Consider the following 127728-nt stretch of genomic DNA (forward strand, 5'->3'; position numbering starts at 1 on the left):
TACATTTAGATTCAGTTACATCTAAAGTTTATACACAGACTGTTTGAATGAAACACACCAAATGCTGTTGAAGAATATAGCCGATGTTCTCAACTCAAGTCCAAAATGAAGTCTCAAGTTATATTTTGACTAACACTCATACAAGTTTTTGTCAATAAGTTGATTTAATCAACACGTCTGTAAAACAGTTTTTCCACAAACAATCATACAGAAGCACTTTAAGTATTGTGTGTAGCAGAGATGTGTTCATAGGTTTCTTGGAAATAAGTTATTCAGCATAAAAATGTTGCACATAAGCATAACACATAACATTTTATGTGCCATCTACAAAACAGCCTTCAGTGCTGTGGTGTAGGTCTAATGGGAAATCCACAGTTGGCCAAACCGATCAATCAAATCCATGGGGAAATTGGCCTTTAGGAAATAGTTTCATCTCATCTGTGTGGGAGCATGACCGCACTATGACAAAGCACCTCCGGTAGTGGTTCTGTTTCTTTGAAATGACTCAACCAGGAGGTGCTTCCCCACATGCTCGTGATCCCGTAACACCGGGAGCTACTTAATGGCCAACAGCCCCCGAGAGAGAGAGAGAGAGAGAGAGAGAGAGATGCGCTTGACACATCAGTGTTGACAAAACGAGTCATGTGACGACCATGAAGATGGCGCATCTTATGGTATATAGCTGCTTTCTCAGTATTTTCTTTTACCAGCTCGACCGTTCGGACCGCGGAACGATATCACGACCTCTTACCTACTAATTACCGACCGATTCACGCTGGATGAGCAGCCTATTGGGGACCAGCTGGACTTGAGCGCGATTGGCTGTGGGGGGGAAAGGGAAAAGAGAAAAAAGCAAAGAAATGAAATAAATAAGCTTCGAGGAAAAAATAAATAGATTCACTCTTCTTGAAATGCAGCTGCAATAACACCTCTTTGTGTAGACCGGAAAACCGCTCACCGTGTGTGCGTGCGTGCGTGCGTGTGAGCGTGCCCGTCTGCGTGAGTGTATGTGTGTGTGTGTGCGCGCGTTACATTAGGTGGACGCGGAGACTGCATCAGACTGGAGACACGCCGGGACAAAATAGAGCGGAGATATCGAGGCTCTGATGGTCCTTCCTCCCCCTTCCCCTGCACACATACAGGCGCCAGGATACTGATTCCGGTCGAGACATGTAGTCCCATGTATGAGCAGCCGGGAGAATTTGTAGCCTTCAGCTTTTATTTTTTAGCAGCATCATCTCACGATATCGACATAATGTGGCTTGCTCTACTGGAGGGGAAATAACCAAATATGTGGATTCCTACAGAAGAGGAGAAAATCGGAGTTGGTGAGTTAATTGCACCCTTTATTCTTAATTTATTAACGTTTGGTTTCTAGCCTTTTTTTTAAAAAAATGACTTTAATCAGACAGCCTTGTGATGGCAGTTTTTGCACGAGATACACCCAATGTGTGTGCATCGACACCCCGCATACGCTATCCAGCCCATTTTTCCCTGTTATTATGCATTACACCCAATGAAAAACACAGACTTATAATGGCTGATATACACGGCCAGTGACTGCATAGAAAGGGAAATTGCGTGGGACGATTCAGCCTACCCACCACCTTAAAGATGCTATCGCAGTCCATACACAACCGCAGGCGGTGCTTTAAATCGGGCTCCTACTGTTAGTTGTGTGGTTTTGTGAGAAAAAAAGAAAAAGGAAATGCGTCAGTGTGGCATTTTAGCTTTTTCTTCTTATGGGCATATCTGCAGGGGGGAGAGAAAGGGGGGAAAACGCGATTCGTGTTTAAACCACGAGGGGGCATCGTGACTGCGTCCCCCCAACAGGTGTAGGCTGGAGTAGAGCTGGAGGAGTCTACCTGTAGACAGAAAACTGCCCTAATGCTGCTGCTGCTGCTGCTGCTGCTGCAAAGACAGGGACTGCACTGTGCCACACTGTACATTGTATCCCTGCATGTGTGCACTTTGACCCCGAGGGAGAGGCGAAAGTGCAAGATCAGCATTTCTCCATTAACATTAACCTTTTAAGAAAAAAACAAACAAACTAGCTGTGTACAGTTTAACGAGCAGAAGAGGCAAAAATAACGCCACAAGATGCCATAAGGTCATTAGAAGCTGACTGCTGAACCCCACGGCCATAGCGAAAGTGTCTATAGCATATGATTATCCTATAGAGGGTTTTCAGTAGGGGAATGAGTCATGTCCAGATGCGCTACAGCGTGTTACTTGCAGGGGTACTCATGCTGCCTTGCACATGATACTCCCCCACACATGAGCACACCCACATATTTGTTTGGAGGCATTTCATTCATGACAAATGATCATTTCATAATGCCCCCAATGGCAATCCACCACAATATCGACATTTGAAGAGGTTTTTCAGTAATATTATCGCATTCAGTCGTTTTGTATTTTCATTCACGCAATCATTCCTCCATCATACAATCACTGCAGGTGTTTTTTCAAGTGCAAATGTATCGGGGTTTTATAACAGTGAGATGGGTAGTTCTGTGACGGGAAGCAACAGTTCGGCGCAGCCTCCGCAGCAGGAGTGACCTGGCGCTGTCCGCGGTGCTGAAATGTGTCGATGACGCTGTCCGCGGTGCTGAAATGCGGGGAAGCACAGCCGCTGTGTACCTACACAGTACATGCTGTACCTTGTAAAAGCAGCCCACATAACTCTGGTACATTTCCCCCCTTTCGTCTCATAACGTGTTGATGCTAGGTTCAGTATTTCTCCAACATCACTGATGAAGCCCACACTTCTACACTTATCACTTCTTCCCCCCCCTCATTTCTGTTATTAGTGGCACCATTTCGCATATTTCCCCATCTTCGTTGCTTATTTTTTCGATTCATTGCCTGCAAATTGTCTCTCACCAATTTTGCCATACACAAATATAAAACTGAGCTGTGGTCCAGGCCTTTTTTTCCTCCTATGTTGTCTTAATGGGCTCCATCTACACAGGAAACAGTTAGAGACCACCTCATGAAATCGTATTGCCTTTCTTAGAAACACTGCCTATTCATTATTTTGTTTGTTTATGCAGGAATATTAGTTTGTAAATCACTTGTAGAGTGTCAGCTATTATTTTTTAACTATTAATTATTTTAACCATCAATTAACCTATAATTGCTTTTGCTTTTGTTTTGTTCCGCGTTAAATAATTAGTCTGTAAAATGCCAAAAGTGCCCAAAAAGAAATATTAGCTAATTGTGACAAGTGGATTTTTTTTCAATTACAATAGCTCTTTTAAACCATGAAATCAATCCTCAATCCAGTCTTCTTGAATTTTGTCTTATTTACAAATTATTTACTGATGTATTCTTCTCATATACGCAGCATTCATTTCAAGAATTTCTTTACACTTTTTTTTGGAGAGAGCCCTGTCCACATGAGAGAGGGAAATGAATCAGCTGGCTTTGTCTGTGACCACACGGACGTTGTTCAGACGCAAACTACTGTAGCAATACATGAAATAATCAAACAGACAAGGCCGCCATTATCTGAAATAGACAGCTCTGGGATCAAACATGTTCACAAAAGAACAAAGAAAAGAGCTAATGTTCAACTGAGAGTGGGATAAGGGAGAGATTAGCCCAAAGTAGCATCTCTCCGTGGATTTTAGCCATGATTTTATAGGAAAGTTGCCCAGCTTCATTTCTTTGAGCACTTCTTGTATTTATCACTGGATCACAAAGTTCATTAGTAATGTCGTTTTCTTTACCTCCACTGCTCATCAGCACTATAAATAAACTTATTGTCGCATGTGTGATAGTCATGTAAATGATCATCATCTCGCAGCTACACAGACCCCCTGCAGCTGGGTAGCGTGCTTACATTTCTGTGACACTGATTTGGAATCAGATATGATAAAATGCTCCTCTGCCTCTCTGGCATAAATCCCTAGGTTAGTAAGACTTCAGTGCAGTAATGTGTCTGAGTAAGTGAGTGTGCATTCATGTCGTGCAACACGACTCAGTGGGCGAAGCCCAAAGACCGTTTCACCTTAGCTGGATCTGGGACAGGACTACTCTAGCAGGGCCTTCGTGGTCGTCACAATCACAGCTACATTACAGTTTAAGGAATCACTCAGAAACATGTTCAGCTTCAGTTGCAACAGTCATGATTGAGACTGGAACTAAATAGACTGAAAAAAAACAAGGAAATAGGTGCATTTCAGTTCTGCAGTTTAGATGAGCACAGTGCCCTCTTTTATCCAATGTTTCTCAGTATACTGGTGCCATTAGCACTCAGTTGTCTTGAAAACAGACAATTCATATTTCATAATAGTGTTTACTGGCAGGTTTTTGATGGCATCACCCCTCTCTCTGCAGAATATTTCTCCCCGGTGAGCCATTGCACAGTTAGGTACTCTATGTGTCTCTCACTGGTTCTAATGCAAGGTCATCAGGCCATGCATGCTGTGTTTTATGCTTCACTATATTACATATAGAGTAAAAACATTTTTCAAGACATGACAGCATGTAATAATATTTACACTGGAAGGGGACAGTTGTTGTAAAAGTACAGTATAGTTCTTTAAAAAACAAACAAACGTTAGCTTACATATTCGTATTTTCTTGACCATAAAAATGACAGAGTATGACATGAAACAAGTGAACCCTCAAACACAAACAGGCAACATAGCAAGGTGACTTGAACACATAAAACGCTGAAAGTTTGCTTATGTGATGCAAGTTTCTGCTAGTGTGTGGTACAAAACCAACCTGTCAACATGGACACAATGTTTGTGGTGCTACAACTCTCTATTTTCACACAGTGGAGAGCTCTAAATCACCACATTACTCTCATCACATTAGAGCCCTTTTATATTGCAACACTGCGTGATTCAATCAACAAGATGAGGTGGAGGTTTTTGGTGTGCACTCATAGGCCTCCTTTTTTCCACACAGCAGAGGTTGAACATCTTTAATTATCACTAAAGCTGCTTCACTGATTTTAAAATATATTTTACAATTGTGCAGCACTTTATCCCTCCTCTCCTGAGTCTAATGCTTTTGATAAACCATGATGCTTGATATTTACTGGGTGATTTCCTTCCTATGAGTCTCAGTTTTAGGTGAAGTGATACCATAGATAGTGTACACTTGAATGTCATAACTTCTGCATAATTTAATCCAGGAATATTGCTACGTTGTCATTAGGGGCTGTTATAGAAAATCAACTCCCGTGTCTGTTCTCATTTTACACCAAGAAAAGAGACTGGTTTATATGTTGTCCGTTGACATTACATTGTAAATATCTTCTCTGTTATTATGAATCTGTTAAGTTTATTAAACATAAAGCATTTTAAGTAACCACACTTCTTAACTTTATAGTTTCATATAGGTTATGGTTCTGCTATCTATTTTACACCTCAAGTATTTCTTTTGGAAAAAAACCCTGATTTTGTAGTTTTTGGAAGAATTATTCAGCTATTTGCCCAGTCTTGTTGGTGGTCTTCATGCATTTGCTAAGAATTTACCTTTGCCGCCATAAACATTTTTATTGTGCTTTCGTTGCAACTGAAAGTCAGGACCAGATCATTCAAGGAATCCAGTCACCATCATGATGTTGTAAGGCGGGAGACTTTTTTTTATCTCTACTGTAAGAACTTTAGCTTCCTAGACCTTTTTATGAGTTCATGTGTTGTAACCTGTGGTGTCGAGGCTTGGGGAATACATGGAATGGTGTTGTGTAATTTGGATACAAAAAAGGTAACTGTACTTTGTTTATAAAGAAGGAGCTTCACTTGAAATACTCTCACAGACCCAAACTCGTTAGATACTGACGTTTTGTCATGGCCCTCGGCATCTGATTCTGACGCACAAGTTACACACATGCACTAACATGCAAACACGGCCAGACCAGCTATCAAAACAAACAGCAGAGAAACTCAGATTATGACACACACAAAGGCAGAGAGACTTCATTCTCTGCTCAGTATGACATTACTCAACTATATCTTTACATTGCAAATTGTTATTTGCTGCTTTATTAATGTGTTGAAAGTCGCGTATCATGGCCTCTTATGTAAGTAAAAACCAAAATCTTGACTGCGGGAAAATCTTGCCATTATTTTGTATTAAGAAAGGTGGACAACATCACATTACTGTACGTTGCAAGTTATGTCCATATTTGGTGTTGCTTGGATTCAACCTATGAAACAAATAATGCATTCTTAAAAAATAAAAACACCAGAAGATTAAATGATGGCTAAAAGAACAAACAACTTTCCCCTGTAGTTGAGTGGGATAAGTAAAGGACTGCCTTTAAAATGTCAACGTTTGAGACACAGATACGTTTAATAGTTAATGAGTAAATTAATGCAGATCGTGTTTCAGTTATGTTATTTCTCATACATGGAACAATGGAGGTGTTGTGAGGTGAGGGAAAGTGGAGGACAGCAGGAGCCTCCTCCTGTGCTCAAGCCCCATAATTCCTCCCAGTGAGTTACTGGTTACACAAAAGCTATAGTAGGAATAAGATGCCATGTGGACTATGAATGCAGCTAAATAGAGGGACAGTCTGGAGTGATATACCGGTGCTCAGTAGAAATATTTGCTTTTGCCAATATTTGCATGTCCCGTTTGTCCTTCCAACATCCTACGTTCAACATGTTGAAGTTTAATGATGAATTCGGTTGGTTATGTTGTGTGGCTTTGTTTTTAGGCACAATGAAAGACTGTTTACACAGCTTGAAGATTTTGTGAGGGTGGACTATGAAAATATGAGCCTGCTTGATGTGCCCATCTCTCTCGAACATGACAAGCTCATCATGTTCTGACGTGGCCTCCGCTAAAGAGAATTCAAATAGTGTGAGTTCAGGTATTGCAATTCAAATGAAATAGAGGCCATTAAAGAATAGCGCTTTTAAATAGGACATACTTAGCCCTGGCTGGAAAAGGGCCCGAGGCAAACTGGAAAAGGTGACAAGGAGGCTCTTTAAGTCTATCCATCTCTCTGACTCTAATACATGCCCAACACGCTAGACTTGACTCTTGTGCCACACAGCATCCATAAGCTTTGCTGTTTTAAAATGCCCAGATCCCTGCAGCAGTTACAGTGAAGAAATCCCTCCAGTTTGTAGATGATCTGTTGCCATAGTTACCCTAGCACAGGAACTGAGCACTCCTTACCCTCATACAAGCAACGGAGCCGGGCCCAAGCCCCTCCTCCTCTTCCTCCCCCTCACTGGGTCCCCTGGCTAGTTCATTAGCATAATGATTCACACAAAAACTCTCCTTGAAGCCACCATTTGTAGGTTTTTAAACTCGTCAGTGGAGCCCTATCATTATTAAACAAGTTTGTCTTTACTGAGGCGTTTACAATGTATGTTACATACACGCACAGAAAATAACAGGCCTCAGAGGCCATCATATTGTGGAGGCCGTTACCGTGGCATCCATCCCTTAAGGAATAATCATGTTCTTAATCAGTGTAGGAGTCATAGGATTTTACTGCCAAAGACTGCATGATACTAAAAAAGCAGGTGGCATGGATGATTTATGCTAATACCGACTTATGATAAAGCGGCGTTTACTACTTAGCAGTATGTGCGGGCGCTATTTTGGGAGGCAGTTCAATTAACTTAACATTCCACAAAAATCAGGCCGCTTAAGAATTAATTGCCTATTAAAATGACTACCCACTTCAGGGTGGGAGCTTGTTTACAGTTTGCTAAGCAGTGGTTCCTGTGTGACACTGTGTTTAGATGTTTGCATTAAACCACTTATTAAAAGCCCCGCTACAACCCAAAGCACACACAACAGTGTAGGGGAGGCTCCTTGCTTAAATCAGAGGTCACAAAGATGAAACCAAGCATAGATATTTATCCGTAATGTAATTTCTCTTGACAGTCAGCTACTATAAGGTCAAAACGTTTTTTCATTACTGCTGTCTCATGATTATTTTCTCTTTTCCTGCACAGTGATCTGCAACTTCCGATCATCAATATGTCAGGCACTGGTCCTGGAGATTGGCGAAACTGTACAGATTCTGGAGAAAAGTGAAGGTAAAAGCATCAGATCTTCTATGGCAATGCATTCTTGATAAACAGAGGTACAGTTGTTGTGTTTTTCAAATGATACCAGTAGGAAACTCCAGAGAGATATTAGGCTGCGTACAGTTAACGCTACTGTTCTGTGGTGGTCATATTAACCCAGAGTCTCAATGTCATCATTAGTTTTTGTCTGCAATATGTGGGGTTAGCTATTAAATGTGACTACATTCAAGAAAAAAAAAAAAAATTTCTGTATTTCTCTACAGAGCTTTATTCCTCTCAGCATGGAGAGGGCTTTGAAACAGCATTTAGATCTTTATGTTGGTAAATAAAACGTTAACACTTAATTTCACGGGTCCATTATTTGCTAAAAAACTCCAGTTAAGAAGTAGGTATGCTGGTACTAATTATAGGGGAAAATAGAGGCAATGTTCTGAAACACATTCAAGTGAGAGTCTACGTAGTTCAGTTTAAAAGCAGTTGTTAAATTTCCTTGAAAGAACCACACTATTCAAACCAAACTTAACTTAGCTTAACTCAATACATTAAATGTGAAAATAGGACTTTGTTTAGTGTCTGGGGTGGGGTTGTTAGTGGGACTTTGACTCAAACTGACAGTATTTCTAAAAATCCTGACACTACAGCTCTGTTTGACCACAGGTCTAGAGTAAACTGCACTTTATGACACTGTAACAGTGAACCAATCGAGGTCTTGAAACCCCTTAACAAACTGTAAACTTTGATATACATCAGTACCATCACTAGTCCACACTGAGATCATTTATGTAAAATTTGTTATAATGTAACCACAATACTTTTTTTCAGTACAGCCAGTGACTTATTTTTATCCACTGGATGAGTGATGTAGATGAGCTAACCGCTAACTAACAGAACCCCAGCTAACGTAACTGCTGCTGTTAATGATTTCATGGCCGACAGGTTAAGAGACTGCAAAGTATCAACAGTAACGACATGTTTTGCTTTTGATTGTCAAGAAGACAAGCAAGCATATTTGAATTATTTTGTTTTTAAATGAAAATCCCACTGTCTCCCAGAGACAGACCTGCAGCAGCAGCGATAATAGGCTAGGCTATGCTAGGCAAAGCTGACACGAATTTGATTAGTAGTAAGCTATTTAAAAACAGTATTTGAAAACAACACTATACTATTAGTTTACTATTATAGTCAACAGGTAAACATGACTTAAATAGATTTTAATGAATTATAAAAGCAATCCTATAACAGCAAAGAATAACATCCACAACTACATTTCAAGTAACCTACAAGTTGATTTGAGCAAAAAAAACAACTTAAAAAAAAAAAAAACAGCTGGCAAACTTCATCTTTAACTTCTTTTCCTATTATGCCATGTACTGCATACTGTATAAGCTTAATAATGGCATTGGAGGGTAATGAGGTTTTCTGATGTGCACTTTTCTCTTCCTTTAGGTTGGTACAGAGGCTTTTCCACCAAGAGGCCTTCTCTCAAGGTAATTATAACAGCATGCACAAATCACTGGTTTGATATTGTGTTTATTCTTGCAAACTGCATACAGTATTCTTCATTTAAAGGTAGAGAGTGAAAAATACACATTCACATGTGACAAAAAAGTATCTGGATTGTAAATAAAACCTCTACTGTTTTAGAGAGCTAAATTGTTGGACAACCAGCATTTAATATAAGATTAACTAAGATTAATTAAACACACAGAGTCACCAAAACATCTGTAAAACTGGTTGCCTTGTAATACAAAATGGTTTTACATCTGTAAAACTGGTTGCCTTGTAATACAAAGTGGTCTCCACATGAAGGTGTTATCAGAGACCAATGCATTTTTATGAATGATGTGTCGTGAGAGATGTGCATCCCAGAAATAACTTTGTCTAGACAACAAAGACCTTAATGACTGATTAACTTATTGAATAAAGCTTTGATTTGACAAAAATAGAAATCTCTTGACCTGCATTTCCAGGTGTGCTTTCATAAAAACATTGTTTTACCCAAGTTGTTCTGACTCCATATCACAAAAGCACTAAATGTAGGGCCATCTTTGAGATAATATACACAAATGGAAAAAAAATACTCCACATCTAATATAATAAGAAAAGAAAATATAATAAAATAGATAGGCCTACACAATATTTGCATCCCATCAAATGCACATTTGTATGAGGCACATGCCAGCTCTAATATTTCTCCTGCCTTATTCTTTCCTGTGCAATAATTTTTTGAAAAATCCTAATTTTGTTTTCCTTTCAGCCAGCAGATGGTGCAATTAACAGTCATTTTTACCAAAATATGCAAATGAAACTTTTCAATTCAAATTTACTTCTAATCCCTTACACTGATTGTCTTTGGTGACTTAGGCAGGACAAATGCAACACACAGTTGTGGTGTTATACTGTATATCTGATCGAGTCAGAAATCAAGATCAAGATAGAAGGCAGGACGGAGAGAACGAATCCAAACCTCTCACTTCATGCATGCCGCATTGTTATCATAAATTCTGCTCAGTAAGAAGAGACCATATAGATGGAGAACTCCAAATAATACAACACCATCACTGCTGACAGAGATCAATACTCTGCACTGCAGTAAGTGGATATAATATATGACTGGCACATCTGCTTCCCATAGGATTTATTGTTCAGTAAAGACTGTTCTCCATCCCTGATAACCTGTAGCAGAGCTGGAGAGTCATTACACAAAGTTGGATGGTTTGCAGATCAACAATGCAAACAGAAGTATCATCACATGAAAGTAGCAGGTCATTTCGTATGTCCACCCTGCTTTAAAATGTAATGCCAGAAGCTGAAGTGGTATCTGCAGCTGCTGTAATATTTTAAAGAAAGCACAAAAGCTGTCCAGCCCTGGTAAATGTAGGTGTTAGTGGCTACACACTGTCCTTCTCTACTCTCATCAGCTATTTACAGTTCTTACTAACACCCCTCCATTTTGTTATGTACTCTGCTGCCCACATTCAATCGCCCCCATACTCTCTCTGTGCTGAGAGAATTAGTTGTGCTCACTGTGGCCAATTCTTCACATCTGGCAGATTAGAATAAGGAAGATGAACTGCAAGGGTGGCAGTTGGCACCACTCAGTCTCTCACGCCCTTCCCCTGCTAGCCACAATAAGGCTCCTGCAAGTTGCTCTGCCTCTTGTCTCTGTAGTGTGTGATTTTTTTTCTTTGCATGGCAGAAAATGTCAGCACACAGCAAAGCAGAATATAAATGAAGGGATCTTGCATTTCCTTCAACGCACTGTATAATGTGTCGCTAGCAGAAGTGTACAATCTCAACTTAACCCAGTTTAGGTTATTCTACCTAATAATACAAACACAACACAATACTGTACATTTTATACGGTTACATGTTGCAGGAGAATTAAGGACATGATCCTGTCACACTCAGTAACATCTCTGCTCCTTCCTCTTTGTCCACAGGGTATTTTCCCAGTCAGCTATGTCCACTTGAAGAAATCTACAGTGACAAACAGAGGGTGAGTTGTATGATGAAGTGATTTTATTTGAGCTTGCACAGCATCATAATTAGGTGTGCACTCATCCAACTTTTTTTTTTAACTTAGTATGTACCCCTCTCTGATACATTCACCAACATGTGAAAATAATTATAATAATACATTGCCAAAGTAACAAATACATTGAAAATTTACTGAACCTTAACCCATACCGAAGAGAAACCTTTTCAGGTTCATACTTGTAATTTTGGTATATACTAGAAAATGTTTACATGCTTTAATGTTCAAAAAACACATGGTATTTCTTATATTGTCTGAATATACCTGTATTCACGCTCTGTCTGGAACGCTTCATTTATGCCTGTCTCTTTAAGCCCCCCTCCCATAAATGCCCAGTCTGCTCTGATTGGTCAGCATTTCTGGGTCTCCTGGTCTCTCTGCGTCTTTGCACCGTTAGCCAGACAGCCAGGGAATAACTGTAACAACACTTTCTGCTTATATATAATAAAGTTGTGACATTACAATCGGCAGTCCTGACGGCACGTTTTCTGAATACGGACTGAGTCCATTTCTCTGTGGATTGAACATTTTGACTATTTCAAAGTATTGATATAGCACCTCGAGCTGCTTTATAATAAAAGAAAAGACATGGAAATCTCACCTTTTACACTATCAGACCTTAAACAAATGTAAAGTATGAGTCAAATTACCTAATTTCCAACTTTTTTGTAGCAAATAGAATTTTCTGTAGTAGGGGAGTGCAGATCAAAATCGTCAAAAGCAGTGATTATTGGAACATATTGGGCAATGATGACAAAAAAACTGTGTGTTTATTCTATACTGGTCAGGAGCTCCCCTTCACTCATTTCACAGGGAGTATGATACAGATTCACAGCTGTCAGAGCATGACAATCTGTGATGATCCAATCATCAAGACACTTACCACCGGACAGCTGCTTACATATATGCACACACACTCTCTCACACACACTGCACACACAGTGGCGGTCATCTAAAGTTCCTGTCACAATAGCCGGCTACGGGTGTAGAGGCCAGAATAAAGGCGAAGACAAAAACAGGCAGCAGAGCTCTTTATCAGCCTGAACTCATGGGTTTTAAATCTGCAGACTGGGAGTTGTGGCTCAGTGTGGACTAAGAGTTTGCTGTTACATCACCACCCTCCAGTTGAGCTACCACATAGCAGGGTAACTCTCGTTTACACTCAACAAAAGTGCAGAATTGGAAATTAACATTATTATACTTTCTCACTCCAGGAGTTGTACTTTGGGAAATGTGCTTCGCTGTCTCGTGGAGTTAATGAGGTGACACAACTACTGCATATCTGTAGTTCTCCCAAAGCATCCGTGCCACAGACTCACCCTGACTCGTTGTGTAATGGATGGATTCCCTTGTTGCAAAAACAAGGATACAGTATTAAAGATAATTCTTTGTAGAATAGGCCGGAGCTTAGTGAGCAAAGTGCAAAGTGTCACAAGAGATCTAACCTTTGGCTTGATGTTTCCTTATGAGTGTGGTCACATAGGACGAATGTGTGTTGTGGTTTTTGCAGGAGTGCTCCACCTCCGTTCCTAACTGCAGCCAGAGAAAATCTCATTACTCTACGTGATAATACCTCTTTGTCATTTCATAGCTGTTACTTCTTTAAAAAGCTGGCTTGGAGCAATGACATATATTTTGTATACTGTATGTGCATATTTGTCAGTTTGGGGCAAGTGACTTGGAAATGTAACAATGTAAAACATTACATGTTACTCATTATAAAAGTAATTACATTACTCATTACTTTACTTTCATTACTCAGCTCAACGTTAGCCCCAGTGGTGGTACCGAGTGAAGTAAAGTCGTTCTGCAGGGTCCCCCGAACGTATTGATGTAACGTTGTACAAGTGGTTGTAGCTATTAACGTTATTTAGTGCCGGACAATATTTAGAATTGTTGCTGCTGTAATTTGGCTGTAGTAGTTTTGGATGTGAGTGTAAATGGTTGTCCGTCTCTATGTGTGTCAGCCCTGTATTGTCTTAGTGACCTGTCTTGGGTGTACCCCGCTTCTCGCCCAATGTCAGCTGGGATTGGCTCCAACCCCCATGACCCTGTAAAGGATAAGCGGCTATAGATGATGGATGGATTGATTTTTGTCCAATTTCCAGGCACAGTAGGGTCTCAAACTATGATGTCCTACTGAATGATTGAAATTATGACCCGCACCTGGTAAACCGAATGATGAGCCCGGAAATTGTCTAAAACCAAAATCCATAACTGAATTTCAGGAGTTTTGTTATGTTATTGTTTATGTTTGGCATTGTTTGGCATTGTTGGGCAAAAAAATCCATAATTAATCTTTCCTTATACTGTTATTCCAATGTTCTGAGATGAAACTAGACTTCTGCGACTCCTCTTGCACCTGCTCTGGTATCTCTGTTCGGATGGCAGCACCGGAGGCCATGTGAGAGGAAACATAAACAAGCTGGTATTCATGGTAGGCTAAAGGTTGACCCCAGCCAAGCAGCTTCTCAGTGAGAGCGGCTTCAAGATTGTGTGGGAGACGGTTCTGAATTCCAACAATGTCTGACGGGCGTTATCATTCAATTATCATTATCAACATTACAATCAACATTAAGCAACATGTTATCAGACTGGGAGTGGGCGAAGTAGAGCGTCCGCCCCATATACAAATGCTGTATCCTTGTTGACTTTTGCAAATAGTCTAGTTGTCTTTTTCCTTAAAAAGACAAATATACAGCTTTAATTCGTATATTGCCTATTATGTATGTGTGTCTCGCAACGGGTGCCAGGCCAGTGGAAGGGCTAACAATTGTAGAAGGGTGGTGATGCCACTGAGAAAAATACAATAATTACAGTACTTATTAATAATAAATACTAATTATCACATACTTGGCATTTCTCTCACCTTCTTTAATGATTGTATAGGAAACACACAAAAAAGAAAATCTATCAGGGGTCAAAATAATTTCAAATTGTAATCCCTTACACTAGGTATTACTGAAAAGATGTGCTAACAATGCATTACTGTCCAACACTTGTGTATATCATTGTGTGAACTTACATTCATGTGTCTTTTGCTGCAGGCTGTGTGAGACGGTGGTGCCCCTCGAGGACCCTATTATCACAGAGACCACCTCCACACTTCAGGAATGGGGGGTCTTGTGGAAGCAGCTCTATGTGGTCAGTAGTACTATATTACAATGTCAGACTGAACCTAATGTCCAAGATTTCTAAGGGAGTTAGGAGAAAAACAGCTTTTTACAAAAATAAATTGCATCCTTGTTGTTTCATTTGCATCCTCCTAAGGGGTTTGATGGAATAAGCTTTTTTTTGTTGTTTGTTTTTGTGTTTTTTTTTTCTTCCCTGCACCTAATTCAACACCTGGAATAGTAAATAGCCCAGAGAGATACTGCCCAAACATATAGTGACAGCTTTTTTATATACTGTATTTCCCCATAGCAAGTCGTTCTGACTGTCACCCTCCATTTTCATATACTATCTATGTAGGAACAGAAATGGTGGTTGGACACAGATTATGTCCCACAGACCTGTCGTATGCAATTTCATGCTGTGTCATTCAGCCATTGATTTATTTAAGCCTGCCTCTAGTAGTTTCTGTATCATCTTTAAGATCCTACTCTGCTGGCCACCTTCAGTCAGACTTTACTTGCCGGGCAAAAGTGATTACTGGAAACCTAAAGCATCCTTAATCCTGCTATGTGTCGAGGGGGCAGGCCGAAGCTGCTGGTAGGGTTTTGAATTTGGAGCTGAGTGGATACGTTGCGGAGCTGGCAGCGAGTTTTTACATAACCTCTCACTGAGGACTGCTCATGCTCTGAGCAACTAAGGAGCCCGAGGCACTGGTGTGGTGATGTAACTTCCTCTGAAGCTCAACTAATGTGCAGTGCTGATTTAACAGTGCTGCTTTGGGTGCTCACCCCCTGTGTGATATGGGCCATGTTGTCACAGTTACATCCATAATAATAGGATGTAGCATTGGCAAGATGTTGATACATTTCACCTTATTGTTGCAAATTACAATTCATAGTACTACTTCTGGGAGCAATGGCCTAAGCATAACTGTGTATCTGTTATCATGTACGTAATTAGCCCCGCAGAATAGACACCCAAAAGGGCTCATCAACCCTGACAAAAATCTTATTTTTTCAGCAGCCTTTAAGAACATGCAGTGTTTATCCTCATTAAATTTACATCGCCATTGTGGCAGTGCTTAATCTTGGCATTTATGTAAACAAACCTGGGTGGTAATGTGGACTTGTCACGCCATTAGGGAGAACAGAAAATGCCTGGATTAAAAGTGTTGTCCTTGGTCTCCAAAAAATGGTGATGAAATTCATTACTGTGAGGAGGTCAAAGCAGAATTGCAAAGGGAAATATTTTTTTTGTTTCATTAACAAAACATTAACAAAACCATTGGGCTTTAAATCTCTGTAGCAACACATATTTGTTCTGCTACCTGCACAGGCAGGCAGAAGTGGTTAGAATGTGACTTTCTGTCTTGATCATACTTTAATTAAATGTAAAATAAATCACCAGAGTGCAAATATCAGAGAACCAATACTCTCCAGCTTTGTCGTTATAGAGAACTACTATACTGTTAATAAAACACATCCTGGGGAGAGTTCCATTAATAATCTAAGGAGATCACATATCCTAACCAAGTCTTTTTTTGGCTGCTTCAATAGAAACACAAGGTGGATCTATTCCACAAACTGCGTCATGTGATGAATGAGCTCATCGACCTGCGTCGGCAGCTGATCCAGGGTCACCTTGCCCAGGACCAGACCCGTGAGATCAAACGGCACATCACTGTACGACTTGACTGGGGCAATGAGTGAGTTACTCTTGTACTGAGTGCACTGGGTACCAAAGAAAACAACATTTCTTTGGCACCGGAGAGATCTACAACACTGGATGAGTGGGTGCGAAATAACATCCTCTATGATGTAATTTTATGGTCATTTAGCAGATGAGTGAATCTCAAGCGGCTTAAAGTAAATGCACATCCCCCTGGAGGAACTGTAAAGCCATACAGTATTTTTACTGTTACCAGTTTTAAACTCCATCCAACTGAGCTGAGACATCCATAACAGAGATAAAGATGTGAGGGCTCCAGCTTTGCTGAGGAGGGGCCATCTGTTAGTTTATTATAAGATTCCCTGCACTATTGCACATACTAGTACAAAGATATTCAATTCTTCATATGTGTTAATGTAAAAAAAAAACACACACTCAGAAGTGGAGCCTGAAATGTGCTGTATTTTGTTCACCATGCTTGTTGAGGTCAGTGCTCTGTCGTGCACACTGACCTGAGAGTTGTACTGATCTAATTTCATGGTCAAAATATCACAGCAGCACTGATAGTAGGCTATGATTTGAAGCCTCACAATTTTGTTTAAGTGAAGGGTTACAGTATGATAGACATGAACCAGAGGTGTAAAGCAACAATGTTAATTTACTTCGATACTGTATTTAACCTCTTTCAATTTCATAGACTCTTTTGTGGGTCTCGAGTCTTTGAGTACTGTTCAAACCCGTAAATCCCAATTCCACTACAAGTTTGAAATGTTTCCAAAGTTGCCAAAAATATCTTATATACAAAACTCATCTAAAATAGCCACGAGAAATTGAGTGTTCTTTTTGAATATTTCATTCAGTATTGGTGATACATCAAAGTGTAGCTGGAAGTCCCGGAGCAAACTGATACCAAACACAGTTTATAAAAGGAAGAAGTTTCTATAAAGAAGTGGTTATGTATAAACACTTTTCTTGTGTATTTCTATCTTTGTATAATCAAACTTTTACTCTACTACGACTACTACTACTACTATTTACCTATATTGTCAATATTGTACCTTATGACATTCATCTGACAGCTAATTGTTTTGCAAATCAAGGAGGAGAGAAGAACAATTATAATTTTATTTCTGGAGTTTAAACTAGCTGATAATGATGATAATAAGACAAGTACAGGTTATGAAGAATGACCATGTTGAATGACCCTGTGTTTTGTAAAGCAAACGTTCGACATTTTGGGAAATACGCCTATTACCACTATATCTTGGCTCTGAAAAGTTGCTAGGCAACCAGCAGAGACTCCAGGAAGTTACTATGCATAGCCAAGAGATAGTCTGGCAGATGACCTCCCCATTAAAACAACTGTTATTTTAACACAGTTTTTGTACAGTTCAAATAAACCAGATATACCATGTGAATTAGAGAGGTTTAGAGTTGCTACCTTCAGATTAGTAGATTCCTCCTGTTTACAGTCTCTATGCTAAGATAAACCAAGCTAGGCTAATCTAAGCGTCTGCTACGTCATATACCGAATAAACATTAGAGAGGTATCAATCTTCACATCTAACTCTCCACCAGTAATCGAGTAAGCATATTTCCCAAAATGTCAAACTATTCCTTTTAGATGCAAACAAGTAACAATATTAAATTGACTGTATTTTATTTATAGGGCCAAATCATAAAAAAATTATATCAAGACACTTTCCATATAGAGTAGGTCTCGACCACACTCTATGATCTATTATTTTTATTTACAGAGACCCAACAATGCCCCCCTGAGCAATGGCAAATAGCAGTAACATTGCGCACAGTGGCAACGAAAATCTTTCTTTTAACAGGCAGGAATGTCAAACAGACCGGCTCTAATAAATGTAATGAAGTACAATATTCTCCTCTGAAGTGTAGCAGTGTAAAGTAGCATGTAACAGAAATACTATTATGAGACCTCAGTACAGTACTTAAGTAAGTGTAGAAAGGCTTGTCTTTACACAGTGATGTTTTAAGATTTAATTTGGATATTTTACAGAGTTGAATGAGACACGTTTGGACAATTCTTATCATCTTTAAAAACCTCGAGTAAACATAAAACTTTAATGCAAAGAGCTCAACATTTGATGCACTTTCGCTAAAAGTTATAATGTGACATTGTTTGACTCAGAACCTAATTTTATTTAAAAAGCTCAGATGCCTTTCTTAACTACTGTTTTATTTTTTTCCTCTTCATCTACCTCTTATCTTTCATCAAGGCACCTTGGCCTAGACCTCGTTCCCAGAAAAGAGTTTGAAATGGTGGATCCAGATCAGATCAGCATATCAGAGCTACACAAACTGGTATGTTGGATGGGAATGTTCTTGGACCTGTGCTTGCTGTACACATTCAACCTATGAATTATTTAATACAATAAATTAATAAACTAAACGTGCATTCTCAGAAGAATATACAATTCTGCAGCATGCATATACCATACTAGATATACACTTGTTGCAAATACTCAAATGATGCTCTATGATGTGTGAATGTAGCGATTATCAAATCATCCATAAGAAGGTGACTCACAAGAGATAGTGCTATTCAGCCGTCGGAGCTGCCTCATGTGAACTGTTCTTTATGCTTATCGCACTGCCATATTAAGTGTGTCCCTTTTTTTATGCACGTGACTCTCACAAGCATGATTGTCAGCTAGCAATGCAGACATAATGCAAAGTGGCAGTCCCAGGTGAGGCTGTGGGGAAATACATACAAATCAATATTTTATTGTTATTTTAAAAAAATAAATTACATATTTTAGTCTTGGTTGCTTTAATCCACCCACAAGAGACATACTGCCATAAATAAATAATGCCTTAAATGTATTTTGGCTTCGGTGACATGGGACTTTCAAACATAAACACACAAGCAGAGGACACTTACTGAAGTAGATCCAATTTTAGAACTGTGCGATTACAACACAGATGTTATGAAATCTAATACTGCTGGAGACTGTTATCTAGCAGGGAGATCCTTTCTAGACAAAAGTTGAAGCTCCATATGCTGATCAAAACACTCTCCAGCTGCCCTGCAGCCTCCTATTATCCCATTGCCATGTTTCTCAGCTTTGCACGCAGAATGTTTGTGCACTAAATGCTCTGTCCAGGAACAACAGTGTAGCTCTTCCTTGCCAAAAAACCTCCTGACTCTATCGATGAAAGTGAGCTTGCTTTTGGCAGGCCATAAGGCCTTGGCACCTCTTCAGGTAGGGGAGTAGAGGAGTTCTTTTAGGCTGCTGAGCAGAGAGGTGTGTGTGGGCGAAACTGGCTTTGTCCTCTCCTCTCCCACACTCTCACGTTTTGCCTCATGTGGGCTTGTTTTAGCGCTGCAGGAGGAGTAGTGTAGCCGCTCGGCAACATACGTAGGTGAAATTTTGTCAGATTTGAAGCATAGACCGAGGCATTGCTCAGGTAGTGTGTGTCTGACGCTGCTATAAGGTAAATAAATTCAATGCTGTGTGGGAAGAGTAAAGAATGGACCGACTGATCTAACATCTTTCCTTTGAACTTTGCTCCTTTTTAGCATGTATCCAGCAGACACTGTGGTCAGCAAAGCACAAACCAGGTATAGTCTTTTCAAAGCTGTTTATTTACAAAATCATCAAGACCTTTCATACTGTGCCGATCTCTTCATTTTCTGCATTTCTCTCTGTACACTCGGTACCAAATGAGTATCCTGAAATAAGACACTCTCGCTCTGACATTATGATCTAGGAATTACTCTAGTTGCACTGAGGATAAGAGCATGTAGGTTTAAAAGCCCTTGCTATAAAATTCAAATTACACAGCGTCACTGCCATGCTCCATAAGAACCTCACACCTCACATTGCTGCCAGAGTGTGAGGGTTGAGACCCACTGGGACCACATATGCCCTAAGATGTATGTGCAAATGGTGCTGTAGGGCATTTTAGATAGTTGTGTCCACTGAATTTCATTTGTGTGTTTAAGTTTAAAGACGGGTTGCATCGTTTGACTCCCTAAAGGGATGCAATGCTTTTGATATTTCTAGCTTTTTTTCATGTAGGCCCTAGTAAGTCTTCCATAAAGGCTAGATTAAGCTCATATCAACTGACAGAAGACCTTAAAGCACAGTTGTATGTCCATTAGATATACAGCTACCACCAGCTGCCAGTTAGCTTAGCTTAGACTGGAAGACTGGAAGGAGGTGGAAAAGCTAGCCTGGCTCTGTTTGAGGGTGACCATTGCCTCTAAGTAGGGCTAGGCGATATGGTAATTCAATAAATAAATAATTCAATTATTAATTCCTCTAATCCAGAGGCCCTAGAAGACTTGAATAGACATAATTACTGAAAGCTCTTATAATTAGCTAAATTATAAATATATATGATGATATATAGATATAGATATATCATATAGATAGAGAAGTTTGCATCACAGGAATGAACCCTCTCTGCATCTTCTAACAACAAATACGAACCCACCGGAGCTCCATTTCCCATCATTCATTCATCATTTCTTCTAACCTGCATGTCTACTGAGTCTACTAAAAAATGGCATGCACATGTGACAGGATGAAGTACACTGTAGAGCATATATCAATGAATTATTCATCCCTTACAGTACCCCCATTGATCTGTTAAATAAGCTTATCTATATACAGAGTGGCAGGTACTTGGCCTGGCGCGCAGGAAGGACCAGTCTTGTAAGCGGCCATTCTCTTCTTTGTTCCCAGGGTGACAGCACGAAACAGCGTCATGGTGATGGTTGCCGTGTTCCCGTGTCGCACCACCTCTTCATCAATCTGAAGAGCTTTACTTACAACAGCATCAGTGAGGATGCAGACGTCTTCTTCTCTCTGTACGACACTCGTGAGGCCAAACAGATTAGGTACGCAGGGGACTCTCTGGGGGACCCATAAAAGCCACAAATTAAACAACGATGCATACTCTATGCATGCAAGGACAAACGTGTCTACGCACGTGTCCAGCAGATTGACTTAGGGAATTCTGTGAATTCTCTGAAACTGTGAACTGGCTTCTTTTGCAGTGAGAAGTTCATGGTGAAACTGAACAAAAATGGAGGACCAAAGAATCCAGAGAAGGTTGATCGTCTGTGTGCTCTCTTCACGGTAACATATTTTCCCTTCTACTGTAGATATAAATACAAATCCTGCGTAATTCAGCTCTTCTGCTAATATTTTTTTATCCCTTTTTTCTTTAGGACTTGAGCAGTAAAGACTTGAAGAGAGACCTGTACATTGTTGCACATGTCATAAGAACTGGTAAATATAGAACATTGTTTAACGACAGAGGTCTTTTGGTCTATCAGTGCTTCTTCTTAGCACCTCCCTTTCCTTTTTTTTTTGCAGGTCGTATGCTGCTGAATGACTCAAAGAAAGGCCCGCCTCATGTGCAGTACAGACGACCTTATGGCTGCGCTGTTCTTGCCATGAGTGATGTTTTCCACACTATCACAGACCTCAAAGAGGAGAAGGACTTTGTGCTCAAAGTTTACACGTGAGTATATATGTGAAGCCCTCCATCTTGATTATAAATGCAGTAGCAGAAAAAAATATTCCTCTGGGAATTGATAGTTTGAAACTGTGTGTGAAAATGTCAGTATAATTGCTTAGTAGTTGCATGGTCTCTGCACTTCTGGAAATAGAGTTGAAGAGTCTATGCAGTGAGGTGGGAATGTGTGAATGTTCTGCAAATGTCGTGCATGACAACCTAGCGTTTCAGTGTTGATGCCTGGTGTGTTTTGACCAGAATGATAATGAAGTGTCCTCTGGAAAATCAATAGCTGCTCACCCCGGGCCTGAGATAGGGCACTTGGCATGTTGTGAATCTGGCTGCTTCTGTTAGGCTTCGCCACAGAGAGCCACTCCTGTATGCCAGCCAACCCACAAGGAGGGAGACACAGAGAAGGAGAGGGGGAAGAGACAGAGATGACACTTAGATAATTGAGCAAAGTTAGAGGACGAAAAAAAAAAAGCCCCCACCAAGCTCAGCATTTTCTCTTCTCTGTCAGTCAACAGCTAGAATCTGCACTGTCCTCCTCAGCATCCGCTCCGGGTCAGAGGTCATTCATACACAACTCATCCTGTTGTGTGTGAGATTTTTCTAGTGTAGTATTTTCAGTATAACTCTACAGCTCAGTGTGAAATAAAGATTTCCAGAATAGAAAGCTGTTGTTCTTATTGGATTCCTCTGCTGACGCGAAGAGCTCTTCCCTTTAAAAGCAAGCAGTGATTCAGTGCTGAGCTGCCTCCAAAGTGTCGGCTCCTATAACACTCCAGTCTGTGCATTTCCCCATGCCATCCCAGGGGCCTACAGGCCCACAGTAATGAAAAAGTCTGGTAGAGAGCTGGCTGTCAGGTTTGCTTAGTGAGCTGTGCATTTGGGCTAATGTGCTGCTTGATAGCACCTCCCCCTGCTGCTACCTTTTCTCCAGGAGGAAATCGGCTCTGGGACACATGCTGTCTATGTAGTCCCCATGCACACAATCTCGATCCCTCCATCTGGACCCATTAATGGGTGCGTTGTTAACAGCCCTCCCCCAACTGTCTCTCTCTCTCTCCAGATGTAACAATGAGAACGAGTGGTACCAGATACAGGAGAACATCATCCGCAAGTCCAACACCAAGTACTCAGCTCCCAGCACCAACTATGGTAAACATGTTTTCTCTACAGATCTGTTACCTGTTTGGTTTCCCCAGGATTAGATTTGCTCCTTTTTTCCTTTTGGTTTGAATTTAAAGAGAAAAAACATCAAAGGCAAGTTGATGTTTGATGTTAATCTTTTTGTTGTTTTTTTTCTGATAGATTTGACATTTTTCATTTTTGCTTTCTTGCGTAGAGTTAAATGAAAAGATCAATACTGCTTTCAAAACAGTTTGGTAAATAAGCTATAGACTGTAGCCGGTTAGTTTAGCACAAAGATTAGAAACTGCTAGCCTGCCTCTTTCCAAAGGTAAAAAGGCCACCAGCACCTCTAAAGCTCATTTACTTAAACCAGGGTTTCTCTTCTTTTTAAATTCTGAGCAAAAACAGTGTAAAAGTGAGTGGTTTCACGGGGCATTATGTGGGGAGACAATTTCTTGGCCATGAGCAGTGACTTCTGCTCCTGGCCAGGAAATTGTGCTCGGCTAAGCTAATTGACTTCTGGCTCTACATTCATGTTTAAAGGACAAATAAGAGAGTGGCATCAATGTTGTCATCTAAGTTGCTCAAAGAAAGCGAATAGGTTTGCAGAATACTTTATCGATTAATAGTTTGGTCTATAAAATGTTAGAAACTAGTTCCCAGAGTTCTGAGTGGCGTCTGCAATATTCTTGTTTTGTCCGGTCAGCTGTTCATACCATGTTCAGTTTTATGTCCTAGAAGATGATGAAAAAAAGCCAAATATAATTTTTTTCAATTTATTTTGGTTTAAAAGAGGAATTTGTCAAACGACGATGAATTATTTATCAGATTTGTTTGCTTTTTTTTTTTTGATTGATTGACTAACCAATTATTCAACTGAAAGTGATTAAGCATATTTCTGGAAATGTTGAACTATTCCTTTAATTCGTCGTATCAGAGGAAAACAGAGATTCTCCTCTGATTAATTCATCTATAAATAGTTTTACAATACCAGAAGATATACCCTGATTTTCAATTACTTCACAGTATATCACACACCCTTACCTGTCACTGTGATAATAATCACCTGAAGGAGAAAACACATCAGCTCAGCCATTATGTTTATTTTATTCAAGGAGGAAAAATTCACACTAATTAACAGGAGCACTTGAGTCCATCATGTAAATGGGCCAGATTTAGCCATGCAGCCTAATTTTCATTTGCAGTCTCTTGACGGTTTGCAGCTCACTTTGTGTCTTTGGTATTAAACAATCGTGCTGTGTGGAATTTTCAAAATGGCCTCTCTGTAAGCATGATTTGTCCTTATTCACTATTACCCCCCTTTTTTTTATGAGCATCTCAAAGTTTGATATATGACTCATGGCTCAAAAAAATCTGTCACTAGGTTTGTGTGGTATCCATGTTTTTTCTTGCTTCTTTGTGTAATTCCACTACACCATTTCTCCTCCTTCCGTTGTCCCTGCCTCTGATCACGTCTCTCCATCCACTCGTGTCTGTCTTCTCCTCCCCCACATTCTGACTAATGTCCTTTAAATACCCCTCTGACCCTCCCTTCTCCCTTCGCTTTCTTTTCTTTAATTCCACTTTCCTCCCACAACACCACACCTCTTCCTTTGCCCTTTCCCCCCATTTACACACACACAAACATGTGTACCCCCCCCCCCCCCCCCCCCCGCATATCCCCCAGGCCTCATAATTTCCCTTCAGCTGCTGCGGGGTGAGCTGGAGCAGATCAGACGGGAGAACCAGGCAGTGTTCAACAGGGCCCTGGCACTCACACGCAAACTGGGTTTCCCAGATGTCATCCTACCAGGTAAGGAGGCAAAGAGCAGTGGCCGGTAATGGGGACAGAGAGGTTCAGGGAAGAGGCCAGATTGCTTGGCGGAATGAAAAGAGGGGAAGATCACAGATCAGGGTACAGAGGATGCAGATGAAGGAGGGAAGGGATAGGATAAGAAGGATGTAAGAAAAGTAAGTGGGGGGGCTGAACAGAAGAAAACAGCAGGAAATGGTGTTGGAAAGATGTAGAGCACAACGTAGTCACAACATGTGCTGTAAGTACATGTACTCAAGTACTGTAATTAAAGCTGCAGCAGGTAAAAAAAAATTGAAGAAGAGTGAGACCTCGTCTTGCAGCTCTCCTTTTCCGCCTCTCTGTCCTGAGCCAATAGGAACCCTCTCTCTCTCAAATGACCTGTGATTGACCAGAGTCTCTTTAGACTTCTAAAGGCTGAAAACAGAGCCAAGAGGAGGTGCAGCCGTCTAGTTTTCTCTCAGAACACTTGAATAACAATATGATGAAAGATGATTATGGATTTTTGTGCCCAACATCGCCAAAAATAAACTGCCTACCCAAGGTTTAAGCACAACTTCGAGCTACCTGTTCTTTAGTATTTCCATTTGATGCTACTTTATACTTACACACTTCTACAAACACAGAGGAAAATATTGGACTTTTTACTGCGCTGCATTTATTATTCTGCTACAGTTATCGTTTACATTAAAAAACACTGACTGTACTATTCTAGTGGCCTCTTCTAACATTTCCGGTTTTTAAAGTTCCAACAAAGAGACATTCCCCTCGAAACATCTCAGATGGTTTCATATGAAAGAGGTGAAATTATCCAATATTTTACAAAAACAGCAGACATTTGAGAAAACAGAACTCTCAGGTGCTCTGTTCTCTAGAGATGGAGAACTGAAGACGAACTAGCTCATTAATCATTTTGTGACCCTTTGAGGGGACCTGACCCTTAGATTGGGGACACTAAACTCCTTAACTGTACATAAAGTAGTTACAACTAGACACACGTTGACCCGTTACAATAGTAAATGCATCTTTAATGCACGACTTTTACATGTGATGGAGTATTCTCGAATGTTTGTATTGTTACTACTACTTCCAAAATTGGTATTCAGGAGGCTTTCAGAGTTGTCACTCCTATTTGTGTGAGATCTGCATTTAGGTCAGGTGCTGAGCAACTTATGAAGAGCAGAGGTCTTCAAAGATAGAGAGAGAGAGAGGGAAAGGGAGAGGTGTGTGTTTATTTCGGTATATTTCATCAGATAACATTGCTTTGCTTTATGTCTACTGAGAATGTGTGATCCTCTCCTCTCCTCTCATCTCCTCACCTCTCCTCACCTCTCCTCACCTCTCTTCTCCTCTCCTCTCCTCTCCTCTCCTCTCCTCTCCTCTCCTCTCTTCTCCTCTCCTCTCCTCTCCTCTCCTCTCCTCTCCTCTCCTCTCCTCTCCTCTCCTTTCCTCTCCTCTCCTCTCCTCTCCTCTCCTCTCCTCTCCTCTCTTCTCCTCTCCTCTCCTCTCCTCTCCTCTCCTCTCCTTTCCTCTCCTCTCCTCTCCTCTTCTCTCCTCTCCAGCTAGCCTGAAATACCTCCCAAAATCACCTCTTGTGACTCATCCGTCCCCAAGGAAATGACTTAGATATAAATAACTATAATCTGATTTTATAAATAACTGCAATATCTTTCTCCAGTGTTGCCACTGATATTTATTGCATTTAACTCTGACCTCACAAAAGGTGCTGAGGCAGTCATGAGCTACAGTGCATTACAACTCAGCGGGGTCATTTCTCATTGACAAAGAACAATGACGTGTGGTGCACATCTTAGTCTTAATTTATGTTGACCACTCGCAGTTTGTTTGTGGAGCAGAGGCTGACATGTACATTATAACTTATTAATGTCGACAAGGCAGGACACATCTTTTTTTTATCATAGTCTGGGAAGTTCTGAGATGTCTTTTTCCCGTTGTTGTCTCTAGCTTGAACCTCAAGAGAGCAATGATTTTGCACATGACGTCCCAGCTAGGGTTTTTTAGGCTAAAAAGAGCTGCTCCGCTGATTGAGCATTGCTCCCCTACATTGTTGGACTCACATTGGACAAAAAATAAGAATCTGAGAGAATGTCTTTTTTTTTTTTAAACATTCTTCTTCTTTTCAAAACCTGACGTCTATGTTACCTATAATGCAACTTGACTGCCGATAGTTCAGATCAGAGATTCAGGTGTGTTTTGCTAATAACTGCTAAAGTAGCCTTGAGCCCCTAGCCTCAAACAGAGATTAGGAGTGGGCTACAGAAGTCGGGTTAACCTAAATTCTTTCTCCACACCGTGGATGTGTTAAGAGAGCTGCTTCCCAGTGGTCACTCGTGGTACTGCAACAGAAAAGGCACCTGCTGCCTGAAATGTATTTTCCCCATATAAAAGAGCTGTCTGTAAAACAGTTGACACGACAACTTGAATTGCAAACAAAGTCCATCATTACTCTTTGTATTTAGATTTTTTTATCCCTGCAGAAAAGCCCAGAAAAGCAATTTTTATTGATTTGATCGCAGGAAAATTCAAACCTGGAATATAGAAAACATGTCCTGCCAGCACTTTTCATCCAAGCGACATGATTAGTCTAGTATCCAAAGGGCACCACAAAGAGCTTTATACAACTCATGTTATTCACTAAATGGACTTTGATATGGTAGTGGAGTTTCCCTTTTCCCTGAAGATTCCCCCTTTGTAATCATCCTAGGTGACACGCGCAATGACCTGTATCTGACCTTGGAGCGGGGAGAGTTCGAGAGGGGCGGCAAGAGCGTCCAGAAGAACATCGAAGTCACGCTATATGTACTTTATGCTGACGGGGACACACTCAAAGTATGACACATCTATACATGAGTTATTGCTGTATCATCCATATATGATTCATGATAAGTGTAACTTTCCTCCCATACCTCCACACATTCATTTGATACGTCATTAACAATATTTGTCACTAAAAACAATCTACCATGCTCCTTTTTTCTGCTCAGGACTGCATCAGTTTGGGCAGTGGCGAGCCCAACAACAGTGAATATCGCTCTTTCGTCCTCTATCACAACAACAGCCCTCGCTGGAGTGAGATGGTCAAGCTGCCCATTCCCATAGATCGTTTCAGAGGATCCCACCTACGCTTTGAGTTCAGACACTGCTCCAGTGAGTCACTAATGCAGCCCAGTGGCTGTCGTCCCTCAACACATGAGTTTATCAGATTGGAAAATCTGAGTTATACGAGTGTGATTTGTGATGTGTAGATATACACTGTGATGATGCATGCTATTATGATGTGTGATGTGTTACTTTCAGCTAAAGACAAAGGAGAGAAAAAACTGTTTGGTTTTGCTTTCACTCCTCTGATGAGAGAAGATGGGACCACACTGTCAGATGAAAGCCATGAGCTATATGTGTACAAGGTATGTGTAGGTTTAAAACACACATTTGAGATGTATGGTGTTTTATCTTTGGTGTCTCTTTAGCTTTGCCTTTTTGTGTCTTACGCTTTTAAATTATAAGTTGAGTGCATTAAAGTGATGGGGTGTTTATGTGTTGGTGGGACTTCCCGTGCTGTTAGCTCTCTACGGCGTCTTCCACAAAGCAGTCAGGTTCAGTCCAGTTCAGTTCAGTTCAGATCAGTTCATTTCGGTGCACATTAGAACAGTTACTTTTGTGTTTCCATTTTTTAAAAGATGTGGATGGTACCATCCCATGTCGTTTTTTCATCACCCCTCTGTTGAGGTACCTACATTAGCACCCTGATCCGATATGAAAAGGTGGAGCTAGAAACAGTGCAGTCTGTGATTGGTGCCGACTTTCTTCTGCATCTTTGGTGAAGAGGAAATACAGCAAGAGCTGGATGGAGCAGTGAGGAATGAAACGTTTTTTCAGTTTGTTTCTTAGTGCGCGGCTGTCTACGACTCTTACCATCACCAATAGCCCAGATAAGAGCACCGTCTGTGGTGGAAAATGAAAACAGATCTAGTGTTTAGGTACATGTCAATATGGGTTACGTACGGTTTTAAGGTATTATACTGAAAGTGTTTGATGGAAACGTGGCTTGTGTCTTTATTGTACTTTCTCAACAGTGCATGCTGGGTCATAATCATAGAGCTTCAAAGGATGTAAATAATATGTATGCAAGGCGGTTACTCAAAGTCCCAGAGTGAATGCTAGACTGGGTAAAACTAGTTTGACGTGTGAACTCATCCCGGTCTCCTATCCTATATGCCTTATTGCAATCATATTCCACCCAGTGCTCAAAATACTAAATAACAAATCTTCTTCTCATCTCATCATCTTCTCATCTTCAACCGCTTATCCGGGGTCAACAGTAAGGATTTTCAATATGTGATTTTGGTAAGAGGTCTTCAAAAATCTAAAGCAAGTCCAGTTGGCTTCTACTTTGCACTGAAAATGATAATGTACTCCATTTCAAGCCTGGTTAGTTAACTAGCATCAATATATCAACATTAGTATGTTATGAAGCCAGAAAGCTTCTTCAAATAATTTTCATATTGAGTAACGTAATAGGCTACGAGGGTACAACAACGTCTTTCATCAGTCGGTGACTGGCTGACCACTCTACTGCTGCTAGATAGAAGAGCCAATCAAATGTTTCACGTCCCGCGGGTTTTCTCTGAACTTGAAAAATCCACTTTTAGTTTTTGAGCTAATCGACAAAATACTCCTAAAATGGGCTCTCTCACTAGCCATTGACAATTCAAAACATTAGTTTCAAACCACTTCACCTCATTGTGCAATAGTGTTTTCATAGTGTTCAGTATTGTGCTCCTAACTATTTGTAATTTTTGTTGTATTTGGACATCATTGAAAATGATTTTCTAGGCTTAAAATAAAGTTTTGAAGGAAAATGTGTCTGTCCTCAGTCACCTACTCAACTGCACCCTGCAGCAATTTCAATCAGCCAGTTATTGACAAGAACAGCAACTTTCTGTCCCATGTTGGTGCAGTTCCAATGTCCCATTCCTTCTTTGAACTCTAAATGGCCTCCAAAACTTAATGAATCTTGTCCTTTACTCTGATGTCTGTCCTCTAGTGTGATGAAAATGCCACCTTCAGTAACCAGGGCCTCTACCTGAGTCTGCCCTGCTGTAAAGAGGACTTCAACAGCTGCCCCACCCTGCCGGTGAACCTGCCCTTCCAGAGAAGCCCCAAAGAAACCTTCTGGGTCTCCACAATACTCTGCTCCACCAAACTCACACAAAATGGTAATCAAAATCTGTGCATGCTCTTATTTATATATTTTAACTTCCCATTCAATTAGGTTCAACTCAATCTGATTTATATTCCATTTACAGTGGACCTCCTGGCTCTTCTGAACTGGAAGGCCCATCCAGACAGGGTCTTGGACATTCTCGGTCGATTACGTCAGATTAGTGGAGAGGAGATTGTCAAGGTCACTGTCATTGCATTATTTATATTTCATAATCATAAACAATGTTTACCTTTTGTGTGGCTGAATGATAAGTGTGAATTATTTTTCTTGCATATTGATTTATCTATATAAACTTTGAATTGTTCACATGGTTTTATATTCACAATACAGGTCCCATATTATGCATATTTTCAGGTGCATGTGTGTATTTTTTGGGGGTTTCTACTAGAACATGTTTACATGCTGTAATGTTAAAAAAACACATTTAAAAAAAACATACCTGTGTTCATCCTCTGTCTGAAAGGCTCTGTTTTAAAGCCTCTCTCTTTAAGCCCTCTTCCTGAAAAAGCCCTGTCTGCTCTGATTGCTCGGCATTTCAAGGTCTTTAGCATCAGCACTCTCTCCATCTCTGCACCGTCATTGCAGCTGGGGAATGACTGTAGCATCACTTGTTACTTCTGTTTATATATATATATATATATATATACTGTATATATATATATATATATATATATATATATATATATATATATATATATATGTGTGTGTGTGTGTGTGTATACAGTGTACAGAAGTCCTGTTGGCTCCTTTAAATGCACAGTTTCTGATTTCCCTGTGGGTTGAGCATTTTTTATACTTACACAGTATTCATATAGCAACCTGCTTTATAATCAAAACAAGACATTGAAATCTCAACCTTTACAACATGGGACCTTTCAAGTATCTACAAATAATTTCAGCAAAACTTTTGTTACTGTGTAAAAACATGTTTGATACTGTTTAGAAGCCCCCTCCTCATTTCTGAAACAAGGGTTGTATTGCCATGTTTTTAGATGAAGGGGCTACCCTTTGTTTCTATTTTGGTTAGCAGCAAGTTCTTCATGTGATGCAGGAGTGTTGTTCCTTTATCTCCTCACAGTTCTTGCGAGATGTCCTGGATACGCTCTTCTGTCTTTTAGATGACAACACTGATAAATATGGACCGCTGGTTTTCCAGTCACTGGTAGGAAAATTAACAGAACACAGCTATACTCTACTATATGATTTATTTGTCCTTTAAGCAAATTAGATAAGCATAACATCTATATGTGTGTGTGTTTGTGTGTGTGCGCGTGTGTTTAGGTGTTCATCATTAACCTGCTCAGGGATAGCCGTTTCTACCACTTCAGACCTGTCATGGACTCCTACATCCAAAACCACTTTGCTGGAGCTTTGGCATACAAGTACAGCAACAAAGCAAACACCAAAACCTAAAATTAGATTTCTACAAAGTCACACGTGATATTGACTCATTATTTAAAACTATGTGTCTGCAGAGAACTGATTCGATGTCTGAAGTGGTACATGGACCGCTCAGCAGAGGTCGTCCGACAGGACCACATCCAGGAAGCCATGAGGGTAAAGTATCACACACACTTCCTTCTGGGATTAATTAGTAGGAAACGGTAACAGAAGGACTGATAAGGAGTAATGTGACGCCATGAAAGGCCTCAGTAAGTGACTTCCCTGTTGAGAGAAAGGAAATCATATTAAGTCTCTGCAGATATTGATATGTACAGAGTGAGACATTTCCAAACAGCCTTTGAATTTCTTTTTCCAATGATGTCATGTGAAGGAGTATTCTCTTACATCTCCTGAACATTGGAAACATTTCTTCTATATATTACCACAAAACCATTCAGTGTATGGTGCTTGTTCATTGTTTGAGAATTTATAGAACAAAATGATGTGTACCTTCGCTGACTGTATGTCTCCATCTGCTTCCTGCTGCTGACACCGCAGGCTCTGGAGTACCTGTTTAAGTTCATCGTCCAGTCTCGTATCCTGTATTCAAGAGCCACCTGTGGGATGGAGGAGGAGCAGTTCAGAGCGAGCATCCAAGAGCTCTTCCAGTCCATCCGCTTCGTCCTGAGTCTGGACAGCCGCAGCTCAGAGAACCTGGTGTTTACGCAGGTCAGATAGTCAGATAGTTCTCATCGCATGATAAACTCCTCGTTCAGCTGTTCTGACGATTGTATGTGTCACCTGCTAGTCAGTCTTATTTTTATCTTTGCTTATAAATGTTTTTATTTTCTCTTTTATTCATCATCTTAGTTTGCATTTATGATTCATTGAATGTTTCTTGTTTGTTAACTTGTTTCCTCGCCTCCACTGTTGCCCCATCCCTTGCTTGCTCTGGGACAGTTTAGGGGTGTGATCAGCTGCATGCCTTTCTGTGGTAATGCCCCAGGGCTCTCGTCCATTTCAGTAAGTTTCAGCGCCCCCCTGATTCGGTTCCACAATGCAGCAGATGCTGCATGTCCAACTATTCAGTCAGTACTTTGGATAGAAACTGAGATCATGGCTGTGGAAAAAGATATTTGTGTTCCTCTTATATGATCTTGGTGCTCCTTTTAGAAGATACATAGATGGTTTCTTTTGACCTGTTTTGTTTTGTGTCATTGTCACAATATTTGTTTTATGTGGTCTTTTTTGTGATGTTTTAGCTTATAGCTTCTTTGAAACATTTTATTCCACATTGACTACAAATTCCTCCTCTGTATCCTTTGTTCCTCCCCCCAGGCAGCACTGTTGAACAGCTTCCCTGATATCTTTGATGAGCTGCTGCAGATGTTTACCGTTCAGGAGGTAGCAGAATATGTCAGGGGCACCTTAGGGAGCATGCCCAGCACAGTGGACATTGGCCAGTCTATGGATGTGGTCAAGCTGCAGTCCATTGCCCGTACAGTTGAAAGCCGCCTCTTCTTCTTCCCTGGTGAGACTATTGTGAATGTTTTTTTAAGGCGTTTTCTTTCTCTGAAGATAATGTTTATACGGTGCTTTTCAGTCTCATCCTCATCCTCTGTCTCCTTTTTGCTATTTCTCTTCCCTCAGAGTCTCGAAGTATTCTGCTGCCGGTGGTTCTGCACCACATCCACCTGCATCTGCGCCAGCAGAGGGAGCTGCTCATCTGTTCTGGGATCCTTGGCAGCATCTTTTCCATAATTAAGACTAGCTCCATGGTACGCTGCATTGTACTATATGCATAGTGGCAAATATGACTGATGGCTATGTGATTACAAAAAAGTAGTAGTAAAGATAATACAACATTTCCTTTTAAAATATGTGATAATGCAGCTGCAGCATCTTTGAACAAACACTAAAACATTCCCATTAAGCAACATGTTTTCATCCCTGTGTCTCTCAGGAGTCTTCTGTTCAGGAAGAAGTGGAGATGATGGTGGAGAGCCTTCTGGATGTGCTGCTGCAGACTCTGCTGTCCATCATGAGCAAGTCTCATTCTGTGGAGACATCCAGAGGACAACGCTGTCCCCAGTGCACTGCCGAGATAACGGTAAGCATTCTCTAAATGTCCCTCTTTGATGTGTATCAATAACAGGTGGAATTTGAGTGAATGTTTTTGAGTTGATTACCCTTTTTAAATATGGCTGCCCATATCTCTCATTTTCGTTCGTGCAGGGGGAGTATGTTTCCTGCCTTCTCTCTCTGCTCCGGCAGATGACAGAGATCCACTTTCACCATCTACTCAACAACTTCCATAGCAAAGAGGAGCTGAAGGTGGGAAACTCTCTGAGGCACAGAGCTGCGCATGATCACAGCATTTCTGCTGCAGCCTGCTTACTGCATACCTTGACTGCATACAATTTCTTAATATACTCCTTTGCAGGAGTTCCTGTTGAAGATCTTCTGCGTATTCCGCAATCTGATGAAACTGACTATCTTCCCCCGAGACTGGAGCGTCATGAGGCTTCTAACTAGTCAGTGAGTCTGCTTTTTCAACTTCTGTCATGCAGTCTTCTTTGTCCCAGAGATGGTAAGGGAATACAGCCAACCATTAGATCAGACTCTTTTCAGATAATCCTGCTCTGAAGGTGACGCTTGTGTTGCAAATTTTTTCATCTATTTTTGGCAGCTACCTCATTCTGTAAGCTGACAGTGTAATGTTTGCTTTCTGCAGTATCATCGTAGTGACAACACAGTTCCTGTCTCCGGCGCTGCACAAGAACTTCTCAGAGGCAGATTTTGATTTCAAGGTGTGTGTGAGCAGTGTGTGAACATTAAGATCATTAAGGAAACCCCCGGCATAGTGAAGCCACAAACTGTATGATTGTTTTCCATAATTACATTTCTGAAACAAGTTATAGTAACTCAACATAGCATTTATTTACTTTTTTTTTCTTTGGTGTGTGTTAGGTATGGAACTCCTTTTTCAGCCTCACTGTGCTGTACATCAACCAGCCCAGTCTGCAGCTAGAGGCGCTCGGTCAGGCCAAGAGAAAGAAAGTCTTGGACAAGTAAGAAACTGCCGTATATTTATTGTGTGAATTATCTCCAATACAGGTTAATAATTGATCTAACTTTTTTATACATCACTTTACACTTTTGTCTTTGTAGGCATGGAGATATGAGAGTGTTGATGGCTTTTGAACTCTTCAGGATGTGGCAAAAATTAGGTGCGTCAGACATACATGTATCACAGTGGAGCATCTGCGTTTGCATTTTTAAGAAATGAATGAGGACAATGGCTCTTTTCTATGTGAATCTATGTAATCCAGGTGACAACAAGCCCCACTTCATCCCAGGAATGATGGGTCCCTTCCTTGGCGTCACCCTGGTGCCTCAGACCGAGGTTCGAAATATTATGATCCCAATTTTCCACGACATGATGGATTGGGAGCAGAGGAAAAATGGCAACTTCAAACAGGTCATCATGACATTATGATGCACTGAACCCCATATTGTGTGCTGCAGCAAAAATGGAGCTTTTTGTCACATAACATACCCACATCTTTTGGCTGAATATGTGTGTGTGTGTGTGTAGGTGGAAGCAGAGCTGATGGATAAGCTGGACAGCATGGTGTCAGATGGGAAAGGAGATGATAATCACAGAGAGCTCTTTAGCCTTTTGTAAGCATCAAGCCTGTGTTTAGTGAGCCTGTGGAGTGAATAATGCTCCTCTCCGAGTATTTCCATCTAACATACTTTTCTGTGTTGTTTGGCTGTCAGGACCCAGCTGTTTGGTCCGTACCCAAGGTGAGGTGTAATGCCCCTTACAACTAAGATGAAGATACATAGCGATTCATATCTCTTCACCTCCTGTGCTTTTCACCTTTTGTAAGAGAATCTTACTGTATTTCCTCTGCAGCCTGCTGGAGAAGATAGAGCAGGAGACCTGGAGAGAGACGGGGATCTCGTTCGTCACATCAGTCACAAGACTTGTGGAGCGGTTACTGGATTACAGGTATGCTGAGATGAAGTTGCACATACAGAAATAACACTAATGGTTTATGTCATGAAATGTGCAGCACAATTAAATTTTTTCTCATTTTTAGGGACTGCATGAAAGGAGATGAGGTGGAGAACAAGAAAATCGGTGGTTCCGTCAACCTCATGGTGAGACATCCCTGGCAGTGTTTTTAGTCTGGAGAAAAACGTTTAGGAACTAATTCATGTAGTAAGATCGCAACTATTCTTTTTTTAATACAAAACCCAGAACTTCTACAAATCCGAGGTCAACAAGGAGGACATGTACATCCGTTATATCCACAAGCTGTGTGACCTGCATCTCCAAGCAGAGGACTTCACAGGTAACAGATACTGGGTCATTTTTCTTGATGGTGCATGATTTATGGCGGAGGCTTTGTCCTGGGTTAAGTGGCATTTTTATTTGGTGAACGCAGGTTTTTTTTTTATTGCATGTGCTGTTGCCCTCTGAGTCCTGTCATTGGATTTTTCAATTAGATGCACCTGGACAAGAAGAAGAATAGATGTGTTAGAGAAAGGCTTATGGCAGTGGGACAAAACACAATTGTAGACTGCTGTTTTGAGCCCACTAGCTATGCTTGTGCCTGCAGTTTAGGTACAACTCATTGCATCATTGATCTATATGATTCTTATTGGAGCCTGATGACCTCCCATACTTCCCAGCATACATCCACCCACCTGTTCTTCAGAAAACACTTGTCTTCTGAAAGCTGGTGAAACAAAGTTAATAAGGAAGATAATAGATAAGAAATAGTATGATGAAAGACTTGCAGAGTAAATATGACTCTAAAGTGTAGAGACAAAGTGTAGAGACACCCCCAACAGGCTAAATAGATGGCCACATGTCAGATAGAGATAAATATGTGCTCCTAGTTTAACATTAGGACATTAGATTTTGCTTGACAGTCTCCACTGAGTCTGAGCATCTGTCTGTTTCTCGTGATTCTGAAATCACATTTGTCCATTTTATTTCAGAAAAAGGCAAAATTAGTCATTTGAAGGGTGATTATAGTCAATTTTAATCAGGTCTGGTACTACCACTCTCAATCATGTAAATAAATCAGGGGAATTCATCTGTTTGTGTTATTGTGTAAAAAGCTGAAGTGTTCTTGTCTTCCTCATATCATTGGTACTGGTGGCTTTATTGTGCATGTAAATGTAGCCAAATATGACTAATTAAATGCAACCTTATTCATCACTAAAGTACAATAAACAACAGGCAGCTGGAAAGATAATTGAAACCCATTTGAATGTTCTGCAGAGTTAGCAGTGATTGCACGTGTGGCTACTGTGTGGATAATTGTCTAAAAAAATCATAGAAAAAAACATAGTAAGAGGCTTCATTTGTCTTTGGTTTCATACTGTGAATGCAATGAATTCACGTTGTTCTACTGTTTATTTTAGGGCTGCAGGGCTTAGGACTATACATAATGCCCAGTTATCCGATTTCTTGTTTTGTCTGAGTAGCACTCAAAAACCAAAAGATCTTTAATTTCTTCTCAATTTAAATTTATTTTCTGTCCATCGACGAATCAATTGATCGACTCACTGTTTCAGCTCTGGTCTCATTCATTTTTAAGTACAATTTTTGCAGCCAAAAAAGTCACATATCCAAGAAACTATTTCAATTGTATTAATATTGTATTTCTGTAGGTCCATCTTTATATTGATCAGCCAACGATAAAGTAAAATATCCTTGTGTCACACAAGCAGTTTCCACAGTCTATTACGTACATTTATTTACTTCTCTGGAATGTCCCATATACTCAGTAAATACCTTATACGTAGCACTAATGCAAAGCTGAAAATACAAAAGAATAAAGTAGAGTGAAGACAAATGTCCCAAAACAAAAAATTTAAATGAAACATAAACTATAAATTCCTGTCCAACTATGGGTTTTTCAGAATTTCACAGAATCCTCAAAACCTTAATAGGGAACAGCTGATAGGATTTCAACTGTGCAGGTGTACTTTGCATCTCTGTTCAGCGATATACCAAAACATGCTCACCATGCTCTGGGCAACTTGTGTTTGTGCCACTGACTGCTTTGTTCACCATCTGTTCACGACAACTGGACCCCAAAAAAACTCAGCTCATCACTGTGGCCACACTGTGCAGACTGTTGAACATCTGTAGCTTTACTGCAGTATGGCAGATAATTCACTTTTATTCTGATAACCTTTGAACTGTACCCCTTCTACTACAGAGGCAGCGTTCACCCTGCTGCTGTACTGGGAGCTGCTGCAGTGGGAGGACCGGCCCCTGAGGGACTTCCTTCACTACCCGTGTCAGAGCGAGTGGCAACGCAAGGAGAACCTGAGTCGTAAAATCCTCCACTACTTCAACAAGGGCAAGGCAAGTGGACTTTTACAGCTTTATCTCTCACTCCTGTTTTGGCTGACTTTAAGCCAGCGCTTACATAATACAATGTGAAAATGGAGGCACGGCCAAGTTAACTTTATAGTGATGGAGCGGTTTGTGCTGGACAACTCGCATCAGTAACTAAATCAACTTAGCTCACATTAAGTTTTATTGCTTTCTTAATGATTTTTTTTATAACGTTGAAGTGGCTGTTTGTTCTCATCTGCAGTGCAGCTGTTTCCAAACAAAACCTCATTAACACTAGAAGTGAGACAGAATCTTGAAGTGTTTCTTATAATGTTTCTAAAAGTGTAAAAGTGTTTTACATCAAAATTTACTCATTCTACTTATATTTATAAAATGGTTGAGTACTGCAAACCTTTAGTTCAGTAAAAGTATCAATATCACCGCGTCAAAGTACTAGAGTATGAAAGTCTTGAATTCAAAATGTTGCTTAGGTAAAAGCAGTGTTGGAGTGATTTTTTACTACTTTTTTGTACAATCGTGTTTAAAAACTATGGCAGAAGTAAAAGTCCTGCATTCAAAACATACTAAAGCATACAACAAAATACACTTGAAGTACCGAAAGTAAAAGCACTAATTATGTTGAAGAGCCCATTTTCAGACTAATACATATTATGCGCTGTTATTGGATTATAACCATTGATGTGTTCAGCACTTAATTATTATAATATTTTAATTATTTTATATACTGCTAAGTAGTTTAATTTATAATAATAGTGATTTTACTTTGTATTAATGATCTGAATCTGTAAAGTAACTTAAATTATCAGACAAATTTTGCCAAGTAAGACGTTCAGTATTTCCATCTGTAGTATAAAGGAGCATAAAATGGAAATACTCAAGTAAGCCACAAGTACCTCAGATCTGTCAGAGTAAAAGTACAGCAGTATTGGTAAAAATGATATATTACTGTAATAAATGTAAAGAAATATTTACTATGCAAGAAAAACGTATATACAGTATATTATATTGTGTTATTACTAATAATGCTATAATAATGGATTGGATTGGATTTAAATGTAAGTAGCCAGTAGCCCTTCCGGCAACACACACCCCCACCCCCTGAGATCTCGAGCAATGTTTCGGTGCTGCAGGGAAAGCTTTGTGGGACTTTTACAAGTCTTTTACTCTCTATTATTAACTTATATTTCACTCTGCCACAAACCACAACGTTTACATTTTTGCTTGAATAAATCATCAATGGGCTCCTTCCTTTTGGATTGCATTTGGTAATTGTCTTGAATGAACTTTACTATGAGAGGAGCTGCTACCGGGGCCAGTAAGTCTTTCAAAACACTCTTTTAATAAACTCTCTGTTCATGAACTACGTTGTTTGGGCTTCGGTTAATGTGTAAGGACTAGTCTCATGCTACTGCAGCGAGTTATTTTGTGCAGTATAAGTGGTTAAAAAAGCCATTTTAATGCATTCACCTTGCTGCCCCGAGCCAAACCGTGTTATCCGTATTTGGCTGTTAGTGACTGTTAGCGTCAGTCCCGGATTTCTCTGTTAGTTGTTCATTCACAAAAATAATTGTCTCAAAGGCTTATTTGATAAGTGTATTTGCCTAAAAAGAGCCAGGGATGATTTTACACAGGACTTTCACTTTAAGAGGGTAACATAGGGGACAGACTGGAATTGGAGAAGTGAATGTGTTTCAATAAAGTTTACAAAAGAGCAAAAAAAAAAAGTCAACATACAGTGACCGTGAATGTGACAAGACAGAGGGCTCTGAAAGAACAGGCTCAACTGCAATTACATCTTACTGCCAAAGAGGCCGCTAGAAACAACATATCTCAATAAGCCTGTGAATGTTCTCATTCGTCCAGGTCATCGTTATCCATAACATATCTCAATTCTTACGAAGTACAACATTAAAATGGAAATACTTAAAGTACATCAATAATGCACTTAAGTTAATGTACTTTCCGGTTTTTAGCCAAAGCAACATCCTTTTAGTGTTGAGAGTATAGACACTAAACACAACTGTGGATAACCAAAACATCATTTTCTAATCGGCTGTGATTTGGCAAGTATCATGAAACATTTTTCTGCACTAACTCTTGATATCATATAATACAAACATGCAGCCTTTGCCCACACCACAGTGCTACCCAGGAAGGGTCAGATGTCTGCTCAAATGTGATTTGCTTCCCCGAATCACTCCTCACCGGCTGGTGTTCGTCCACAAAATGAAATTAGTCGACTGTCTGTATGTGTGTGTGTCTGTGTGTGTGTGTGTGTGTGTGTCTGTGTGTGTGTGTGTGTGTGTGTGTGTCTGTGTGTGTGTGTGTGTGTGTGTGTGTGTGTGTGTGTGTGTGTGTGTGTGTGTGTGTGTGTGTGTGTGTGTGTGTGTGTGTGTGTGTGTGTTTGTGGTGTGCTTTGGAGAGCACAATGCCCTGTGGACTCTGGGAGCAGCAGAGGAGGAAATACAAGGGGCTGCCTTCATTTACTCTTTGTCATCTCTAGTTTTTATTGCTTCTCTCATAGAGATAAAAGGTAGCTGGTCTGTACCTGTGAATTCCCCTGCTGCTGTTACCAGTATGAAGATTCATCAATAGAAATCTATATGTGCTTTAAGAGCACTTTGCAGGAGTGTGACTTCAGTGAATTCATGGGGACAGAATTACGTAGAAGCTGTGCTCTGGAAAAATATATAACTTAATACAGATCATGTCTTTTCCTTTGTTACTGCACACTCAAGAAGTGTTCTTACATTAAATTGCAAGATGTTAGTTTTTATTTGAAAACTAAGAAAAGATTATAGAGAGTGTGGTCAGTTTGATTATGTTAGTAGGAAAATTCTATAAACAGTAGATAAGTGTACATTCGATGTAATCTCTTCCAGTTTCCCAAGTTAAAAATAATTGGTTGTTTTTATTAAATGAGTTACTAAACAACAAAACACTTTCCAATATCTTTGTTTATATTCAGTTATTTTTAATCTCTCTTCTCCTTCTCCTTGTGTTACCTACCGTTTATCTTTATTGCCTTGTTATTATTGTTTGTTAATGTGTCAACCTTAATAAAGGTTTGTGAAAAATAGGTTTAATATGGATTCCAAAGTTTTAATAAAACCAAACTTTATTTATAAAGCTACTACCAATAAAGCAAAACTATGTTACAAAGTGCTATACATACAAAAAAGAAAATCTGTACATGAAATCACATATCAACTTTTCAACTAACCATCTCAACAAAACATAAAGTGTAAGTCTAGTAAAAATTCAACCTGCAAGTTGCCTTTTTAAGGTGTTATTGGTAGAGACTGGTGTTTTTGATCATAACTTTAGAATTTAAAGGAAACAGAGATGCATGATCAGATGTTCATGTTTATGCAACTTCTTGAAAAATAAATAAATAAAGAGAAAGCCTGACATCGGATCAGCTTTGTTTCAGTCATCACACACATTTTGATGCTATATTGAATTCCATATATGATATTCCTACTTTTAGCTCTGACCTTTGGAATATAAATGTAGCTCAGCAGGCAAACAAGACTCATATAGGTTATTTTACTACCTTACTTCTGAAAGATTTGGCCTATGGGCTCAGATAAATTCTACTCATGTCAGATACTTCCTGTAGTGCATTTGTAACATATGTAACAACTTCAGAATTTTTCCTGATTCTCCAAAGTTTGCCAATCTCACACAATCATTTGAGTGATGACTTGTCTTTATTATAAAGGATAAATTAGGCTTTAATTATTTCTTCCAATCATCTTTGTTTGATCTGACTTTGCAGTGCTGGGAATATGGAATCTCTCTCTGCCGGGAACTGGCTTTCCAGTACGAGACGTTATATGATTATCAGAGCCTCAGCTGGATACGGGTAAGTAAAGTTTAATGTGCTTCCTGTTATTGACAAACAATCATCTTCTGTGATGCTGGAAGAAGATTTCCAGCCTCCTTTTTTTATTGTCATCCTCTTAGACGGTGTCAACTGCATATGGTGTCAAACCCAATGTCCTAATTATCTGTGCACTCCCACACTCGTCGGGAAATGCAGAGGATTCAGTAATGTGTATGATTAATTATTCATGTTTTTTATCCTGTGTCAGAAAATGGAGGCAGCGTATTATGACAACATCATTGAGCAGCAGAGGATTGAGCCAGAGTTCTTCAGAATGGGCTTCTATGGCAGGAAGTTTCCTTTCTTTCTCAGGGTAAGACTTTTAAAATCTAGTCTCATCTTTGTCTGTCCTCCTGACACAGTTATGACTCTGCTGACGCAGACAGCTACACTGCTCCTTCATGCTTCAGCAGCAGACAAAGTCAGCTACAGTAGCTTGTTTTTGAGAGAAAGCCGGGATGGGAAGTTGATGTTGAGAATTACAAAATGGTTTGATGGTTGTTCCTTTACCAGCCATCTCAGCTATTGATATAATAGCTCTCATCATAGTATAACAGAACTTATCTGTAAAATTTCACCACTGAAATTCATCAGCCTCCAAGTAAATATTTACTTAATAACCTTGTTGGTGCATCATCGTAAAAAAGCACCCTACACTGTTTAAATATATTATACATTTAGTGGTTTATTTGACCAATGACAATTTTGTGTGCAGAAAAACAGTAAGCCTAAATGTCAAATTGTGCGTTGATTGGGCCTCATATATTTAATTAGCAGATATAATCTATATTTTTACAATGACATAATGTTTCATATGACAATGTGAAAGGAGTCCCTGGTAGAGATGAACCTACAGGGAATTATCAGCTGAATCTGCAGCTTAACTCGACTTTACAGAGTTTCAGCTCATTTTATCATTGTCCGTCTGCAACTTTAATGTTATTGTTCACCGGTATTGCTCTCATAGCGTCATCTGTAGCTGCAGCAAGCAGCTGTTTCAGCCAAAAAAATCTCTAAAAGCCCACAGCACACTATCTGCTGGGCACCATACACTGACAGATATGGTTACTGTTTAGCTGGTGAACATAATGGAGCATTTAACAGCTAAGAGACAGATATCTCCCTCAGGAGTTGGTAGAGACAAAACAGAGATTAAAAGAGAGTACATATTGGACTTACATTTGCCAAGTGACCAGAGACGCAGCTCCAAATAAATGATAATATTGCTCCGTAACTGCTGGATGACTAAATAAGCAACCATTTGCTAACCATTTCACTATATCAACTTAAAAAATGATGATGCGTCAACATTGTGTTCCCAAACTGTTTCTGCCGCCCCCATGTGGTCACAAAATCAATTAGTCCAAGTTGAAGTCAGCAGAAGATGAGTTATATTATTCATCAGGACTGCATTGAAAATCCAACCACAACAGCCTCAATATGTAATGAAACAATTTAAGTAGTTCAATACTAACAAATAGCTAGTCCTACAGTACTAGTACTAAAACAACATTAATAAAAGAAGTCCAGAGCACTCATGCGCAGCAGTTTCTCATCAACATGTCACTGTCAGTGTTGAATAAATCAAGCTGTTGCTTGTCTTCCCTTTTCTGCAGAACAAGGAGTTTGTCTGTCGTGGTTATGACTATGAACGGCTTGAGGACTTCCAGCAAAGGATGCTGGGGGAATTTCCACAAGCCATAGCCATGCAGCATCCCAACCTACCTGACGACACCATCCTGCAGAGTGACGCTCAGTGTATCCTAAAACTAAGTTGCTGTTTGTTGGACCTAGTATATTGAATGCCTAATGATATAAAAGGAATTAGTAAATATTGGTATTTTTGAGTGATAAATTACTTGTATTGTTGACAGTTCATTTTATTTAAATTGATTCATTCAGCATCATAGCTTACACTATCTCTTACTTCTGTCAGATGTTATGACAGATCAAAGAGGAACACTGTATGCAATGTCAGAGTCAGGCAGTGAGAGAAAACTCTCTCTGTAAGCATTTCCTTTGAATATCCCTACTGCTTTTCCTCCTCTGTGAATATGCATGTCTGTCTTTCTGTCTGTCACTTCCTTGACACTTGGCTTCTAGACTTGCAGATCTATGCGGTGACTCCAGTGTCAGACATCTCTGATGTGCCTCAGCTGGAGCGTGTGCCCGAGAGGATCAAAAGCTTTTACCGCATAAACAACGTCAGCCGCTTCCACTATGACAGGCCTTTCCACAAGGGGCCCAAGGACCGCGAGAATGAGTTCAGGGTACGCGGAGCCAGCAGTGCCACTCTCACTCCATTTCTGCCTCACAGTTTAATGTTATTCACAGAAATACTGAATTCAGATGAAACGCTTAATAACATGAAATGAATCACACTCAGATTTGCAGTTAGATTTCTTTATACTGATGTAAGTCAAGTAAAATTTATTTACATTGCCAAATATCACAAATCACAGGTTCGCCCCAAGGATTTTACAATCTGTACAGGATACGACACCTTTTGTCCTTAGACCCTTGAATCTCAAACCAAACAGGAAAAGTGTGCACAGAATACACCAACATAGAAAAGTTACAGTTCCAATGGCAATACTATAGATAGATAGTAAACATATATGAAGAATATGGATCCTGGAGGATGTCAAGGAAGTTCCAGGTGTAACCAAACAGATAGGCACACGATCTGCTCTCTGCGGTTGAAACCTGGATAGGGGATGCACTACACAAAGCTCATCACTCACTCAATCACATCATTCACACAGAAAGAAAGTTAAGAAAGACAAAAAAGGGAGAGAGAGACAAGGAAAACATGCACACCAGGGAGATAGAAAGAGAGAGTGAGACAGGAGGAGCGGCTGAATTTCCTGAAGGACATGGATCCAGATCTAAAACATCTGGAATGAAGATGTGTGTCTCCCCACAGCCAGAGGGGAGACACACTCTACAATAAAGCACTGTTGTATATATCAGCCTAGTTATTTATTACAAACAGTCAGTTCTCCACTTGACCTCCAAGCATAACCTCTCTTCTCTGTTCTGCATGTTTTAACAGAGTCTGTGGATTGAGAGAACGACCCTGATCCTCTCCCGTCCTCTTCCTGGGATCTCCCGCTGGGCAGAGGTGGAAAGGAGAGAAGTGGTGAGGAGCTAAAACATTCACTCTCTGTCATCCCATACTGCACATACTGCCTCCTGAAGGAAGCTAAAACTGTTTTATCCAGCTATTTTACAACATATGTGAAGGAATAAGCACCAACTTCCTCCCCCTATCATCATGTGTATATTTATTTCCAGATGGAGGTGAGTCCTCTGGAGAATGCCATTTACGTGGTGGAGAATAAAACCCAGGAGCTGCGGACTCTGATCAGCCAGTACCAACACAGACAGCATCATGGCAACATCAACCCGCTCAGCATGTGCCTAAACGGGGTCATAGATGCTGCTGTGAACGGAGGCATCGCCAGATATCAGGAGGTAGGGAAGAAAATGCTTGGATTTATCGAATTTGAGTCATGAGTTGAATCGATGTTGTGAGAGATCCTCATCTTTGACTTCTCTTCTACAACAGGCCTTCTTTGATAAGGACTACATGAGCAGTCACCCAGAAGACACAGAGAGGATCACACATCTGAAGGATCTGATGCAGGAACAGGTCAGACTCAGCTTTGAGTTTACATGTGTTACTTACATGACAGCGTTGCAAACATCCTCTTCAGTGCTTTTAATCATATGATTTCCTGTGAACAGGTGCACATTCTCGGAGTGGGGCTGGCTGTTCACGAGAAGCTGGTGCATCCAGAGATGCGTCCCCTGCACAAAAAGCTGGTAGACCAGTTCCACATGATGAGGACAGGTTTACATCATGTGAGTAGTCTCGCATGTGGCTCAGTTTGTCATGGTTCTGTTTGAGCCGTGTTCATTTTTATTCTTGTTGACAAACACGCACATTATATGATTCTGTTTCCATGCATCCCTGTGTAAGAAAGTTTTCTGACTGTGGCTGTGTGTTTTAATGCGTGTCTGAGCGGTGTAAATATTCAGAGCAGTATATGGTTGGGTCCCAGCAGGGTGTGCCCGGCGTGGATCGATTTGGCCCTGCCGGCTGCCAAGGGGTCAACTCTCCCAGAGGCATCCTCTCCTCCCACAGCCACATGAGCCCGGAGAGTGTGCGTCTCATACACAGACACAGGTCAGTAACACACACACACACACACACACACACACACACACACACACACACACACACACACACACACACACACACACACACACACACACACACACCTGAACTACATCTCTAATCTCAACCCAAAATTGTATTTTTAAACAATGCTGAGTATTAAAAGTAAGTATTTAAGTTCCAGCGATCCATGTTCTAAACTGATAGTCCTGTACTAGGTCACCTGGAGTCAAAGTCTATCCCAGCATGCATTGGTTGCGAGATGTCGCCACTCTATCACAGCACTAGCACATATAAATTAAAATATCCTGCAAAACTACCAAATGTAATATGGCAAGTTTCAATAGAAATGACATGTCTATAGAGACTGCCAGCATGTTTATACATGTTAAACTTCATGATTTTTAGTCATCTGAATTATTGTTTGACAAGATGGTCACAGGCCAACTTGATCACATTAAAACTACTTGGATTACAATACAAACAAGCAATAAAAATTCTAGATAAAAACCCAAAACCCCTCCGTCATCTTTTAAGATGGGAAGACTTCAAAAATATTTTAATATGTGCTTAGTTTTTAAGGTCAGTCACAATCTAGCTCCACCACCACTTGCTGCTTACATCAATAGAAGAACAGGTACTGATCGTAACACAAGGGGATCGTCTAGGGGGGATTGTGTTATTCCGTTGCGAAAAAGCACTTTTAGTCAGTCAGTCTGGTCCTTCAAAGGTGCAAGAGAATGGAATTAAATCCCACAATATATCAGGGAACTAAACGCATACAAATATTTTACTAAGCAGTTAAGACAATGGATGATCAAATTATATGTCGTCACTAAAATCATTTGTTGTGGTCTAATGGCTAGCAGGCTCAACATGCTATGTATTTCTTTTATTTCTTTTTTCACTAGTGCTTTGTATATTGTGCTCTTTTATTTTACCTCACTACCTGTCCTGTTTGTTCTGTGATGTGCTGTGGAGTTCTGTCCTGCTTATTTCTATGTTCTTTATCTCGTTAGGTGTATTTTAGATAGCCTTTTTTTAACTTCGATGGTGGGGGACCACAAATGATTGATGGTTGGCTAGCATGTTGTGTGGTACCTGCTAGCTGCCAATGTATGGGTGAATGACAGGCTACATTTTAAAGCACTTTGGATAAAAGTCCATTTAACAACACAGGATTGATAAAAACAAATGTTTGAAAACTTCTACATGACATTCATGAACACATAGAGATAAATGGTTTACAGTCTGAAACATTGTCTGTCCTTTAGCCCTCTGAACCTTCAGGGTTCGATCCGTCACTCGTCCTCCTCTCTGTCCTCGCACACATCGAGTGAGGCAGGAAACCTCGTCATAATGACTGACGGCTTGATGGGGGAGCACCCTGAGGAGGCATTACACATGCAGGTAAGGCTTGAAATTAACACAAATGGCATGAATGTAGTGGAAAAAATTGTGAATTTGTGTTGCAAATTATAAAGCTTAACTCACATCAAAAACGGGTAATTTCAGGAAGTAAAACATTGTATAACGTATGATTTCTTATCTGACTATCAATTTTGATACTGAAACTATAACTGCATTTTAAATGTTGCTATCTCAATATGTAAAAAACTTTAACTATTAGTTTCTCAAGTGCTAGATAAACTATAAAAGGCAGACACGCCAAATACAGAAAAGACGTTTTCTATTATATCAGATTTTTGTTATATTTAGAATATATTTTGTTTTACAGCCGAGCCCCTCCTCCTCCAGCCTGAGCTCCATCCGCTCCAACTCTTCCCAGATTATTAACTCAGCTCCCTCGAGTGCAAGAGGTAAGTAAGAAGAGATGGAAACAGAGACTGAACTGCCCCAAAAAGTTTATATCAGTGCATATTATATATCTTATGTAGTTTTATTAATCACATATCCTAGGGAATTAGAAAATATAAATCCTTAATTATATATAGAAACTAGAAAGACAAAAAATATCTGCAATTGTAGAATGACAGACATCTCTGTTTCATATATGAGATTGCTGCCAGTAGAAATAATTCATTTCTATGTCTTTTCTCTGTCCAGGCTCTCCATCTTTGCCTGATAAGGCCAAACACAACCGGGAGGTGATGATACTGTTGCCGTCTCATCGTGAGAGGGTCAACAACTCCATGTACTACAGCCTGGCAGAGAATGGACAGGTGGGACAGATCTTTTGGGTTAAATGTCCTTCTAAGATGTTGAAATGGGTTTTTAGCTCACCATTCAAACATTTGTAAGGATGTACTCTGTTGCTTTTCACAGAATAACCACATGCAGCGTGCCTTACTTCAGCAAGTTAGCCCCTGTAAGCCGTGTGCTGATCCTCACATGAATCTTCCAGAGAAAGGTAACGTAACACAAATTGGTCGAAATGAACAGCATCAGGTGTATGACAGTGTGTGTGTGTGTTGACATGTTCATGCATTCTCCCTCCAGTCTTTCCCAACGCTCCCAGCAGCTGGAGTCTGGATGGAGAGAACAGGGAACAGGTGTCCTACATGCCAGTTTCTACTGGAGGGGTCATCATGCCCCCTGTCCCACCCAGGTCCTTCCCGCCAGGTACCTTCTCCTTTTACTTCACTGTTATTTAAGGCCTTTTATGTAAGACCTTTTAAGAAATGTATGAATTAATTATCTCCTCATATGTCTTCACTTTGCAGGACACTTCCTGATGCACTGTGATGCGTTTCACCACCAGAACAACGACCCTCCCCCTGCCCTGCCTGTCCGTTCACTTCGAAAGGTACAGCCATCAGAGAAATGTTTGTGTAGCAATAAAATCTCAGACGCAATTTTTAGTCCTCATCCTCTTTCTCCTTGTTCCTCTTTATTTCAATATACATGAATACCTAATGCCATGCTGCAATTATAATCTTGGCTTTGAAAAACACATTTTAAATTTTCAAAATGGCATTTTCAGTCTTTTGTCATGGTAACACTGCCTTCGTAGAAGCTCCTATTCCCCAAGTTGTTAACTCCCACAATGTCTTCACTTAGCCTACAGTCAGTGTGTTAAATATACCCATAGCAACGCCTGTTGATTGAGTGCAGACACAATATTTGTTTCACTCCAGTTGTCAAGTTATAATTACGAAACCCATTTTCAAGTACCTCAGTGTCTGAACTACAATGACAGAATGATGAAGTGGTTGTTGACATTTTATCTTCTTTCATTTATAACTTGTAATTCCAAAATTTCTGACAGCATATGAAGGCAGCATGAGTGGTGTTGAAATTCAGGTTGTTGTCGTGACAACACTGGACACTGTCCTTCACTGTAAGTTAAGAGAAATACATCCATGACACCCACTGTCTCTCTGACTCTTTCTCTCGCCAGTCTCCTCTCCACCCAATACCTGGCTCCCCCACCAGTCCGCAGTCAGCTTTGGGGGGCAGTAACTCCACTCTGTCAGGCAGCGCCAGCAGTGGTGTTTCCTCTCTGAGTGAGAGTAACTTTGGAGGCCAGTATCCGGACCCCGGCCCCATCAGGAGTGATGCCTTGGAGCCTCTTCCCAGTCACCTGTGGTCCCCCCCTGACGAATACATGGCCGCTCCCTACCTGCACATCCACTACGGTGGACCGGAGATCGACTCTGTGGACCCGGTCCGCCCCTTCCACTACCGCAGTCCCGTCTCACACCCGCACAACCACCCGCATCCTCACACTCATGCTCACCCTGGACTGGACAGCCACTCCCACGGGCCGCCGCCTCACCACCACGCTCCCACTCACGGCCCCCACCTCATCCCTTACCGCAGGCCTCAGGCCCCAGCCGTGCCGCCTAAACCTTACCTGAGAGAGGGCTGCATCCCAGAGGAAGACCTGCAGCCTCAGCCCATCCCGCTGCCCCGCAGGATCTTCCACTCCCCTCACGGCCACCGGGAGGACCAGGGGAAACACCCCTGGGAGCAGTGCATCAGCGAGGAGCACGAGGAGACCCAGTGATGAGGAAGCTCCAGCTATAGTTCAGTCAGAGATTTCTTCTCTTGTCCTCTTACCTTCATTTGCACTGAGTTAAAGAAGCAGCAACAGCAAGAGTGTGTGTGAAGTGCTGGAGTGTGTTCAGTTAACCCTTCTCGCTCTGTGACTTAATCTCAGTGCACATGTAGGAAAGAAAAGAGGGAGTGAAACTGGATGAATCTACAGTACGAGGCACAAGTGCCGTCACTGCTCCGTGTGGCCTCTTAGATATTTAAAAGAAATGTATCTGTTGAACAATAATACAGATCAACTTTGTTCAGAAATTGATATTAATTGTACACAATGGTACAACTCGTGTGTTAGCATGTTTTTTCATTTGAGAATAATATGACAACAGTTTTGTGAAATATGACAACTGTGATCATCATGATCCCAGGTGCAGTATAGGCGCTGAACTCCCTTAATTTAGCTTTTCATGGCATTTTCACAACACGAGGCAACGACCGGTTAGATTATTATTCACAGTGAAGTTACTTCTCTGCTTTAAATGCTTCATATATATAAATTCTTATTTTGATAAATAAATACATTATACAAAATACATTATAGTGTTTTCAAAGGCTTATGTCCATTATGTTTTTCAAAACACTGTTAAGTGCTCCTTAATAGTGAATCATATCAAATGGCGCACTCCGAAAGGTGCCGCTGTCAGGCAGTCATGAAGTGCAGGTCTCTAAGGTTGGACTTGCAGCTTTTCCCTTGGACATGAAGGGACATGAACTTCAGTCAGTGACGATTTCTTGTCCATAACACTGCATATGGAAACCTCCGTGAATGTATTCAGATAAGATGTTCTATTTGTATTGCACAGGCTGCAGTGCTGGTTTTTATTTTAGTGCTTTAAGTTCAGTCTATGTTGAAGAAGTCTCTATTTGTCTCTTTTGTGTGACAAAGATATCTCGAGAGGAATGAGAGGGGAGGACAGTGACAGACAGGTTGCCGCACCTTGTCGTGTTTCATGTTCACGGTGAATGAAGATGGGAGGGAACGAGAAAGTCTCCACACCTCAACCACCTGCTGGATTCTGAAAACTAACACCATTCTCTCTCTCTCTTTCTCCCTCCATCTTTTTCCTTTCTCTGTATGGTTGTCAGACCATGTTAAGCAGTGAGGGCTGAACCTGGACAGCAGCAGTGGCATTGCGTTGTGTCTGATGATACAGTCTAGACCCCCACCCACTGAGTGGTCAGTTGAGGAGCCCACTCAGACAGCGTTGGAATCGCCTACCTGCCTTAAGTGCACTCAAATGCAGTTTGACCTCTCACCCGGACTGTGAGAAGCTACTTTAATGACAGCCGTTCTCCTTTTCATTCTCTTCACTATACGCTCCCTGAAGGACAAAAAAAAAAAAAGATATCTACCTAGTGATGTTTTGTATGGTTTCGTCCCGCTTTGGTTTCAGGTTGTGGTTTGGTTTGTAGCGCTAATATTTCCTATTCTGCCTGCTGCTGTTTCTCAATCACTTTCTGTTGTGTGAAAACTAATGACGTGTTTCAGGAGAACGCTGACTGAGAGAGAGGTTTACTTTTTTCTGGAGCAAAACAATAGCGCTGTTGTGGGTTGGAAGGATATAGCTAATATTTTAACAATTACTGGTTTTCCTGGTTGTTTTGTTTTTTTTGCAGGTGGATGCTTTGTGTTACTGTACATCAAGTTGTCAGCGGACTAGACAACATCTATTTTTGTATGTGAGATCATCAGTTGTGTGAACATATTTCAGAAACCGCACCGAGACAGAAGGCCCAGGTTCTGCATCAGCTGCTGTACTTTGTATGGAGATGAACCTGAGGTTAGATATTTGTATGTGAGTATCTCTTGTGAGCCTGATGGCACTGAGGATAACTGGTGACTGAAGTGATACTCAAAATATAGGTACAATAGAATTTTTAAATGTAAATTCTGTTATTGTACATACAGCTGTATTGTGAAATATTTTTGAGAATTATTGCAGACGCCCCAAAAAAGGTTTATCGTTGTTTTGTGTATATACATGTACTCCAGAGATCAGTGTAATTGATAAATATCTATAATCAGTGTTTGAAAAAGGACAACTCCATTAGACTGTGGCCGTCTCCACCGTTCTTGACTTTCAGTCTTCTCATATAAATACTTTATACACTTTTCAATGTGCTTTCCTGTACATATGGTGTTAGCATGATCAAACAGTGTTTGGTTGTAAAAGTGGTTTTCCTACTCCCATAACTGCTGTGGTATGGAATTCATTAATGATGCCAAACATTAAAGACAATCTTTTATCAGCTCTAACTCTTCCTCTTTACTTTTGCTGTGCTGTGATTGGTGGAGCAGTATGTCACGTGGACAGTAGAGGGCGCTGTTTGCCATGAAAATACCTAAAGCAGACAAAGTGGTGAGAATGCAGGCTGTATGTGTTTGTGCTTCAGTGTTGGAAGAAGTATTGAGATCTTTCATAGCCGATATAATGAAAACAATGAATCAGATGAAAATGTGAAAGGGGACCCCTGTATCGGCTCATTGTTTGAGCAGCCTGGCCCACAACTTCACTGTTTTGGTTCACTTTCACCAGCAAAAAAAGCTCTAAAAACTCACTGTACGCGACCTACTCAGCACCAAGACGACACAGTTAGTGACTAACTAGTGAACATAGTGGAACATTTAGCAGCTAGAGAACCAGATATTAATCTCAGGAGATGGTAGAGACCAAAAACAATTGAAAGAAGAAGAATAATGGGGTTGGCGACGTGACACTGCAATTTTACTGTCACACAAGATAAAAATGATTGTAATTAGGGTTGGCATGATTTTAAATGCAGTAAATGATTAAACCTTTCTTTGTTTTACAAGGACCTATTGACATGAAAACTGCTTTGTCATTAGATTTCTTACATTTTTGAGCTAAGTCTCAAAATTGTCCTATGGTGTGACTGTCTCAAGCATGGTTCAATTATTACATATAATTATTATAAATTACAACTTTTATATAATAAATATAAAAGCATAAAAATGTTGCTAAATACCTCAGGCATAAGTGTCTACTTTAGTGAATGGCTATACTTTATTTCTTCCATATATTTTTGCATAGGAACTTGATACATGTTTCCACAGAAAATCTGGTGTGACACCATATCTTGAATTTAATCGGGCGATTCCACAGCCAACTTTATTTAGTTGAAGGACCCCTTTAAAGGTCATGTTACAGAAGACCCCTGTGAAGCCCTTGATGTGCACATGATGTCTCTGTCTCAGAACTGTTCAAATATTTAGTTTTTTTCGTGGCACCATAAGTGTTAGGTTTTTTAGTCCTTTGGTGTGACAGCCCTAAATTATATTTTTTAATTTAAAACTGTATGTTAAAATATATAATTATGGCAAAATTAGCAAATGTTTCTAGGTATAGCATGGTCATGACAGTGACACAAAAGGCTGAAACCTCCTTTGGTGTGAGGTTTCAAAGATGTCACACAGGCCAAGATCTCTTAAAGAAGCATTTTAAATCATTAAACATCTTTTGTTGAACTCTTTTTTATTTGACCATATTCAGTGTTTTTAAATATAACTATTAGGTTATTTCAGATATTTTCAGCTGTTTTTGTAGAAATTTGTACTGTTATAGTGTTAAGTGTTGTGAAAATAAGTATTAATGTGGTACTTGTTTTTTTTGACAGAAAGAATTGAGGGAGAGAGATATGAGTGGGAATGAGAGGACACGGAAGTATAGAGAGAACATTTTTAGCAAAAACATGACTACAGATAATGAAATGTTTGTTAATGCAAAGTATTATTATTCATGATGTAACATTTAAGCAGCAATAACTGTGCTTAGTAAGTAATACTTATACTGATACTTTTTAAGCCATTATAAGGTACAGTATGCAGTATAAAATAGAAAAGCTTTTAGTTTTGACTTAAAGCAATTCTTACGTTTCTTGCATGTCTCAGTTAGATCAATGGACATAGAAAAATGAATGCACAGCGGACCTATAAATGGCGCCCATTGAGTCCTATGGAAAGCTGCTCGGTGGCGCAGTCTCCCTTAAAGCCACCGCCATTTTTGGTTCTCGTGAATGCTGGAGGACTTACCGGACGGTGAAATCTTTGGGAGCTAGGCTAACAGAACACATTGCTAGATAAACGGGAGTGGGAGTCCCGTGTCTCTAGCGGAGACTACACCGGCTATGGTATGAAATAAAGTTTGGGAAAAAACGAAAACAAAAAAAACACCGGCTCGAGTGCAGGCAGCCAGCATTTATGATCTATGTTTGTATGACTGTAAAACACCGACCCTCACGGCCCGAATCCTCCCGCTGCTCCAGATTAGCATCTAGTGTATGTGCCATCGATCGCAGATGTGCAGATACTGCAAGACATTGTGCATGTGCAGCTATTTAATTAGCATAGTACAGCTTACGTTAACACGGTGTGTTCCTAAACCATCTGTTGGTACAGTTGATCGAAGAGCAAACCATCTTGTCACTGATGGAAACACCACCACACGGATGACCGCAGTCCAGGTCATGAGGACGGAGTTAGCATGCTAATGATGCTAATCCTGACAACTAGCCTCTGGGGCGAAGTGTCAGCCAGAGGCTAACTGTCACTCAAGAGGCCGCTCCCCTAATTATACATAAACTTTAACCTCCTATAAAATAAAAAACTAGCCTGTTACAAAAATATTCACCCTCCTAAGTGTTGTCATGGAGTTACGACCTAAACATACAGATTATAATGTTTTTTTTAAAACAAGTCCCAAGTAGGTTTATTATGCTGTGAAAACGGCCTGTTTAACATAGGGGTCAATAAAAAACTGCTCTATTGTGCAAACTACTCCTACTGGACACTCGGAGAACTGCAGTTTTTGGCACTTCCGTATTGGATCAACCTGACTGGTAGCCAGTGTTAGGGATGGATTTTAGAATTGGTGTAATGTGTTCCTATTTCCATGTTTTTGTCAGGACCCTGGCAGCAGCGTTCTGAATGGAGTAATATTTCCCTCTGAAATGTAGTAGAGTTTAAGGTAGTTGCATTTCACCACTGGTGTGTCTGAATTGTGTGTGTGTGCATGTGACGAGGTAGCCGAAGGAGAGCGTTCAGGGGAGAAGGTGTGTGTGTGTGTGTGTGTGTGTGTGTGTGTGTGTGCGCGCGTGTGTGTGTGTCTGGTGTGTGTGTGTGTGTGTGTGTGTGTGTGTGTGTGTGTGTGTGTGTGTGTGTGTGTGTGCGTGCGTGTGTGTGTATTTATGTGTGTAAGGTAACAGCCTGTCACACAAGCCCTGGGTCGGGTCCACCACAGAAGAAAAAGGAAGAAAAAAAGTTGGCATGACAGCTAAGGTCCCTGCTCTCACCAGCTCAAGCTTCAAACTGTCACAAACGTTTCACTACTCTGATATTCAAATCTTTTATCTGTGATATATGTTAATGCAGCTGGAGTTGAAGTGAAGTTTTATTCGTTTTACAGAAAGAAAAAAATAATGTGGTCTATGTTAAAAATAAATGTAGGATTGTATTAGCAAATGCAGTATTTCAGTCAATTTACACTGTTACAGCAGTGACTAGTGATGTGTGGCCCACAGGTGGCACAAGAGGCCCATTAAGAATTCCTGTAGGATAGTAAAAAATAATCCAAATCATCATCAACATACGATTATAATATTAACAGGAATGATGATGATATTTTAGCTAATTTGGTAGCATTAATATAGTAAACCTAATCTTATAATAAAGGTGTCATAAAATGATAGAAAGATAGATGGATAGATGGATAGATAGATTGATAGATAGGTTCCCCAGTGTCATATTTTAGCCTTGCTGCATGTTGGACTTGACGCTGAAAGCCACTTGAAGTTGTAAGCGTAGGCTGTGTGTCTGTTTGCAAATTAAATGTCTGAAATGTCTTTGCGATGAGGATTGTGCACTCTCCGTGTCTCGCATATCCATGATGCACTCACAGAAAAAAAAATAGGAGAAGAGTTAGGATGAAAGGATCCTATCCGGCTCTCCAGAGGATGATGATGCTGTGGTGCATGCTGATGATGCAGATACTGAATTTCTTTTTTTTTTTCAAAGCGTCACTAGTGGCTCCTCTCATTTTTCCATCTCTCATTTTGTGCCACTTTTATTTCTTCATTGCAAACTCCTCTGTCTCAATGTCTCGCTGTATTTGATCTTAGGGGACTTACAGTGCGTGAACTCAGTAGAATAATGCGCTTTTCTCTCCACACTGGATCTGTTTTGTTTGTGCACACTCACATGCATGTCGGTGAAATGCTTGGCAAGCATGGCAGAGCTCTCCCCTCTTCTGGGGTTTTATTGTCTCATTCTGCTGTTATTGTTTGGGGCACAAGAGCACAATGATGTGAAACGCATCTCTTATACATTTTGGCAACGGGAATGACAAGCTGCCATTCAGCCTTCTGTTTGGAAGAAAACAAAAATAACCTGGATCTGTCATCACATCTCTTTGTGTGCACTGTTTCCTTCTGAATGTGTGCTGCTACATTAGCTTGACACAGATTTGGTTCAAGTGCTGGGTCTACTGTTTGAATGCCTGTGAAGCAAATTAACAGACCGAAGGTGCCGTGTTGTAAAAAGTGATATTTCAATGTGTTTTTATTTAATAATTTTAAAAGCAGGTCATATACTATATAATATAATATTCATATTGAGGAACTGTGCCTTTTGAAAAAAACTAGGAGACATAAGCATCAGGAAAAAAAAGACTTTTAATAAATGAAACAATACTAATAAATAAAGATTAAACAAGTTGCACATTCAAAATAAAATCCAACAAAACGAACATAACACTGAACAGTAAAGTACAGTACCATAGCACAGATTAAAAATAAAAAAAAATCCCACCCAACCCAGACATTTACAAATTTTCTTAAAAACTTCAAGAGGAAAACATAGACATTGTATAAAAGCATCATACAGTAGAGCATTTGTATAATTTACAAATGTTTTGAAGGATAAATACTTATGGCTGATCTCTAACTCGAGACACACATGTGAAAACTTGAATTTAAACATGTATTTCTCAGGTGAGGTTCCAGCCCTTTTTTTAGTGATCAATAACAGTGATGAGGTGACAATGAAAGCAGTCCATCAATTCATGGGAAACTCACAAATTATCTATAACCGTAAATAACTTTAAATAGCTTTATCCACATCTCCATTGGTCTCTTCTCTGTTGGTGCGTCGTGGAATAAAAGTCAAGAGCATCTCTGCCAGCGGATATGGCTACATCAGGCGTTTTGCGGAAGAACACTGCAGCTGTCCTTCATCTGACTCTCCAGACACAGAGCTCAGAGGCTGCGTCAGTAAGGAGCAAACTTCTGTCTCTCTGGCTTTTTGATGCAGTTGGCTGAGGAGATTTTGGCCGTGTAGGCGGCCAGAGTGGTGTGGGAGGGTGCAGCGGTGACGGCCACGGTGGGGCCGGGGCTGGACAGAGTCAGAAAGGGGACAGACTTCATCCCCAGCAGGCCAGAGAGGGGCATGGCACCGTATGGAGTGCCCAGCATATGAGCTGGGGTCAGGGTGCCCATGGTGCCCATGGTGGCCAGGGTGGGTGCAGGGGAGGCAGCTGGGGAGCCTGGCTGAGTGAAGGCCATGTTGAGGTCGACCGGAGCTGCCATGGTGGCTGCCTGGGCTGTGGATTTGGCTGTCTCTAAACTATAAGGGCAAAGATAGGACAAGGGAGGAGACATGGAGAAAAGAGAAGAGAGAATGAAGATTTGAGGATTATACGGTTGCTGCAACACTGGCTGAAGGGTCTGGACTTTTTTTAATTTAAAGGAGAACTCCTCACTGCATAGTGAAAAAAGCTGTATAAAATCTTTTGAGGCTCCAGAGGGAGCTGCATGGAATCTAGAGTTTATACTTTTACTCTAAATATTGTCTGCTTTTTGTTACACTACATTTATTTGATTGTTTTAGTTACTAGTTACTTTACAGGTTCATATAATAAAAAATATACTCAATAAATGTATAGATCAAATTATGATGTATAATTATGGATAAATATACAACTTTATTGATCCTTTGATGAAATTCACAAACTAGAGGGCCTATATAACCTACAGTATAGTTAAAAAAAAAGCAAAACTTGATCAGCTGCGACATTAAAGTGATGTACATATTAATGCATCAATAATTATGATTCAATAATAAAATAAACATTAGGGTACTCTAGAGTGAGTAGAATGAGTTGTGGCCTGCACAATGAGTACTTTAAGTGAGCTATATTTTGATGCCAATACTTTTGTACTTTTACTTCAACATTTATTAACTTGTAGGCTACTACAGTACTAGTATTTCTATTTTGCAGGCTCTACTGCTTTTACTTAAGTAGAAGATCTACAGAAAAAAAGTTATTAGTTTATCTTAACTGCAGAGTGTACCAGGCCTTTATTTAAAGCAGGCTGATATTAGAGACATGCCTCCATTTCCGATTCTCTCTGTTTGATCACTATATATATACTAATATATATTTATATATTAGTATATACTAATATATACTTATATATTAGTATGACATTTCTTTAATGACATTATTCTGTTAATACAAAGTCGATACTTCCTGCCCTGTAAAAGCCCTGTAGATTATTTCAGTGGACAGAATCTGTTCATTTCATATTAAAGATTTAAATTGTGAAACATTTGCAGGAATGTGCTGCGGAAAGGCCAATGACTCGCACAGTTCTCGTATGGTTCCTCAAATGTTGCTACTGTCATCTTGTGGCACTTGTGCATTGCTACAAAATACAGTTTGGTTTGGACATTAAAACACTTACATCCACAGTGACAGAAATACGACAATGACACAATTGTTGAAGACAGGGTGGAAATGTACATTATGCTTATTTGGTTCATTATATGACTTTTCCACCCTTGTTTCTTTCACCTGGCCTGTATTTGTTTGTTTTAAACACTATACATAATTACTTAGTGTTAGTGTTACTTAGTTTACCTTGATAGACAGAGAGGGCGCATGGATTGAACATAGAGAGAGAGAAAATTGCAGATGAACATTTAATCATTTATATTATAGACATTACCATTGACTGTCTGTGTCCTGTTGGCCATAATTTAGCCATACTCCACCCGGTCTTATTTCTTGACCCTACCTCCGGACCCCTTGTAATGTCTGTGATGCAATAATGTTTACTCAGTTTTAAATAATCTATTTTTTCCCTTTTATCTAATGTTCTAATATTTTATTTTGATTTTTGGCGTTTTAGAACAGTTTATTCATAAGATATATAACACAGAGTAAAACCTCTCTGGGATCTAATTGATCCAAAACATAAATAAAGTCTGTGTGTGTGATAACATACTGAATAATGTGTTTACTTATTTAGTGTAATAGAATTGCTTCACAGGAGGGTCACCACCACTTCAATACTTTTCTACATATTTAGTTTTTCGTAAACTCAGAAGAATAGCGAATAAGCATTTAAAGGGAAATAAAAAATATGTTATTATTATTAAGTTACATTTTATTAATAATTATTTATTATTATTTCTATTTGTATACAGAGTAGTAGAGGCTGTGGGAGGGTAAACACTGAGGAATTAATGGTATGCTCCAGTTGAAATTTCGACAGGAACAGCCCCCTGAAGTCAGATTACTGAAAACTTTTTGAAAACAGGGACAACCTCACCAACACAATCCAACATTTCTGCTCCTAGCATCAACAATAGAGAAAATTATAGAAATATACTTTTTATGAGCACTTCTGTCTTATTTGTGTCTTATTAAGTCAGTCGCACACCTAGTACTTTCCATCTATAAAGGTTTTCCGAACCTGTTACTGGAGCAACTTGAGCGTGACTGATGTCATTCCCAGTTCAGACTTTGCAGTATTAAGCCAGTCACAAGAGCTAATGTGGGAATGGTCTTTTGTTTCTCCTTTTCAGGAACAATTCAAAGTATTTGAGAGTGGTTGCTCGGATAATGTCAAAACCTCATTTAACTGTTAAAACTAATGATGGACTTTTTGTCTTTTGAATATCTAATATGAAGGACTGATAATTACCAGTTTGGTCTCATATCTTAATTTACATAAAGAAAGAAAAATAATTCTGTCTTAAATATTCCTTCTTTTTTTATTGTGTGAAGCTGCTGCCCCATTTTTGTTGGATTTCATTTGTTCTTTGCCTTTTTGTTCTTATAATTCTAATTGTATTTGTATTAACTACTTTTATGTGCCAGATTTGTTCAGTCACCTGTACTTTAACTATTTAAGACTTTGTCTTTGTCTGTGTTGCATTAGGTTCTTTTAGTATTGGGAAAGATAATTAAGAAAAAGATGAGCTGCACTGCAAAATCTGAATTCCTACAAGACACTGCTTCTATGTTGTACAATACAACCAGGCTTTTTACTCCCTGGAGGTCAATTACCAGCAGCACAAGGACATGCCTCATTATCACTTATATCTCTTCAGCGTAACCTTTGACCCTTTTACACCAATGCATTTCTCTCAGACCTGCACTTGCGGTTACTCATTAGATGGCTGTACACTGGGCCTTACCAGGAGGTAATGAGGTACTGGGCCAAGTTGATGCTGACCGGTGTTCCTGTGATAGTTACATGGCGGTCACTCGTCCCGTCCAGCTGGCTGCCGATCTTGATTTGAGCTCCTGACACCTGCCTGATCTCATTGATCTTAGTGCCTTGGCGGCCAATGATCGAGCCAATCAGCTACGAAAGAACAGAGGCAGAGACAGATTGGTCAGTTTGATGGAAACATGCTTCACAGGAAAAGTTTCAATAAATCATTTGACTGATTCCAGCTTATCTTATAGTTGTTTGTGATGCTGATGAGAGTGATTTCGGGCGGAAAAAAAGGCCAAAAGCAAAAACAGGGGAACAATAATAATAAAAAGGGTCTGGTGCTGTTTGGCTGACTTAATGCAGTCCACTTCGAATATTGCAATTACACTGTCTTCAGTGGATTGGTCATCCATCATGCATGTCAAAAGCACTCCACCCCCCGCCCTGGTCTCCCTTAATTGCTACTGCGTGTGCACCGGTAAAAGAGACGAGAGAAGGCACATTTGCCTCTCATTAATCTGAGTGGCTAAAAGGTTATTGATTCCTCAGAGTGGTGATGACTTTCCAAACAAATCACTTCCCAAACACATGCCAGCTAGATGCATCTCCGCACTAATGGAAAACATAATGGGAAAATAACTCAAATATATAACATACAGTACCATCGGCTTGAGCATTCTTTCTGCTGAGAGTAGATTAGACAATGACATGAGTTTTATGCATTCCAAAATACATTATCACTTTTGTTCTGCTTTCATTGCCCAACCTGGACCCCTGCCTATTAGCGACAATGATATTTAACAGAGCCAAAGCTAGGGGGCTGCGTATCAGCTCAAGTGCAGGGTGTCAGGGCTCAGTGACAGGGTTATGCTGCCAGATATATAGTATAGTGAGGGGGGCAGACAGTGATGAAGTACTTGTTGTATGCATGTGTGCTGGCAGCTTACACACACACACACACACACACACACACACACACACACACACACACACACACACACACACACACACACACACACACACACACACACACACACACACACACAGATACACAAACACAAATACGGTGTTGCACTTGTCCCTGCATTTCACATTCCATTCCTAACAAGTAAGCAGCCTGATCCACAATGTCTGATTTGTCACACAGCGACCTGCTTGGTCGGCCTGGCTATTATTGGCTCAGCAGTTTATTCAGGGGGGGAAGAGACTCCCTAAGAGCAGCCAGCCTAAAGAGCAACTCTAGAGACAATGGCCACGACAGACCTCAAATCACAGATAACGTGTCCCCTCCCACTGAGACCAAGAATCTCCACAGGACTCTGGCCTTTTACACCAGCTGTCAATAGGCACCAGCTGTCAACAGCTCACCCGCTTTGGTGAGCATGACCTCAGACAACAGCATTCCTATATGAACAACCTTAAAAAAAATGCAACCAGAGCTAAATAAATGACACAGGAGGAGACACAGCAAGTACATTTGCTTGCTGTGGTGATTATTTTTCAAATAACATTAATGCTGCACTATCTTCAACTATAAGTGTCCTACATATTGTTGGGTTCCTGCTGAGGCAGTCATTTGAAAGGACACAGGAAGAGGGATGGGATGGTGAGAGCGCAGCCATTTTTCTTCCGGTTAATCATCGTACGTACGTACTGCTGACTGGGTCTAAGCAGTTTCTCAATGCGTCTGTGTGTGTGTGTGTGTGTGTGTGTGTGTGTGTGTGTGTGTGTGTGTGTGTTGTGTGTGCGTGCACAATTCTCTGTTGGTGTTCAGTGTGTGAGCACAGAGAAGGATTGTGTGGTCGGCTTGAGGGGGGATGGAGGGCTGAGGAGGCTCAGTCATGGCTATAAGTCCTCTCTTCTGGAACAATGGTTCAAGCTCACAGCTGTCCCTGTCACATATAGCTCTGGACTCTCTCATTCCTCAGATGCATTGTGCCACTGGACATGTGTGGGTTTACTTGGTTAAAAAAGCCTTGAGGCATTTGAGAAATGTCGTTGAAGGGTCGTGTATATATTCTATACAGCACAGTCAAACCTAATCAATCCACACATTTTTTTCCCATTCTTGTCACTTTTGTAAAACAGAGACAGCAAATTGAAAATAATTTAACCGTCTGAAATAGTTGGACTGGTATTTTGAACTGCAATTTGACAGAAGAGAACATTTCAGAGCATGCATTTCAACACAGTTTAATATTGGAAATATTCTATATTTTTGTTATTGGTAAAAATATACTAACACTACACTCTTGCTTTGGGTTACATGTTCCTTTACTGTAATTTATTTTTAAGTCGATCCCATATACACCATCCTGACAGATTTCAGGATATTTTAGCCTCTTAAAAAAAATTAAATTAAACATTTCATTGAATTTGTTGACGTGATCAAAACGAAAGTGCCAGCCTTTAATTTCCTGAACATTTCATTCTTATGGATGCAAATTAAATCATAAATCTTTGGCTTCATTATACATTTGACTTTACAAGTGAGCTCTAAATGAAATCCAATAGAAAGCAAATTACAAGAATTAATTGCAGATGCTCTCTGTCCAAACCAGCCAAACCAAATACCAGCATGATCATCTGAAGTGAAATGTAGTCTGACTTTAGTGTTGGAGGCAGAATGCAAGTGAATTTATGCACCGTGATTTCTGCTCTCAGATTGGAGAGATGTTTCATCAAACCCTGGCGGAGACTAAGTGAAGAGGAAAAGGATCTTTGTCTGTTTTCTTATTGGCTGTTTTGACAGCAGACAGCCTCTAAGTAGGTCAGGGAACATGAGAGGATTTACTGAGCACTCTTGGGAGTCACGCTATAAGACACTGCAACTGCAGCCCAGACAATAATGCGAAAAGGATCCATATCAGCTCAGAATCCCTTTAACCTTGGGTTAGTCTGAGGTTAGAATAATGGGGATAATTAGTGAGTTGCCAACATGTCTCTCATCTCTTTTGAAGTCACGCCAGACGTCTTCTACCGCATCTACCGCATCCGAAGTCACCTGCTCCTGTGCTGTGGTGTACATGTGAGATGAGTGCTGATTTCCTGTTGTTTTTCACTGCGTTCAGATGGGAAAAATACTAACAAAGAATAAAAAGTTATGAGTTGCTTTTGCTTACATCATTGGGAATAAGCAGCTCCTGAGATGTCTGAGAGTTGGAGTCCATCCCTGATGAAAGAAAACACACGCATTGACGGAATAAAGTTGACATATCAGACATTTGAATATTCATTCAACCCCTTTAATTAGTAAAGCCACACAAATCAGCAATGATACGCTGGAAAAACCCTTTGAGCTGGGAACTGGTAGATATAATAAAGAAGTTCATTTCCATTTTAATGGCCTGATGTTTAACACAGCACTGATTCTTTTCCTTCTCTCCTCTGACTTTGCGGAACGTATCATTTCACATAATAGTTTCAGTGAGAGAGCTATAAAGCCTCGTCTCCTCCTCCTTCACTGACAATCACATTATCAGTGCAGATAATGACAGTGAGACTTTATTTCTAAGGTCCAAGTGCAGGTTGAAAATCTACGACAAGTTACAGATGGAGAAGCAGAGAGAAAACTCTGCAAGCTGCTTAGTTTTATCCAGATTATTTTCTACTGCTTTACATACCAGGTATCATAGTTGAAGCAGGCTGGGTAATAGGACTCAGGCCTTGCTGCATTGACAGCTGATGTAGCTTGGCCATCTGTAAAATAAAAAGCAGAAACTAATGCAATGTGCACTGTACCATAAACTAGTAATGTTATACTTAACTATAATATTTCCACAAATGGTGATACTGTACCTCTGAGTGTGGAATGCCATATTGGTTTTGCAAAGTATAGGCCTGGAAGAGAGCGTCCTGCATTAGGTAAATTACAGCAATAAAACATCACACACAGGCAATAAATTGGCAGCCTCTTAATGGAAGTGCTTTACTGTCAATATATGCCTGTTTTGTTTTTCAGAATAAAAGAAATGAGTGTTTATAGTTTAACTCTGAACTTAACATACTTTCCGATTTACTTCAAGGGGTCTTTACCAATGCTCGCTCCATAGCGTTGGTTTTATTTGTACAGCTTTGGAATTTTCTCAGATTTCTACGATAAAGGTAAATTGGATTTTGCTTGTTGTTCTCAGTTTTAAAAAATGACCTATTAAAGATTCAACAAGAGCATCTTTGCTGGTAAAACAATGTTAAGTATGTTATTTGAGCTGTTAAAAAGGGCCAGGGATCTCCAAACAGATCACTGGGATTAAAAGTCCTTTTTTTTTTAAAACAAAAAAAATTCCATTCACCTCCATTGTATTTGGATCATAACAAACACCTAAAAGCTCAAATATCTCAAAACCACGACAAATAAAGCTAAGGCTATCTGCATGATTAGATAGCACTAGAGGTATGTGGAAAATGCATTTTCTTTTTTCTGTAATTCGGGTGACCTGCCCCTTCTATAGGGATTTGCTTAAAACATGTTTAGGTCTAAATCTTTTATTTATTTATTTTTTATCATTATTATTTATTATTATTACAATATCAAGTTGTGTGGAAAAAAACATAGTGAAAGACACTAATGGATTTTTTGAGTTGAAAACTGCAATTTAAAATGTAACTATTATTCTTTTTTTGAATTGTTTTTGCCTTTGTTGTTCAGTTCAATTTGTTCAGTAAAATAATCTTGGAAATGTCCTTTCCATTTCTTTCATTCAACAAGCATTTTGTTTTATCTTAGCAGCAAACTTTAATATCGGTTTTATTTATCGCAAATCCTGATGATGATATTTTACAACATATAAATTGACCTCAATTCGTGCAGCAGGGCTGCATCCTCTACAGTTCCTGCAGTATCGCCCATCGCCCATCCCCCACCCCCCGTTATCTTAAATAATGCAGACTCACATATGTTTACCCTCGTTTCTCTCACTCCACCCATCAAAACTCACTTTAACCTCATTTCTATCTATCCATCCATCTGTCTATCTATTCTAACTCAATCCTGCCTGACGCCAGCTGTCTGGCTTCTATTCCCAGTCCATCTTATATGGTCGTAAACTAGGAAAGGGGAGCTTGAACGTTACAGTGTATCAGTACATTAGAGCTGCATTTATACTGGAAAGCAAAAAAACATCACAAATTAGCAGCAATCATCTTTCAATTTGCAAGATGAGTGATCTAAATCATGAAGTCTTTATATTTCATTACCCACAACTGAAAAAAAATAAATCTAGATCTGTCAGAGGGCTGCTGTTTCTGTTCTGATATTATGACAGTATCTGTTATTGCTGTCATGGGAGGAATACTTCTAAAGCCGAGATGTTTCTGGTGCAGAGCTAAGCAGGGCTAAAAAAGAGACTGTGTTGGTGGTTGTGTGATGGCATCGTGTTACAGGAGAGGTTATAGCTCTTATGGCAGGGTAGAACAATAGCTGCAGCTTACGCTCAGCTGTTGTTTTTAATGCCTTGTGCCAGATGATGGACTGTGTAAATTTGGACATACCACACAGCGCTCAGATCCTCACAGCCCTGAAACTCATTCCTGAAGTTGAATGCAGTTAAAGACGAGCTTCTGCAGATATCTTTGTATTTTGTAATCAAAACAATGGAGATTATTCACAGACTTCAAACACCAAATTACCTGCTGGAGGTCCAGGCCTCCCTGGGTGACGGAGTACAGAGGGTGGGGTGCAAATTCTGATGCCTCATACACCTACAAACACACAAGATATGAAAAAAAAATATGTAGCTCATTACTGAAATATCTTCATGTTTATAAAGTCTAGACAGTCCTTATTTGTGCAGTGGAAGTGATGATTAGGGAGTGAAAATGTGTTATTACCAGCTGAAACCTTACATGGTAAATGTGATGTAAAAATTTCTAATTCATTTTTCTCCATGCTCTTTTGCTACAGACCAAATTCTGTTTGAGATGGGCTTTCGAAGCTGCATTTCCGACACTTTAACACACCTAACAGGCTTATAGGCCATGACTCATCCACAGACACTTTTCCATTCCACTTAATTTTCTCCTCTAACAAATTATACAAACATCTCTTATCACTGTGCTCCCTTCATTACAGCCATCTCCCAGTGACCACGACCTCGCCATGGGTTTAATTTGATAGCTTATTATGGGGAATATCAAAAACACAAAGCCATTCCGTAAATTGACCAGAGTCTGAGGCAGCACAAACACTGTCAGAACTGCTGACAGCTATGCAGAATATCTGACTGCTGCTGTAGCCAGAGGAGACGCCAGGTCTCCAGTCTCGCTGGCTAATCTTGTGACTTGCTCAGTGGGAGGGTGGATATCTGTCCCTCCGCAAAAAGCAGTATACCACTCAACCTCACCCTCACACACTCAAATAAAGCACCCGATCCCCCACCAGGGAGCACCTACATGAGTCCTGTTTCCCCGGTGAGAGAACTTCAATGAAAGATCGGATCACTGGGAATAGCTTCTCCAAAACATTCTCGCATGACAATTTGTAGTTTCATAGAAGTTGGGAAGGTGAGGGTGTTAGCCCGGAATGCTAATCCAGTGGTTCTCAAAGTTATTTAGCCACATAAGCATTAATTTAGGGCCACTAGCAGGTCAAAGCTTATCCTTATTCTGTTGTAGCGCCACTACGCAGTTAACACTTGAGGTTACTAGTTTTGAGTGAAATGTCTCAAAAACGATTGGATGGACTGCTCTGAAATTTAGTTCTGATATTGCCGTTCCCCTCTGGATAAACTGTAATAATTTTGGTAATCCATTAACCGTCTTTTAGCACCAGCATCAGATGAAAAATTTTATTTTGTTCAACTTTGATTTATAAGCCAGAATGGTAGCATATGGCTTAGTTATGCTAAAAAAGAAATGAAAAAAGAGCTAGAGAGAGGAGTTCAAACCCTGCTTTCTGTCTGTTAAGTGGGTGTGAATGTCAGATTGTCAGTTCTGGAAAGATCGAGAAATTGTTGGACATAACCCCACCGATTCTGTTGTTGGCAAGGTGAGTGAGGAGGGATTCTCCAAAGATTTTTGAAGCAGATCTAATGAAGCATACTGCCTTCTTAATGACACTCCCCTTGTCCTTGCATGCAAAACTAATATTGTGACCATGGTAAACACTATCCTCTAAATAGCTGCTAGCTGTTGGAATAGTCACTGTCAGGTGATCGTACCTAGGTTCCCATAGTCCTTAAAATCCGCAGCTTAATATCCCTGCAATTTGACACATTAACAATACATTTCAAAGGGTTTCATGATCTCAGTTATGTTTGTTTCTCTAGGTCAAGTGTTAAATCTTTCACTTACAGCTTGTGGCACACAGATGTTACACTCACTGAAAGCTCAAATTTGCGGGCAAAAGTTTTCTTTTCATTTCTTTCTTTCGACATTGATACCTCCACATTGGCTGAACAGATTTCTACTTTTCAAATTGGATTTGTTCTTTACACAACAGTCTAACCTTAACCTCCTGTAAAGCTCCTGCGGCCGTAAAAGGGGATTTGCCCCACAGTTTGAGAATCACTGTGCGAGCGTATCATAGATAAGCTACCCAACTTGTGTGGTAAAATCTCTCACCTGGTTCCCTGCGATGAGGAGGGTAGCTGGTGAGGGGCTCGGTCGGTATGGGATGGTGGCACCCTTCGGGGGAGACTAAGGAGTCCAAAACAAGACATGGGGTCAGAGGTTGTAATAAAGCTTCATCATGAATCTCATTGACCTGAATAAATGCTCACATCTATCCTGAAATGACGTCAGCACTTCACTGTCAAAGAGTGAAACACTAAGTGCAAATGGTGTGGAACTCTCTGCTACATTAAGACACAATAACAATTAATGATGAACCAAACTGCTAATGACACTGACATTATTCCCTTCCTTGTTTGCTTTTGATAATATTAGTCATTCAGTGAACTGAATTGAATTATTCATTTTTAGAAGCAGAGTCGTGAGAGCTCTTTGTGGATAACAGCTCTGCGCTTTAGTTTGCATCGGAGCTGCTGGCTCTGCAATGGTTTGCCCTCTGGATAAATCAAGCATCCACTGCCAGGGAGACATTTGAAGATAGAATTCAGACAAAAGGAGATTATACAGAGTACATGACACTGTATATCTTATCGAGTAACTGCAATGTTGGCGATACTGTTTTTGGGTTTAAAATGTAGAGCATCTTTTCTGTGGGAGCAGTCACAGCAAATTCTTTGTATAACTTTGCATAATTTAAATCTTGGAGCCAAAAGCAAGAAGCCGCTGGTACAGAATCCTAATGAAACTCCAAGCCTTTGAAGAAAGCCCTGGAAAACTGGATCAAACTAGCAATTAGTCAGTCAGGTCCAGCTGCAGTGCTAAAACAAAAAGGACTTGTGCACTTCCATGAACACACAGGGAGAAACTGTGCTTGGGGTTGTTTTTCTCTCATCTCCACGATTTTCTCAAGAGAGCTGTTGTCTAGAGGTGGACAGAATTTGCTGCAGGCCAGTTTGTTTTCTGTTAGCAGCTTAGTGTCCTCTCCAACAATCCTGAGCTCTGACCTGAGAACTGCACCTTTTGACACCATTCAGTGTCTCGCCCGAAAGATTAAAGCACGGCAGGTCAAAAAAATAAAGAAACTACTGTATATACATCCTTGTCATCATCCATGTCCTACATTAGAGGATAATGTTTCAGAATCTCTGATGTCTTCTACGCAAAACAGAATCGTTGCATAACACAGAAGACTAACACAGCCTACTGAAAATGCATGAACTTCTACTGCAGTGGAATAAACAATAACTGCATGTTTGTGAAATGAAAATATGCATGTCAACAGCAATTATTTCCTTCACGTAAGTGCAGCTGCAGAGCTCTGACAACATTTCAGCTTGGTGTGGGTAGTGTGAAGTAAAGGGAGGAATGGTACGCTTCCTACCTCTAGGATTACTGTGCAGATGAGTTTGACACACTGGATTACAGACTCCTGATTCCCAGATATCGTCACTCCTCGCTCAGTAGAGTTGGGCAGCAAATCCCCTGCCACCTGTATCTGAGCCCCAGTGCTCTGCAAATGATAGGGGTTTTAAAAAAAGATTAGTTTGATTCCAGAGATAAGACAAGCCGTTATTACCCTGCCATGCTCCTTTCCATGCCTCCCTGCTGGCTTAGCTGACCTTATATATTTCCAACTATACTGACAGGGACCAAGCACGCTGAAGTATGTTTAACGTCAAGCCCTGACAGGTTAGAGATAAGTGAAAAGTCACCCATGGTCAGTGGGCGTAATTCTCTCAATTTAAGCTCATATATTCCTAATATAGCATGCCTGCAGGCAAGGACTGCTTTTCAAGATCCATCTACATTTGCTGATGTCTCTGTCATACTGCAGGGTTTTTGGAGTCCATTGTTAAACCACACATCACAAAATGTTTCTGTTAGTGAGCATGTGTCCTGTGGCAACCATACAAACAAAACTAATCTGTAACTGAAACAAATCTGGGTTATGAACAGGACAAGAATATCTGTCTAACCGCAGAAAATCAACCTGATGCCGTTGTCAGCAGAGGTAAAAGCTAAAATAGGAGAGACACTTTTTGTAGATCGGTACAGAGCTAAATTTACAGTGTCAGACGTCTCTGGCAACAGATCTGATGCGTTTAATCCTAATGTTTCAACCGTGCCTAAATGTAGTCAGGAGTTTTTCCCTTTCAAAGTTGCCACTGCTGAGTCATACTGTTTGTTGTTAAGTGATCTATCCGCAGCATTGTCTCACTAATTTCCTACCTTAATAGTCTAAATTTAATTTTAGTCTTGTGCCAACAAAAGTGCAGATACCACCACTTTAGTTCAGATGGAAAAATATCAACAACTATTGAATTGAATGACAACTAAAATTTGAAGTTGTCCAATACTTTGGTTCAGGATAAAAAAAACTCTTAGTGCTGCCTGAAAGTTGGAGATTTGAACCATCAGTCGACTGAGATTCTTTATCAAGTGAAAAGTGTATAAACAGTAAAACAGTAAGAAACCTCATGATTGACTCCTAATTTGTCTGGCGGGTGTATTGACTTTAGATGATGACATATAAGATGATATGACTCTCTCAATCCCAAATGTGCAGCCTCTGGTTTCAAAAATACAACATGGCGGCACATGTATTTGGGATATTTTGACTTCACTTTTGTTTTGTAGGAAGCCCATCTTTATATATAGTATATAATTGACCTTCAAAATAATAGTGCTCTGAGTGGGAGTAGGATGGCGTCTGAAGTCAATGCACATCCCTTTTTTTTGATACATTGAGTTGGAAAACTGAATTTTACCATTTAAATAATATTTAAATCAACCACAGGGCCATGACTCATTCAGATGTTGAACTTGGTAAAAAATTATACCTGCTAAAATCACCAAATCAGCATGTTAGTTTTGCCATCGAGAGCATGTTAGCATCCTGACGTTAGCATTTAGCACTCCAAGTAGCATCACAGAGCAACTGGCATTGCTGTAGACTGTTTACTCATGACTAACTAACACTGCTAGTGCAGCTTCTATAATTTGATCAATGACAAATTATTCATGCATTCGTTATTTTATACCATTTAGTTGCTGTAGCTAAATATGATCACTACCTTTATAACTTTATTATATTAATATAATTTAATTGTAATTGCAGTGATTCTGAATAAGAACATCACAAATATAAATGCAAGCAGGAAGACTAACAATAGTACAGCAGAAATGTGGAAAATGAAATATCGCTTCCTTCCAGCTGCAGTTTATTTTCCCTCATCTCAAGAAGCAGATTTGTTCTCTTCATATTTCAGTGTTCGTCCATCCTGTGGAGCAAGGACAGAGAGGAAGGAGTAGATTTGTGTTCTGGCTGCTCACCTCTCTGATCTCCTTTATCTTGGCCCCCCCTTTCCCGATGAGGGACCCACACTGGCTGGCAGGGATGACAAGCCGCAGGGTGACTGGTGGCTTGGAGCTGATGGTGCCGTTGGCCACCAGCGCAGTCAGGTCCTTGAGGGAGATGTGGGAAAAGAAATGTGATCAGAATGGGCAGCTAAGAAAGAAAGAGCAATTTGATTTGAATACTGGAAATCAATGTAGAGTAAAAATGAGTGAAATCAAAATGATGAAATACCACTGCTTATTATTACCATTACTTCAATTTCAAAAATATAATGAGCAAAGCAATCGCTACAGTCCCATAGCGCAGCAAGGCTTAATTTCTACTGCATCGACATGAATTGAACATCAGGAAAAGCAGATATGATCCATACTGGAAGTGGCAGGTGGAGCCAGCAATGTAGGAGATGGAGTCCAGTCCTGAGTGGGATCTTAAAAGGCTGTTCAATCATTCATATGAACTGCTGAATTCTCCATGAAAAGGGGGAACATTACTTGGTGAGCAAATCAAGCTTTGAGATTTTCACTCTGCTGTAGACTGAGCCAGAACACACTGTCCACATGTCCTTCCTAATGTAAGCACACACATTATTTCACACTGAATTTCTTTTCACAGATCTTTTGAAAAGAACTGAAGGAGGGGATATAATGTAAAGGTATACGCATATACAGATACACAGTAATCTACAATAATTATCCTTTGCTTCGTCCTTTTTAATAGTAATAGAATAGAACAGTAATCTTGAGAGGAAAACTCTTGAGAGCATGGACGTGTAATAGGTCATGGTTGGTATGGATGCACTCCAATTATACATAATTTTAAAGGTATACTTACTTATTTAGCATCAAACCTTAAGCGGATAAAGTTAAAATGCCTATCTACAAATGCAGGGTTGGGGAGTAATGTATTAGATGTAATGGCGTAAAATAAAAAAATGAGCAACTGTATTTCGTTATAGTTACAGTTTACATTGGTATATTCAGAATACATTTCTTCTTTCTTAAAAAAATATTACTTTACTGCACCACACAGGTTGCACTGTGCAGATGCAAGCGGCATTATGCATGCACATATGCGCAAATCAATGAGCGAGAGCACTTTCCACTCTACACCAAACCAGACAACGGTGGAGAACGACATGGGCGGCCAGGAGGAGGAGGAGGAGGAGGAGGAGGAGGACAAAAATGCCTTTCTGGCATGGAAATAAATACAACATTTTACAAAAAACACCTAGTAAAGAAGGTCTAAACATCAAAGTGCAATGCAAGCATTGTTTACCATCAACGAAGCTGCTTTCAGCATCGAGAGACTCCACGCAAGATCGTACTACTACCTTCTGAATTAAACCACTAGTTAGTAGGTACTACTAACTCAAATCAGTGTTCCAGCTAAATACATTCAACTAGATGATTTTGAAGTAAGCTCAATCCAATCCAGAAGTATTTACAATGCAATACTTTACTTGAGTAATCCAAGGGAGTACATGTAATCAGTAATCTATAGGGGAATACATTTCAAAAAGTAATCTTCCCAACACTGAACATATGCGACTTACAATGCCTGATGATAAAAACAGCGTTATATATATGTAATGTGTATGTGTTTGGATTATGATTCTCACTCAGTGTTTTTACAGTGCAGGTAGCAAACATCCTGTGTCTGCTCTCCTGTGGGTGGATATTGAGCTTTCAATTAATGAACAGTGTGTCTCTGTGAACCTTTGAAATGTAAATACGCTGCGCTGTCGCTCTTCCCATCAGAGTTCATACCGTGAGACAGAATGCAAAGCACGCTGCTTGTTTGTGAACGGTTTGTGTTGGCAATAAAATTAGCAAAGTTTGACTTAAGAAGGGACAGTGTGGATGTGTAACCTCAGGGGATTTTTACTTATGAAGGGAACTGCATGACGTTTCCAATAACTGTGAACTTTATATCTTAAAAGCATATTCTGATGTGGCTCTTGTGCCTCTCTGCTCCGTGTCTATATTTAGTGAGGCGAATCAGCCTCTCTGACGTCCCGTCTCATTAGATGAGGGGCACGCAGCTCGTCTGTACAATCACAAGACTCTGGGCGTCATTTTCGTGATTTGATCTAAAAATATGAGCCACATCTTAACAGCTATGAGCTGTCCTCTACTTCCCTGTGAGAAGCAGAAAAAAGGAACACTCAAAGCAAATTGGTGGAAATAAAACAGCGGGTTACACAAGCACTGCTCACACAAACAGTTAACAGCTTAAATCCCCAAAGCACATGTTGTTGCTTGTGGGACTCTCAACACTGACATATTATGTGGCTTTAAGGCAAGCTGTGCTACAACATCTGGGAACAAAATACATGTATGATACTGTAGTGTTTAAACTTCATCTATGAAACACAGACAGAAACACACAACACACATGAAACAAATGCCAGCTTTAATGCTCAGTGGCCAAAAAGCTGATTTTTCCCCTTTGTTTTAAATTAAAGGTGTCACACATACAATAATTCAACTAAGGTGGAAGCTGCGCACAGTGGGTCAGCCAACACATTGCCATGGAAACTCAAGATTTTCAGGGTTGAAAAGAGGTGAGATCTTTAATGAATACTGCACTGTGCTGTGATGCTAAAGCAGAGCCAAGGCGGCTCTCATTGCACTATAGTAATTAGTGCGCTGATGGACAGTCACCATGGAGATTAATAAGAGGAACCTGTCATCTATAACTCATTAGAAGACAATGAGAAGGTTTACAAATCCTTCTCGTTAACAGCTACAAATTGTTGAATAGACTGAAAATGTGTGGCCAATTTATATGACGACACAGCAAAAACACATCACGTCATTTCATTTTCAATCCCAGCAGCAACTGAACCCACTTATCCCAAATTTTCATCTGCAGTGTAATGCTATCTGAAAGTGCCATGAAAAACAGCTACAATTTTTCTTTCCATCACTTCAGTTCAGAGAATAATCGATAGCGATAAAAGCACATTAGTGGTAATGTTGAGATGAAGCAAAATGATTTCTTGTTATAAAGTGGTGAAATGGCTTCTTTTACTTTTTTGGTTGTTATTTTGGCTCCACAAAGGTTTGACAATTTCCAAAAGCTTGCGACATACATTTTGTGATTGCACCTTGATTGTTTTTTGGTTTATGGGAAATAAAGACATGAGCTCATTTCACTCGTATATGATGCTGATGAGTGGCATGCATTACAGTTATACTTACTTCCTCCAGTTTGTATGTGATCATGGTGAAAGCTCTGAAGACGCAGTCTGTGGAGCCGGTGATGGTGATGATCCTCTCTGGACAAGAACCCTCTGAGATGTTGACCCGAGCGCTGCTCTGTGGGGATAGAGGTCGTCAGGTCAGTTAATCGTCCACATTAACGGAATAGTTTGACATTTTGTGAAATACACTTTGCTTTCTTGCTGAGAGTTGGATGAAAAAGATTGAAACTGTACCACTGTCTTTTTTTGTCCTTTGAATACAAAGCCAGCAGCTTGTTAACTTATTATATGGCTTTGTTGAATACTTGATCCTGAATGGTCAAAGGTCATTGTTTTGGACACAGTTCATAGACTTTGACGGACCATTTTATAATTTTAAAGTGTAAAATTGTTGATCTCTTTCGTAAGAAGGTGAGTAATAACTTATTACTTTAAAATTACTACTAATTACTTTGAATGTAAAGTGAGGTCTTAATACAGATGAGACCCTGGGTGATGCAGTGTTTGTTGAATCACCCTTATTTAACCTTACTTCTCCCACTGGCTAATGTCTGGAAAAAGGGAAAACAGCTCGTCTGGATCCTACCAAAACTAATGAAACACACCTACCAGCAACCCCATAAAACGTAAACTTGTTGTTTTTACACTTTGTTATTGTAGGGATAACAGTTAGTGGACTTGAGTGGTGCTGGTAGACTGTGTAACCTATGGGCAGAGCCAGGGTAGCTGTTTCCAGTCTTTATGTTAAAATAAGATAACCTCAACTAGACACATAAAAATATTGGTAAATTATTGTATATCTTATCTTACATCTTATATATACAAACTAACGCTAACTCACTGGAAACAGGGAAACAGCTTGTCTGGTTCTGTCCAAAGCTAGCCAAATCCACCCATCAGCACATCTGAAGCTCACTAAGTAACACATTTACAGAATATATCATATGTTTAATATTTACAAAAATCAAAGTGTAATAACAGCAGTCAGTAGTTATGTGCTTGACTACTTCTTGCCTGGGAGTAGTAACTTCCATTTTTTTAAACTTTCGACAGAGCCAGACTAGCTGTTTGCCTCTTCTTCCAGTCTTAATGCTGAGCCAACCGGCTGCTGACTGTACCTTCATATTTACCATACAGACATGAGAGCATTGTTGATCTTTTCATCTAATTCTGCAAGAAAACAAGTGTATTTCCCAAAATGTCAAACAACTTTGTTAATCTTGTTGAAAGTGTTTAAAGTGGCCACAGACATACTGAACAGTACAGCACACCCATGGGAAGGACAGTCAAATGACATGAAAGCTATGGAGCACATCTCTGCACCTCAGACTGACAATGTAGAGTAATAGAGTTCCTTCTCAGGGCATTGCTCTCTGATGACAGATCTGCTGCCCTGCTCTCCTTCTATTTTGTGCCCTTGAGTTGAAGTCACCTGAGCAAAGCTTGGACACTGCTCTGAGCTCAGGGACATTTTCTCCAGTCACTCCAGTGAGTCATGTTCCCACTGTGCCTATAAGGCCTAGGGAGTGGCTGACAGGATGAGGCTCATACAGCTGGGAAGTAACAAAGGCCAAAAGTGGCTGGATGAATGGATGGATGACTACCATGGGTGAGTGCTATCCAGCAGCTCTGTGGGGCTGCAATGTCCCATGACCTCACTATTCCTCTGTTTATCCCTCTACCTCATAAAGTACATCATAAAACCCTAGCAGCCACAGAAAGAATCAAACATACTGCCATGGTGTTAGCCTAATTACTTTTTAATACAGAAAGTTAACCAAGCGGCATTAGTTTGGCTGCACCCTTGAGATTTACAAAGAGGGAATTGAGGGGCAGACCGAGAAGAAGGAAGTTGTTTTAAGCAGGAAAATAAAGGAAAGGGATTTCGGTGAGAGAGCAGGTAGAGGAGGGGTAGCGAATGATGGAGAGAGAGGATTTAAATTGAAAAGGTGCTGTCAGTGCCCAAAAGGCAATTCGGACAATGTACCTGCTTTGTATGTTTTTCATGCTGAAATCTCCCAAACAGACAGTTTTTATATTAATACATACAACTGCCGTGAATCCTGACCAGCATAAAAGGCCTTCTGAGATTGAATTATGTTTTCCTTTGAGATTATCCGACTGGGCTTGTGGTCAAAGATAGCAGGGGCAATGTGGTCGGTTTATATTTTGTAAAAGAAACTGGGGACGAAGTGTGCTTATTTCGGCTGAATGGCTTGCTGACACAGATAGGAAAACGCATATAATCAACAGCAAATAGCACAACTGATGCAGATTGTGAAAGTCTATCGTTTTAAAGCTCTGAATCTTGGACACAGTACCTCTTCTCGTATTCGTTTCACAGTCTCTCCTTTCTGGAAAAGAGAAGATGAAGAACAGCTTTAAACAGAATCAAATGCGCTTTGTCTGAAACATCACAGTGTCCTCGACCTCGAAGTGAAACCGGCTATTTCGAACCACGCAAGTCTGATTGGAATTTAGCAGAACAAATTTTAGATAGAGTTTCAATGGGCAATGCATCGCACCGGTGTCCTCTGCACTGCTGGTTTATAAATATATCAAATACATGTGTGCGTCTGAAGGAGACATACACCTGCTCTAACGGCTGTATATGCAGTTTGTGTGAAGACCTTCTGTCAGGGAAAAGAACATTTTGTCAGACTTTTGTCATGCTGCAGCACATCCTCTGCTGCTTTTAAGATTGTTTCATCTCCTGTCCCCCATGTTTTTTTTTTTACCCCATTCAAGCGTCCACTGACGAACACTTCCTTACAGCAGAATCAAAACTGTATCATCTCTCACACTGTTACACAATGTTATTTGTATTTTAGTCCAGGAAAACAAATTATGTGTGGTGCATTATGATTCTGGTGGTCTTCTATTGACGAGAAAGAGACGAGAGGTTTGCCAAAGAGATGGAGTGGCAAGTTATTAGTCCAAGTACTGCAGATCAAGTGCCCGTCTCTCTTGAGCTGCACAGTATGTGCCAAGCTCATCTCTCTTTCTTTTCTCTATTTTCTTTGAGACATTTTGATTTCTGCAACATACTGCGGCATCCATTGTGACATCTTTTCTTACCAGCACTCTTTATTTTCTGCATTCATTTATTTATTTTTTGTTCCTGTTCTTTCTTCTATTGATGTCTTTTGTAGGTGTTGTATTTCAAGGCGTGATGGCTGGAGCTACTGATGCAGCATAGAGCAGCCAGGCCCTTCCTAACAGACACTTAAAGTGCCCACAAGGGGCCATCAGTAATATGTCTTTGGAGCTCAGTTTCAGCTGGAGGCTTGCAAGTCAATGCACTGATGGATTACAGGGTTGTGTTATGGATGATGGGGGTGGTGGCGAGGTCTTAGGAGGGTTGGTTTAAGGCAATTACATTTTAGATGGGGATATTCAAAACTACAATTGTTTGTTAGAGTGCTTTATGCTTTGTGTTGATTTCAACAATCAAGAGTAAGAGGAAAATTATTCGACAAAGGCTCATTATAAAAACACAAAGGGCATCAATGAGGTATTTGGCTTAGAACAAGGAAAAATAACTATAAATCTACATAAGATCAGACACAAGCATCACATTTAAAAACATCAACCTGATGATTGTATTTATGATTAATACCTTTTTATATACAGTATTTTGTGTTGTAGAATAAAAATAGGTATTCTCACCTTTCCTATGATGCTGCCAACCTCCTGAAATACACGGTGAACAAGGGAATTACATACACTAAATACAATTTTAAAAAGTTGTTATTTACAGTAGGATTTCATTATTAATTCTATGAATTTCTGGTATTTTATTTATGAGGTGGTGACAAGAGTGTTGCAGCGTGCATTCATAAACAATGTGAGCAGGAGGTTCGTACCTTTCCATGCATAAGCAGTCGTAGTGTGAGGGTCACTCCCAAGCCCCCGTCTGCAAAATCCTGCTCACAGTTCATAGTGATGTGGGAGTGGCACGCAGGGAGACGCATGAACAAGGCTCATTCGCTGGTCACACAGTCAAATGAAGGCCAGCGTTCGTTCTCTGGCTCTTCGAGTCCTTCAGTGCCGTTCTGAGAGATAAAAGAATTAGTGAAGGTATGTTGTTTCAATGCTACCAAAGAAATATGAGAATCAAGTCACAACCATATGCATTCATGCTCACACACATTCACCAGTGTTTGCACTCAAGATGTAGCTCACACAAGACATTCACTGTTGTTATTCACTAAACATTATGTGCCATTACTAAACTAATGGCCGTGTTCTAGTTCATTTCTCTGAAACTGAGTGTGCGTACTGTATCTAACTGCATTGTTGACAGAATGATTATTCCTGGAGATCAAAGACATTCACATGAGCAGAGGACAAATCAAAGCAGAAATAAAATACATTTATACCATCAAAGGCCTTTGAAAGAACATGGAAATCAGGTATCTCTGCAAGGAACTTCTTCATTAGATTAGGTCGATGCACTATTGATGGTGATTCATAACAAAGTCATATTGAACACCATTGTGTGTGCAGGATATTGACCAGAAGCACCAACAGTGTCAGCGATGTTGCATCTCATCAGAGCTTTGGGGTCCTAACTGACCGTGGGTGGCCGTCAATGCCTAACACACTATCTGTGCATCTTTGTTAACTGACAAGCAGTCTCTCTCGCAGCGAGTTGAGTGATTTGTGAAATTGGATGCAAAAATAAATATATAAATTTCCTTTCAGCCGAGCTTGGTGCGAATTTAATCAAATTCAATTCGAAACAGTTTTTATAAACCTGAAAATGTTTGCAATTTCTTTAGGGACCTGGTTTCTATACTCAATCCCAGTCAGTCAGAGAAAAAAAAACACTATTATGGGCAGAATTTATTCACAGACAGCATATGAGGAGCATCTGTGCTGATCCCAGAAAGACAATGAGGCAGTGGCTACATGAATGTCAGTAATGTGACGTAGTAGGATGATTAATGTTTGAGTCACCTGGCTCAGCCTCAGCATGATGTGTACAATTAGTTCATGGTATCAGTCATGTTTCTATTTTTATTTATATTTGCTTAAATTTGTCAGCGTGGACAGTAGAAGTAGATATATGTGATGCATAAATATATCTACAGTGTCAATGCTGTGTGATGAGCAGAACTTAAAGGCAAGCAGTCATGTTATATTTTCCAGAAGATGTGAAAGATGCTTTCAATTAGGGCAGCCACTAAAAATGATATTCTTTATTGATTAATAAGAAGATTATTTAATTACATTATGTCAGGAAGTGTCATCACAATATCCTAGAAGCCTAAAGACTAATTTATTCTCAACCTTAGATACAGATACAGGACAGACAGGATCTCCTGTCCGTACTTGGAACATGTGTTCATTTTGTCATACATCATCATGTTTTCTATATCTATGATGTATTTAATTAATCTCTCACCAGATAAATTTCGTTCCGCCATGCTTCCATCTAGCTCCACTCATCCATCTGGGATCGCTCCATAAGAGAGGGATTTGGGGACCAGTGAAAGATGGTTGAGTCGATCAGTAACGCTGGGCGGGATTTTATAGATGTAACGTTGCAGAGAAGAGACTGTTTTGATTCAGACAATGTGTGCACAAAGTTGCCTTTTATCCACAAATTTTCCTTGACATCGATCATTTTACCGACATTGCACTGCTGCTTTATCCAAGGTGCCGACTGTTCTGTTTTGGTTTTCCCTGCGTCGCTCTTATCAGCAGCTCGGGTTAGTTTTGATGAATGAGTGGTTGAAGCACGTCAATAAAGATGACAGAAAAGTGGTTTATCAGGTCATATGGAAGGCTTTTAGATAAGGCCCAGCCTTCTAAAACACCTCTCCTATGGAGTGATCCCATATTGGATGAGTGGAGCTAGGCGGAAGCAAGGCGGAACAAAATTCATCTGGCAAGGTTAGTATTTAATGGCCTCACTGACCGGTTCTGTCTAAAACCATGCTTCTTTTTTAAGAGGTACATCATAACGACCTCATCACCATCACTGTGTTTGTTGTTGTCAGCAACTTTTGACTCCAAGCTGCCCTCTAGTGGATGTATTAGATGTATTGGTGAACATCTATGCTAACGTAAAGGACGCACAGAAGTATGCGGCCAGTGCCAGTCACATCGTTTGAAATTAACGTATCTATTTTCGTACGTTAAGGGAGCATACATCAGCCGTTAGGTGGAGTCTTCAAATCTCTGAACAACAGTCAAACACCAAAAGAAATTCAGTTTATTGTCACATACAGTAAATCAAATAAAAGCAGAAAAATATTTAACGTCACAAACACACCGGACATCATCATCTACAATCTCCCGGTGGCACTAGAGGACAGGTCAAGGGAAGTCATTATGGTTTAGCATCTGGAAACCATAGATGTCTGTACCAAATTGTGTGGTCAACTGGACAAGTGAACAACATTGCAATTTCTAGAACTATGTTGCAACGCTTTAAAAAAAAAAAGGAACAAGTGGACAAAGTGGATGCAGATCAATTTCTCTTCTTTGACTAATGTATTAATTGTCTTATCGTATCAGCTCTACTTTTAATACAGCAGTAGTACAACTAGAGGCCATCTTGCGATGGGACCATGCAAGCTGCAACTCTAAATCAGCTCTGGGGCATAAACCGGCCTTTATATTGATCTCAACTACACACCTGTAATGTTTTATGACTGTATCTAGCACAGTTGTGAGGCTATTGCAGTGACTAAATCTGGAAGACAGACAGACAGACTATAAGCACCAGGCAAAATTATCAAAATCACCTCTGTGGTAGTTCCTGCTACAGTAGGTGTCTCCAGGACCACATTTTGCCATGATGACATACACACCCCGCCATTGTGGCCGGTAATTAACAACATTTAATTTTTAGGAAGCTTTTCAGATATTTGAGATATCAAGAGAAATCCTTTATCGTCATTAATATTAACACTCTTATTCAGTAACAACACAGTGACGAACTCTCTTCTCCCTTTTGAATCATCAAGGCCTCTCGTTTGTCTGCCAAGTGCATTCCAACCAGCCCACAGAGCCACTGTACACCAGCCCACTGCTGCAATCCTACTGACGCCACCTGGCATATGTGTGTGTCTTTTCTAAATCTGCATGCTGTCTGTAGATTTGGTGAGCTATGTGAGGAGATCATGTTTAATAAATGGGTGTTATTTTAGATGAGATCAAATTCCTGAGAGACTTGTTGTAGGCAGGTTTATTGCTTTTGCTTAGTGCACAAGGCCATCACTGCTTCACTGATTTATTCATGCACTGCATGCTTGCAAAGATACTCTATAATGCTCACACGCATCCTTCTTAAGATCCTACGGAGATCACTGCCTGTGTGGGTTTTATATTTCCCTTCATTGCCACAGCAGAATCTGACATGCCAGCCCTTCAAAATGTGGTAGTTAGTGGAGCAAAGTGTCATCTTCCTGGAATAGATTGCACCAAACCAAACTCGCTCTACATGTTTTGAGAGAGATGCTCATTGGATTGACTAACACAACTATCACTTAGAAGCTCATCTCCATAAGATTTCTATAAATATCACACAAAGCCCAGGGGCTTGGCTGGAGATAAAGAAAAAAATGAACATTTTGCTTGCTGTTAGCTTCAGATATATAAAGCCATTGTAATCATGACTTTAAGCTTGATCGATGCATCCTGAACACATGTGTTATCACAGAGCACATTTGTGCAACCCGTGGGCTAACTTCATTATGTTTAGGCACTGAAGGGCATGGCTAAAATGTTAGCATTTGATTGCATTAGGAGCTAATGGTTGGAGGGATCATTATGTGCTGCTCTGTGGGTTGATAACAAGGCATGTGCTCTGTGTCTGTGTGAGGGCGGTGAGTCTCTGAACTCCTCATTTCCAGAATCCTAAGCAGCAGTGTTCCAGGATGAACAGAGCGCCTCTGTTCTAAATTAGACCTGGTAACTCAGAACAGGGAATTAGCAAAGTGCAGCCTGCAGCGTCAGGCTGCCAAAATACAGTCAGAACAGGAGAGAGAGGCAAAGAGCACATCCACTGTCCTGCTTCTCTGACACTGACTGTGTAACCTTGGATCCGCTCTGCCTGACTGAATCCAGTATGCAAGAGCTTCTTGTCATGAGTCATTGCTTGTTGTTTTCATCTTTATATATACCGAATTAAGCATGACTTTGTGAAACCAAATGAGTGACACAAAAGCAAATGGCTATAAGAAACAAGTCATCAGTCTGTGGTTAACAAATTAAAAATAGCAAGTAAATTTAAAGGATATTAAAGGGGAATTTCAGTTTATTGCAGTTTGGGTCTTTTTGTTTTTGCCCATTCTTTCTAGCTCAGAGGTATAGCGGCTCGTTCTCCATTTGGAAGATCTGAAGCTCAAACCCCTGCTCCTCTAGTCCCCATGTCGAAGTGTCCTTGGGCAAGACACTGGTCCCTGTGTTGTGTATGGGTGTGTGAATGTGGTTTGAATGATTGGGTTAGATTAGATGATGAGAAGGTAGCCTCTGCCATCACTGTATAAATGGATGACTATGACAAGTAGTGTAAAAGTGCCTTGGGAGGTCAAGGACTAGAAAGGCGCTAGGTCCATTCACCATTTACCATTTACCAGCAGCCAGGTTGTAAACAAGCTAACATTACAGACAAATAATCTAAACTACTTTCATTGGATTGAACATTATATATATATATATATATATAGAAATGAAGCTACAGTGCCGTTACAGTCATTCCCTGTCTTCAATGACGCTGAACAGACACCGAGACGGTAGATGCAAAAGATCCGGAATCACTGACCAATCAGAGCAGATTGGGATTTTTCGGGAAGGGGGACTTAAAGAGACAGGCGCTCTTAAAGAGACAGCCGCTAAAACGTAACATTTCAGACAGAGGGTGAATACAGGTATATTCAGACAGACAGTATGAGAAAAATCCAGTTTTTTAACATTAAAGCATGTAAACATGTTCTAGTTGACACACAAAATATAAGCATGAACCTGAAAATGTGTATAATATGGGACCTTTAACTGGCTCTTATACTGTAATTTTAGTAAAATAAGACACTTTATTACCGAAAGGTGTAAGAAATCGTAATTATCCTTTAAGATATTGATAGATGCTTTCTTTTTGGTTTTACTTCCTTGAAGTATACATCAAAGATGTTGCGGATAAAAGCAACCAGCTTACATCACTTGACAGCCACCAGCCATTTTTTCCTTGCCATATTTTCAGGAGCATCCACTCCAGAGAGTCTGCTGAGATGAAAAGGATGTTGTACAACCCACATGTCTAGAGGACTGGACACCTGTTCAGAGGCAAACATGTCCCTCACACAACCAGCAAACAGACGGCTGTGGGTTGGCTTTAGCGGAAATGAAGAAGGAATGAGGACACGCCTGGTCTCCATGGTGAAAGATAGAAACAGGATTCCCTTCTGCATAAACATTCGGGGGTTGGGGGTACTGAGTATCTGCCCGATAAACACACAGAGGCAGAGAGGATAGGGTGTCCCCCGGGTGGGCACATATAGAGCGGTAAGTGAGAGGGTGTCAACGTGTGTACACGCGCATGGCAAGGGCAATAGGTGAGAGACCATTCACACACATAGAGACAGCCACATTCACAGGTCTATGTGCACCAAAACAAACCACACACAATCCCACATACAGCTGCTGGGATGAAAGAAGGCAACAATTCACACACACTAACAAACACACACGCAGAAATTGTCGTGTTGAAACACAAGAGCAAACAGGCTTTGATCTGCCGAGAAGCTCCACAGGAGGACTTTTTCTGCAGCTATCTGTCATCATGAGCAAAGTCAAAGCACTGCCATGTTTGAATACACGAGGCCATAAAGGAAAAATCACATAAAGTACAAGCGGACAGTCAGTCGGAGTCATCTCCTCCAAACTTAAAAAACAAACCATTATTTTCATTTTCGATTAACCTGTCAATTATTTTCTTGATTAATTGACTAGTTGTTTGGTCTATGAAATGTCTAAAAATGATAAAAAATAAAAAATGTTGATCAGTGCTTCTTAAAGCCCAAGATGACATCTTCAAATCTCATGTTTTGTCCACAACTCTAAGATATTCACTTTACTGTCATAGAGGAGTAAAAGATTACTCAAACCAATTAATCAATTATCAAAATAGTGGCAGATTAACTTAATAGTTGATGAGTAATTAAGATTAATTGATTAATCTTTGCAGCACTAATGTGCACAGATCCACACAAGAACACACACGGATACACACACAAGTAGAAACTCAAAATAGTGGAAAGCCTCTGAATATTTACACTTAAGCATAATTACTTTATGCAGACGCTTCTTGATTAAATTAACTCAATTCCATGTGCATTGAATATTCACAGAGGGGATGCATGTTGAATTAGCTTTAACAGCATCACGGCCATAAGTCATGCTGGGATTCATAAGTAATACTGCTTTATGAGCCAAGCCGCATAGAGAATACTGTACAGTATACTGTCTGAAGCCTAAAACTCTTTAAACACAATTTAAACCTCCTCTCAGACTTTCAGAAATGATATCTATCAGCTGTATCTACAGTAAACTTGAATCAATACTCAACAAAGTAAGTGTTTAATTTTCAAAAACTCTCTGTGGGTGAATTTATTGACAGTGCTGGCAACTTAATCAAACACCCCCACAACTGTCATCCGACTCATCGTTAAAACATACCAAGTTCTTATTGATGCAAGTAAATATGTGACATCACTTTTTCCCAACTGAAATTGCCAATTTAATCCACCAAAAACGACTGAAACAAATACAGAAATAGCTGTACTGACACCAAACGCTTGGCAAAAAATAAAAAATAAATGTTTTGTGGGCCTTTAAGTTGAATATACACATACCATATAGTTCTATTATGTGACACTTTGACAGGCAACGCTCACAACTTTAAAACATAAAAGCACTTCATTAAAGTATAAATAGATTTCTTCACTATGGCTGTCCTTCTACAATCTCTCCACTGAGATGAGCAAGAAAAAAGAAAAGCGACAGCAGGGAAGGGCTATAGTTGTGAAACAGGAGAGGCTTGAAATTAAGGAGCAGTGTTTCATCTCTCAGCATGTCTGTCTCAACTCTGTCACATATAATGGGAGGGGTCAGCCCTCGAGGCAGAGGGGACTGTCCTCTCCTATCAGCCCCCGGCTTCATCTGGTGTTAAGGCATAACCGTGTCTGCCTGCAGTGCGAGCTGCCTGTCAACGACAGCGCCCCAGAGAGGGTTATCAGACCCCTGGGCTGCCTGCTGTTCCTGGAGCCAACAGCCACGTTCACTGCAGCCACTGCAAGGAAATGTGGCATTACGCTGATAAGATTACCTTAAAGCAGTATATGTTTTTAATCCAAAATCTGTGGCATTGAAGAGTGAATAAAACTGCGGATTCCTTTGACCCGGAAGAAAAAAGGTTATAGTTTCTTTTATTATTTTTTTTACTTTTTTTCACAATGTGACAATTCAAGTAAGAATTCTATCCCAAAGATTTTTTTTCTGAAAATTGTATTTATTTATTTATTTTTTATAAAAATGTCACTTGTAGTAGACATCGGGTCAATCACACTATGTAAATAAATTCACTTGTAATAAATGTGAGACAAATAATCTATGGCTGACTATTTCTCATGGGTTAAAATGTGTATTTTGAAGGCTTTAAATCATCATACACTTCTTAGTTAATATGCTCATTTATATACTGTATATATATATACCTCTGAAAAACACAGGATAGGCTGGCGTCCTGTCCAGGGTGTACCCCACCTCACGCCCGATGTCAGCTGGGATCAGCTTCAGCCCCCCCGCGACCCCGATAGGGACAATCGGTTGAAGATGGAAGATGGATGGATGGAAAAGACAGAAGATGTGTTCTTTTGGCCGCACCCCTTTGTGTGTGACATCACCAGAAAGCCCAGGGTGTCCTTGGCTGCATGCATGGTCTTTGAAATAAAGGCCTTAGTCGCCCCCAGAGAGGACAAATATGAAGGTGGAATCTGCTGAAAAGTTGCAATGAGAGTTTCTAATTCGAAGTGCTGTGACAAAATTACTGATGTAGGAACTTATAATCATCTTCCAGAAGTGTGTGGGATTTCTGGCTGACATGGCGGATTTGGAACACCATCGAGTTGGTTATTAAACAAGGTTCTTATTTATAACAAACTGTAGTATCTCCCCCAAACATATGTTTAACAATATCTGAACTTAAAGGCTCTTATCTTTACCCAAAAGCTGAGTATTTCTCTCCATCACAACTGCCATTCCACTTTCTGCAGTGTAATGACAGCTCAGGAGCCACGAATTATTGACATTAGAAATGGATGTGAAGTCTGTCATATCTGAAAGTGAATCATTACTTTCAGGACTTCTTGTCATGGCACCTAACAATCATGCCAATCTGGTTTCAGAATCTGCATAATGGCAAGTCGATCTAATAGCTAATGAACACTTTTGACACTCTATTATGTCATTCTACCCTAAGCAATCAGTTTCTGTGACTGTCAGGAAGGAGCAGCGTTTAGTTAGTTCTGGCTCAGGGGTTATTAATAAGCGTATACTCTTGAAAGAACATGGCCACTGTGCGAGAAACATACATTGATCAAGTGTTGTTTTCACAAAGGATCCCACTCCTCATTAACTAACCCCAGTTCCTTCCTTCGTCTCATTATTGCCAGCAGGGATGAAAACAAGACAAACATACAGATAATGAACCTTACAGGGCTGTGTTTCTGAGCTGTCAATTGTTGTCTCCCGAGTGGCTGCTGGTTCCAGACACACAGTGACACCGTCTGAGCCTTTATTTACACTAGCTTTAGTTAGTTTGGTGAGAGTGTGGCCCAGGCCCATATACTGTCATTTAGCATTCCCTATCTCGGTTTAGGGCTAATGCTGACCTTTTATTGTTGATTAATCTGCAGATTCTTTTCTCGACGATCAGACAATATTTATTTTTGAGTCTTAAGGCCTTTACACAATTAATGAGATTCATTTGCACGTCAATACATTTATATGTATTAAGATATTTTTTTAACTGTTTGTAATTTACACCCTGAATAAAGGCATCACACATGAAGATTATAAGACAACAACTCGCCCTTACCTTTCACAATAAATGCCTTAGACTGTGTAATTGTTTACCCGTCGGTATGAATATTTGCAGGCGAGCATTTTGCTTTCATTTTTTCAAGTTATTTATTTGCCACACCCCGGTGTGTAAAGGCCTTTATGTGTTGTCTTCAAATTCCTTATTCCCTGTCAGTCCAGAAACAAAATATTCTCATATTACAATCATATATGAATAAGAAAAGCAGCAAACCATCATATTTAAAAGGCTAGAAAGGCCAGAAACAATCAATCGTTTACCAAAATAGTTGCTGATTAATTGACTAATCTTTGAAGTTCTATCTCAGTTGCAAACTAAATCTCTACTCGGTCACATGCTGCAGTGCTGTTTTCAGTCGATTAAACAGTTTGACTTCTCCAGAGTGTTTATCCCTCTGGACTCAACACTGGAATTTTCTGGGCATTTGCCTTGCCTTGACTTACAATGGCATGCTTCTTATTATTAGAGAGCTTCTATTAGGACCATATATCATTCTGAATGTTTTTTTTTTGGCATGGTGGAGAATACACTTTGGCAGGGTATTAACTCTAGCTTTTATCCCGTCCCTCTCTCTGGATGAAGGTCACTTACTCTATCTGCAAAATGACTTTCCTCTCTTCTCTTTCATCCCTGTTTTCCTCCCATCCTCCACACCAGGGCATGAGTCAGAGAATCTGACACCGGAGGAAAGGAGAGGAGAGGAGAGGAGGAGAGGAGAGGAAGACAAATTGAGATAAAAAGGGGGAGAGATGGGGACAGTTGGAGGGAAGAGGGATGGAATTGGATCGATATGTCAGAGAAACAAGTAACCTGAGAACATGTGTACTGGCTCTGCTTCCTTGACAAACAAGAAACTGTATTAAAACGGCAATCAAATTAATCAAAGCACAGATGGTGCAGAGTCTCTGTACAGTATCCTTTATGTACAGTATGGCTGAAAAGTCATAGTGTTTACAACATCACTAGGCTTAAGCTACCTGAGTCGCCGGTGTGTTATTCTCTATACAACAGGACCAGTGCACGTTAGGCCAAAACTACATATTACATAAGCGCCTCAACAAACCCAAAAATAGTGCAGTCCCTGTTAAATATTTCAGGCACTCTGCAGCTGAAGAGGGGGATAAAAGGCTTCTCTCCTTCTTGGTCGCAATACAAAAACAGACACACGGACCCACACACAGACACACAGACACACACACACACACACACACACACACACACACACACACACAGACACACACACACACACACACACACACACACACACACACACACACACACACACACACACACACACACGCACACACTGATGCAGATGGCCAATTGAAAGAAAACCTCAATTTATTATACTGTAGAGCAAAGCGGATTACTGTCACAGAGGCAGTCTTTTAGCCCATTTGCTTTATATACAGCACTTACTCACTGGAGTGGCGTACTTAGAATACATATTTCTTGAGTTGTTCCTGTACAGTACAGATGCATGAAAGGCGCTCTTTGAGGATAACTTCTGAACTAAATAAATCACGCTCATGAGACTTTTATGCGAGACACAACAGGAGAGTCATGGGGCCTACTGGGTCAATCTTTGGTGCGCAACACAGAGCTATCTTTTCATGGCGGGGACAGCCCGCGGCTCTGTCAAACACTGGGTCAGTCTTAAGAACAGCAGCGAGGGTCACATTCTGTTTCAGAAGAAAGGCTTTTTTCATAAGCAGAACAAGAAAACAAAGGAATCTACACAGTTTATTGGCATGGAAGCATTCCAAATCAATACGTAGTCATGTGATTTTGTTTCATGCCTTTCTTGTACAACACAGCCTACTTCATAGTAAGACATAAGGATGATAAACACATGCATTGCAGTCAACAAAGTTGGTAAAAAAAAAAGGGAGATTAGCCTGAAGAGTCTGTAGTTATTTGACAGTGATACACCCAGGTTAATTACTCAAATGCAGGTTAATTGCTACAAGGGGATTTGTCTCAAATATTGGAGAGGAAATTAATTTGTATCACAACAACGCTCCTGTGACAACAACATCTAAATTAACACCTGACTTGCCTCATAAAAAGCACTACAAGTTATTATTACGTTTTAAGTCGACACGGTACAGATTAAGAACAAAAAACAAATTAGACTAATTTTATACTGACATGACTTAAGTAATTAAGATAATAAATTAGGGTTCAAGACATTTTGTCAATGGAAACAGTTTTCTTATATTTCTCTTCATCAGTAAAATGAGATTGAATATCTCTCTGCAGAACTGTTAAATGGAGTAAAGCTGCTACACTGAGCTGCATTTACTTGATGACTGCAAACTAAAACTAAGCATTGTGCCTGTTCCACCCCCCTTCAGCCTGCAAGAACAGCATTTTAGTAGATGAGAGGGATTATTGGCAGTTCCCAGACGTTGGAGCAGCACGTGTCAGGTCTGGCTTCTGTTATTTATGAAGCCTCTCAGCCCCAGCCCTCACTCTGCAGCAGAGATGCAGGTGGGGTTTCATTATTGAAGATGCTCTTCCACTTCTTATTAGATCTCCGACTCTCAGAGTGCATTAAGGAATTGCATTTGGACAGAGAGTCAGCAGCAATACATGATGGTCTGTCTTTGTGCCCCCTGGAGTTCCTCTGAAAGATATGTACGCCTCTCACATCACCCGACTTGTATGTACTGTATGTCCTATTCCCCTTTCAAAAATAAATAGTGTATTTTTGCTCAAGCACCCCCATCACCACACACTCAGAATACATTTCTACCCTTTATTGATCTCCCTTATGTGCTTGGGAAGATAAATCTGAATCATGTTCTTCTACTTCTTTAGCAAAATAGTCATACAATGCATTACACCTGAATGAATTCTCCCATAAACAGCTTATAGTTACACCCTTCTACTGTAAGTGCTGTACAATTCTCCAGTCGCTTCCCTTTTCTCTCCCTGTTTATTTGAGTGGTGCATATGCAAGATTCATGAGCATCTCCAGGCAGCAGGAAACATGATTTCCTGGATCAATCAGCGGATCCACTATCAGCTGCTTTTTTATTGATTCTTTTGTAGGAAAGAGTTTGAAGAACATTAGTCTCTTGAATTTCATATGGGTCTAAAGTAGATAAATGTGGGCCATTGTAATATGCAAGGCATGAGAGTGTTAGTAAAACAGTTATTACAATCTTAGAGAAGTGTCAAGACTAAATTATATTTAAGCCCTCCATGTGGTTAATTAAGGTCTTGACAAGCCTGTTTGTACCCCTCTTCAAACCACTTAGGTTTACTGGCTCTTAATGTCTGGCAAACACAACTGGAAAAATATGGAAACTGTATTGACAAATAAACAAAACTGTCTCTTGTATTTATGTACTACAACCAAATAGCTCTTTGCAAAGTGTGACCCTCAAATCTAATGATAGAACTGAGTACACCGTGTCCAATCAGAAAGCATCTGCACTGTATTTTGCTTTTCATTTGGGTCAGTTTAACAAGACAGTTTTTCTACCCAGTGTAATGCAATTAGGCATCTTGGTGAATAATGGTGCTGTCACGCACACTCGCTGCCTCAGCACCGAGCAGGCGCCCACAGTACCGGACTTGTTGAGAATGATCTTTGTGTTCGGGACTGGCCTGGTCAAACGGAGTCCACTTGCATTACCATAAAACCGTCAACACACAAGAGACCAATTGTCTCCTCGGTCTTAACTGTGTCCCCTCATCTGGCGACTGTGTGCCATATGCTGGATTTAACAACCCAGTCACTTTATGGCTTCATTAATTCAGCTCCATATGTATCAGGAAATCCATGGTAGGATTTCAGTTTATAGGCTACTCTGCTAATTTAAGTAAAACATAGGAGACTATTTGGATTAATTTAGAAGGACGGTGAGAATTGAAATAGTTAAAAAGGTCGATTCTAGCTTTGACTCGGTGGTTGTAGGCTAAATAATAAATAAAAACACGCTCGCCTCTCTGTTTAGTGTAATTAGAGGGACACTATCAGTGGGTAGCGATCAAGAATGTCATCTATCCGATGAGAGCTGTTTCAAGTTGGAGAATTGGGAACATGCTGTCCAAAAATGTGCCTTATTCAAAAAATCACTTACCTCTTTTCATGTAAAAGGTCAAGGCTGCAGTTCCCACTAAAGTATCCACATGGATGTGTGTTGTGACCAGGCTTTGTATCCACATAGAGTCCAATGACGCGGACGTGTAGTGCGGACTGTCCTCCCGGTGTGTCAGCAGACTGGAGTGCAGGGCGCCTGTGCGCTGAGGAGGGGAGAGATACACACACGCACACACACACGCGCGCGCACACACACGTACGTACACACACACACACACACACCGAGAGATGCAGGCGGCGACCACCAGGCTCACCCTGATCACCATTAACCGAGGCAGCTTGTAGGAGAGAACCGAGTACTCTCTGGGTATAGAAGTCCCTTTGGTTCAGCTGCCTTCAAGCCTCCAGCGGGCTCCGTTTGAGATCATGTCCCCACAGGACCTCTACTGGGAGCGCAGCGCGCTTCTCCCTGTGCGTCTCATCGCAGATTGACACATACAGGATTATTGAGCCTCTGCTCGGTGTGAAATCATGGCATGGCCGGCGAAATTACATTTGCTGAATCAATCACACTTTGATGCTGAATGTGCGGTATTGTCTCAATTATGGTGTTTTATATGGAGAAATTGACATTAGACTATACCTACCAAGGTGTCGTCATTTTTAAAAACAAAATAACATGGCTGGTTTGAATACAGGCCTGCACCTAATTTACGGTATTTACTATAGCCTGCTACATTTAAACTCCAGTTAACTTCCAGTCTAACACCCCCACATCTATTGAGAAAATGTCACAGGAATTAGGCCAATAAAACGGAATATCTAACACAAATCTGGTTTTGGTTTAATCGATGTCGGTGGTGTAAATTTAAAATTGCAGCTCTTGCCATTTTCTTTTGAAGTTAACGGCGTGTATGAGATCAGTAACCCGACTTTCTCTCACATAGCGCCATCTAGTGCACTTATCTTGATAATGCAATTGCCCCACCATTACATGTTTCTAAAAATGGAGGCATATTCATGGATATGCATTGGAATATGATGTATCATTATTCCACCTTATCCTGCACAGGGCCTTGATTATAATACTATAATCAGTAACAACATAAAGTTGAGGTATCCTAACATAATTGACTGACTTTCTTTCCCTTTGAGACATATGAAACACATAATGCTCATTTTCATCTGTGCTCTCTGTGTCTCTGCACCGTCATTGCAGCTAGGGAATGACTGTAACAGCACTTTCTACCTATATATAGTACAGTTGAGACATCACAACCGTACAGAAGTCCTGACGGCTCGTTCAAAGACTCCGTTTCTGAATAAGTGCTGTGTGTAGACCGAGTGATATAGACAGTCGTCCAGCTTTTTTTTTTTTTTTTTAAATTGAGACTCGTAACATTTGTTATCATCATTGTGTAATTTTTAAGACGTAAATTGAGGGAGCAAATGTAGTATCGGCCCCAAATATCGGCTCAAGGAAACTGGTAGTCCATATCAGTATCGGCATCGGTCCTGAAAAATCCATATCAATCCCCAGCTGTGTGTGAGAGAGTGTTTTGATACTTTCGCAGTATTTATTTAGCACTAATGTATCTTTTTACAATATGAGAAATTTAAAGGAACAGAATGACATGAATCAGTCATTTTCACACTAAGTAAAAAATATGATTAATTTTCACTTTCACACAAAACAGTTCATTAATTTAAAGACACTTTGGGAAGGCATCTTGACAGCTCCCGCTCTGTGTGAAGAAGGGAACGCCTGGGTAATTTGAGCATGACATCTTAATCTATTTTACAAATGATCTCCAATAGATCTCTCAGGTGCCTCTCATTCGCCACAAAAGGATAGATGTGAGCTCATATTTACATTTGTAAATGAAAAGCCTCTATTCATCACTGCTAGACATTTTAACTACTGTCTCTGTAAGCTGTTATTTTTTGCTGATTTGTTTGTCTGATGATGACGTTTTCTCTTGGCTGGGAGTCAAAGGAGAACTGACAGGCTACTTAAGGTAAATAAATATATATTTACAGAAGAAACATTCATACAGTTTGTTGTTGTTATTAGCTGTTTATTTCTCTCATATGTGATCTGAATAATGACTGGGTTTCAGCACATTTTAAAGGTCACATATTGTAAAAAAGTGAGATTTACAAGTCTTTTTTTATTGAATTATTAATACAAAGCAGTGTGAGGTGCAATCTTAATACTGTGATGTGATCACTTGTAAAATAGATTGAGATGTCATACTCAAATTACCCAGGCGTTCCCCTCCTTTACACAGTAGTGGGAGCTGTCTAGAGGCCTTCCCTCAGTGTCTTTAAATGAATGAGCTGTTTTGTTAAGTGAAAATTAATCACATTTTTGCTTGGTGTGAAAAAGACTGATTCATGTCATTATGTTCTTTGAAGGTCCCATATTATAAAAAGGGAAATTGGTGCTATAAAAATATTGCAAATGTATCAACTCTCTCAATCCACAGAGATAATGCTTTTTCTGGATTTCTGGATTACTGGACGTTAAGGTGTGATGTTAAGTGTACTACTGTATATATAGGTAGAATTTGCCGTTACAGTCATTCCCCGACTGAAATGATGGTGCACTGAGAGTGCATTTGTGGAAGACCTGGAAACGCTGACCAATCAGAGCAGAATGGAAGTTTATCCCGGGGTCGGGGTCGCGGGGGGACTGGAACCGATCCCAGCTGACATCGGGCGTGAGGCGGGGTACACCTTGGACAGGACGCCAGTCTATCGCATGGCACATAGAGACGAATAGAGACAGACAACCATTCACACCTAAGGGCAATTTTGTAGAGTCATCAATTAACACGTGCATGTCTTTGGATTGTGGGAGGAAACCGGACGAAACCCACGCAGACACGGGGAGAACATGCAAACTCCACACAGAAAGGCCCAGGCCGGGATGCGAGCCTGGAACCTTACGCTAACCACTACACCACCGTGCAGCCCAGAGTGTTTCATACAGAGGGTAAATATGGATATATTGGGACAGATGTATGAGAAAAATAATAAAAAATAATTAAAGTTCAAGTAGAACTACTGAAGTATGAACCTGAAAATTAGGGAACTTTAAGCACTTTGCACTCAAAATGGATGCAATTATCCGGTATGATTACTACAACCCTGAGCCAGTGCAGTGCCATTGAACTTAAAAGGCCATATTAGACTCTAACCTTGCAATATTAAGTCTTAAATCTTTTGACAGGAATGGAAACATTACTTTGATCCCAGCCACAGAAGAATAATGTGGCCTTTTGTTGTTTAATCTATCACCCATGCAAAAGCAACACTATAACAGCACCCTATGAATCAGTCACTTAACCATATCAAAACTTTAAAGAATAACTTGCTGTGGTCCATTTGGTCCAGTGTCAGAGTGATATGTTGTTTTTCAAACAGTAGGAGGTGCTGCGTGATTTGTTTCAAATCTATCTTGCAGAGACAGGGTGCTTTCTTATAGAAGAAAAAAGAAAAAAGAAAAATGCAACAACCACTGGGGGTGTGTTGGTCAGACCACTGCCAGCCATCAGTCAGGTTGATGTGGCTTTAAAACAGCTAAAGTGCTCTGTTGGGTATGACACAGCCATCAACTGGGAGAGGGAATTGTGATTGCATCAATACACTTGCCACATATAATGCAGGGATATAATAAACACAGTGAGAAGTGCATTGAATCACGGCTGGACAAGCTGAGAGACAAGCTGTGTTGTGTGTGTGTGTGTGTGTGTGTGTGTAGATGTTGTAATTCTGCCATAGTCGGTTTGAGGGTAAAACGGAGAGAATTGCATATTAATTTCTGGTTTAATTATATGGTTTGAACCACACACTGGGGATATGCATCTGTATTCGCATAATTTCTCATTTAGTTTGAGCCTGAAGTGCTTGTATGTGTTTTCATTGTGACATCATAATTTCTAAAATCAAATCAAGCTGGGAATTAGATAGTGATGTCAAACTCACATAAGCCTTGCTTGTGCTGATTTCAGCCCCCACCCCCCTCCCTATTTGCTTTGGCAAACACAATGTATAGCCTATCATCCCTGCTTGTCTGGGAGCATTCAAGCTTAACAAATACCTCTCATACTAAATGACACTGAAACAACGAGAGATGACACAAGGGCAACAACAACAATTACTCAGCCGCAGAACGTCGCTTCTCCTCTCCAATCTTCCCATGCACAGACAATCATGGCTTAACATTCTCTGCACTGGGATTCAGATTCTTAATTTTGTCCTGACAAATGGTGATTGAAGACATATTCTGCTTTTGTCTGCTTCCACATGCCAGAGCTCAGAGGAGTTAGTTTTTCATTAAAGTTACTTCCGCAGATGCTTGATCTTCTCAAAGCTGGAATCATCTTTGATTTGATCTCTTATTCCCTCTCAAGCAAAAAGCAAAGGTTTGACATTTCTTTTTTGTTGTTTACTTATCAAACATGAAAGAGTTTTCTTGTACAAACTTGACTATAACTTCCAGTAAAATGCACATGTCTACAGAAGCTACATGTGTTTCAATGTCCACTGCACCAGCTGATAGAACGACATAAAATACATGCGCCGTGGGTTCCTATATAGTGTTTACCACACAGCCAATGATTTGCATTTAGATGTAGAAAGATGTTTATTAGACAGCACATTTACATAAATCCTTTTTTGAAAATGTATGGCTTTGCTTTGAAGCGGGGTATATTATTTTGAACAATGGTTGAGAAGGAGACATTGGAAAAAACAGACTGGAGTTGGAATACTAATAGGAGATTTGGTATTAAATAGCCTACAGAAGGATTAGGTTTGCCATGTTCATAAATTGCTGTTCAGATTTGAATGTACTGGGCACTGAGGACATTGAGCTTCCAATGCGATTCCATTTATTTTATATTTAATGCCATGAAGTGTGACAAAGTCATACCCATTCATCCACTGTTTATTTTTTAATGAGTCACTGAGCCTCAATGCAGTTCATACAAATACAGTAAAAACAATACACAGAGTAAAGAGAAAATGAGAGACAGAGAAGGAACAGAGAAATTAAGAAATTAAGAAAATGAAATAAAAGAAATTAAATGTTGAGATTAAAAATGATACGCTTAAAGCAGATCCATTTCAGAACCAATGTTAACTCTACTGATGAGCTTTCCTCACATCCACAGGGGGGCTGTTTCATGTGAATATAGTCCATTTTAGTTGTGTGTTTGATATTTGTATCAAAGCAGAGATCACTGTAGACGAAAAACATCTGATATTTATCACAGTAATCAATGTTCACGAAGATATCTTGGCGAAAATAGAGTATGATATTCAAAATTAGGTTTTCATAAATGTATAAACACTTGAATATAAGAATCTTGTTTTTGTTACCCTTAATATCTACACAGGGAGTGGATCTTCTTCTATAGAGCCTGCCATGTTGCACCACCATGGTTCCCATAATGAACAAACCAAATACTGGCTCTGAAGAGGGCCTTTGGGGTTTTTACATTTAAGTACCTGAGGGACACTGTAGGTTCTCCTGCTTGAAAACGGAGTGTATCTAGTCGGTTGCAATCTGCAACCTCACCTCTAGATGCCATTAAATTAGACACGCTGCTCCTTTAAAGTGACTGGAATCAACATATCAACTGACGATGTGAAAAAAAATGTTAGTATCACCTCAAACCTGCAGCTCCACTGTAGTGAATTTCATTGTTTAGCTGTTCGGCGACAAGTTTTTTGTTTTGCTTCACTCTCACCGCTCTCAAAGCCTAGTTTTCATTCATAGCAGGTTTTCCAGGCAAAAGACAGACACAGTTAGACTAGCTGGTGAACATTTAGCGGCTAATGAGCAAGATATTTCCCTCAGGAATTGGTAGAGAACACAAACTGACTTTTTCAAGGGAATGAATATTGGATTTACATTCATCAGGTGGACATAAACACAACTCTAAATGAATGATAATGTTGTCCTGTAAATGCTGGATGCGTATGCTAATTAAGCAGCTGTAAGTTCCCCATATCAGCTTACAAGGTGATGATATGTTGGGGTTTTTTCAGCTTACTCCACAGGGTAAAATATTTTACCCCCAATGCACCAATCTTTTGACTAACTGAACAAATGATAAAGATTTAGCTATTTGCTCCATAACAGACAAATATATGAAAAGATTGAATATCCACATTGCAATGTGAGACATTTTTCATTGCAATGAAAGTCCATGAATGTACGGTATAAAGAGAAAGGCAGTTGGATGCAGAGGGATAGAAAATGTGGCACATGCTAACGTTCTGAAAGAGTACTGATGTTGAGTTCAAATATCAACAATATTTATCCAGTATATATATCTAAGAAACAGCAATGGCCTGGTAGTTACACAGATAGTAAGGTCAAATCCCAGCAACGGCCTGTAAAATGTGGGTAAGAGTTAATGATGAATGCTCTCGTCTCTATGAGTGATGTGTCCTTGACTGCATGCATCTATAACTGTGTGCACTTCGAAACCACAGTAAACATATTATTTACCTTACCACAGTAAATGTTGTGTTTTAGTGTGATTAGTCACTGCACCAGAGCTGACACAGTGCTATGGAGAGGCTATGTGAGACTAATGTCTCATGCAAATGATGAAACAATTATATTTAAATTCATTGCAGTTTTAAAAAATGCCTCTATAGATCTGAGATGGCATTGTTTTAAGTGTAATGGCAGAGAAATCCTTTGTCATTCGATCTAAAACTGGAATCTCAACTGAACAGCAAACAATCACACCACTTAAACATCATTGAAACAGAAAGATGGGACTTTAAAAGAACTGTTTCAGAGCCTTGTGGATGCACCATTTCCTGTAATACCCAGTTTTATAAGAGGCATACCACTACTGCTTTTCTTTTTCATTTAATAATAATGAGTCCCCTCCTGCACCCAGATAGATTAAGCTTTGTTCAAAACCGTGTTTCAGTTTTAATTGAACCACTTAAATAGATGGAGATTTCATGCAAGTCCTCTTCTACAATTGTACAATCACGCAGCAAAACTAAATATGTAACTGTTTAATGTCTCAGATCTCAGCCATGGCCATGGGTCATATGTGTCTTAATTCATGGTGTCTTTAAAAAAAAACAAAAAAAAAACTTAGGATGAGATCATTGCAGATGTGAGAGAAGTGTTCCCCCAGGCTATGTCTCGAACAGGATACTGTGTCATCGGCAGGTGCACAGATATGCAATGTAGGCAACATTATGACGGTATGGTTTCTAGTGTTGTGGTTGGAAACAGCCTGTAGGCAGGAACCTGACCTGATAAGTATGGTGGAAAGTGTGGGAAGACCTTTTCAAAGAGGTGCAAAAGAGGGAATGAGTACTTAAAACTACAGAAATAGAAATGGAAATAAGAACGTGGTATGCTTTTTTAATTCTGCATTATCAGTCCCTCAAATGATCGGATTGATGCTGACAAAAACATGGAGAGATTTAATATTGTAATTCCTGAATCTTCACTTTGCATTTTAAACAAAAAAAGTTAAATCAACGTTTTACATAACTTACTACATTAATAACTTCATATCCCAGCAGGGCCCCATCAAAGCTGGAACAGCAAGACTGTCTGCTGAGTCTCATGTATCAGGTATGAAGGGTAGCTTTTGATCTCGAAAGTGCCCTGGGAACGAGGTAATGAGATCAGTGCTGGAGCACAATACTTGTACACAATTTCACAATACTGTGGTAGTAAATTCTTTGGCAACTTCGAAAATCATACTAAATGTTATAGTAATAGAAACACAAGAAAGCCTGTATTTGCTGCATTGTCATCAAAAGGAATATGCCTACCAATTTTCCATTCTGAATACATTTGCAACTTCAAATAATATGAGATCCATAGTCCAGCAACTGAATAATGAGCTCCTTGCGTTGCATTTATTGAGAGCAAAGGACAAACGATTTGTCAGGCCTCCATCAGTGTGGAGGATTTGCAGTGAAAAATGCCTGACATAAAGGATAAAGGCTGGATGTAACTATGCAGCCAACAACAGAACAAAAATAATTACCAAGAAAAACTGTTAGAAAGCTGGTTAGTGTGCCAGTTTGTGCCTGTTTTTGTGCCTGGGACTTTAATTATTGAAACCAATGTTTCCTCATCGGTTTTTAACCCTTTGTTGTCCCATGCAGTGAGTTGTATGCATTCAACTAGAAGCTAACTAGCATTGCTAAAATATTCTGCTGTCTGTAATAGAGCAGCTGAACTGGGGATTAGCACCGGGTATTAAACCTCAAAATGTTTTGATAATGACTGAAGTGTCTGAAAAGTACTGTCAAGTTGTTTACTTATTGTTTGATCAGATTGATTTAAAGTCATTATATTCAGGCAGTATTCTTGTATGTCTGCTGATGTTTTGAGACATTTGGCTTCTTTATTAAACTCATGTTTTTAAAGTAAGATGTTTGAGAAAGTATTGTTTGGAATTTGTGCTGAAACTCAGGTATTGCATTGGCACATGTATCATAAACTTTCACACAATACCCAACTCTGCTGGGGATTCACCTCGCTCAGAAGCAAGTTTACTGTGTTGATAATGGAGAAAAGATGTTTAGGACAGCAGTGTCATTGCATAGATTATTTCCATCAGCAAGTCTGAGCCCCCAGAAGTCTTTATGTATCCACCCATAGTGTAAATACTCAGAAATTCCGGCTGGAGCACTACAAACAGTTTCATGTGGACACTGATTAACTAAACTAATACAAAAGTCTTTGTACCAGCAATGTGGCACTGCTTGGAGCTATGATTGTTTGCTTGGTATTATATTTTGCAGAGTAAAATAGAGCTGGCTGTAATTGACATCTGTAAGATTAAAAACCAATCGGGCAGATAAATAGAATAAATACATTATGATTCTCATTCTACAACAGGACATCGGAGCCTGAGGGGATAAAGGAAAAAGATCCTTAAGGTTTTTGTTTGGCTGCACATGTCTATACACATTCCAGGAATGTAGAGAATGTCGAGAGAGCGACAAGAGAGGCCTTGTATTTGTTGGTCTATCTCCTGCCCACCCTGTAGATTAGCCTCTTATCTGTTAAATGAGACGGTGCAGACGGATTTGGATAACAGGACTTTGGCATCAGCACCACACTCCCTGCACTGAGAGTTCGGCTGTATCACAGAGAGTCCCTGTGCCAAAGCTAAGCGGCACAGACAGCCTTGGACCAAGCAGTGGGTGGATATGGGGAGACGCATAATAGGCAGCTTCAGATGCTGCCATTCATTCTCCTTGAGCGCAGCTGATGGTTTTTTTCTTCTTCACTTGGTCGTCTCTTGTCATAGATGTGACTGTAACATAGGATTATGAGTGATACGCCCCAGAGTCTAGATTCGATTCACACTTTCCCACATATCACCTTGATGGATGTGTGGCTGTGATTCCCGTAGCTGTTGACTCATTCCATCTCAGTCTGTGCTGTTATCATGTGACTAGCCAGGCAATAAGGCAGGTTGAAATGCTTTCTCCAGCTCTGACTCATGATTTGATCTGACTTGTAGTCAACCTCACCCCGGGCCAGAATTTATAGGTGGCGTTAAGTGCACACCTGGGACCCGATGTTGGGTCTCTACGCTTTCTCCCTATTTCCGTCACCCTGAAGCCCAGAGCCTCAGACAGATATTAAGCAGGAGTACTGCTCTACACACTTGGTAGCCCACGCAGACTTACTTAGACAGAGCTGCCTGTAACGCTAGGCGTGAGTGCCAGTCACCGTCAGGTTCAATGGACAAAACTAGAGTACATTCCTGAGACCTTACATGTTGCTTGCTAGTTAATAAATCTTAGCCCACTGAGGACAAAAAACACAGGAAGGTGATGATTATCTAGACCAGATAGGTAATGGGAGAGGACAGAGTCATGTTACACTGAACAGGCTTGTCACTCTGGGCAGGGATCTGACTTTTCCAGAATCATCCAAAGGAGGTTTCGCGTTTCATGACCATCAATCAAATAGTTGTTAAAACAATTCACTTAAAGCCAACGTCCTGTTGGGGAAAAGTCTGATAATCACCAAAGTCAGTAGGTGCCATCTTCTGATCGTCTGTATCAAACAATCCATCTGATAGTTCAGATATTTCAGTCTGGACCAAAGTGATGGGCCTGCAGACAGACACACTCCATGAAGCCATGATGCTTTCATGGCTAAAAATGACTCACTTCATTCAAATGATTCCTTCAAAGAAGATTTACAGTAACACCTGAACTAAACAAAAATGTTTCTAATGCCATTGCTATTAAACTGATTACTTTGGTCGCTAAACTTGTCCAAGTAAGTAATTGATGAGAACTGTTAGGTAATATGATAGTTAAAATGTGCAAAAGGTTTCCAAGGACTAAAACTTAAGACTGTGTTATCACATTATAGTCCTGATGGATTGGTTCTTTCAGGCAACTGCTAAAGAGTCCAAGTACACATTTAGGGGCTATTGAGTATTCAGTAATAGGGTTTTGATTTGATTGTCCTCTTTATTGGGGTCATTCTGTAGCTATGCCATTTGCTGATTTCTATATTTGCTGAGGTCCTCTTGATGTGTTTCATAGTCATTAGCCTGTTTGTCTCTGATAAGAAAACTATTACCCCTGTCACATAGGCCATTAGGGGCTTTGCTCCAGCCTTTAGCATGAGGTCTCCTCAAGAGCTGCGTATTTACCCTGTAATGGAGTGGCCTCATCTGCCACTGGTCAAAAGTACAGAGCTGCTAATGTCCAATCCCCTGTAATTGCCTTCGGGGTCTCTGATGGTGGATTAATTATGCAGTGTCATTTGCGAATTATCGGCTAACTTGCCTCAGCAAGACTTAGATGGGATTCATTTACACTGATTTAAATGTGACAAGATGAAAGTACAAGTCCCAATTTTCTTTTTAATATGACATTGTATTTGGTAAATAATTCGTTTTTTGTAACACTAAAGAGGATGTTTACAAAGAGCAGGGGCTTGCTAACAAACCATTTCAATGCGAACCAGTGAATACCTCTTGGAAAACCTTATTTGTGCTGAGAAGTGAGAACAGATAACTGGGGGCAGACACAAACAGAAACAGTACCCTGGTCTATGCTGAAAGCAAATCCTCCTTCTTCCTATTCTATTATCAGCTCATAACAAACCAAGTGACAGAGTAAGCAGACACCCACTGCAGACCAAAAATACAAAACTTCGAACCGGTAAATGAGGAGTTCCTGGAACATTCTTTAAAGCGTTTTCATGTTGATTGTGACAAAATGACCTTGCCAAATTAAAACTATTACAGTCTGTATTATTCTGAATTAAAATTGTGACAAGTATTGTGGGTTAAAAGAGAGATCCGTGAGCACAACATAGAAAAAGCAGAAAGGGTCTTTCCGTTTGTTATTAAGTGAAACAGAGAAGGTTGTCTAAAGTAATCTACAATTGTGCAAGGAGAGATTGGCTCCATTGAAGGTCTCACTACTCAGCCAACCCCCCTCTGCGGTCCAACAGTCCGCTCAGAATAACCCTTCCAATAAGTCACTTGGAAGAAAATGTGGGGAGTCAGCTGATTCGTAATCCGTTCTCTTTCTCGCTCTGTGCTCACACATCAAGAGTCAGTTTGATATGTGCAATCACATGAAAGCCCCTCTGCGGTGGGGCCATCATGGTCTAGTAGACCTGCAGGTGTTTTTGTGTACGTGTTTTTTTGCAAAATGAGAGCCGGCTGATGTATTTGTAATGGAAATCCCTCATCCATAATATGCTTCAAGTGTAAACAATAGGACGAGAGAATAGCAACTGCTAGTCAGTGCATGTATTGTTGTTGAATTTACATATTAAGTCTGTGCTGATGGTGTATTCAATTAAGAGACAATTAAGAGATATAACATAATTACAAAAAAATTATTTCTCATTTATCTGAATGTGTTTTTTGATGTGTGAAAGCAACCTGTGACGCAACATCTATGCAATAATACATTCTATATGTGTATTTGTAAACAGATTTCATTGCTTGTGCATGTTCACTTTGCATAGAACATTAATTTAGATGCTCAATTTCCTCAAGTCTACATGCAAATACAACATACATGCTCTGTTCACACTGTTGCCTTGCAGGGGTGAACAAAGAGTCAGAGAGATTCGGGTGATTGACAGGTCTGTGAACTATTACAGACAGCTCTGTTTCTCTCCTTATCCTGCTTGCCAAGGGTTTATGAGTATATGAAGGCTCTTTCTTTGTTGCTATGAACATCAAGTCAATTTTTGCTCCAAGATATTCAGACAGTTTATAGTTTATGATAATGTATGATGATGGCATTACATAAATGGCATCACATATTTCACGCAAATATTTTCTGTGGAGTAAAAGACATCTAATCATTTGTTGGCAAAGTGAATGATAAGAATGCCCATTTCCACCATTTTATTTGTCAGTGTAATGACTGTGGGACTTTTTACTGTGCTGCTTACCTCTTCTTCAAAACTGTCCGTCTGTCTGGGAGACGTTCCTCTTTCTTTATAATTTCCCTTCTTTTTACTGTGCTGCTTAGCTCTTCTTTAAAACTGTCTGTCAGTCCGGCAGATGTTCCTCTTTCTTTATTCTTTCCCCTCCTCTTTCAAGTATTGTTCCCGATAGGGTTCATGCCCTATTTAAAAACCATAATTATGCAGGGTAATATAATCAGTCATTCATATAAGCTCAAAGAGATATTAAAAAAGAAATGTCACCTTCTCTGTATGTGTCTGTTGCACCTTAAAAGGGGAAGGTAGGAAGGCTTCATAGGGAAGAAAAGTAGGAAATCTTTTACAGTGCAGAATGCTGGAGAGCATTGGATTGAATTGCTGCTCCACCAATTCACTTTAGCATTTACGGTGTGTATACTGTATGTTTATAATATACTAAATGCTCCATAATGCTGGTCATATTATTTCCATGATTGCTTTGACATTCATTGAGGTAACAGCAGTGGTGGACAGTGCTAAGTATATTTACTCTAGATCTTACTGTAAGTACACTTTTGAGGTACTTTACTTGAGTATTTGATTTGATGCTACTTTATACTAGTGCATTACTACAAGTCAGTGGGAAATATAAAACTTTTTACTTCACTTCATTTATTTGACAGCTCAGCCAGAGAAAGATTTGAAAGAGTTACTTTATGTGCTGTATACTCAACTATTCAGAACAGTTTAAAATGGGCTTCACCTCCACCAGCTGTTACGTTAAAATGTTGCTTAGGTGTTAAAGCGTCAGTTATAATATTCCAATAACATCATATATATATGATATAGCTCTCTGAAAGAGACAGCCCAAGACGTACTTTTACTTTAATACTTACAGTACATTTAGCTGATTATACTTTTGTACTTTAGATCTTGAATGTAGATATTTTACCAGTTTTATTTTATTTGGTTATTTACAGATTTTACTTAAGTAGAGTACTTCTTCCACCACTTATTATTTTATGCAGCGCACTTAATATATTAAAGCACAGACTGGACATTAACTAAATATACTTTAACTATGATCATTTAACCTGACAACACACCATTCTGCTTGAACCCTTGAACTCTTAAACAACCACATGCTTGCATCTTGTGACTAATATCACAGTTGCCTTCACTCAGCAGCCTGAATGCACTGATGCAAATGCACATTATTGCAGCTGTGTGCAACATGATGGCTGTATGATAAGCCCTCTGTGCTAAGATATATCCCTACACACATTGTCAATGAAACCCTGCCATATTCCTTAATCCATTTGATGTCTGTTTCCTCTGAAGTTTGATTTTCAACTATGACATCATGAGCATTGATACCAAGGTCAGTATTGACGAAGACACTTGAATTCAGTAATACAAAATGGATGTAGAAAGGTTTTGAAGATAAGATATACCGGTAAAACTGACTGGAAAAAAACAAAAAACAAGTCACGTTGCTGTTATTGTTTTAAGCACATTTCTTTGAACAAATACAACCTTTACACCATGAATGGCCCTCATCTCAACTCTGTCCGTGTGGCTGCAAGAAACATGAGCAACAGTTAACTTGTTCAGTCACAACTTGCATTTTGTCAATGTAAGTCTGTTACAATAAAGACACTCTGAGGCACAGATACATTGCCATAGAGATATCTTCAGGGGTGTATTAAACGTTTGTTACTGTGGGACATTAATGTAGGTGGAAGTACCTTTGTGAGTGGTGTTTTAAATCACCATCATGAAAACACATTTCCATAAAAACAGAACAGGCTCTGCACATACTTCACAACTTCACGGTCTACGTTTTTCTTGCAAGAAAGGCTGAGGGTAGATGTTACAATTACTTTAGGCAAATTTACGTCTTTAAAACTCACTATTGTGTGTCTTTCTGATTCTGATTGTCCTTTGTTTAATTCCCTTTGTAGCATTCTGTCCGGCATCATGTTATTCTGTACTAATTATTTTTTGTTCGATCAAAGTAGGCTCATTCCCTGTAAAGTATTTTCAGATACACTTGTGATCAAATATATCTGTAATAAAAAAGCCTCACTTTGAAATCAAATACAATGGATAGTATTCCTTTGAGAAAGGCCAGTGCTTAAGAAACATCTAAATTGTCAAATGTGATTATATCTGATTATATCTTTTGTACTACATGCTACAAATTATTGAATGAATACGCCCTTTTTTCAAACATAAATAGTCTGTGCACATGACAGGAAATAAAGCCATGAGGTTCCTGGCTATGTCTGTTGGCTATTGGTTGCTATGCAAAGTTTGTCTTGTCATCTTAATATGATGGTAACTTTCTCAAGGTCAAAATGTCAATAGAAATACCCCGGAGTTCTATACATGTATATTTACATTATTTACATATTATTATACATAATACATACATACATACAGGGCTACATTTGTTATAACAATGTCAAGTCAAAGTAGGATATAAGCCTACATGGGCCATATACTATAACTACAGTAAATTGTGTTGAATTTTCTCAGAAATATGATGAAGCTGTTAAAGTGCTGTTGTATAGCCAAAAGAATGCAAATGAGTTTCTCTCTACTAAAGAAAACCAGACAAAAGGCAGTCTCTTTGCAGACAAAGGGTACTCCAGTCGTTCCCTTTCACATCACCAGTCTACTTGCCTTCATGCCATGACAGTTCAACAGTAGCCCAAGTGATTGTCTCAGTCAAGGTTGGAATATAAATTGTGTGTATAATCGTGAGGTGATTCAGTGCATCTAAAAACTCAATCTCAGTGTCCTCCTCAACAGTTTATCCTTTCACCTGCATGTCTCCAGATTAAAGGGGGCGGAGTCATGCTGGTGGCGTTACACGCAATTGGACTCAACCTGTGGACCTGTCTGCGAAGGAGGACAGAGGCAGCAAAGGGAGGGGTTGGTTGCCGACATAATTACAATACAGAGCAGTGAACTATCTATAGACTAACTAAAACCAAGAGCGATATCTGCTGCTCCCCTTGACTGTGCGCAGATACTCGACTTTTCTTAAGATATCTATCTGTGGCGCTGAGAGAGAGGGGGAGCGCATGTTTAATGGCATTTTGGAAGTGTCCGCGGCGCTCTTCGGGTACAAGAGGAGACATTACGGTGCGAGGCAGCTAACGTTAGCTTGCTATAACAAGGTCAGTTTTGAATTTTGTGGTTGTGTCGCTGTTTTAGCAGTTAGCGTCGTTAAAAAAAACGCCACCCGCTTCTCCTTTGCTAACTCGGCTCATTTTACCGAATGAGCACGGACTCATGACAGGACAGGTAACCAGCTCATTTTTTTCACCAGCATTACGGTTTTACGTTAGCTTGTTAGTTAGCCTCTTTACTCGGTGGCCACCGTTGCTCAGTTCAATCAGTCTTATTCGACGTCTGAAAGTGACGCTAACTCTGCTTTTTATAGAGGTTATTGCCAAGATACACCTTATGTTATCATCAAATGGAAAGACTTGACTGAGCTCACGTTAGCTGCGATATTTTTGAGAGAGCTCCGGCATGTGTGGTGGATGCCCCAGCAGCAGCAGCAGCAGCTTGTTTCCGCCTAAAATAAAACAGGTGCATCTCTGCGCTAGCGATGGACCAGATGCAGGATAGTAGCAATAAACGCTGCTAGTTACTATATTTGCAGCTCTTCATTTTTTCAGTTTTAGGGATTCATGTTCCAATAAAACAGTTTACTTAATGCGGATCTGTGGAAATGATTAATCAAGGTTGAACGTCGAAGGTGGCGTTGTCATTTACACAGGCCTCGTCTACATACTCAACTTAAACGGGCCTACCGTTTCAGATAGTTAAGCTAACATTAGCTGTAAAGGCAGTAACGGCCGGGACACAAATGTCAACCCAGAAACATTTAAATTATGATGGCAACGTTGGTGTTTTTGTTTAATCACACGAAAGAAACGCCATTGATTGTTGTTGTCCACCACGGGATCTGTATGTTTGCTGTTGTTAAATCTGGGAAGGGCTGGTTTAGTCTAACTTACTGTTAGTGTGAATTTCCCAACGTGTTAAACATTAGTTTCAATTGCTTTAACCTGATGTTGTCATATAATTGAACTAGTGAGAACATGTGTGGCTACTAGTAAAGCCACAGTCATTAACAGTTGGCCATTTTTACATGAATTAAGATAATATTTGATACATTTGCACAAACCCTCCTCCATCCCATCCCTCTCTAAGAACTGAACAGAATGTGAAATAACCCTCCAATTACTCTGCACCTTTTGTATAATAACACATCAATGTGTGTATTTTATTTTTGAGCAATTTATTGGCAATTCTTGAAAGCTCCTAAACTGTTTTGTTGTGCTAAAAAACAATGACAATCAAGAAATTCTGACTCTAATTCATCATCATGGCCAATTTTCAGATACAAGTGTCACTTGTTGAGAAGCTTTACAGAGCAGAGATTTAGCCTAGGCATTGTTTTTTACACTAGAGATTCCTCTCCATTCATAGAAATACACAAAATAGATTTGTGGACCTTTAACACTAGGGTTTTGACAGTGTACAGTTAGTTTTCCTGTAGTGTTAAAGGAGTTGCTCTCAGGTCATCATGCCAGGTTAGACTTTCACTCAGCCAAGGCAGAGATTGTGTTTTCTTTCTCCACATATTTCATTATTTGGTTGAACAGTGTTGTAGAGGGCAACACAAGGGAAACATCCAATTGCAAAGCAAGCTTGTCTTGTGGATATGTTTGTTATTCAGCTCATGCTCTATCTAGAGGCTGCTGGATGTGGTACGTCAATTCAATTGGCCCTGAGTGCCACTGTGCATTGGATCTCTAATTATTTTTTGATGTTTTTTTTTTTAAAGTTTTAACTACTGTTGAACTGCAGAAAGTATGGATACTTTGGTTGTAAATGGCTTCGCTCCCTCCTCAGTAGTACAGTGCAGGCATTATTGTCAAATGGGCAGAAATCACCCATAATCAAGCCTGTGTCATTGTACTTTACCATACATAAAAAGGGCTTGTCATAGTAACTGAGGTTTTAATAGGTGTTCAGTGGAGAATGTAGTTGTATTCTACGCAAATCTCAAATAAATATTGTAATTAACACTTTTATAGAACCTTTGTTTTAGCACTTGAGCTTTTGAAACTACGTGCCTGAAATGTTTTAAAAAGAGTGCCATGTAGCCTGGCCCCTATAGTGTTGTTTATTGTCATGCTGATAACAATGACGCACAATTATCTCCTTTATTAATGTTAAATGTGATTAAGGCAGGTTGTGTTTTCCACAAATAGGTTTTGTGTGTTCTCTCTTCATGGAGTGATGGTGAAGTATACGTTTCATTTTTACACAATGCTTTAAAGGTCTCAAAAACAGGCAACATAAAGCCATGTTTTGATTGTTGACCTTTTTGTCAAATGACACATCGTCATTACATGTTCTCTTATGCACATGTTTCATTTAAATATTGTTCTCTTGTTCATTTGAATGGTGTGTTAGAACACTGCAAATTGACACATTAAAATGTTAGATACGTATATCTTAATGAGATGTTTGAATTGGATTCTGAATTACTCCCACACTGTGAAATAATAACATGATAGAATCTAGGCCACATTGTGGAGAGCTTACTTTGATGTTTAGATGTTGCCCCCCCAAATATATATGTGTGTGTGTGTGTGGGGGGGGTGGCCTGAGGTGAGGTGTGCTCATTCTGAATTAAATTAAGCTTATGTGTAAAACCTATTTTCATATCAATTTTTGTTTAACATACAAACACAAATTGAATCAAGCAATAAGCTTTGCGTTTACACTCCTCTTGGTGTGTTTTTTTGAGTTTTTTTTTGCTCTAGGCTCTTTAGAGTCACAAGAGGGTTGTTCAGGAGGAGTGGGTGATGGGGTAAAAATCCCATTGAACTGACTCGGTGGAAAAAGATTCCAGATAAGGTGCATGTCTCAACCTGGTAATGGATTTTGTAAGGTGAGACATGACTCGGTACTCTCCGCTTAGTTGTGAGTAGGTGGCTTCACAAGTAACTTTCACATGAGCAAAACCAGTGTGTCACTATTTGTTCATGTTTCAGAGTGCCTTTTCTTGTTGCTATATCTAATGTTTTATATTTGTATGTTCGGTGTACATGTCGTCGATATAGCCATCGCGAATTTCAAACTTAACATGTAGCATGGTGGAGGGTACAGGAGTCCTGTGGATGTGAATTGATTGTATGTTCTAGTTTTCCCAGCTGGCAGTCTAGTCATAACGGTTCACCTCTGTGCCAGAAACATCACACAGTATACCCGCAGTAGATATTGATCTTTTTCATTACACTGAAAGTCATATATGTAGATTACACAATATAGTCTGAGTTGTTTTGTCTTGCATACATTAGCCTACATGCTTTTATTGGTCACTTACAGTAGGTGATCTATTGATTTAATTGATTTCCTTAAAAAACAAATAACTGACTTAGCTGTTTTAGTATATAGGTTCCAGTTATGAATCACACATTTTCTAATACTAAATCAGTGGGTTGGCCTGTCTCAGTGGCACTGGCTGAGCTGTACACCACTACTGAGATACTGGCTTGAGCAGTTTTATGATCAGATCAGGTGGGCAGTTATTGTAAAAGGGAGTTAAGGACGAAACCAAAGTTGAAAAGTATCTCTTAATTGTATGAATTAGGCAGGTCAACACAAGGCTGAAAATTGATTTGTCAGAGATTATTTGAACTACACAATTTATAATAATGCAGTCAGTTGTTTTTATCAGCTTTCCCACATGCTGAGTTATATTTGGCATAATAAGAATAAAGTGACTGAACATCAATATGTTTTGCCATCATTTATATTACAAGGTCAACACACAATTACAGAACAGTTTGTGTCATCGGATTAAAGACACAAATGCTGCTCATGAGGTCTGAGGCAAATGTTTTTAAAATTAAAAAAAGCAATTATTTCCTTCATTCTTGTCCTTTGCAACATATGATACAAAATGAAAGGTCTGTACAGAAACTGCAGGGTTCCAGACATCGCCAGCACTCCTAATATAGATTCTGATCAGTCCCACCTGCAACAATGTTTTCTATTTAAAATATTTCTCCCTCATTAAGCAGGCAAAATGCAGTTGCTCAACTGTTTAATAAGCTGTCTTCTTAGAATACATTAATTAGAAACTAGCCACATTAAGAGTTTTAAATGTTAAAATACAAAACAGTTTTAGACTCTGGAAACTAAACATTATTGGAAATGTTTGTATTTTGCCCTTGGTTTTTTTGGTACCTGATATCATTTCTCACAGGATGCGATAGTGATAGTTTTATTGTATTATTATTAAGGTTAAAACAAGTCTAATGGTGTCTGTGCGTGCGTGCACGTGCGCAAGTGGATGAGTGGGAGAAACAAACTAATCTTCTGAAGCTTAGCTTTATTTGCTACAGCATTTGGAGGAATACAGTTTACTGGAAGACCATGCATTTGCGTGCATGGCTGATTTTAATAATGACTACCTCTCATGATGTTCATTCAATTTTCTAGCTTATCCCAAAACAGGGTGAATGTCTGTCCCTGCCTGTATTAGGGTAAATAAATGTACATTTGGTGATTGAGGCATTTGTATTGGTTCACACGAGATCCCTGTAGTGCAGTCCTCTTTTACAGGCTGTTTCTTGTATGAATCATCCAAATATTGTGGGGGTGGGTTCAAACATTCATAAATACATGGTGTTTGTACAATTTTACTGATTTCATGACGTAAATTGTTGAGCAAAATGTTGGCCAGTAAATTACATGTATTTTACCAAGATCCTCTGTAAGAAGATTTCTGGTTTTGGAGCAGTTTAGAAGAAGCAATATTTTGTGTAAGTTGACATCACATCCTTGTGCCAGTCAGGCATTAGGATTCCAGGCAATTGTATGACCCTCGTCTGCCCGTTTGTGAGTGCTACAGGATTGAGGTTGGCTGGGTCAGCACAATGGAGACTCTAATTCCAACCCCCAGGGCACCTAATTAAAACTTACAACCAAGACAAACAACCTTTGACACTCATGCATCTCGTGAGAATCATTATTACTGAAAATGCCATGACAGAGAAGGAAAGATCAGCAGGATATCAATGTTTCCTTTTTCTAATAATGTTTATAACTCTGAAACTACATGTGTTGAATCTTAATAGAAATTGATAATATATTATATACCGTTGGCAAAAATAACAAATTGCATGCATTTGGGATTAATGTTTTCAGACTGGCTTTGTTTGGTGATTTATTAATTCCAAATATTGCCTCAATTATAACTTATAGTGGGAAGACGCTGTGTCCAAGATCACTCCCTCCTCACACATTCACTAGTTCTTATTTAATAATGACATGGAGGTTCAAACATGAGAAACTACCTCCCTCCCTCCCTTCATCTTTTGGTTTCTATTAATCACAAACCAGTTTTGCTGAATATGTGTTAAAGGAATTTCTTTTTCTTTTTTTTTTTAAGTATTGTGTTAGGAAAAAAAAAAATATATGTCTAAATACCAAAAAAATCTACCAGTGAATGAATATTTGTATAGTTGAATATCTGGGTCCAGCCCTAAAGCCTAGTAATGTAGTTCTTTAGATAGTAAAGTTTATGGTTGAGGAGTATCAGATCTTAGTGTTAACATGCAAGATATGCAGTTTTACCATGCAATGTACAAACTGTTGGTACTACATGAGGTTTTTTTTTTCAGTTGCCAATTTGTCAAACTCATTTGTTTTTGTCTTTCTCACGTAGCTGGATGACATGGCTGTCTAGCGGGCTGCCGAAGATCTCTTCATGGATCACCAAGGACAACAAAGAGAAACCACTGCATCTGTGAGCTTCACCAATAACTAGAAAATCTGACCCACAAGCATATCATTAGAGTGACGTCAGTGCATGTGGCCTCTGAAGTTGTTCATAGACATCTGTTGGGCAGCCAAAAGGCCTATTGCTATGCACTATAAACGGAAAGACATGAGCTGTGGGGATGCTCGGAGGAGCAGGCTTCTTTCGTGTAGGACTATCCCTCTGTTATTAGGGCTTCTGATGACCATGGCCCGGGGCACTGTGCCAGAACAGCAAGACACACTCGTGGAGATGATATCTGTGGAACTAGAGGCTTCTATGCAGTCTTCTGTGCTCTCTGAGCTCCAGGCTGCTGCATCTTCAGTTGGTGACGGGCCACCTACAGCTATCCCTGATTCCTCTGCAAAGAATGGGGGAGTGCACACTGGCATCCCTGACTCCTCTGCAATCGTGGGCCAGGTATTCCAGTTGAAGGTTCCCCTAGGACCGGCCAATGCAACGTGCAGTGTCCATGTAAGTTACCTGAAGATTAGACAGAATAGGAAAAATGAAATATGATAAATCTATTGACTTTATATTTGGAATACCTCATAACATATTTATTTTTATGTTGGTATTTGCAAAATAATTGCATGTAAATTATTAAAAATTAATTTAATAAGATTGGAATTAATCAGTATGAGAAGAAGCGTTTGTGTTGAAAAAGTGGCTCAGAATAACAAAATGGAGGTTACGGGAGGACTTGGTTGCTGTACTCATGGACTGAAGGTCTTTTTTCCTGTTTTAATTGGAAGGTGCCTTTTTTATTAGTTTAAACAGGCCCAACCCTGGTATCATTCGTGAACTTTGGTGTAATAAACTAATGAAAAATGAGTATCATAGAGAATGTGCATAAACATTAACTGCCTTTTTATCATTTCTTCTGCCCCTTATGGGGAACAGTTACAGTATTTTTCTTTAGCTGTAGAAATACATAATATATGGTATTTATCCCTTCAGTTTGGATAACCGTATCACTGCTGACTGAAGCTGACTTTGATGCAATTTGTTCCAGTCTTACTTATGAATGAGATGAGATTATTATTGGCCCAAGTGGTGATGCTGAATGATATCCTGTCAAACAGTAATAACTCAAAATGAAGAGTGATGACTCAGATAGTTATTATGAATAGAAGCGCACTCTGCTTCCTGTTCATATGGTGATATTTGATAAACTGAATGGAATATGGAGGGGGGTGGTTGTTGGGTAGATAGTGAAAGCATTTCTGCTTTTACTCTATATTTTTGCATTCATCTATTATGTTTGGTTTTTCTAGGCCCTGTTTCCCTGGCAACTTGATCAATACCAAACCATTTAATTCAGGGCTTTATGTATGACAGTTTGTTTTAGTTATTGCCAAATACTTCTAGATACAACTTAACAATTGCTAATTTTTACGTGATTTTCTCTGTTTCACATTATAATAAAATCCCTGGTCACAAAGGTCCTGCTAACTTTTAATGGCCAGTTATAATTACCTTTTGGAGTGAATTATCACTTAATGAAATCAGTATTGACTTTTTCCTTTTCTGACTTAACTTACATCTCATAAGTATCCCTGTAGTACAAAACAATAACAGTGTTTTTCTTTTTCTTCCTGTAGCTCACTGAAATGGGAAAGGAAACATTACCCTCCTGGCTATATTGGGACAAAGAAAGCTGCATTCTGAGAGGCTTGGCCCTGGAGCAGGATAAAGGTGTGTATCATATCATGGCGTCTGGAGAGGAGATAATTGAGAAGACTGGCAGCCAAGTGTTCCCCAGTACGGTCTTTTCTATCGAAGTGTACCCAGAAGAACGGGCAGACATTGAGCCAGCCCTGCTCACTCTACAGTCTGATATCAGTGGAGTCCAGCCTTTCACCTGTGGCTCTGAGGAGCTTGTCACTGTCCTCACTGTCATCTTGGATGCTGACTTAACAAAGATGGTTGCTGACCAGAGGGTCAGCTTACTGGGCATTATGAGAAAATTCTCTCATGTTCCCCTGGAACACATGAGGGTGGTCCCTGTTGTCAACAACCGCTTATTTGACATGTCTGCTTTCATGGCTGGACCAGGGAATGCCAAGAAGGTGGTGGAAAATGGGGCTCTACTGTCCTGGAAACTCGGATGTGCCCTTGACCAGGGCAGTATCCCTGACATTAACAGTGTCCAATCCTCAGCAAAGGATGGGACAATGTCAGCCAGGCTGGGATACCCAGTGGTTGGCTGGCACATTGTCAACAAAAAGCCCCATGGAGTGAAACGGGTCAGACGGCAATTGTACAATACTCCTACTCCAGTACCCTCCCTGCTTCCTCCAACTTCCCACCCAGAGCCCCCTGTGCGTGTTGTTCCCACACCAACTTCGCCCTCTATTGCCCAAGCAACAGAAAACTCTGCTCCCCCTGTCCGAGGCCCTTTGCCTCTTCCAGTGAAACCCACTATGAGAGTCAGAGATCAGATAGCCCACACACCTATGTTTGGGCCTCCCCAACCCACAAGAGTACTAGGAACTACAAGCACTATCCCTATTCAGCCTACCATGACCCGGCCTACAATTGTAGAGGCCACTGCTTTGCCAACACCACCAAGCACCACCAAAAAACCCAAACCCTCTGCCACAAGGAAACCCAAGAAACCCAAAACATCTACCCCTGCTCCCCGGGAACCCAAGTCCACCACACCTAAAGTGCCCAAACGCACCACTACTGTCGCTTTGGCTCCAGACTTAAATCAAAACCCAGAGATCAGCAATGCCATTGATCAGGTGAATGCATGGGTTGGCACATACTTCGAAGTTAAGATTCCTCCTGATACATTCTTTGACAGGGAGGATGGTACTACTGATAAGCTGCGTTTGAGTTTGAAGAAGACTCCCAAAGAAGCAGTGAATGAAACATCTTGGATACAATTCAACAGTACTATCCAGCTTTTGTACGGCCTCCCAGAGGAGCAGCATGAGGGGAAACATGAGTACTTCATGTTGGCCACTGATAAAGGTGGGAAGAGCATCATGGATGCATTTGAGGTCCAAGTCAACCGTTGGTCTACTAATGACAAACCATCAGTTGTGTTTGCTGCTCGTTTCCATGGTGAACCCAAAACATTAAGCAACGATGTCCATAAGAAGATTCTATTGACCAAAAAGTTAGCTTATGCCCTCGGTGATCGCAACAGCAGCACAGTAACCCTGAGAAGCATCACCAGAGGCTCCATTATAGTGGAATGGACGAACAACAGTCTCCAGCAGAGTCCTTGTCCAAAGGACCAGATTACTGTTCTCAGCAACAAGATCTCTGATCCCCAGGGGACACCTAAACTGGCATTCATCAAAGCTATGGAGCCTGAATTCAAACCCATTAACATCTCTATTCGTGGAACCAATAAATGTCAGAGCTACACGTTCATCCCACCAGGAGAGGTGCCAATGCCTGTTCTTCCTACTGCTACACCTTCACCTGGGACAGGTCGTAGGAGCAGTGACGATGTTTACTTGCACACCGTCATTCCCGCTGTAGTGGTAGCGGCCCTGCTGCTCATAGCCGGGATCATTGCCATGGTCTGCTACCGCAAGAAGCGCAAAGGGAAGATGACCATAGAAGAGCAGGCCACTTTCATCAAGAAAGGAGTCCCCATAATATTTGCAGATGAGTTGGATGATTCAAAGTCGCCCCCATCCTCCAGCATCCCTCTTATACTTCAGGAGGAAAAGCCCCCACTTCCCCCTCCAGAGTACCCTAACATGGCTGGCCCCCACAGTACACTGCTTAACCAGGATCTGCTGGAGGAGTATTCTATTTATCAAGATGATGATCCTAATGCACCTCCTTATCAGCCCCCACCACCATTTACTGTCCCCATAGAGGGAAAAGGCTCTCGCCCCAAGAACATGACCTCATACAGGTCACCACCTCCCTATGTGCCTCCCTAACGCACACTAGAGCTTTCTGTTTGGAAAGTAGGTGCAATGTAGGGATGCTTGTTGAAAACTACTACAGGAGTTATTTTACATGTGTTCGATGAAATGGCTTTGACTTTGTAGAGAAGCAGGCAACCATACCCATATATTTGACCATCATGAATAAGACACTGTATCGTACAATTCTACTACTGGCACAGGGACAATGAATGAGGTTTTTGTAATTCCAGCACTCTTTTTTTGTTTTTTGTTTTTTGTCATTCAGATCTGCTTTTGACTTGCCTATTCTTTTTTTGTCTGTTTTTGCCAAGAAGAGTCAATTTTATCTTCAATGATGTACTATTTCTATTGTATAGAAAATAATAAAGAAGCAGGAAAGACTGAAGCCCACAGGGCCTTCGAGTGGATGTCACCATGACAACAGACTTGAGGCTCTCCCTCACAATGTTAATCTTTATGAGTTCTATATCACTCTTATCTGTCCTTCGGCTAGGTTTACTAAGATTTTGCACCTGTTATTTCTAGAGGGGAATGAAATACAAAAAGCCAAACTGAAAGCATGAAACACTTTATTTACACAGAAATCTGTTTGTTTCTTAGACTTTCATCTCTCTCTGTTATCTTCTATGCTTCGCTCCCTCTCGACAATAACATGCAAACCTTGCACATATGCAAATTCTTTTTAAACCTTGCACTATGTGTCTTGCGCATAATTGAACTCAGTAAGTGGTAGTCCAATAATGAGAAAAGATTTTCTTTTTATATCCTTGAACGCACCACGTGACTGAGATTCCTCTGGTACTTGATCACACAGGACATTTCACTGATCACGCCTGTTGTAGATGTAGCCTAATTAAGTTAGAAAACAAATAATGACTTTCTTTGCTTTTGTTAATGTGTGTGCCATTGAACATGCCTGTGAGATGACTAGTTTTGCTGTTGCCAAGGTGATGTCTGTGGTCTCAAGGAAAAGTATGTGGGGTTGCTACAACAATAATGAAGGGGCCAGTGGAATGCGGTGGTTCACAACAGGGTGGGGATTGGTAACATAGTCAATGAGGTGGATCCACTGTCTTATATTCAGTTGGTTTTGTTAGTATGTGGGGGTGGGGGGTGGGGGGGGGTCCTAGAGTACTGTATTATCACTGCTCTGCCTCTAGGTGTTGCACTGTTATGTTTAGTGCACTTCCTGATGTCAGTTCAGATGAGGCATGAAGACTGGGGGATGTACATAATTGTGTGCCTGTGAAATTAAACAACTCCATAATGTTAGTGTTTTATCAGTAAACCCAGTCGGGAAAGGGAGGGCTAGAGTGGGAAATACTTTAATTTTTTAATTGTATGTCTAGATTTATGATCACAATCATGGAAAAAAAACAAAAAAACAAAACGTTTACCTACCCATCACTGAAAAAATAATGCGTTATCTTAATATGATGGGGAACAAAGAAACCACAACAATATGTGAATTATGTACATTTCATATCTGATATCACCATAAGAAAAAATGGTTAAAAATCTAATGTTTTTACTGAGTTTTTGATACAGTCTTAAACTTGTTTTATGAAAATATATTAATAAAATGTAATACTATTTGTAAAGCCTCAAAGATTGTGTATAGTCCTTTTTATTTGTGAAAATGAAACTGGATTAAACATGTTTTCAGTATATATGTCTGGTGTATTAAAGGCCTGCTAAAAACAATTAACAAGATAAATTAGAATATTATATACAGTAATTTTGACATGTGTTGACACAACACATGTTATATTTACATGGTCAAAAATGCAGCAATGGGCTTTCTGTTCTTGTTTATAGAAGCAGGTTTCAATAGTTGGCTGGTTTTGCCTGTAACATGAGCTATACACTCTTTGTTGGAATAAACCAAATGCACAGCAGGCAGCTCCTGTAAGACAGTGCGATATTTTAAGATAAGTGTTCCCTTTCTGTGGCATTTAGGTGGGTAGTTTTTCTTTTTTTGGCTCTATGCCCCTGCATCTCTTGGAGAAATATCAATAACAATGACTCATATCTGCTCTCAAATTTCTTTAGTATAGGGCTTGTGTAATGACGGCTTATTCGGGAGAGGTCCCTGGTTGGTGACACGTTACAGACCCCATGCTGCCTTGAAAAATGTACATTTTCAGTAAGTTGCAATGCAAGACCTTTGGAATTGTTCTTGTGTAGTCCTGGAAATAAAATGATACGGCTTGTGGGTTCAATTTTATAATAATGCATATCTGAAATGTTGCTTTAGGAAATAAGGCATTGAATATTATCTGTGTACATTTAAAGAGCATTCAAACCCTGACACAATCATGTTAATTTGCCCTTCAAGCTCATACAGAATCACAGATTATATCTGCATAGAGAGAAAGATCTGTCTTATTTTTAGCTCTGATTCATACCCATAACTTTATAGTTTAATGTGGAATGTGCACTGTACTTTTTTAATTTCTTCAGTATTGTAACTATGTTATCTGCCCTGCTGTCATTTGCTCAGTCTTACCAGTTATTATGACACATAATTGGTGATTATGAGGTGGGTTATGTTGCAAATTGAATGTAATCATTTATCAATTAGCCAGCAATCATCTAACTGTGGGCGACCGACTCATTTACATATTATCATTGATATACTTTATTAGTGACACTGGACTTAAAGGCTCTGTTTCCTACAAACACAGACAGTGTTATTGAATACAGCTTATACGGTTTTGTATTACGCTGACTGAATAACTGACATTTCACCCCTTGTTGCATAAATACTGTAACAGACGTGACTTTAGACTTTTGTTGACATGATTCTATGGTATGGGGTACTAACAATACATTCAGTACATTGCCATAGTAACTAAACACTGTCATGCAGCAGGAAAATGCAACATAAATTACTTAAACTAATGTAGAACATTCTTCAAGAAGGTACCTAATTTACATCACTTTTGGCTTATCCAGCTGTGTGTGTATATATATTTCAATAGAACTGCAACAATTAGTTAATCAGCTGGAAAGATGAATTGTCTGCAACTATTTTTTTCTAATTTCAATTTTCAGGCAAATGTGGTAAACATTTGATGGTTCTAGGTTCTCAAATGCAATAATTTTTGTCTTACATGATAGTGAATTGAACATCTTTGTTTTCTGGATTGTTGGTCTTGCGTCACAAGACATTTGTCACCTTGGGTTCTTGGGAATTTCTGACTGCTTTGGGATGTTTTATTGACCAAACAATTGATCAGCAGATAAAATCAGTAATTAAAATAACAATTATAGTTGCAGCCCTTAAACTTCCTTTATTACTATTATTATTATTATTATTATTCATGCTGTGATCCACACCTCCCAGGCAGTTTCAGTATCCAAACATTTATTTCCTCCAGTAACTGTAGATTTTGAAAACATACAGTTTAATACAGCAGCCACCAACACCTGCAGGAATGATTGCCTCTGATTGTATTCTGTCACACAGAATATGCAGCTGTAGGATGATGTTTTTATTCTAGGAGCACAGTATCAAGTCATAAGGAGTTCAATGTTGGAAGAAGGAAAACTTCTATGGACAGGTATGATTTTAAACAGTCATTGCCTTTTTCTCGCAGAGACTCACTGTAATTCAAAACCCTAATCACCTTTAATTTGAATAGTGGAGTCTGATTGTAATCCAGTAAACTTTTTGTCAAATTCATTAAATATTTCCTCACAGTCCACTAGCTGTCCATTCTGTGTGCTTTCTCAAGAATCTTCACCTTTAATTTTACAAGTTGCATAGGACTTGAAAAAGTGCACAACCTACTGTAGTTTTCTAAAGCACCTTTGCGGAATGTGAGGATATGCTTTCTATTTACGCTACTTATTTAGTTTGAATCTACAAATGGAGTTGAGCTAATCGACAACAGCAGTAATGAGGGTGTATCAGAATGTGGAGTTGAGGCTATTTTATGCCCTGCTAATCTCTTCATCCCACCCCACCCCCCCGCGCTCTCATTAATAATGTATTGAGGATAAAAGTTAATGTACTGTATGCAATGAAAAATGTATAACCTCGTGAAAACCTATAGGAAGAACTGAGCTTTCAGTTGTTGATGTGAGGCACTGCGCTTGAAAACCTGCTGCTGTGGTGCTTTGCAGCTCTGCATACAAAACCATCAGTCTCATGTTTCATGACTTTTAATTTCTGAACTAAGAGTATACAGAATACAAATGCTTTACAGTTGTTTGAACTCGCCTCGCAGATTTCTACGTATCCACATTCAGTGTTTATAAAACACCTGTGGTTTCTTTGTTATTTCAGACAATAGCAGAACACTAATCAAAACGGGTGTTTTGTAAGTGTGTTTATAATTCCTGGGGTCATAACAAATCCTAATTAGGCCTGTAACCATGTCAGGCCAGATTCTTATTGCAAACAAGAGGGTCATTATTTCCACTGCACAGTATTATTGACACAAGCTTTTCTCTTGATTAAAAAAGGTAATCAGCCCTTGTATGCACCCTGGTGCTGGAGGAGGTGGTAAGGTGATCTGCTACTTAGTGGAAATAGCAGAAAGGATATGATGGTGGGCAGCACCAGATGATATGGACAACTCAGTAATAGGCCTCATTAGATGCCCAAAGCCCATGAAATGTGGCACTCTCTTTCCCATTAGGCTGAAAGCACAATGATAAAAGAAAACATCAGAATGATTAAATATAATTGTCAGGGAACCAAGTGGTATATATTTCATATTTTTATAATAAGCAATCCATTAAAAAATCTTTGTATTATACATACCACATTAGATAATAAAAATGTGCAGTAGGCTATATGTTACACTCAGATAATAGTGAAATGAATTAAAACCACTGTACATGCCATATTCATTTAGCAGAATACTGAAATGTAGCTAAGCAGGTCATTTTTTGTAGGTAAAAATATTGAATGTTTACAAGACCAAACCCTGTAATGTGACCTTTTTTAAACTACAATGGGTTGGTGCTGTTGTTTTTGGTAATTTAACCCTTATTAAATCAAAGGGGTAAACCTGGGTGGTGCTGGTGGTGGTAAAATATCATAATATCCTAATTTCAAATGTTGGCAAATGCTGGTGTCAGTGTCATCACAACACTCGTGCTTAAATAGCATCTCAACATTAGCCAACCGATTAATGTTGTTAAGGAAATAACTTGGAATTAACGAAAACTCAAAACTCTGTTTTAGGAAATATGTACAAAAGGCAAAAACAGCTGTCAACTTCCTGCAACAGGAGCCAGGTATGTTTCTTTTCTTTTAAATGAGGGAGCTAGCTAAACTATTATCTGAGTCCTGTTGACTGCTAATTAGTAGCCTAATAGCTAACTAACGTTACTTAGCAATCAAAAGGCTGTCCATCCACTTTTTTTTTGAAAATGTACAGTATAGATGTGACAACATTTACACTCTTTTCATACATTGCATAAATGGTACAAAGCATTTAGCCTGCCAAATGGCACAACAGCATTGTAATCAAGATAGACATTCTGTAAATAAAGGATTGAGAATGGATTACAAAGAAAATGCTTCTAGTGATAAATTCTGAACAGAATTACTTAATCAACAGAAAGTAGAAGAATACATTTAAAAAAATGTTTTACATAAAAGGAGAAATACAGTTAGATTTCAGTAAGTTCACACAGTGGGTAAGTGTTTTAGAATATCATTAATTTCTTTGTGCTTTTCTTCCACTTGCCAATTATGAGCAACAATGTATATCTTCAATCCATTCAAGAAAAAAATTAAATTGGGTGATGATTTCAGTATTCTATATTTGTGGGTGAATAATTTTGCCAGACATAAAATTAACCAAAGGAGTTCATTGTTGGTTGTTTGAATCATTTTTACTTTCCCCCGTGCCCCAATCTGAAATCAGAGAGGTTTGCTTCAGTGGTGAGTAAGAAACATTACTAGTTATACGTCATTTAATTAACTTGAATTCTTCATTGTTGCAGGTTTTAAGAAGTGTAAAATGCTAAACATGAGGTGTGGAAGTGGTGTGTGACGATACTTGGCTTGGTGATGTTTTTCTTTTGCTGACATGCTGTACCTACAACAACCTGTTCACAGAGGGTAATGGCGGCCTCTGGTTCGACTCTGACCTCGGCCCCTGTTTCCTGTCAATCTTGAGAAATTTCTTCAGAAATAAAAGCCATAAAAAAGACTAAAAATACCTTTAAAAAGATTAGGGATATTAGCATTGTGTAACGTTAGGTTCAGTACCCAGGGAATTGTTCTCCATGTGTAAAACGTGTATGTGTGTTTATATTCCCCTGCAGGCAGCACTACAAATGATATAGATGAAGTTAAGTGAGTCCTCATGTCATATGCAGGCTGCATCTTTCCCTCCCACCAACAATGAGCGTAGCACCATCTGGTGAAAAAATAAAGTAAGTTCATTTGAATACTTTGTAACGCTGCCTGTCACAACAAATAAGCTTGCTTTGCCCTGATCGCTGAACAGGACATCTATTCAGAAGTACATTTTGTGATCGGTCGGTAGTGGTTGTGCAGATCTTATTTCCTGGGACATTGTAGTGAGAACACAAGGCTCTGAGTCTGGCAGGAGGAGACAGAGTGGAAGATGGAGCTGGCTGCAGTATCAGTAGATGGCAGTAGCATTACACCATGGCAAAGGTACTACTGATTGATAACCTTTGCATGAGATCATAATTTCTTTTGTCGACAAATAACAAGTAGCCTTAAGCTGTGGTAAACAAAACTGCAATTATCATTTATCAGATACTGTGTGTAAAAGAAACAAGATCCTATTATAAGATACTTGAGTTTATTTGAATTCATTACTTTCCAAGTTACCATAACGCCATACATGAATCAATGAGTCACTGATGGCTGCTATTTATTAAACAGTGCATCAGCAAATAAGTGATCCTCTGTTAATACCCCTTGATAATAACATGTATATCTTAAGTCACACTCATAATTAGAAAGTGAGATAAGTTATAACAACTGTGAGACTCCATAATTCAGTCACAGATTTAGAAAGTGTAGACTAATTGCATTTTGCTTCTTATCTCATAAATTGGAAACATTCCAGAGCTGAAATCCTCGTCTTCAGTCACGGAAGGCACCCGCTTGCGTGGCTGCGGTGGATTTTCAGAGTCACGACAAAGCTAAAACGTTGTGAGGGTTTCATGAGCAACGAGGGGAGAAAACATGACAGATGCTGCCTTGTGCTGGCTGCTCGCACTGGCCTTAATGGTGTGAGCAGCATTTTAAGCTTGATGCAGGGGCCGAGGGCAGCGGCAGCCACTTGGCATGTGAAAGGTTATTAGAAACATTTACATGGCTGTGCAGTTGAGTGTAGAGGAGAAACAGCAGCACTGTGGTCAGGTCAAACTCCCTCACCCACCTACCTCCTCTGCTATGTAATACCATGCTGAACCAACCTCCGCATGGCTTGTGAAGATCACAGCTGAATCAACATGTTGTTTTTGCTCTAAATTATACACAACGCAGCAGCAGGATCACTGTTACTTTATGCACCATACAGCATATTCCTCTCTGTGGTGTGCATTTAGCTGGAAACTCTCTGCCCTCTGTTATTATTTGCAGTTCAGACAACACACAACATCTCAAAATAAAACATGAGGGTCACTCAGTATGTGGTTGGTGTACACCGTTTGTACCTTTTACTAGCATTGTGTGATCTGCCATGTTAGCACAGGATGTTTGAGCAGAGCTTTGGTCTCTGTATCTTGCGTGCTACCCCGCTGGCCTGCTGGCTAGATGGGTCAGTGACTGTGTAGTCAGAGCTTGGCGAGCCCCTTCTGTTCTCCGAAGGGTCCACTCATGGGGTCGGAACCCCAGAGACCAGAATTATAAAAAGCTGGATCACAGGGTAGATGGACTGCAAGCTGAGCTGAGATTCTCACACATTGATGCATTCAGTGCACACACACACACCGACAGGTACATTGAGGAATATATATATGACTGCCTCTTCGTGGCAGAGTGTATGTTGCACACATGCCAACACACGTTGTACATTTTACACTCTCCTGGAGGAAATAGATCCGTCAGAGGGCCTAATGTTTTACCCATTAACAGGGAAATAACACAAGAAAATGTGATTTTATTTAATAAGCTAGTAGCAGGCATTTTATCATTTCAGACAAGCTGTTCAGGAGGGTTACATTACTGAAGTGAGATTTTTCTTGCCATGTCATGTGGAAATTTAGTCAAGTCATCTTCAACTGTTATTGCAGTCCATTAACTCCATTGTGAAGATACATAATTGATGCAGCCTTTGGGTAGAGTTTAATCAAATGGAGAGTGCTCCACACTCCACTGTCAACTGAAAAATGAGACACACAATTGTCAGCGATGTAGTTGTTCGTGGTAAGACTATAATTCATACTTTGAATTGATTTATAATCATTTGACTGTACACTTCCTGTACTAAGCCCAAAGCAAAACTCGTAGCATTTAAGCTTTTAAAGGTGGATTGAAGAGGATGATTTATGTGCCTGTGTTAGTATCGGTTTTAAGAAGAAAGTCTAAATAAAAGTGTAACACCAGACAACTGTTTCCACTGATCTATTACCGAGCAAGCGAACAAGTGTAGTATGTAATTCATTCTCTGTATCTTTCGGGTTCCTCTTAGTTGGATGTGGATTTCTATCACTCTCTCTCAGCTATTCATTTCCTTTTCAGTATTTTGTTTTCTCTTCAGGCATTTACCTTTCTTTGAAATAACAGTGATCTGCGTGGGATGTGGAAATGCATTGTTTATGCCATGCTTCTTGAAATCAAGGGCTTAGCTTTCAAGTTAAATTTCACAGCCAGTCAGCACTTATCTCTGTCAACTCCTGTTGAAGCCACAGATGATCTGTTTTGCTTTAAATGCCATTGGCTCTTGTTTGTAGCGTGAACCTGAGCTGTGATTCAATGCTAAAAATGTACTACTTTATTTTATACAATCTTCTATAAGTGAGTTGCATCTTTCATGCAGCCAGAGCATAGCAAATATGCAATATATTCACAAGATGTATGGCAGAACTGTACTTCTTTTCTCCATGAATGCATTTTTCTGACAGGGGAAATTGAGGAAAAAGCAGCAGATTAGTGCACCTACTCAGCTGTGAATTCTGAAGAACATTTGTCTGTCAGCCATCTTAATAACACAGCAGTCAATTAAAATCCATGAAGTCAGGTCTGTTATTTTCAAATAATCATTAACTGGGGGAAAGATGGAAATAGAAGTTTGGATATCAGTGAGATGGAAAGGGAAGACAGAGAGGGAGACATAAGAGAGGTATAACAGTTATTACAGTAGAGGCAACACATACTAAATCCCCCAGCCAATGATGAGTGAAGATAAAGGAGGTGACTGAGCTAATTGTGTACTGTCAGAATCCATATCTCTAACGACTGTCAAATGAACAAATTTCAAATGTATTCTCTCCACCTACCCAACAACCCGCAGGATTAGAAGTGGTGAGAGAAGGAAAGAGAGAGAGGAATAAATACCAGGAGACACTAATGTGATGAGAATGATGCCTGGTCTCTTCCGCTGATTAAAAATGCAATAACGCTGTGAGACACACACACGCACACGTACACGCACACACTCACACAGACACACATTTTCAGCCTAAGCAAAGCAAGGAGTAGGTCTGTGGTCCCACAGATAAGAAATGACACCCAGTGACCACACACTTAATGTGTTCACGTAGAAAAAGAGGCTCTGTATCTTTTTCTTGGATCACTCGTAGAAAAACAAACACTGTTTTTAGATGGTAATTAGTGCCTATGAGTAGATGTGGATGTTATGATTCATGTCTAACCAATGGCTATCTTACTGTACCACTAATTATAAAATCTTGGTGTCACTACAGTATGTGCTGGTAACTGGCCTGATTTCTTCAGAGCAGCAGATAGAGGAAGAAAAGAAAAGACGCTTGTAAACAAAAAGTATCATAAGGGGGTTTTGAGTACAAGATGCAGCGGGGGGCGGGGATGGAATAAGAAGAGCATCTCTATCCAAGCCCATGTTATATCAGGCCTTAGTTGGTCACTGACGGGAAGCTGATAAGGTTTCATTCTGGCTGGAGTTGGATAATTGGACATTTATGGAGAGATAGGAGAGCTCAGGGCCCAGGAGCCATGAAACACAGCAAATCTAGACACTGCATCAGTAAATTGTCTGTGAAAGAGCGCATCAGGAGTTTTGACAAGATAAGGAAGGCTTTCTTCCATGGCGGAGCTGGACCAAAGTGACATGATAGAAAAACTCAAGATAGAAGAAAGGCTGAGCTTTTGGGGCTGAGACTTCTACATGTCACATGAGGCGCACGCTGAAATGTATTTTGTATAGCAGTGGTGTCACCTCGTCATCGAAATTGGGTCGCCCAGACTTGTAATTCTTACACAGTGAGGACATTTTTGACAACTCTTGGCAAGCTTGTGTACATTTTTTAAAAGTCTATAAAATCTATTGTTTAGCTTCAAATGCCCTGCTCATAACAATCTGCAATTGACAGTCCTTTAGAGTATGAAACATTTAAATCCTCCTGGTGTGTGCCTTGCTCTCAGTCCACCATGATTAGTTTCCTCCCTTGATGTTTTTCCCAAAGTGCTGCCTACAGAACAGGTGCATACTGAGCAGGTGGGCCCATACGTAGGAGCCTTGAGACTTTGCAGCAGGAGAAAACTATACTTCACTCTATTTTAGGTAGGTAAAAACAGAATAAAAATAGTGCTGTGTTTAAAGATCACGTCCCTTCAAAGTTTTTGCTTTATATGAAAGTCCAGAAATCCTATTACTTGAGCTGTTTACTATTTTTCTTTTTGCTGAGCTGCAAATCTAAACTCTGTTCAAACCCTACTGATTACTTGCACAGACACTGAC

The 127728-nt window shown here is 39.9% G+C and overlaps 3 protein-coding genes across 5 annotated transcripts; 2 read left to right on the forward strand and 1 right to left on the reverse strand.

Moving 5' to 3' along the window:
• Positions 1 to 1291: 1291 nt before the first annotated feature.
• dock3 (dedicator of cytokinesis 3) lies at positions 1292 to 49842 on the forward strand (the record flags this gene model as incomplete). Of its 3 annotated transcripts, none has more annotated exons than XM_083920122.1 (54): positions 1292 to 1328; positions 7941 to 8024; positions 9462 to 9502; positions 11459 to 11514; positions 14601 to 14697; positions 16224 to 16372; positions 18582 to 18666; positions 19886 to 19927; positions 21057 to 21211; positions 21371 to 21452; positions 21545 to 21605; positions 21693 to 21840; positions 22907 to 22995; positions 24656 to 24781; positions 27507 to 27631; positions 27787 to 27949; positions 28100 to 28206; positions 29847 to 30018; positions 30109 to 30206; positions 31105 to 31188; positions 31308 to 31408; positions 31502 to 31583; positions 31968 to 32138; positions 32748 to 32940; positions 33060 to 33187; positions 33373 to 33519; positions 33645 to 33743; positions 33853 to 33947; positions 34144 to 34219; positions 34380 to 34480; positions 34581 to 34639; positions 34742 to 34890; positions 35008 to 35093; positions 35193 to 35219; positions 35332 to 35427; positions 35519 to 35579; positions 35680 to 35773; positions 37658 to 37806; positions 41582 to 41668; positions 41898 to 42002; positions 43306 to 43447; positions 43793 to 43959; positions 44745 to 44831; positions 44987 to 45166; positions 45261 to 45344; positions 45440 to 45556; positions 45739 to 45881; positions 47147 to 47282; positions 47611 to 47692; positions 47940 to 48055; positions 48159 to 48243; positions 48333 to 48455; positions 48557 to 48639; positions 49234 to 49842. In XM_083920122.1, the coding sequence occupies 54 exons, from the start codon at positions 1292 to 1294 to the stop codon at positions 49840 to 49842; spliced, it is 6261 nt and encodes a 2086-aa protein (XP_083776248.1). The 3 variants fall into 3 exon arrangements, with proteins under 3 accessions (XP_083776248.1, XP_083776249.1, XP_083776250.1); XM_083920123.1 differs by having other exon boundaries at positions 45757 to 45881; XM_083920124.1 differs by having other exon boundaries at positions 45760 to 45881.
• A 6890-nt stretch (positions 49843 to 56732) lies between these two features.
• pcbp4 (poly(rC) binding protein 4) lies at positions 56733 to 91816 on the reverse strand. The gene is made up of 14 exons (XM_083920652.1): positions 91685 to 91816; positions 78346 to 78534; positions 78149 to 78172; positions 76801 to 76833; positions 74478 to 74594; positions 71250 to 71381; positions 69298 to 69426; positions 67968 to 68042; positions 66036 to 66107; positions 64206 to 64247; positions 64031 to 64106; positions 63530 to 63579; positions 60385 to 60554; positions 56733 to 57522 (listed from the first exon to the last, which is right to left on the reverse strand). The coding sequence occupies exons 2-14, from the start codon at positions 78451 to 78453 to the stop codon at positions 57168 to 57170; spliced, it is 1383 nt and encodes a 460-aa protein (XP_083776778.1). The 5' UTR covers positions 78454 to 78534; positions 91685 to 91816; the 3' UTR covers positions 56733 to 57167.
• A 15236-nt stretch (positions 91817 to 107052) lies between these two features.
• LOC310951376 (dystroglycan 1-like) lies at positions 107053 to 117872 on the forward strand. Its single transcript, XM_083919573.1, has 3 exons — positions 107053 to 107265; positions 112848 to 113414; positions 114545 to 117872. Exons 2-3 carry the CDS (start codon positions 112992 to 112994, stop codon positions 116852 to 116854), a joined length of 2733 nt encoding a protein of 910 aa, XP_083775699.1. The 5' UTR covers positions 107053 to 107265; positions 112848 to 112991; the 3' UTR covers positions 116855 to 117872.
• Positions 117873 to 127728: the final 9856 nt, after the last annotated feature.

The sequence above is a fragment of the Echiichthys vipera genome, assembly GCF_963691815.1.
Source record: "Echiichthys vipera genome assembly, chromosome: 9".
NCBI lineage: Eukaryota > Metazoa > Chordata > Actinopteri > Perciformes > Trachinidae > Echiichthys > Echiichthys vipera.

Coding starts and splice junctions, on each gene's coding strand:
- pcbp4 (XM_083920652.1), bottom strand. CDS start 78,453: ATGCGTCTCCCTGCGTGCCACTCCCACATCACTATGAACTGTGAGCAG. Junction 78,173..78,345: donor GACTGCTTATGCATGGAAAG/GTACGAACCTCC, acceptor CGTGTATTTCAG/GAGGTTGGCAGCATCATAGG. Junction 66,108..67,967: donor TCCTCATCGCAGGGAACCAG/GTGAGAGATTTT, acceptor GTGTGTTTGTAG/GTGTATGAGGCATCAGAATT.
- LOC310951376 (XM_083919573.1), top strand. CDS start 112,992: ATGTGGCCTCTGAAGTTGTTCATAGACATCTGTTGGGCAGCCAAAAGG. Junction 113,415..114,544: donor ATGCAACGTGCAGTGTCCAT/GTAAGTTACCTG, acceptor TTCTTCCTGTAG/CTCACTGAAATGGGAAAGGA.